Here is a 114,551-nt window from a genome sequence, read left to right as displayed (position 1 = left end):
CCAACTGTAAGAGGAAAACATCACAAGACTCATCCTCCAACTTATGCAGCGATGAAGATGGAAAAGGCCAGCGACAGTCCCGGCAGCCGCGTTCCAACATGTGACACGCATTTGAAAAGTGGAAGCCGGTCTGCGAATGCGCCGCCATCACAGGAAAACATCAGAACGAATGAGGGAGTGAATCAGCATCCAGCAGGATGAATAAATCAACACTTTACCCTGAATTAATCTCTCTCAACTTGAAATTTTAACTACAGATGAGCGTGGACATCTCCATGGTAACTGGAATTCCACCGCCATTCCCAAGTGGATTCCAAACCAGTGCACGGACTGACAGTGTGACACAGACACACATAAGGTACACACACCCATAGATATATAGACACACGTTACGCCGAACCATACCGGACACGCGTGTAATCTGTTATGCTGAAAAATAAAAAAAATGTTGTATTCTCCTACATACATAACAGTTACAAAGACTGACAGCTGAAGTTGTGCAGAGTTGTGCCTCTTCAGGTAACACACAGACACAACACTTCCAGAAACACAAAGAAACAGTCCGCTCTGAGTCTGCCGTGTTCTCGCTCTTTCCAGTTGGCGGCGGCCAGACGCGGCAGAGTTGGCACAGCCAGAGTCGAAGTGCCAGGGGGAATGGAGCGCCACATGGCTCGTTCATGGCAGGGCCAGCTGGGGGAGGGGGGTGAGGGGGGGGGGGTTGTATGAGTGTGTGTTTATAAATATAAATATAAATGTGTGTGTGTTGGTTGGGGGGAGGGGGGGTGGTGGAGGGGTGCGCTCGCATCTAAAATTCCACAACATCTGTTCAATAGGCGGCACCATATATGTACCACTGGAGCTGGTGTGTTTACAGACAGCCACTGGAATGGGGGGGGGGGGGGGGGTTGGTGTGTGCGTCTATGTGCATGTGCGTGAGCATGTGTGTGCTGTCTGCATCGAGTGTGTTGTAGAAGAGGGGAGACGAGAGGGGGGGGGGGGGGGGGGTTGGGAGGGGGGGAGCAGTTCACCACAACAACTGGGTTAGGCCTATATGAGTAATTTCAGCGTCATCCTCTCATACTGTCGTGATGGTCGGGAACTCGCTGGGGTACTGGTGCTGGGGGGGGGGGACTGACACACCGAGTGGGCATGAAGCACTCGGGCAAACGCTTCTCACCTCACTCGATGAGAAAGTCTGAATGCGGCTCTTCCCTGACGCGCTCGTGCAGCTCGTCCCCCTCCTCGTCATCCCTGCTGGCACTTTGGGGAACAGTACCCCCCTCCCATCCCCATTTATCTGCCCCCACTCCTCTCTCCACCCCCCCACCCCCCACCCGTGGCAGCGACGTCCCTCGCAGCGTGGCATACCATCTGTTGCCCCCCACACACACACACACCATTCCACCCTTCTACCCTAAACCTCCTCCGCCTCCGCGCGCCATCCTTCCATCCCGCGCCTCTCTAGGCCGACTCTGGGCACCAGCGAGCAGGAGGATTTTTTTTAATGAAACGGGGTCCTACTTAAATAACACTTCAACGCGTGATGTTCTACGGGCAACGGGTTCATGATTGCATCAGAACATGAAAGTGACAGTAAAAATAAAGTGTGCAGCGTTCAACAACATAAACCTACGGGAACGTGACGCGGCGTACAAACTACAGATGAAGTTGTGCAACAGGAGAGGACACATAGGGTCTGCTGATTGCTCTCATGAATGTTTAATCTGCGAGGCTCTAAAAGGGATGAAGTCTGTAAAACCGGCTCCAACACCTCCAGGCTAAAAGTGAAGCCATGCCAAAAGCCTAATTAAATGTTTTTTAAACCTTCCCCCTTGGAGAGGACACGGTGTAGTTTCACCCTAAAGTGTATCCGTGCCACAGAGAGGTTGGTAATTATTGGACTGTATGTCTAACCTGATTCATAAAGGGCAGTGCGTGGTATTATTGTGTATTAATGCTATTTGAAAACTCCCCTTGCAACATTCACGGGCACGCTCCTTATCAACATTGTAAAGCAGGGGCAACATCAAAGTTAGTATTTCCATGTCTTTTTCATCCAAACTCCTTGCTATTAATATTTAATAACAGGAGTTATTTTTTGTAGTTGCCTTTTTTAAATCGATGTAGTGAACCCGATATGTTGAAAGCATGAATTTAAGTCAAACCTTTGAATGATTTGTTATAACATAATCCATATAACATTTGAAATTGATGGGTAACTTTTACAGGATTTTAGCAGTGAATTCACCACAGCAATCCACCACAGTAAAACAGATCAGGATATCCATGCCTGAATATTGAGTGTTATCACTTGTTTGTGATTTCCATATAGACCCACGGCATGAATAATATGCCCAGAATTGAAGTCTGCGGAAAGACGCTGGCAATCAGGCTCCGGGTCATTCCAGTTGAATCAACTGATTCAAGCAACAAATTAAAAATGTTACGCCGCATTTGCCAAATTAAAAAGTGGAGGGACTCCTGACCTTCGTCAACAATCTTCCCAATTTCTGACACATGGTTTGAAAGACATGTGGGAGCTTGGAATATGGACCGGATGCCTTGACTTTCAAATGTTTCTTTGGGCGTGAAATTCAGACTATTTCTTTTGTCCCTAAGCTGATATTGGCCTTTCAACAGATGTTGCCTGGTCACCTGCATTACAATGCTCCTACCTTCACAGATTATTAATGATAACAAATTGAACACATCAATTAAATCTATGATGTCATTATGTATTTCCCTTATAATTAAGTAAGTGAAGTGGGTTATTCCACTGCCAACCGACATCTCATCGGTTTTCAATGTAGTACAGTTTGTTTTTTAATCTTTCCAGCAACAAAAGAAATTCTGTGAAAACGTTGAATCCGTGTCAGGTTTTCACAATAAAATTGTCAAAATTCAGATAATGCCGGCACAATATTTTGGCTCGTGGCAATCGAAAAAATAATGCTATCGTACATTAAAAAGTCATATCTGATGAGCCCATTGTGTGTTTGTGTGTGGGACAAGTGTGGACAGCAGCATGTATCGAACCAGAATATGATGGATAGACAACTAAAGAGCCACTGCTGTTTGTCCATTCATCTCAGGTGTACGCGAAAGAGCTCAACGATGACAGCTCATCCATCAGCCACAGGGGTACTAGTGAGCCTCCTGGAACAGAACCAACAGACATCTTCATCTCTTCTCTTCTCTCCTCCTCTCTTCTCTTCTCTTCTCCAGTCTCATGTATTTCCTCCGTCTAGGTATAGTTTTGGTTTTGCTTCAGTGTCACTCTGAGCGCGTGTTCGGTTGCTGACAAGTGGCCGAAGCTCACCCCTCACGTGTGTGTGTGTGTGTGTGTGGGGGGGGGGAGATTGGATATGGAAATAAAGGAGAGGCCCAGGAAATAGCGCTATAGTAGACGGGGAAACAAAAGAGAGACAACCTCAGGAAAGTAAAAAGAAGGGTGAAGGAGTGGAACAGAAAAGAAGAATGAGAGTGTGTGAACAACTTGTGTGTGTGTGTGAGGAAGGGAGAGAGAGTGAGCAAGGTAAGCAGCGACGCAGCAGCTGTCGACCTGATTCCTTCTTAACGCAGTGCTTGTGCTCTGATTAAGAAAGCGATCTGGCCTTTAATTTCCTGCCGACACCGGCTAATGCTCTGTGTCTCAATCACCTTTCCGAGCCCTTCCTCTCAGCCTGCAGAGAAGACGCATCACGAAATGAGAACGTCGTATTCTGGGAGCACAGAAAAGACATCTGAACGAAGGAACGTGGACTGAAGTCGGAACTGCTGCCGTGCGTCAACGCTCAGGCAAATGCAAATGGCCTAATACCCCAAAAATGATGTTCGCTAAATAATAGAGGAAATAACGCCAAATATTTTTACACCGCGACCAATTTCAACCTTGCTAACTGAAAGTGTCAAAGCATCGTAGCATCTCAATGGAGGGAGGGCTTACAATCTGCTACATGTAAACACAACAAGTGTGAGTCGAAGTTTTCACTTCGGCAATAATAAAATTAAGCAAAACCTTAGAAAGACCTTTGAATTTCAAAATCATCACTTGGTTCTCGTGTCAAACCGTTAGCTGGTACCCTCTGGAAGTCCCTGTGGAGTTACACAGTCACACTGAATCATAGTGTGGGTGGGCATCCAGAACATAATTAAGATAGACTCTTCCAGGACCATTAGATTTTAAAATGCTTGCAAACATGCCGTTAGATGCTTGACCACATTTTACTTTTCAACCCATGCGTACATCTGCAGGACATCATGCTCCAACTGTAAATGCAAGACAGCAAGATTAACATTGTGCAGGAAGTAACCAACTCAAACAGACTTGACATGCCACAGCAGAAGACGAAACGCTCGCCACACGAATAGAAGGTCACTCCGCTTGGTGAGCCAAAATCCAAAAGAGGTGTTAAACTTGTGTTTCTCACCACAGGAACATTGTTTTAACTCGGGTGAACCTATAACACACATTCAGAGAGGAAATGTCTACACACCAGTTACCGGGGGTTGTGAATAGACAATATAGGGCTAGAAACAACTTGGTTTGTATGGGCGACAATAAACAAATTTAACAATTATATAATTATAATAAAAATTATCATAATAATAATAATAATAATAAAAATAATGATAAAAATAATAATACAAATAATAATAAAATAATAATAATAATGATAATAATAATAAGAGTTGCAATGCTATTTTTATTAAGATGATAAGAGTGGTTTGAGAGAACAGTCCAAACGGTGGAAAGGCAGAGACAATTATTAATGAATAGAATTAGAAAAACAAAAAGAGACAGCAGTACCCGCCATGCAACACAGCATTGTATTGTTTCATCACAGACAGGAGGTCTGTTTATACAGAAACTTGTAGCCCAGCAAGCCAACCGCTAATAGGAAACAGTACTTTCTCAATTTATGTTTCTGCACATTTTTGCATCCTCAGATGAATACTGAGGACAGAAAACAGAAAAGATGCCGCCAAGGACGCATCAGACCATGACTTGGCAAACAACGAAAAATTGAAAGCCTGCTAATAAACCCGAAGAAATAACACATCATGTCCAAGTCAGCATCAGGGCTTGTGGACTAGGTTTCCTAAGGTATCTTGTGGAGCACGTTTCTTGTCGTCTACATAGCATATTCAGTGATGGCACAGATTCATTTCTCCCATGTGTTTATTTGTAATCTCCGCTGTTTTAGATTTGGTTTGGAATAAAAAACTGTAGACTAAGAGCCAAAAAAAGTAAGATAGGTTTAATTAAAATATGACACTTTTAAGAGATAAATTGTAAAGACATTACAGAAAGTCATTTGAAATGCCTATGTTTAATTCGTAAATAAATAATCTGAACATTTCCAATGCTTTCTTTTGATAAACAACGTAAAATCGTTGCGATTATGGAGTAACGTAATAAAGGGAATAAAGTGTAACATGATATAATGTTCTCACTTGTCTCGCCCTGGTACTCATTTCTATCTCCATAAAACAAAAGTAGGTTTATTGTCCTGAGACTCTATTCCAAACTGGAACAGAAGAGGTTTTTGACAGCTTACGGGTTATTGATTCTCACATTATTCTTCCGTTTTCTTTTAAGTGGCAGAATAAACATCCGGCTATAGATATAGACTGAGGATTTATCTTAGCACAGACACAAATATAGCAGTGTAAACGGCAAACATGGTGTGTGTGTGTGTGTGTGTGTACACAAACACGCGTGGCATTCGGACCGCCATGTGTGTGTGAGAGGTGGCGTTGCTAGGAGCACCAGGTTGTGTGCAGACAGTGGTAACAGAGCAGAGACGGCAGCAGCAGCAGCAGCCTGGCGGTGGAGAAGAAAGGAGTGGAGCAATGCCAAGAAGATTCCCCCTGAGAGACTGAAGGAAGGGGAGAAAGAGACCGCAAAGAGGGAGAGAAACATGGAGAGGGCACGCTGATATGACCATGGGTTCTGCACTGAACGATTTAGCAGGACCAACAACTGATGGGGGATATTTGTGTACTCTGACTTGGATTCAACTCTAAAATGGTGATTAAAAAAGGCCACTTATTTCAGCTTGAGAATATTCTGACACGGATGCAAGGAAATGGTGATGGTTGCACAGCAGGAGGGGGGAAATGGCTTACAAGGTTGACTGGAGGGATGAGAGAGAGAAAGAGAGCGATGGAGTCAGTCTGTTGGGGCTCATGTTTGCCCTCCTCGCGTCACCCATCCGTCAGATAAACTGTGAGCCTATTTCCAACCATCCCACGTCACTTCCTCACTTCTGCGTGTCGCCCCGCTGCGCCTCTCCCTCGTCGTCTTCTTTTCCAATTTCTCTCTTCCTTCTTCGTCCTGCGCTCTCTCCCTCGCCTTATTTTGTCTTTAAATGGGAAGCCGTGTGAACAGGCTATGCAAATGAGATGGTTATTACCCCACTGCTCATCAAGCTGCGCAGAGGAGACATTAATAGGCTGATGAATATGCATGTGAATTTGTTAATTAAGTTAATTATTCTGCTGAAAATGCATTCGTCTTCCAAGGACATCTTCCCCAGGATTTCAACCTGCTCCACTCATTAGTCATGCGATATTTCATCCACAGAGTGAGAAAAGAGAGAGGGAGGCAGACAGTGGGAGGGAGAATGAAGGGGAGAGGAGACAATGCTGTTTTTGGAAAGTGGGTGCCATGAACAGTTGGCGTTGTAAAAGTACGGGGTAAAAATAATGTCTCTTCATGTCATCAGTGCTCACAATGGGATGTGCAGTAACTACCCATATTAGCAAACCCCATCCTGGTTTCCGGATATGGCACATTATTCCCTCAGAGTTTACACTTTCAGAGTTTTCAGCATCTTTTTTTGGGGTTGCTTCTACCTCACTGGTTACTTCTCCCTAATTGCTTATTAAAACCCTCTTAAATGAACTTTTCGTGCCAACTTTCCAACACATTAATTAATTGTTGTAGCCAATTAAGTGCCGTTGTGCAAATGAGCCTCATCACAAATGGTCCTTTTGGGCCGACCCCTCCTCTTTCTCTCCCGCTCCCTCTGTCTCTTGCACCTCCCTCCCTCCATCACCCTCCCAGCTAGTCTTCCCAGCTGCCCATGCACGTCAAGGCACTCGGTGCCAAAGAAGCAGAAACTGTGTCCTGGTAATGCTTCACTGTTTTCTGGCCCGTTTCAGCCTTCAGGCTCACTGATCTCAATCTTGTATTAAAGGTGAAAAGCAAAAGGCGCAGTGTATTTCCTTTTGTTTGGCACAAGAGTCACCGAAGTAAAACTGCTTGTAAACCAACCAGCAAACCATATCAAATCTGTTATTTACATTGTCTGGATATTTCCTCTGGTAGCTATGAATTATAAAGGAGGCATGCATGCATCAAATAGCCTTTTCTTATGTATTCACATCAGGTAAAATGTAAGTTCACCTAGAGAGATAGTGGAAAATGAGGGTAGTCAACTTCAAAGCACTCAATAAGGTTGCCAAGCTGTTCACCATCCCCTTGTGTTAAAGCTGGAAACATGGAGAGGAAATAAAATACATGTGTTTATAGAGATGTAATACAGCCATCGCCCTCGACACTATTTGATTTAGATAATGAAGTTGGGAACAAAGGATGATCAGATGTTTTTCGTAAACTTGAGTATGTGTGTATCTATGCACAGTAGGTGTGCATAATATATGTACATTATCCACTGCATAGTGTTTATATCTAGAAGTGTGTGTGTGTGTGTGTGTGTGTGTGTGTGTGTGTGTGTGTGTGTGTGTGTGTGTGTGTGTGAGTGCATGTATGGATATATTACTTCTCAGTAATAGTTTTAAGACAAAGGTTCTTGTACTGTGCAGTATTACCCACCCACATTAGTTTGCCATTTGTACCAGGATATAATTCTGTTAAATATGTGTAATATAAGAACACCCAATCATGCAAAAGCTCGAAGTAACAATCAGCGTAATCACAGAATGTCATACAGCATATGGCGCAAATAAAAAATAAAAAATAAAAAGACAGATTGGCCTTATTTTGTTGAATTCTTTCCAAAGAACAGAGAGGACTTTGAATGTTGTGGGCAACGTAGCCTTTTTGGTCTAAATCACAATTTGTAAACAGCTTTTTTTTTGGAGAAGCTGTGGTATTTTTCAGCCTTTCGTTGAAATAATATCAACATTTCTACATCATGATGTTAACAACATGAAGTGACACCTCTTTCACAATAGGGGCTGAACTTTCTTTTCTTCCCCCCCCGCCCCCATGTCTGGCTCTGCCCACTCTATGGCCATTCGGAGGTAGCACTGATACACCCACCAGGAGGATTAGAGAAGGTTTAGCAACTGTGCCAGCCTTGCTCCCCGTGCCACCCCTTCCCTCGGCACAGAGGGGGGTCCCGCTTGGTATTGGCAAGGTGAACTAGCCTCTGATTGATGGGCATGGTTTCAGACCGCTACTGTGCTCCCCAAGGCCCGTGCCTCCCTTTCCTTTCTCCTACTGCTGTCTTGGCAGCGGTGCCCACCTCCTCTTCCATGCCAGGAAGCCAGCTAAAGCTCCTGGTGGGCACATCAATTACATCGCGGCACCTCCCCTCTTTTCTTATCTGTGGGTCTGTCTACTGTCTCAGACAATGCCAATATGGTTCCTCTCCATCCCCACTGCTGTCTATAGCTATCTGCTATGTGTGTGTATGTGTTTTTATTCCCATGTTCACAAATATATCTTTGCATATGCACAAATGTGCATGTATTCATCCACACACTCCTGCTCTCTCTCTCTCTCTCTTAGGCAGGTCATAATGGTTGGTGGGAAAATCCTCCCCAGAGAGCACTCATTGCCACAGGCTCAGCTGTACAATAGGCTCAGGTGTGTGCATGTATGTGCATGTGGTTGCCGATGCATGGCTGCTTTTTGCTGTTTTAAATGTCTTTATCTACTGCTTAATTATCTATTGCTTTCATATGACTGCCGAATAGATGAGGTTATAAAAAGTAGAAATTGCAGGGGGAAAAGCAATCATCATGTGAAGTCTCTGCATTATTCTGTTTCTGAAGTCAATTAACATGAATATTTCAACCTTCCTTTGGATTTTGGCGGCTAGATGCTTTTGGCAAATCATGAATCATGTCCTCGTGGCGATTGTACGCCATCTGGAGTCTTCATCACATCATTGCCTTTTATTTTAAGCAGGCAGTCAATTCAAGGGATTTCATTTGTTTTTTAATGAATCAAGACAACGGTGTCTCCTTAAATTATATTGATGAATAATCAGAAATAATTGTTGACTGTTTGGTGAAAACACGTAACATTCCCAATTAAAAACGTGCCCCTATGTTTTCTATTTTTAAAGAAATTTGTAAAAAAAGCTAAATACATTTTAAAAATGTAAAAAAACATCATTCTGAATCCAACGACAAAATCAACCACTGGGACTAAAATTAAAAGTGAAAGAAAATAAGAAAGAGAACATCATTTGACGCTCCTACGTGTATGGAATAGTACGGAAGCCGAGGATGGGAAAAGCGAAGCGGGGAAACTGAAACGGGTGTTGGGGGGGAAAATGGCGACGGGGCCTGTTGTTTCCATGCAGAGCGGGAGCCCCGCGAGAGAGCTCTCTGTCTCGGTTCAGCATGGAGGGAATCAGACCCATGGCGACCGGGTCAAACCCGAGGATGCGACGGGTAAGAGCGGGCTGTAACTAGACCCGGCTGGCTGTTTGTGTGCGGTTATGATGATCTAGCACAGGACAAGACGACTCAAGCTAACGGCGGCTAATAGCGAACGTACTCGAGTATTTAACGAGCTCGGCGCTTTTTACGTGTTTTCGGACTCGTAAAGTGGAACAAGATGAGTAATTATTAAACGCGGAGAGGGTGAAACACTAAGCTAGCTAGTTGGTGGGGTTGACAGGAAAAGTAGCGTGAGCAGCTTCTTGTAGTGAGCAGCTAGCCTAGTCCTAACACAGAAGTCTCCGATAAGTCCTTATTGTTGAACACTAATACAAACTTCACCGCCTCTCAGCGACCCAATATTAACTAATAAGCTGTAGCCCATTATGACGCGTTATAACAACACACGAGGCTGTTTTTCGTTGTCTGACAGAGGGTCCTGATGGTGTGATAGTTTTTCTGGATGTCATGTGACTCCATGTTGTGTTTATATTAATAAAACTATTGCAGCCCACGTTAATGGGAATTGCACCATTTGTGGGGAAACAAAACAAATTAGGAGTAAAATGTTTTTGCTTATCACAGATATCTTTAATTTACTTTACCTGCTACCTAACAATGTAGTTTGAGTTCATTCAACTGGGATTCATGCTCACAGTTCAATGATTTCTTTGACCAAATTATTATAAGTTACAATTAACACGATATGCTTAGTTGCCAGTTTATAGGAAACACCAAGCGGAAACTGATATGCAACAATCCTGCAGTAAATCAAACCTTCATGAAGGTGTTGTTCAGTTAACTTTTTTGAGGTGGTGATTCAACTTAATGGTGCTTTTGGAACATGCTGTGTTACTGAGTGTGTTACTGATTGTCTACAGTTGAATATACCAAGAAAAACAAAGGAAAGTGCGATGGATGAATGTCACTTAATCACAATTATGTTGGTAAAGTCTTCTATAGAGATGTTCAGAAGATGTTCCATTATTGTTGTTAATGTCAAATGCAAATTCTTGACATGATGTCCGTGTTGTGTTTTGCTTTACATTTGTTAAAAAGATAAGGGAAATTAACATTCTGAGAAATCTGCATTTAGCCCTGCATGCAGAATATCCCCGATATTTATTTAGTCAAGCGTTATAAAAAGGACAGAGGAGATGGAATCGGTGCGATGAGGCTGTGCAAACCTTTTTATAAATGTCGGACGATCAATGTGTGTGACTTGTGATTTTGTTTAACTGTCGTCTCGTGCATATTGCATCTTTTTTCAGAGTCGGAGAAGCAGAGTCGGATGGCAGCTTTACTGGAGAAGCTTCATGCCAAACACAATGTTTCACGGCCATGGCAGGAGACCTGCAAGGTTGTGCGTCAGGCCATGGTGAGATGGAGACAAAGAGAGAATAACCAAATGGAGATAAATTAATTTGCTTGAATTCACTCAGCACCTCTTTAAACTAGGTATTGAGATTCCATGTTTTAATTACTGTTGTTTTTTTTAAGCAATGAAGCCATACAAACTATCCAATTTGCAATTCTGAAAAGTGTTTTTCACAATCCATCATCAGTGCCCTCCAGAGAGGCTCACTACCAACCTGCTCAATATACATTTATCGCAATTAATCACTTAATTGCACAAAAGGTTTTTCACTGAATTAACGTACCTACCGGGCCTGTGAAACTACAGTGACATCGAAATCCCTGACCGATAATGCTGACTAAGTCAGTGAAAAACAAGCGTACATTTTTTCTCAGCTGTATTGTCTCATTCCTCTGTTCCCCTCCACGCTGTCTCCCAGGAGAAACGCGGTGTGATGAATGCTGCAGGTCACCAGCTCCTGCTCACCTGCTTGGAGACCCTGCAGAGAGCGCTGAAAGGTGAGTCAACTCGATGGACGGAAACGCAAGGGAGAGTAGGGCAACATTTTTCGTGACAATCCGTCACTAGACAAGGAAACGCAACTGTGTACAGACTGATATTAACTGTTGAACATTCTAGTGCATTTGAATAAGGGCAGTCTTATAAGGTCACAGTATTTTCTTCAACTCAATCAGCATTAATTGAGTGCAGCAAGCCTCACTTGACTTTTGCTTTGAGTGTCAAGCATGCAGGCACATTGTGTCAATGGACGGCAGGAACATAAGGCACCGATGTTATGACATGGTTGTTGTATATGATGTAAAGCTCCCTGTTCTTCTTTGCCTTTTTTCAGTTTCATCTCTGCCGTCGATGACGGATCGTTTAGAATCCATCGCACGACAAAACCTGTGAGTTCTTTCCCCTTTTGCCAAATACAGGACATGTCGGCTGAGTGTTTTCATTGCAATGTTTTACTTATAATAATCTCAGTCAGCAAGAATGATTACTAAACTCATTTTTCTGTCTTCTCTGAACAGGCTTGGTTCTCACCTCAGCCCATCGGGGACAGAGTGTTACATCACATCAGATATGTTTTATGTGGAGGTGCAGTTGGACACCAATGGCCAGCTGGTGGATGTCAAGGTGGCTCATCAGGGAGAAAACCCCACGGTCAGTTTACTGTAACTTCCATATGGATCCATAAAGCTCAGCCAAAGAGGAATGTTGGTCGATGTTTATCGCATATTGAATTCCATTTCACGCACCTTCATGAAGATATTGTCCTCAAAATGTTTCATATTGTTCTTGATTTGTTGATCATAGAGTTGTCCGGAGCTGATTCAGCATCTAAGGTGAGAAGAAGCCACACGTTTCCATGTAGGGTTTGGAGTGGTGCAGGCACCTGTGAGAACTACTCGTATTGTTTTATAAGCCGTCTAAAGCACTTCCCCTCCAACATCTCATCAGGGAGAAGAACTTTGAAGAGTTCTCCAAGCATCTCAAGGGACTCGTCGACCTATACAAGCTCCCTGGGGACAAGTAAGTCGACTTTTATGCGATGGGGTTTTCTGGTTGGAGCCGACCAAAACGATGATTAAAGGCACTTGTTCTAAAGGAGTTAATACTTTAGTTTTCATGTCTAATTATCTTCATTTATTTCTCTGCCCCAGTAAACTGAAAACCAAGATGTATTTAGCACTGCAGTCTTTGGAGCTTGATCTCACCAAGATGATGCACATGTTTAGGTAAGCACCCAAAATGTCCTTTTTTGTTACCTTGTACATCATGATTAGTATATTTGGGCTACCGGTGTTTAGCATATTCAACATACAGTATATACTCAATATCATTATATTATTCAAGCAGCACTGTGATCATTGATAGTCATACAGGGGAGGACAACCTATTCGGTGTTTAAAGGCAATATCATGTAATCTAAGAAATAAATCCGAATACCTGCTCAACTCGTCGTATAAAGTAACAATGTTGAGCAAAAAGCCTAATTTGAGCATCTCATTTTGTAATGCATGCACTTTTGATTGTGTTTTCTAGGTTAGCTACCAATGCTACCGCAGTGGAGACTATTCTTCATGGCAACGTTGGCTTGCTAACAGCCAGGAGCGGTGGCCATCTTGTCTCTCTTCAGTGTTACCTGTCCCCTTATGACATATTTGAGGAGGTGCCGAGCACACAGCTCAACTCGCCAGACGGCAGTGGTAAGTGCACAGAGCGAGTGGGTGAATTCATCAATGTGTACGAGACACCAGCCGATTTCCAAGTGATTTGCTTCAGACTCGTAAATATCTCTGTGTGATTTCTGTCAATTGTCTCCTTGTCTGGACGACTGGATAATATTTGTAGTTCCGCGCTCGCTGGGTGTCAGTGTTTCTGTGACAATCGAGGGAACCGCCGCTGTCTACATGCTTCCAATCGCCCCACTCATCACTGGATCCCACCCAGTGGATAACAAGGGGTAAGCATGTGCACCTCCCGTTATCGGGAAACTTGTGAAATCTTGCACTGAGCAACCTCTGAATCTGTCTAAGAATGAATAGCATGTGTTGAACATGCATAATAAATGCACCACTCTTTGATATAATGATGTAATTATCTTGGCCGTTTTTTAGTGCGCCCTTGAAGACCTTCAAAGTAGAGATTAGAGCAAAGCAGCTGATCAATGTATTTTCGTTGCATTTTAGGATGCCTTCCTTTTCTGCTGTGACCAACTCCAACTGTGTGGACCTGCCTGCTTGTTTTTACCTCAAGATGAACCGCCCCATGCCTTTCTCACTCTCCTTTATTCAGAGGCTTGGAAATGCTACCTGTACGTATCTTGAAGTCTTCAACATGCTCCTTCAGCCCGATGCTCATTTTGGCTGATCATTTGGATTTTAACCTCTACATTTCCTTCTCAGTGATCCCAGTGTTTGAGAGCCCCCCCAGCCTCTCACCTCTCTACCAGTTAATAGTCCAGAGCCAACGGCAGCTCCTGGAGGGGAGCAGCTCCACGCCACCGCCCTCACGCAACATGCACTTCTACTCTGTGAGCAGACACGCAATGAATAGGATCTCTTTTGCTATTTCTGTAAATGAATATTGGTTTTAGATGGCGTTGTGCTGCTCATGAGCAACAGCTACATTCACGGTCTGCAGTTTGTAAAGGAGAATGTTGATTAAGTAAACATAAACACATAGACAGCCAATACACCACATTTTAGATTGTTTTTGTAAGAAAACTGCTTTCCTTGTGCTTCCACAGATGTTGCCAGATCAGCAGCACTGTTACTTCGTGAACAGTGATGCCCCGGTGCAAGACGGCCGTGCTCTTCAAGGAGCGCTGGTGTCCAAGATCCCCTTCAGCCACCCAGCACAAGTAGCACTCTTGTTGGATATCATCCGACACCAGGCAGCCTATAACACCTTGGTTGCCAGCTGTGTGAAACGAACTTCCATCAAAGAAGGTAAGCATGTGCCCCCTTATGTACAGTATTTTGGTCAGTCAACAACATGTATGGTTTTTTGTGTCTTATGCTGCAGTCACACCAAAAGCAAAGCAAATTTTTTGCGCCAGTACATTACATAAGAAGTCAATGTAAAGACGCGAATGGAATGCTTGTAATTCAAATTTCTCTGACCAGAATAACCACAAATAGTCCGGCAAGTAAAGCGACGCCCAATTTCTCTACGCTTTTGGTGCCGCATTATGTGTAAAATCACATTTGATGAGTGAAGCATTTTTGCTGTTGTTCCCTCAGTCAGTGCAGGCCTGCTGCAGTTTGAAGTATGTCCTCTTACCGACTCAAGTTTCAGCGTCTCATTCCAGCATCCAGTCAATGAGTCACTAGTTTGTGGTAAGCATCACTTTAACATAATCTCTAATCCAGCATAATGTTGATCTTACTTTAACAATATATCCTTCGGTGGAAGAAATCAGTTTTTTGCTTATCCGAGTCCTGTGTCCTCTGACCTCCTTCCTCTAGTGGTGATGGAGGTGATTGACTCCAGACAAGTATCCTGCAAACTGTATAAAGGACTGTCAGATGCTCTGATCTGCACTGATGAATTTATCACCAAGGTGGTCCAGCGGTGAGTTTGAAACGTCCTCCCGAGTGCATAAATGTTTAATAGTATGTTTTTCTCCTCATGGTAATGTATTCCTTCTCTCTTGTAGATGCATGTCCATCCCTGTAACCATGCGGGCCATCCGGAGGAAAGCAGAGACCATCCAGGCAGACACTCCAGCCCTCTTATTAATCGCGCAAACTGTCGAGATCATGGTGAAGAATAACCTGCCACCCTCCGGTAGTCCCACCTACAACATGGCAGCAGGTGACGGAACGAACCCCATGGGACTGCCTGGGCTCGCAGGGGGCAACACACCCACCGAAACGGGAACCCCGGCGGGACCTAATTTTGGAGGTCCAATTAATACTCTTTTTGGGGTTTCCCGGACAGAGAGGCAAGCCCAAGGAGGAGAGGGCCAAACTCAAGGAGGGGTGGCTGGCCAGCAACAGTCGCAGCAGCAACAACAACAACAACAACAACAACAAGCTGGTCAGGGCCATTTAGATGACTTCAACAAAGTCACACAGAATCCCATACTGACGAGCCTATTACAGATTACTGGAAGTGTGGGCTCTAGCCCCAGCTCCCAGAATGCACCACCACCGCACCAAACTCCACCCCCAACATCCTCTCCTGCCAGCAACACCAAGAATCATCCTATGTTGATGAACTTGTTGAAAGACAACCCCACACAGGATTTTGCCGCTCTGTACGGTTCTAGTCCGTTAGAGCGGCAGAATTCTTCGTCTGGCTCCCCACGGACTGAAAGCATGGGAGGAGCCTGCCCCGGAGGCAGCACCAAAGGGAAGAAGAAGCGTCCACGGGGGACAGAAAAGGGTGGCGTGATGCCTGGAACCGCCGCAGCCGGTGCAGTTGGCGGTTTAGGCATGAAATCACAACAGGGATCTTCGATGCCGCAGCATCACCAGCACCATCAAGTCTCGCACGAGGACGACTTCCACCGCGAGCTTCTCTCCATGGATGTGGACGCATCTCAAAATTCTATCTTTGATGTGAACCTGACCGGCGATGGCTTAGACACGCCCCACAGCATCACGCCGGCACCTAGCCAATGTGGGACTCCACCCTCCGGTCCCAGTATGCCTTATTCGCAGTCTCACGTCCAGTCTCAGCAGCAGCAGCCACCAGGTGCTGTACCGCCTCGTATGGTCCGCCTCTCTAGCTCTGATAGCATCGGGCACGATATCATAGAAATCTTGTCAGATTTGCCCGAGCAGACGGGCAAAGGCAGCGGCGGGAGCCATGGGCAGCACCCAATGGGCAACGGTGGGGAGGACGGAGGTCCCCTCGGGACCCCCATCCGTGACTCCTCCAGCTCAGGCCAGGGCAGTGCGGTCTTTGACTCCGCAGACATCTTCAACAGCAACGAGAACCCTTTTACTGATGCCGCTGACCTGATTGCTGAGGCAACTGCTGCCACACCCACCAGTGATTCTTCCTCCACCAACTTCCCAGATGCTGCCGACTTCAACCCAGACCTGTTGACCTCAGGCCATGGATACTTTGATGACAGCTCTCCAAGTGCAGATGGAGACATGGACCTGGTGAAGGGTTTTGGGGAAAGTAGCCAGCAGAATAGCCCATCAGGAACACCTCAGAATCCCACTCCAGATGGGCAGGGCACCCCAGAGAAGGACCCTTTTGATATTGGGATCGTTTTTGGAGGCAACAGTGGTAGTGGTAAACCGCTCCTGGGGCAAGCTCCCGATTTGGGAGACGCACATGGCGGAGGGTCCCAGAGCCCCCTCATTATGGGCCTCGCAGCGGCATGTGCTGAATTTAAAAGTGCAGAACCCAAAATGAAACAGCAACAGGGACTCATGAGACCAAAGGATGAAAACGGGGGTAGCGGAGGGAGCAGCTCTGGGATGGGGATGGGGAGCAGTTTAACGGAAGTTAAACAGGTCAAACGTAGCAGGACCCCATCAAGTGAGGGAAAGTCTAAAGAAAAGCCCCCCAAACGCAAAAAGATGGACCCAGATGGGAAGTCCCCCTCACACAGCTCAGGGGGACGGCCGTACACGCCTCCTAGTGGTGGTTCAGGCTCAGGAGGAAGTATAAGTGGAGGAGGCTCCAAGTCTCCTGGAAGTTCTGGGCGCTCGCAAACTCCTCCTGGTGGTGCCACACCTCCAATTCCGAAAATCACGATTCAGATCGCAAAAGGGACCATAACTGGGGGGAAAACGTCATCCCATAGTGGCTACACCTCCAGCAGCTCAGCCACAAGCAGCACAGGTGGAGCTGGGGGAACCAGTAGCAGCAAAAGCCATCATTCTCACTCCTCCTCGTCTGGAAAGATCAAGTCCAAAGAAGGATCCACAACGCAAGGCAGCAGCTCCAAGCCAGGGACCACAGGAATAGGAATAGGAAGTGGAAGTGGGTCATCCCAGTCTAAAGGCTCCTCTCAAGGAATGGGTGTCGGCAAACCAGGATCCTCCCCAATCACCAAACATGGGCTGTCCGGGCCTGGAGGCAGTGGTAGTGGAATGGGAAGTGGCAGTAAAATGAAGCCTCAGGGGGGTAAGCCTCCTGGATCTCTTATGAATCCCAACATAAAGCCCAACATCTCCCCTTCTCACTCCCGCTCCGGTAGCTCTGGTGACAAATTGTCCTCCCCGATGAAAATGCAGCAGTCCCAGGTTCCAGGGACACCTCCTTCTTCCAAGGCCAAATCGCCAATGGGCTCAGGAGGTGCTAGCTCTGGGGGTTCAAAGTCTTCTGGCGGCGGCATGAGCTCCCAGAAGCCAATGGGTGGGAGCTCTTCTGGTTCCACATCCTCCTCGTCATCCTCAAGCTCGTCCTCTGGCTCCATGGCCTTCTCAGGGGGCTCTCAATCTCAGTATGGGGGAGGTGGGAGTGGAGGGGGAGGAGGAGGAGGAGGGACAGGCGGAGGAAGTGGAAGTGTAGGCAGTGGTGGAGGTGGAGGAAGCAGTTGTGGTGGGGCTGGTCAGAACAATGCAAACAACCCCAACGCCAAAGGGAAGTCTCCCAGTCGTAACAAGAAACCCTCCCTTACGGCAGTCATAGACAAACTGAAGAGTGTCGGCGGAGGAGGAGTGGGGGAGGATGGTTGTGAGGTAGGGCCACCAGCAGGGGGAACTGGTTCGGGATCTGCTCCTGGAGGAGGCGGTGGCGGCGGCGGTGGTGGTGGTGGTGGTGGTGGTCATGGTCATGGAAATGTTCCCAGCAGTGGACCTTCAAACTTGGGCCCTTCCAAGCATGGCTCGTCCTCCCAAAGTGGGGAGTACAAGCGGGAGAAGTCCGATAAAGAGGCAAAAGCAAAAGTGTCGGTTTCCGGCGGGAACAGTGGGGATAAAAAGCCGACGGACCCCAAAGCAGGAGGTGGAAGTGCAACCGGCCTGGCCAAAATCATCATCAGCAAACCCGATGGTGGCTCGCCAAGCATCAAGGCCAAAGTGACCCTTCAGAAAGCAGGGGACGGGTCCGGCGACTCCACGCGTCCGCAGATTCCGAGTCTCAAGGCGTCGCCCCTCTTCAGCGGCTCGACCCCCAAGCACGACCGCTCGTCCCCGAGCCACAGCCGCTCGCCGGGGTACACGCCGCTCAACCAGGACAGCGAGAGCGAGTCGGGCGGCAGCTCGGTGGCCGAGAGGTCCCACCAGAACAGCCCCAGCTCGGACGACGACGACCAGACCGTGCGACCGCTTCCCCCCCAGGACTACATGGGCGCCATCCCCCTCAGCTCGGGGGAGAAGCACAAGAAGCACAAGAAGGAGAAGAAGAAGCAGAAGGAGAGGGAACGGGAGAGGGACCGAGACCGGGAGAGGGAGAAGGAGAAGAAGAAGTCCTCTCTGTCCATGGGGCCGTCCTCTCATCCCATAAAAGCAGACAGTTGGTCGCGGTCACCCATCGCCGCTTCAGAGTCGTCGTTGTCCATGCTGGGTTCAGAGCGTCCGTCCCGGCCCAGTCCGATGTACATGAGGAATGAAGACGACGACCTCATGGACTCGGCCCTCACTGGCAACCTTTAATGCTTCTCTTCTCACGTTTCTAACGCGTGCCTTTTAACATACACATTAAACTTCTATTTATTTCACTCGAGCCACACGTCGGAACTGGATACGGGGCGATCGTGGCTCCGAGTGACCATTGTCCGGTTTAAGCTGTATTTTAATGTTATATTTTACTGTTTCAGTATCAGCGTATGATATCCGGGAGTTGGATGCCGGTTTTAGATGAAAGTGCCGTTTCAAATATAGAAATACCAACTTCCTTAAGCTTCATTGAGGAAATGGATTTAAACAGTATATTTTTAGAGAAATTTACTTTTTTTTTTTCCTTCTTTCTTTCCTGTAATGTTTCTTTTTGCATTTAATGCATTTGCAGTTCATAAGTCATTGTTACATACAAACGGATTGCCCCTAAATAAGTATGACTCCTGGTAAAAACCTAAGTATTGTAAAGCAAGAAGGATACAGTGTTCAGTTGCCTTGTTTTTCAACTGGGATTTTTTAGATTTTGATACATTTTAAACCGATGTGTAAGTTAGCGGAGGTAAAGAAGACGACAACTGATGACAATAGTGTTGATGACGATGGAGGAAATAGACATTCTTGCCATTTTTTTTAACCTGAAAAAGTTTTGGAAGCTTAAAATAAACATTTCACTTCTGGAAAAAAAGTTCACTCACATTTCTGTGTTTTTATTTTTCTGTGGTAGGATGTAGTTTGTCTGTTGTAGTTACACGTTATCACCTTCGCATTCGAGAATGCGGAAGGTTATGTTTTGATCGCTGTGTATTTATTTATTTATTTGTATGTGTTATTCGCATAACTCAAAGTATTAAACCGAATCGCATGAAATTTGGTGGGATGATTGGTTATTATCCGGGGACCATTTGATTCGGTTTTGGGATCGATCGGGTCAAAGGTCAAGGTCAAAGTCATGAAAAGGTACCAAAAAAGTGGCTGCAGCGAAGGTATGCGCTCTACCGAGTGCCCGTTCTAGTTATGTCTGTATTAATTGAATTTAAATGAATCTGTAAATACATTTATACAGTTTAAAATATGTGACCGTCTTTATATTTATTGAATGAATGGGTAAAGATAAAATAGGTACTTTACGTTGAGTAAATGAGTCAACAGCTCAACCAACGAGCTCCACTAGATGGCAGCAGCGCACCAGGCTGCTCGATCCGGGGTGGAGCACCCGGTGCTACTTAGGAGTGAGTTACACAGTCCCGGAGGTAATGCGTTGAGGTTAAATGAAATGTCACGCCTTTATTCACATGTATTACAGAGGAAGATTAGAGAAGTCACGCTCCTAAATGGAGGGACAACACGAGGCCTGAGAAAGCCAAAGATGCACTAAACTAATCACTTATAGGATGGTCACAAAGAATGACATCACAATTTCTGAAACTGGCTTTCTTTGTTGAAACTACACACAAATACCAACATTTTAAAATGTCAATACATCAATAAATACTTTATAACTATAAATTATGTTTTAAATTGCTTTTGTGCACATAACTTTACACATAAACATCACATAGATACTTCTGTCCACGTGACAACTGCACACTGTCACTTATCTCTATAATCTAGAGTCTCTCAATTGCATTTATGCGAAACTCATAACTATCAGACACACTTACAGTTCAGCAAACATAAATAATGTATAATAATGAACAGTAAACCATTTTTTAAATGTAAAACCAATTTGATTAGAATAACCGGTGCATTCAACCCAGCTTTGTAGTTTTGGTGATGAGAAATGTACACTCCTTCTTTTTGAAAATATATTTTGTTAGCTTCTTGTAGAGACATATACATAAGATGTATAAATATTATAGAGCATTGGTTATTAAACTTGTGACCGTTTACAATAAATAATGTCTACTTGTGCATCTACTGGTAGTGAACAGCTTATTTTGAGTTTTTACCATTTTAAATTTTAGTAGTAAACTTATCCACTAATTCAAAATAATATAATCAAATATTAGAGGAAAGACTGAAAAAACCGATGCTGCATATTTTCTGCTACCTTATTATTTTAATAATGGTGCCACTCTTCATATTTCTTAACCCACAGGTTTAGAAAGACTGGTTTACAAGTGGCGAAACAATGCCGGCATGCAATATATTAGTAAATCAATCCAACATATTTCTGCATCGGAAAAAAAATACATTCTAACGGTTGTGCTCCTTCAGGTCCCGGGTGACGGCATGAGAAACCAAACTTGACTCTTCGGCTCCCAGACAGATCTTTTGACCCATCGTCTCACTTTCCCCAAGATTTGCTGACTGGGCTATTTTCTTCTTTTTCTTCCAGAGGCCCTGCTAAACTGCTTAGCAGACACAATTGAATAGACTCTGTATATTGAAAACAATATTTGATTATGGAGTCTTAAAAAAAAAAAGGTGCTGCTCAGCTCGAATGGCGCAAGTGAATAATTAACTAATATAGGCAGCAGCATGCTTGGGTCCGGGGCATCCTACTGAAGGGGCCCCGAGGAAGGTCCCCTAACCCTTTGTACTGCATACTGTATGAACTCACTTGCCCCAAGGACCGATGCTGAAAATGTTTTGATTCAGCGAAACACTATACAGGACTGTCTCAGAAAATTATAATATTGTGATAAAGTTCTTTATTTTCTGTAATGCAATTAAAAAAACAAAAATGTCATGCATTCTGGATTCATTACAAATCAACTGAAATATTGCAAGCCTTTTATTTATTTTTATATTGCTGATTATGGCTTACAGCTTAAGAAAACTCTAAAATCCTATCTCATAAAATTTTTATATTTCCTCAGACCAAGTAAAAAAAAAGATTTATAACAGCTGAGTGTTTGTCAAGGCTCAGGAAACCCTTGCAGGTGTTTCGAGTTAATTAGACAATTCAAGTGATTTGTTTAATACCCTACTAGTATACTTTTTCATGATATTCTAATATTTAGAGATAGGATATTTGAGTTTTCTTAAGCTGTAAGCCATAATCAGCAATATTAAAAGAATAAAAGGCTTGCAATATTTCAGTTGATTTGTAATGAATCCAGAATGCATGACATTTTTGTTTTTTTAATTGCATTACAGAAAATAAAGAACTTCATCACAATATTCTAATTTTCTGAGACAGTCCTGTATATACAACGTCGCTGCAGGAGGTTGCTTGAATGTCGTAACCTCCAATGTTGTTTAACTCAGGGGTTTGGCGAGTGCCATATCAACATTAAAGTAAGCAACTTTCTATGTTGTAGAAACATATTTTTCCCATAATCATCAATCAAGAGGGCAGCGAGTCCGAGCCAGTCAGAGGCGGACGAGGGTGGGTCTTCACGGAATCCATCAAACTACGCTGAATAAGGCACGACTGCCAATGTTCATGCAGATGAGAGCACACTTACACATTTTCAAAAAACTCTTTCGTATACTTACTGCTGGTGTGTCATTGGTTAAGCTGCTAAGTGTCAATGTTGGTACACTTGCCTAAGGCTGCTTTCCCCTGGTTAATCCATCCTGGGAATAAATAAAAAATCACACGTCCTCCTGTTATTGAGCTGCAGCACATTCGACTCCTCGACTGCCTCCGCTTTAAAAAATACCTAATTGTCTTTCTGCTTAACCATTTGTCTTTTAACAGATTTACCTTCATTGTCCAAGTATGCGGGCACATACAAATAATTTGACTCTTTTGCATCTCTCTCAAAGTACTTACACAGAAATATAAATATTAGCTCGGGAAAAGGACAACAAAGCTGGACAAATAAAGGGGAAGAATACGCAGGACTGGTTTTCTTGGCATTGCCTTCACTTCTCATTGTTTGCTGAAATGATTTTGATAATCATATCTTCCAACGTTTTTTCCTAAACCATCTTTTTATTTATTTAGTTAAATGTTTAGTTTCCGCATCTTTGGTTTCTCCTAACTTTCAACATGGGAGTTTGCAATAAATAAACAGCAAGTCCTTTTACAGATGTAACCCAGATCTAAAATGGTGAATAAAATGATGCAACACAGCAACTCGCAGTACAAATCAAAATTCAGGGTTTGGATTTGTCAGCTTCATTCAGTCACATTAACAGAAAAGTGTTAGCTGAAAAGGCCTCGGAGTGGAAAAAAAAGTATTGGAGGAATTGAGGCGCTCCCGCTGGTACACTACATGGCTCGACTGGAGCCAAAGAATATATCCTTTGGCTATTAAAACATCGTAATGTTAATGCACATGTGTATATCTGCCTGATGGAGCATCGAGGTCTGGATCGTGGAATATGCCTACTACCAACTATGCCATTGCCCTGTTGAGACTCCGCCCACTGTTGAGACTCCGCCCACTCCTCTCTACCTCCATCTGCCTGATGGATCGTGGAGGTCTCCATCGTGGAATATGCCGACTATGAACTATTCATACACTCTGTCGTATTCATTGAATGTATTTTAACTCTAAATCTGTCCTTCTGGTCACATGACATCTATTGTTCTGTCCATCCTGGAGAGGGATCCTCCTCTGTTGCTCTCCTGAAGGTTTCTTCCCTTTTTTTTTCCCACTGAAGGGTTATTTGGGAGTTGTTCCTGATCCGATGTGAGGTCAAAGGTCAGGGATGTCTATGTGTTCAGATTGTAAAGCACTCTGAGACACATTTGTAATTTGTGAAAATGGGCTATACAAATAAACTGAATTGAATTGAATATATAATACGATTACTATCAATTGAATTCCATTCGCCAGCTTCAGTTCCAGGTTCTTGGTATTATTGTGCAGGCTGGCAGAATGGAGCCTCGTTAATGGTATTAGTAACACCTGTGCCTCTCCGACGATGACATCAAGGACCCGTCGAGTGCAAGCGTTCTCCCGCCGTGGTTTCTTTTTACTTCCACACTCAAATATTATCAAGCACTTCATTACAATCAATGTGCTCATTTATGGCCAGGCTTTCCAACCAATTTGTCAAATGTCAGGAAAATAAAAGAAAGCCTGTAATTTCTTGAATCTCTATTCGCTGTTAACCTCTTCAAACCGCTGAGCCGCGGCTTTCTTCGGCGTGTCTCTAATGTCTCTACTGTCGGCCCTGCCGCTCAAACATGCTGCCTGGCTCTACGTTCAATCTTACTGCATGGAGGATATCCACATCCTTCCCCCCCCCCCCCATCCTTTCATCCCGCGCATACTCTCTTTCATCGATCTTTAAAATACCTTTAAAATATTTAAAGTTCAGAAAACTGTCAACATTTCAAAGTTTATCTTGCTGTATAATTCCACTTAAATATATCTATGTTTAGCCATGCTAGCAACATTGTTGATTTTGGCAGCTATAGATCTTAGTCTTCAAACAAAAATAATTAAAATAGTTATTCACATTTTATCCATTTTTATGACTATGATGAACATTTTAATCCAATTTTAGTTATCAAAAAGTAATTACATTTTAGTTAACTTTATCTCACAATTTCTAATTTTTTCCTTCTACTATCTACTGTCCCTATCTCCATTGGCTGTTCCAGTTTCGCCCCACAGTTAACTTTTCTTTTTTAAATGTCTTTTGTTTAATGTAAAATAACAAGTTGGCAAAGATAAGACCCAACTATGTTCATGTTTCAGTAGTTTGTGTCACAATCTCATCATGTTTCCCAACACTGTGGTGTGCAAATATTACATTTCAGGCATATGAGCCACACAAATGTAGACAGTGAGTTCAGCAATTTGTCTTCTCCCCTTCAGCACATAAGGAAAGTTTGTGACTGTCGATGAGCCGTAGAGCATCGAAATAACCTCCCAGCTTATCCTGTAGATAAGCAAGCAAGGGAGGTCGTCATTTGCCAGTTAGTTAAGCTTTATAGCTGCTCACAAGGAGGGAGATGGGAGAGAGAAGTGGTGAAAAGAAGAGGAAGTAAGAATAAAGGCATAAGGAGGAGGAGGCAGGAGAAGAGAGATTAGATGTATTTTCAGCCTGAAAGTGCTCCATCCTTAACTAAGGATATTATTACAGCAAGAAACTCCAGCTTTGCTCTCTGGAGTAAGGCAGCAGCGTACAGCATGAAGGCAGGGCAACGTCTTATCTTTGATGTCTGAGCGAATCTAGTCTTAAACTGAATTTCAATTTCCTTTTTTACTCAACATTAATAGAAAAGCAATGGTGTGACTGTGCCGCTAATTTGTATTTGTGTGTGCCTGTTCGTGTAGATCAGCGTCAAGCACTGAATAATAATTGTTCTGACAAGAAATAGAATCACAGCTGAATGAACTGAGACTGATATTTAATATAACAGATCATTTTAATCTGCAACTGAACCATGAACATTGTGGAATAATTAGTTTGATTTGGAATGTATTCCTCAGATGGAAATGATCGTCGTAGTGAGGAGTTTTAAAATCACTTTTTACCTTCACATTCTTTGTGGTGGGATCAGTTTATTTTTTTAATGGCTTTGCAGATCTTTTTAATGCAGTGCTGAGGCAAGTTTCCATGACTGTATCAAGCTCTAGAGTTATGCTGAGGCAATCTGAAGTAAGTGGCTGTAAAACTGTATTGCTTGCGAAACATCAGCAAAACTCAAGGAAGTGAAGGTTCAGTGACGTTGGGGGCTGTGGTGTGTCGACACTGAGCATTTCACTGTAGTTATACGTTGGCTGCTACATCTATTGCATTGTTAATGGAAAATATTACAAATGTTTTTTCTTCTTTGTACTTTGCAGGACTATAGTAAGCTTTCAGCACCACGGAGAGATCCTCACCACTCACTTACGGTTAGCTGTTATGACAATATACAGTACATTTAATAAGACATATTCATTACAAACATTTGCTTGTATAATATAAGATTATCGCTCAAAATACATTATATAAACAAATAAAACCAACCGGAAATGTTGAGCTTGAATCTTTCTCCCTGCTTTTGGAACTAGCATTTTTTCTTCACTAGGTGTATGTATATATATATATATATATATATATATATATATACACACTACCGTTCAAAAGTTTGGGATCACCCAGACAATTTCGTGTCTACCATGAAAAATCACACTTTTATTTATCAAATGAATATAAAATATAGTCAAGACATTGACAAGGTTAGAAATAATGATAAATATTTGAAGTATTAATTTTGTTCTACAAACTTCAAGCTCAAAGGAAGGCCAGTTGTATAGCTTATATCACCAGCATAACTGTTTTCAGCTGTGCTAACATAATTGCACAGGTTTTCTAATCAGACATTAGTCTTCTAAGGCGATTAGCAAACACAATGTACCATTAGAACACTGGAGTGATAGTTGATGGAAATGGGCCTCTATACACCTCTGGAGATATTTCATTAGAAACCAGACACTTCCACCTAGAATAGTCATTTACCACATTAACAATGTAGAGAGTGTATTTCTGATTAATTTAATGTTATCTTTATTGAAAAAACAGTGCTTTTCTTTGAAAAATAAAGTAATTTCTAAGTGACCCCAAACTTTTGAACGGTAGTGTATATATATATATATATATATATATATACACACACACACACACCTATTGAAGAAAGATGCTAGTTCCAATATATATATATATATATATATATACATATGTACACATATGTATATATATTTATATATAAATATATATGTATATATTTATTTATCATCAATGGCCTTCACCATTGAAGATAATTTGATCAAACTGATACGCAAACTGCATATCTTGGACGCTGTGATAAGATTTAACGTTTTTTTTGTCCTGTCAGGTAGTTGTATTCACCTCTTGTTCTTTCTCCCTGGTAAAGCTACTTGATAAATCCCTGGCATGAGTAGCAAAAAGGTCAAGAAGAAATGCCATCCTCCTCCTCCCATTCATAAGCAGGACATCAGTAGTAGTAAGTATAGTAGAGTATCTGTGCTCGACTGGGTCATTTGGCGTGTGTCCTCCACTCGTTTCTCATGCAGCTGTTTTCCTGCACAATGATGTGTCTGTAAGGTTATCTGTAGCACTCATTAAGAATAAATGAAAGTCTATTGTCCCGTCATCCCTGTGGGGCCGGGGCGTAAGTCAAATGGCAGTGACAACCCTATTGGCATGTCCAACACAAACACCAATGTCCTCCTGGCCACATGCCCATCCTCTCTGCCTACCGCTCCCTCTTTCCATCCCTCTCCGCTCTCACAGATTCACTGCTGCTGATAAGACATATTTTTCTAATGTCTCTCTGGAGAAATATCGCTGTTTTACTCCTGTAGACCCTCATATAAACCTTATTGTTCTTTATGGTATGATGTCTATTATCTTACTCCCAAGAGGATTTTAATTGTGCCGTAATACTCGTGTAATATCAGAAAATGTAGTGTCATTATGGTAAATTGATTTAAAGGACATATTAATGTCCCCCATTCTTCTCACAATATGTGTAGGAATTTCAGCCAATTAACTATAATAACTATTATACTATAACTATGATGAACTATGATATTGTTCTTTTATATCCCTGCGTAAGACATTTTTGCATTGTACCTTTCAATTAATTAACTATATATATATACTTTGCATTACACTGTGTGCTGAAATCAGTTATCAGGTTTTTCTATTCTAGCTTTTTTTAAATCTTGTATTTTGTTTTAATCATTTGAAATCCCTGTTAAAATGTGTCTTTTAATAATGTTGTGTATTCCTTTTTAAATCTTCATGCCTTTTTTGTCTTGGAATTAACATGTTGTATACAAATATATAGTTTTTAAGGTAAACCTATTTTGCTTTTCTAAATTGTGTTTATTATCACCAGGCAGCCAGTGGCTTACATTCATTCTACCATGATATGGTAAAACATTTTTTGGGGGGGATTTAGATTAGGAGAGAGAGAAGGAGAGAGAGAGAGAGAGAGAGAGAGAGAGATTGTGAATGTGGTCAATTTCCACTATAGATATGGCCTGGTCCAGTCTGACTAGATGCCATTTTGCCACACACACCCACAAATACACACACACACACACACACACGGTCATCAATCGTAAATGCTTTAAGACCCAACCACACTTCTTGCCAAAAGTAGTGGATTCCATCGCGGTTCCCACAAGGAGAGAGAGAAACACGATGAGTGGCATTTTGTCGTCTACATTTGAACTCATATCATTTGCCAAAACTACGACAAGCAGCCACACGCACCGTCACACACCGTCAGCCTGTGAAGCTTCTTTTTGCCAAATATTAATTATTTTTTGCACGGATAGAAATTTGTATTCTAATAAAGTGATTGAAAACGTAATCATTGTTTGTCTGATGGAGCAATCTGGTTTAATTGAAAGTGATTGCAAAATATTAGGAGTCACAAGACGGTAGCATTTAGCACAGCCTCCCAGAGCCAAGAGGGCGGCTTCACACACTCAGCCCTGTGAAGCGGCATCTCCAGAGGGTTTTGTTGTTCATGAAAGACTAAAGTTTCCCCTGACACAGTAAGATACATTTTGTTGGTAAGAATCTACATTATGATGCTTTTTTAGTGTTGCATGCATTGTTAAACTGAGACAAAGCAGCAATGCTAAGCCTCTCCAGATAGAAGACTGCCTCTCAACTAGTTAGTTCTATATACACTACCGTTCAAAAGTTTGGGGTCACTTCGAAATGTCTTTATTTTTCAAAGAAAAGCACTGTTTTTTCAATAAAGATAACATTAATCAAAAATACACACTATACATTGTTAATGTGGTAAATGACTATTCTAGGTGGAAACGTCTGGTTTCTCATGAAATATCTCCATAGGTGTATAGAGGCCCATTTCCATCAACTATCACTCCAGTGTTCTAATGGTACATTGTGTTTGCTAATCGCCTTAGAAGACTAATATCTGATTAGAAAACCCTTGTGCAATTATGTTAGCACAGCTGAAAACAGTTATGCTGGTGATATAAGCTATACAACTGGCCTTCCTTTGAGCTTGAAGTTTGAAGAACAAAATTAATACTTCAACTATTAATCATTATTTCTAACCTTGTCAATGTCTTGACTACATTTTATATTCATTTGATAAATAAAAGTGTGATTTTTCATGGAAGACACAAAATTGTCTGGGTGACCCCAAACTTTTGAACGGTAGTGTACAGGACTGTCTCAGAAAATTAGAATATTGTGATAAAGTTCTTTATTTTCTGTAATGCAATTAAAAAAACAAAAATGTCATGCATTCTGGATTCATTACAAATCAACTGAAATATTGCAAGCCTTTTATTCTTTTAATATTGCTGATTATGGCTTACAGCTTAAGAAAACTCTAAAATCCTATCTCATAAAATTTTAATATTTCCTCAGACCAAGTTAAAAAAAAGATTTATAACAGCTGAGTGTTTGTCAAGGCTCAGGAAACCCTTGCAGGTGTTTCGAGTTAATTAGACAATTCAAGTGATTTGTTTAATACCCTACTAGTATACTTTTTCATGATATTCTAATATTTAGAGATAGGATATTTGAGTTTTCTTAAGCTGTAAGCCATAATCAGCAATATTAAAAGAATAAAAGGCTTGCAATATTTCAGTTGATTTGTAATGAATCCAGAATGCATGACATTTTTGTTTTTTTAATTGCATTACAGAAAATAAAGAACTTCATCACAATATTCTAATTTTCTGAGACAGTCCTGTATATGTGAGTGCATTATAAATACTTCACCACACGAGGGGAAGTGTATTACAGAGAACCCATGTTCTCTAGGTTAACCACATTATATTCATCTTTGATTGCTTACTGAGCGTTTAATTATCCATGTTACACGTAACATGTTTTCTTCCTCTCATCAGGTCAGAATCATTTTTTAAAAATATAATCAGGAAAATGTTAGACGATTTAAATTATTGTTGTTATTAAGTCATAATCGTTTTATTTTCTAACAATGAGGCTAACGTCTGAGTGCCGCTGCGTCTCACCGTTAATGTCTGCTTCAAAACCCAAACACACAAACACACATTAGACTGAATCTTTTTATTTATCTCACAGTCGGACACAAGCATCTGTTGTTCCTGTAACACTCACACCTTGTTTTGCATTCCTGCGTATTCACAGCATTTGGGCTTTTATTGCAGTATGACATCATTTAGCCTATTTTTTAGATAGATCAGATGATGCTTTCTATATATGGTTGGTTAGGAAAACATATTGTGATTCCTTTTAATGAAATCAGGATTTCACACCTTTTATCTTTGAGCTCAGCATTGATTTAGTATCGCACTTCCAAAACCCAAGGTGGATTTCTACCATGCAATCCTCCTCTTTGTCAAAATGCTCTATTGCCTCAAGTGATGTCACTTGAGACTTTTTCAGATTTTACGCAGTTTCTTCGGGATCCACAAAAGTCTTGAGACAACTTTTCTCAGATATGCAGTGGTACTGCAGTACCTGTATTTTGATGTGTATGATATGAAGATGTCCGATTTAACACCAACCAACTACTGCCAGTCATGCTACTCTCCTATAATAGTTTTCCATCTGGTTAGTTATGTAACAGATATCAGTTTGAGTGTATAATAAATCCTTTGTATCACATATATATTTAATTATTCTGTTCAAAAAAGCCTGAGGACGCACCTAAAGGGCTAATACTTTCAATGCATTAAGGGATGTAAGTGAGAATGATGATGACTTGATTTATTTATTTCACCATTATAAATTGTTTAGATTTTCTGACATTTGTGTGTAAAATTTTAATATCATATTTAGAACAAATTCATCAATCCATGCATTATGACCAAAGATAATGTAAACGATGTTACCTGTTCAATAAGCCAATGATTCCACCATTGCTGTAAAATACTAATTATTTATTCACTATTACAGTCTTTATTCCCACATTCTTTACCTTTATTTTTACCACACAATTGTTTTATCGTTTACATTCAAGCTGTTGATTTGACCAGATGGAACTATAACATATTTACAAGGTTAGCTGCTGTCAATTAATTACAACTACATGTAACTACCGCATTAGTTCTGTGGAGTAATTGTGTCTAATAAGTTGGTACCATGCAGGGAAGCTCTCCGAGCCCATGTGTCCAAACTTAATTTACTTTCCTGCACTTTCTTTTGAAGTAGGGGATACGATGTTAGAGAGATAATGTTCATTAGCAAGGTCATTCCCCAGTATAATGTTCTTAGTATGGCCAAGATGTCCTTTTTAGTGGAGTGTTTGTGCAAATAGTAAAACACTTTTGAATTGTGCTGAAGCATGAGAACAACTTACCAAAGTTGGAAGTTAAAGGATGTTACGGTTTTGTTTTATGTAATTGTTTTATGATAATAGTCAACCATTCCTGTACGCATCATCAATGTGTATTCAGTTACAGCATTGATTTTACAAAACAACACAAATCTAAGACGTCAGCACAACTGTGGAGAGGGATTTGTATTGAATGGGGGCCGAGCAGCAGCACATGGGAACCTGTCAGACTCCAGATAAACCACAAACCAAGAAGCGCCTCCCAAAGCCTCCTGAAGCCTCCCAAAGCAATAACTGCAATCTCTGGCCACCCTGCGCTAAGAAACAGCTGACGTCAGCTGCCTCACCAGACAGCCTGCTGCACCATGGCTCCTTTTCCTCTGGAAATAGATGAGATGCAAAGTTGGCATACATGACGAGTGATAACGAGCAAACAAAAGGGAGAGAGTGTATTGACAGATTTCAAGAGTACGGAGCTGAGAAGAAGAGACGACGTGTACCGTGTCTGGGAAGCCGAGAGGGAATTGTGCACTTTAGGTAACATTTATGTAAATGAAGTCAGACACCTGGTCTCCTGCGTTGTGTTCAAAGGGAAAAAAATGTATACTGCCCTTTACAGAGAGTCTGATGTGGTGTCAAGTATGTGCGTTTTGTGTGTGTGTGTGTGTGCTGCATGTGTGTGTAAAAGAAACAGAGACAGAGTGAGTGGATGGAGCGTAATATATCGCAACCAGAGCGAATAAAGTCCCACCGAGCAGTAAATAAAAGATGATTCTACAAAATGGATACCAGCTATACAGTAACTCTGACATGACAAGAGAGAAAAAGATACACCTGTATTTAGTCTTTTATTTGTTTTCCATGTGATTTGCCGTGAAAGAGTGATGCTGTTTTTGATGTTTTTCAGGGACCGACAGTTATGAACACACACACACACACACACACACACACTCCCCTACCCTCCACAGATAATCACTAACACACAGCGTGGTGTCTGCCTGACTGATGCACTTTGCCTTTATGCAGTAAGGTCACACCCTCATCATCAGTACAGTTTCCCAATTGAGTTTTAAAGCTGATACTAGCTCTGTCTCTGACACACACAATTACACTGAGAAGCCTTTCAGAGGTCCGAATCAGCATTTTCACGAATGCATGATAAAACTAGAACGGGCACTCGGTAGAGCGCAAACCTTCGCATATCACAAGATTGGGCATTGAATTATGAACATTTTGGCATTAGTTGCATGCCAATTGGACAAAAATGTATCGTGCTATGGTAAAAAAAGAGTTTGACCTTTCCATGACCTTGACCTTGACCTTTGACCCGATTGATCCCAAAATCTAATCAAATGGTCCCCGGATAATAACCAATCATCCCACCAAATGCCATGTGATTCAAGAAGATTTGACCTGTTCATGACCTTTGACCTTGACCTTTGACCCGATCGATCCCAAAATCTAATCAACTGGTCCCCGGATAATAAACAATCATCCCACCAAATTTCATGCGATTCGGTTCAATACTTTTTGAGTTCTGCGAAAGATTTTGACCTGTTCATGACCTTTGACCTTGACCTTTGACCCGATCGATCCCAATATCTAATCAACTGGTCCCCGGATAATAAACAATCATCCCACCAAATTTCATGCGATTCGGTTCAATACTTTTTGAGTTTTGCGAATAACACGCATACAAATAAATAAATAAATAAATACACGGCGATCAAAACATAACCTTCCGGCATTTTCAATGCGAAGGTAATAATAGGGTCTTTCATCTGCATAATTACCTGCCACAGTATCATGTCAGTGATGGAGAATAGCGGAGGCTTGTCAACCTGCTCAAGGCGAGCCATGATTGTTTTGGACAGCTACTAAAATAAACTGGGACATGGTGTACATACCCACTCTGCCTCTGAAAGAATACCTCACTACCTATTATCTCAATATAAACATATATATATATATATATATATATAGTGCTAAAGACAACATGTTCACTGCTAGGGTTGGGGTTATTATCATGCACACATCCCTGCTTGGGTGAGAAGTAGAAAAAAATCGTAGTCAGTGACATTTCTTTCTTCCAAGTTGTATCTATTTTAAGCTCATACTAGTAGAATACAGCATATACTGTACACAACGAAATTCACAGTGTCTCGATTAAAAATAAACATACTCGGTGAGTATTAATAGTCACATAGAGAGGAGCTGTCCTTGGTGCTGAAACCGACACCTGTAATTTTGCGACTGGTGCTTTCTTCAGATTGTGTCTTTCTAGTTGTCCGTGGCTCTAAATCAACTGTGTTACGTATCACAATGCTTGTTTTACGATCTGCTTTTACCTACTTAATCACTTAATTATATCACCAGCATGGTAGCTTAAAAAAAGCATTACCAGCTATTTACTATATATATATATATATATATATATATATATATATATATATAGTTTGAGCATTTGATGTACTGCTCTGTTGTTGATTTGTCATTTAGCTAGTTGTTTGGTTTGTTGTTTTATTTGATCATCAACACTCTTATCTCAGGTTTATATTGGTTTGCAGGCCCCCCAAAAAAAGGTATGGGTATATTTTTTATATTTTTTCTTTTGTTTGCTCTATTATTTCATACGTGTCAATGATGAATAAACTCCAATAATGGAAGCATTTGCTTGCGAACCATTCATTATGTGCATCAATTGCCTTTTGATGTCATCTTGGTTTGATTTAGATTCATATGAAGGTGAATGATGTAATATGTGTGTAGCTACTGGGAAATAAAGGATGACGTTTACAAAGCTGGAGCCCAACAACGTAGAAATTCAGCATAAATCTTCTAGCACCTGCTTCTCAAAAACGTCATCAACCCTGAGCCAATCAGAACACGCCCTACCGGTCCCACGAGCGGATTTTGAGACGCCTCGACCAATCAGAACGAGCCAAGCGCTTCACCACGGCGAAATCAAAGTTGTTGTAAGAGCGCGTGTGTGCGCGAGCGGGGAGGAAAACTGGCCGGTGGATGGGAGAGGGCTCGAGACACAGCGGGGGGGCGGGAGGAAGAAGTGGACAAACCTACCGGATATTTAATCACGTCTCCATCGGTCATTTCTGCAAAAATGTCGAGTCTTCCACGGGAAATAAGCACCTTTTCGTCTGGACTCCGTATCATTCCGATGACTTGACAGTTAAAACTCTCCCTCTCTGGACCGGAGCGATGCTTAAACCTCTGCGTGCGTAGTCCCCTCCATTCCTCTGCCGCCGTGGACCGACACGTTTGGTTCGGTGTTGCTGTTTAAGGAGCTTTCGTTCAACCGATATGACGGAGATCAGCGAAAAGGAGAACGAACCGCAACACCTTCGCCGACCGCACGCCACCGTGCCCAGCCAGCCCGAGTCGAAGGTAACGACGCACCTGGGTAATCAATTGTGTAGTTTGTGTGCAAAGGCTTAAAAAACACACGTTTGTCTCGAGAGTCCCGGCTCTGTCTAAACGTTTACAGGATTTGTATTGCAATTATGACGACGGTGGTTTTTGTTTTACGAGGCTAATTCTGTAGTGGTTGCATAACAACCCTTAAGCCGCTGTAACAGCCGCTTTAATTATTGTAATATACCTGACCTCAGAGTTAGCAGAGGTCATAGGTTACCGTGCATGCGTGCGTGTGTGTGTAATGCATGAATACATGCACATATGAAGCTCTACAGTTCAAGAAACGTGATGATGTGATGAACACAGATTAAAACTGTTATTCAGTTAAAGAGAACGAGATGCTTGGAGATGATGTTGCTGTTGGGCTTCAGATGAATATAAAGGAAGTGATGCATCATGTTGTTTACATGCAGTAATGGAGATAGTGCATCTATACTGACGCGTTATCAGCCTTTACCTTTTGGGGTGGCCTATCATCTTGTCTTTTGCAAAAAAAAACATGGCACCATCACAGCTACCAGGAGGCCAAACATGCTGGAGGCATTGACCGATTAACCTGCTGTAGGTCTGCTGGTCCCGACTTCACATTCTCTGTGACCTATACGTCGTTTCCTGTGCGGCCCCCCGTGGAATACAATCCTCCACCAGATTATCTGCAGGAGTAGGCAATTCATAACCATCTTGAGTTCGTCGTTCACTCATCATCCCGGATCCCGAGCCATATACCTGCTGCTGATGTATGGTCAGAGATGAGAAAGTCTCCATGTGTTCTGCACTCGCCATATGAATCTGAAATATGTGGCATCATTTGGGAAACATTGATCTTTTTGGGTAAATAACTCCATGTTACTCATGGTTTCAGCTTACTTTTAGTCTTGTTTTTGTACATTTACCTTTATTGTTCTTTCTGTTTGTATTTGCGACCCTTTTATGCTGATGTTGTGGCCCTTTTGCAAAAGAGCTTTCCAATGTCAATGAGACTGATGCCAGATGCTTTAAAACTAGATGTTGACTATCCTCAAGAAGATGACCCAAGATTAGGAAGTAAAGCATGACCCACCTGAAACCCTTTATCATGGTATGAGGTGTGCATGTTACATCTATATTTTCAATTGAATTAGCACAAACCAGGAAGCAGCTTTCCCAAAGCTCTTGGCCCCTAGGGCAGTCTTCTTATTGGTCGGTACTCCGGAAGAGTACAATATCCTCTATAAATCTAATCTTCAGTATTCCTTTTTAAAAAAAAGATGGATTTATTGTTTGATCTTCCTTGACAAAAAGAGGGGCTGAACTTCTCACTTTCTGACCTTAATCTCCTGCATCACATGTATTGTTTAACACCGTCAAATGAGCAAGATCATCCCTTTATTACGACAACAATCGCCACAACGACTCACATTAAGGTCGGCTTCTGTTGGTTCGTCACACCAGGGACCTGAAACGCACCCGGCTGGAGGGGCCTCTTGCTTTTTCTATTTGACTAGCGACAAACACACCGGATGGTGGGCGTTGAGGTTTGCTGCGTTGGATTTACAAGCCAATCAGCTGGCAGATGTTTGCTGTGTCTCGCTGGGGGCGGGGTCATAATTCACATAAACGGTCGACTGGACAAAACGGAAAGGAAAGGAAGCGATCCTCCGAGCTGCGTCAGCCGTGTCGCTCTGTGTTTGCCAAGTCCCTGCTGGCAGCCACCGCCGCTCCACATCCCCCCCGAAGAAGAACGAGGAGGACAAAAAAAAGATTGAATGTGTTACTGCGGGGTCTCTTATAGTAGTCTGCTCGAGGGGATCTTTACCTATCTCGTCACTTGTTTCTTTCCGGCCCTCTCAATTCTGCATTTCACAACTATTTCAACACTGTTTTTTTACCTCTCTTGCATCCATGCCTGTCTTTCTCAGTTCTTCTTCCCGCCTCTCTCTGCAGTCTTCTCTTCATCATCTCTACTTCACCTCTCACTCTCCGTTCCCTCTCTGCCTCTGCGTCGTCCCTCGCCTCCCAGAGTGTTTATTGCAGTGATAAGTGTGCTATACCGGCTTTCTGGAGTGCTTCGAATAGATGCTGTTACAGAGAATGAATAGTTATTCCCTCTCCTGCCCCTATGGGAAAGGTGATGGCTATACTGTTGTGATTATTCCTCTCTAATCACTCAGAGAGCATGCCATTCTATTGTTTTGCATACAGTAAGTACAATAAAGTAGGTGACGTGTTTGGAAAGACAAAGCAACGGAGAAAGTAATACATCAGCCACAAAACGATCATTTGGATATCAGTGACTCGCTCCGCGTTGCGTTGAATAATTTCCTCCGCGGTGAACTTCCACATCAAAGAATAGAGAAAACTCTGTAAATGGAGGCTGCGTTTAACAACAACAGCCAAATGTCATCGAGACATCCGTTTACAAACTCTCACACAACTGTGTATGTGTTTGAGTCGTGAGGTTCTGGCAACGATGCATGCGTTTGGGAAGTCGTGGGCAGACGACTGCATCAGTGCGACTTGGATCGCACTGTTTTCAAACGGATGTTTTGACCTTCGCTGTCTTCTCATCATTGTTCATTCTTCATTCGCCATAGAGGCATGCCGGGAAAACCAATGTTTCCTCAAGAATCCAAGGTAACATGTACAGGGTTCGTACGGTCACGGAAAACCTGGAAAAGTCATGGAATTTTTAAAATGGTCATTTCCAGGCCTGGAAAAGTCCTGGAAAAAACTTAAATCAAAAACGTTTTGGAAAAGTCATGGAAATGTGTTATCACATGTTCATTTACGCCGAGTTTGAAATGATGAATATGTTTTTTTTAAAGAAAGACGCTCAAAATATAAGCCGGCGTACGCTCTTGATTCGCAATTTTTTTTTACATTGTTCATGCTTATACTGAGATTTCAGTTTGGTCATGGAAATTTGGTTTAAAGTCCTGGAAAAGTCCTGGAAACCCATTGGTCAAAATGTGTAAGAACCCACATGACCCATTGAAAGGCAACTCGTCATGAAACAAAGAACATGTCATGTGTTCTTGAGCTTTGGAGGCGATAGGAAGCAGATGCTGTTATCTTTGGACAGTCATGCTAGTCATTTCCCCCCGTTGCCAGTCTTTATGCTAAGCTAAGCTAACCGACTGTTGCGTCATATTTACCTTACTGACATTATAGTGATATCCATTTTCTGATCTTCTGATCATGAAAACTAATATTTCCCAAAATGTGGACCTATTTTTCTTTAAACTCTATATTTATTAGTGGAGGAAATGAGAGATATGCAAAGATATGCACGGTGGTCCACAGGGCCCTCACAAAGCCTGTCGCCTTTTCAGCCAAAATATGTTTTTATGAGATCAAATTATTGCAACTGTTTCTCTCTGACTCCCCTTCACACTTTATTAGAGCTCCTCCTGCTGTTCTTCTCACTAACTTTCTGATCAGACCCTTTTCCTCCCCATTTTGAGGATGTATTTTCCTCTCTCTGTTCTATTAACTGTGCTTGAGAGGATAAAGGTCGTTTAACAATAGGTTAGCCAGCCTGAGGAGGAGGAATTAGAATAATGTCGAGAAAGAGGAGAAGGGTGAAGTACACGTGTGAGGAGGAAAGCCGGGAGGTGGAGATAAGAAACTGTAAAAGAGAAAAGAAGGCCAAATTAAATGCAGTAAAACAAAATATTTTTCGTGTGCAAACATGAAAACAATCAAATTTCAATTAGTTATTCCCTCAGTTTATGAAACGCATCATCAGACACAAGCGTGTGAAGAATGATGCGTGAGAATGATATTGTTTTATTTAATTAGTTTTTGACAAGTTTTGACTGGAGACATTTAATTGAACTTCAGAGGTCCTGCGTCAGAAGGCATCTAAACGTCTTTAATGAGCTTTGCGTCCGCGCCACTCGGAGGATTTTTCTTTGTCGATGACGTATTTGATCAAAACGTATTCGGCCTCCTCGTGTTTGTTTCCTCCGTCTCGCCGTTGGCAGGAGGACACGTCACTCACTTCTGACGGATCGCGATACGTGTGTTTCTCCGACCGCAATGATCGACTTGTGCCGCCGACCTTTGAAAGAAACCATCGTCTGCACAGAAAACAGATGAACGGTTACAGAGAGACAGACTCCATGAAGGAGAGCTGGATGTCCAGAAAGACCGAAAACACACAAACAGGACTTCAATGCTGTCGCTTTGAATGAATGCAAAGCAACTTCTCCAACGTTGTGCTCGTGGATCCAGTGTTGACCCAGGACTGTTTGAAATGACAATGAAATCATTGAATTACTCTCCTCGATTGAGTTCTAAAATTCTGCTGATCCAGCAGAATCCTATGTGCAGTGTCAGGTTTAGAGCCGAGTTATTTGGGATTAAATATGTTCTTTATCTTGTCCTTTTGTCTCGAGATGACCTTAGGTTGGTGCTTTAGGGTCAGTGGACTTCCGTGTTTACTTTTGTGCCCTGAAACCCGGAAGTTCTGATCTCCAGCTCCAAATGGCCGACTCGCCTTTCGAAAAGCGATGAAAAGCACAAATGTAGCTGCAAGACTTCTTGAATATTTAATACATAAGCAAATAATAATTGAAGAGCTTGTGTTGCTTAGCAACTATGAAGTCACTTAATTATCAATTCACAAGAGCGTACGACAAGTAAGTTACTGGCTTGAAATAGCATGGAATTATTCAAGTTAAAAGAAATAGCCTAACTTACTGGTTTGCCATTTTAATTATCTATCCCTTTTACATCTGTCCCTCATCCATCGGAAATAAAGATTTCTGAATGTAGAAATCAATTGCAAAAGTTGTGCTTTAAATTTGAATATAAGGATCTTGTCCTGATATATATGTAAATTAATATTGCAGAACAGGATGATATCCTCTTGCTGTGTGGTAGCAGTTGTAGGGCTGAGAAGGCAGCTTCAATTAAAAACCGACATCTGAAACCAATCGTTTCCTTTTTTAATCCGTGTTAAGTCCTCGCGAGTAATCTAAGGGTAACCAAATTGTTCTGAATAACCCAAAGAGCACTGTCCCTTAACCACGGTGTTCAAATCGAAGAGCCTTAGTGTGTGGCGGTCAACGAATGCGAACTGCAAAAGCTCCGTGTGCAGTTTAAGCCCTTTAAACGGCCGCATGAGGAAATGAAAGCTCCCTTTGCCGCCCGCTCGGGAAGGCAAGGCAAGGCAAGGCAAGTTTATTTATATAGCACATTTCATACATGAATGCAATTCAAAGTGCTTTACAAAAAATAGATCAAGAATAAGAAATAAAAAAAGAGGAATACAAAGTGCATCAAAGAAACAATTTAAAAAGGCATAAAAGCATAAAAGAAGATTAATAAAAGAAAAAATAAAGATAAAAATCTAAGTGCAAAGAATCATTCCTTCTGTCGTTGTCTTATTATTTCAGGATTAATACAAGATTCAATTTAAGGCAATGGAGAACATAAACGTCTTTAGCCTGTTTTTGAAAGTAGTAAGAGTTGGTGCAGATCTAAGCTCTTCCGGAAGTTTGTTCCAACTGTGTGTGGCATAATAACTGAATGCTGCTTCACCATATTTTGTTTTAACCCTGGGAACAGTTAGCAGACCGGCCCCAGATGACCTAAGAGGCCTAGAGGGTTCATAAGGTGGAAGCAAGTCAGAGATATATTTTGGACCTACACCATTTAGAGATTTATAAACGAGCAGCAGTATTTTGAAGTCGATTCTCTGACGTACTGGTAGCCAATGCAGAGACCTGAGAATGGGTGTAATGTGTTCAACTTTCTTAGTCTTTGTTAGGACTCTGGCAGCGCATTCTGAATAAGTTGTAGCTGTCGAAGTGCTTTTTGGGAGACCTGAAAAAGACTATTACAATAGTCTAACCTACTGAAGATGAAGGCGTGAATTAGTTTTTCTAAATCTTGTTTGGACATAAATCCTCTAATTCTTGCTATATTTTTAGATGGTAATAGGCTGATTTTGTTATTGATTTGATGTGGGTATTAAAATTCAGATCCGAATCAATTATAACACCTAAATTTTTGACTTGATTTTTCGACTTTAAAGAAAGGGAGTCCAGATGAGCACAAACTTTCAGCCTTTCTTCTTTAGCACCAAACACAATTATCTCGGTTTTATTTTCATTTAGTTGGAGGAAATTTTGGCACATCCAATCATTGATTTGGTCTGTGCACTGACGCAGTAAGTCTATGGGAGCATAGTCACTTGGTGAGAGAGCTATGTATAGTTGAGTGTCGTCCGCATAATTATGGTAAGCGATTTTGTTATTTTGCATAATTCTGCCTAAGGGGAGCATGTAGAGGTTGAATAGAAGAGGCCCAAGGATTGAACCTTGTGGAACTCCACACGTCATGTTAGTCCGCTCAGATACATAGTTGCCAATGGAGACAAAATAGTCCCTGTCTTGTAGGTAGGACTTAAACCAGTCTAGGACCGTACCAGAGAGTCCAACCCAGTTTTTTAGTCTGTCTAGAAGTATTGAATGGTCGACAGTATCAAATGCAGCGCTAAGATCCAATAACACTAGGATAGAAATTTTGCCAGAATCAGTGTTTATGCGAATATCATTTAGAACCTTAGTGAGAGCAGTTTCAGTGCTGTGATGGGGTCGAAATCCGGATTGGTATTTGTCTAAGATACCATTTGAGGTTAAAAAGTTGCTAAGTTGCTGATAGACGACCTTTTCTATTATTTTACTTATAAAGGGTAGATTTGATATAGGTCTGTAGTTGCTAAGTACAGTAGCGTCTAGGTTACATTTCTTTAGTAGAGGCTTAATAACTGCTGTTTTCAAAGCCTTTGGAAAAATGCCAGATTGGAGAGAGCAGCTTGTGAGCTGGAAAAGTCTTTGCAAGCGAGATGCTCGTGCATCGCGAGGAAACAGCCCCCCGAACTCTGGCTCGGCACGTCGGAGCCGCACAAAGAGCTGCGAACGAGCCAATGAGAGAAGAGTTGACCTCGATTCACATCTTTTCCTTTTACCTAAGATAGTGTAGTCGTAGATCAGCTGTGGAATGGATCACAGAGACACCTCAGATGGTTAATTTTAGGTTCCCTTTTCCATCTGGAAAATGATCAAAATAAAAGGCCTTATTTTAGCTTGTCCTCCCGTCTGTGAGTTTGTCATCGCCTCAGTTTATATTCTCTTGAGTGATAACGTTTTTATGTGACTCGAGTCATTTGGAAAGTAATGCAGTGGATATCAAATGAGCCATATGTCGGATCGGATCCACCTCCCAAGCATTTCAAAAGTGTTCTCCGAAATTAACGTCATTACATCTGAATGTGATTTTTTTAAATACTTGACTTCACCTCTCATACACATGTTTTTTTTGTCTGATGTGAATCCTCCAAAGTAAATACATCCGTAATCGCCAATGATGGAGGAAAGATCTGTTTTGTCAGTTCTGCACAGCTCCGCAGTTCTGCAGCCTGGACAATGCCTAATGAGGTCCACTTTAATTTAAAACTCAGGTCACTGCGGGAAGAACGCCAATATTAATTGTACGGAAATATATTTTTATATCGTGAGCAGCTAGAGATGTCCTGTGAAAATCACTGCAGTGGGCATGTTATGTGCAAGAGTTGGCAGACATTAGGGAGTCATTTGCCATCTTCCAACTGCAGATACTGTTTGAAGAAGTACTTTTATTACACAGACGGGTGTAAACGGCTTCATCAGCTGATATTCCTATACTGTCATCGTCACTGCTCAGCAAGGTCCTAATACACCAAACATTTTGTAAAATATGTTGGAATAACATGCACAAAACACTGTATGTGTTACGCTAATATTGTAGGAATAAGAGGAATTATTCTGGAGCATACAATGTATTTCAATGTATTATTTGTTCATGAATTAATAGACTGTTACAGCTCTCAATGCAGTAAACTGGTTGTGCATATTAAGGCTCAATGGAAGCTTTGGCTCTGCTCATGGACGTCAGGGGTGTCAGAACAGAGCTAAAGCAAGCATTCTTACTCAAACCAGGCTTATATTATATATGTATATATGTGTGTGTGTATATATGTGTATGTGTATATACAGGACTGTCTCAGAAAATTAGAATATTGTGATAAAGTTCTTTATTTTCTGTAATGCAATTAAAAAATTATTAAATATTAAAAGAATAAAAGGCTTGCAATATTTCAGTTGATTTGTAATGAATCCAGAATACATGACATTTTTGTTTTTTTAATTGCATTACAGAAAATAAAGAACTTTATCACAATATTCTAATTTTCTGAGACAGTCCTGTATATATGTTAGAGATGCACCGATCAGGTTTGTTGGTGCCGATCACCGATCACTGAAATCAGTATCTGCCGATCCGATAATACCGATCACCGATCACGGTGTTGATTGAAGCATTCTATTTATTGTGTAGCATTATTGCCTCGGACTATGAGGAAATACATATATAAAGCAACTCAAACATTAAAGAAATTACAGATTTCTTTAAACATTTAGGACTTTTACTTTGAAAAATGTCCTAATTGATACATTAAAATTGTTTGATTGCTATTGTAGGGGATTTCAGATATGTATGGAACACATCTGCATTATTCATTTCCTTGAACTCTTGGGGAAATCTATTTACAAGACTTTTTTTAACATACAAAAGTCTGACTTATTTTTATAAACTCTTCCTTGGTCCAGAAAAAATGTTTTAATATTAGCATATTTTAAGCTAAATCTCAGAAACGATCTATAAAGATACCAAATCAGTTCATTGTTTACTTTTATATGCTAGTGTTTGATTTGTCGACATCTTATTTTGATAAACTGATGTTGTTTCACGTGGTTCTTTCCGCTAACTTTGCAAAACCGGATGTTTTACTTAAATCCTTCCGCTAACGTTATCAAAACCCTCGCGCGCTCCTGATCGAATGCGTTTACCGTCAACATAGGGGCTCAGACATGTGAGAGTCGGCTGAGTCGACTCAGAGATTCAACTCGGGGGACGGGGACGCCGCTCGGTGCGTGAGGATCCCCTCTGACCTCTCACTCTGCGGCCCTCGCCGGGCGCATCGTTTCCGTTGCGCCGCTATTGAAACGACTGATAGTTTTTCTCGCAGATGTTACGTCATCTGATCGGCCGTTTTGAGAACGCCGATCAAAACCGATAATGGGAATATCGGCCGATATGGATCGGCGCCGATCAGATCGGTGCATCCCTAATATATGTGTATATATATATGTGTGTATGTATATATATATATATATTGCTCATATGTATTTTAATTGAGTCGTATGTATCTGCACAATGGACTGATACCGCGTCTACATCAGACCGCCAGAGGACATGCGCCCACTCTTTGGCAGCGGAAACTGTTGGCAGATATTAAGTGACAGGATTGTTATTGTTTTATCTTTTTATTGTTATTTCTGTAAAGAAAAGTGTAATGACAGTCCTCCAATACAACATGGATAGTCCGATACCACGCACCGTAGCAGGATTGCGTGGTCATAAGATGGAAGCCATTGTGTTCAGAGAGAATGCAGTCGCATGCACTGTGTGTTTTTAAGACGTAACCTCAAACAAAGCATTTCTGATTTCTGATGATTTCTCAACAAGTAGAGCTATTTCTAGGGATATTTTTCTCTTTTTTCTTTCCTCAGTCGCCTCCCTGCGTCACCTCTGTAGTGTAAGACGGTTTAGAAAAGCATCGTAGATGGAGCTGCAGTGGCAGCAGGATGACTTTTTCGCCTTTCACCCCCCCCCCCCCCCCCACACTGCTTAATCATTAATAAAGCCAAGCATTCCACACAACAGCCTATTTATAGAAAGCTTCACCAAACATCCCTTTGCTGTGTGCTCATTTTAAATCGCCTGAAGAACAAAGCTGAGATGTCTGCTCTCGCCCCACTGTGCCGTGTGTCTGATGGAGAGGGGTGGATGCTGGTGGTGGTGGAGTATTTTCTCTCCATCTCTTTTCTCTGACTCAGCTTTTTTCTTCAGTTTTACTTATTTTACGCTTCGCATTCTTTGAGCGCCCTCGTTCTTTTTTTCAGTCGCACTTTATAACAACTGCAAGCTATGAAGCACTCATTAAGCATGCGTAAACACTTAACTCGTCATTTATTCAGCGTTGTTCCACACTTTATATACGATGGAATCACGCTTTATAAATGATGAATTAAGTGTTAATTGTAACTCTTTTTTTCTTTCATTCTTTATAATAATAACAATACATTACATTTCTATAGCACTTTTCAAAATACTCAGACAAATACTCTTTGCTTCCTCCTCTCTCTCAAACACCAGTCTGCTCTCGTGCGCCACGCAACTTTCACTGTGATGAGCTAATTGCCGTCAGTGGTGATGAGTCTCCAGTTCTGTGATCCAGAAATAGACTTTTCAAAACCTTACAGAGGGATACAAGAGGGCCGCGGAGAAATGTCGAGATTTGCATTCATTAGAGCTTTGCTTTTGATTTCTGTTCTGTTTTCAGCCGCGCGTGTTACGGATGCAAGAGGAAAAACACCAGAAGCTGTAGTAGCATATATTATAACACAATGCCCCACATATAATACAAGTAACCATCAATAATAGGAGATAATCAAGATAGTGGTGCGTTTGATGCCCTGAAGCGCCAAAATGCATTAAACTCGGCAAGCTAAAATATGTTTTTTTGTTGTATGAGTATTTGTACTGACACGCGATAATGCACTGGGTAGCACAGCGCTTCAAACTATGACGGTTAATGTCAATGTCACACACCAAGAGGCGTGACCAAGCGTTAGTATTTGACGCCCTGGAAATGAGACGGGGCTGAAATTAGATGTGATGGATGACATGTGGATTTATTTAGTACTTCTATATAAAGCTTGTTGTGTTCAAGACCCCCAGGTTAAACCCTGATGTTATGATCAGATCCCTTTAACAGGCATTGGACGCTCTTTGTAACAGTTTAGCTCCACATCTTCCTTTTATTATTAGTTGTTTTCATCCTGTCTCCAACTATCATGTCATTCCAGATCCTGCTTCCCATCTCGTCAGTCCAACTCCCCTCACCTGCCTCTGATCACCTCGTTAGTCCCTCATTCCCTTCACCTGGTCCTCACGCCCTTCTCACCTGCAGCCCATCCCCTCATTAGTCCCTCACTATTTAGCTCCCTCACTTCCACTTGTCCTCTGCCAGATTGTCTTGTGTTTTCGTGCCAAGTTCTCCAGCGTTATTAGAGTAGATTCCTGACCTGCCTGCCCTGACCTCTGATTCTCTGCCCCGCCCCTTTTTGGACTTGTTTGCTTCTTGGACTGATCGCCCGGTTTTGACCCAGCCTGTTTTCAACCAAAGACATTCATCTTTGTTACTCCTGTCTGAGTCGTGCTTTTGGGTCAACTCTCATAGCACCGTGACACTCTTGACCACACTGAAGCGTGTCCTGGCTTCACCAATCAGAACGAGCCCACCAAGCTCCTCTCTGAACAATTTAAAGTTTACTGTGTGTTTACGATGTAGTACCCCAAACCAGAGTTGACAGTTTGGAGCTGGCTGTAGGACAACACCTGTGAAGAACTGACCTTGGTCCTGAATGTGAAACCACGACTGTGCTTTAAGCCCACGGTGCATGCAACTGTAGTATCTTGAACCGGCACATTAGAACAGGCGTGTGTGATTGTTGAGCAATTCATTTAAAAACCAAAGACATTAACAGACGCCACTTATTGGAGAAGAGTTGGAAAACTGTCTCCAGGGATTTTCTCCCCTTCAGCCACAAAGGCATCAGTGATGTTGGGCAAGAAGGCGTCATCGATAATGTTTCAGCTGTTGGAAGGGTTTCATGTGATGACTCTGTTTTGGCCAGTTGGACCTCAACTTGTGCATCGGGGCATTGTCACAGAAAGAAAAAGTTAGAAGCTCACATTTATCCAGAACGTTATATTGTGTAGTGTAATATTTTCTTTAAATTCAAGAAAGGTGCTGACTAAAACTTTTTTTTAAAAAGATGCCGAGACCAAAAGTACACGCATGAACAAGGTCAATGTCAAACTGTGCAGGTGCTCAGAGTGGCAATTAAAACATATTGCATCATTGACTATTTTCTTTGGCGAATATCTTAGATTAACCTTTTATAGGGCATGATAAATGTGTTAGTGTAGATACAGAAACCGTTGCATCAGATCCAATGATGAACTGTGTAAAATACACACTTACATTTTATTCTTCATTCAGTGTTCCTTTGTTCAGTGCTGCAGGTTTGTGACTAAGATATTGATTGTAATGAAAGTTAAACTGGTACAAGTCCAATTTTCATGATTAGTCAACGTTCTAAATCTACTTGAATGCATCTGGTGTTGAACACGCGTTTGTTCTTTTTATCTTCAGATGAGTCCTCTGTGTTTTCTTAATCTTAGTAAAAGCTCCGGGCCGTATATATAGCCATTGATTACCTTCGCATTGAAAATGCGGGAAGGTTATGTTTTAATCGCCGTGTATTTATTTATTTGTATGCGTGTTATTCGCAAAACTCAAAGTATTGAACTGAATCGCATGAAATTTGGTGGAATGATTGTTTATTATCCGGGGACCAGTTGATTCGATTTTGGGATCGATCGGGTCAAAGGTCAAGGTCAAAGGTCATGAACAGGTCAAAATCTTTCGCAGAACTCAAAAAGTATTGAACCGAATCACATGCAATTTGGTGGGATGATTGTTTATTATCCGGGGACCAGTTGATTAGATTTTGGGATCGATCGGGTCAAAGGTCAAAGTCAAAGGTCATGAACAGGTCAAATCTTCTTGAATCACATGGAATTTGGTGGGATGATTGGTTATTATCCAGGGACCATTTGATTAGATTTTGGGATCAATCGGGTCAAAGGTCAAGGTCATGGAAAGGTCAAAATCTTTTTTTTACCATAGCACGATAAATTTTTGTCCAAGTGGCATGCAACTAATGCCAAAATGTTCATAATTCAATGCCCAATCTTGTGATATGCGAAGGTATGCGCTCTACCGAGTGCCCGTTCTAGTTATCAGTCATGTGTTGCCGTGCCTCAAAGTGTTAGGTTCCCCTAAAACTGGAGCGCTGACTGGCCTTCACCGAAGAAAAGATTGGCAAAGTCAGACGAGCAAAACATCTAACAGAGGAACATCCATTACTGAATGGGCCGCCGGTCGAGCCAAGAAGAGGCCATTAAGGAAAGCATGGACTCAGCTCCCTGTAGAACACATTTACGAGAGGCACTCGCTAATGGGTCAACAGAGAGGACTCTTTCATCACTCAAACTAATTGGCATCTGTGAATCTGTAGCTTCAGGAAGAAAAAGAGGAGTGTGCTCGATGCCATTGATCAGGCTTTCTGCAAAGGAGTGCGATGGCTTTGAAGGTGCACCGGGCAACGAGGAAACCTTTTGTCCAAGAGGAACAAGAGAAATATCCATCATTTAATAAAACGTTGTCGCACAGACAGCGGGTGAGCTGTGTGTCGGATGAAGAGGAGGTGCTCTTCTTCAGTCTCAGGGACTTATTACACCCTATGCCCTCATCCTCCAGGCGACTCTCTTGATAAATGAGTCCACAGCAGGTATTCCTTCCATATATTGGATCCCATCGCTCCTCGGGCCCCGTAATTGTTTGTCATTATCAGTTCCACGTTATTGTAGCCAAAAGCACCGGGCAGAGGAAACACGCGATGAATCGAGGCCGGCAGAGTCCAAGACGAACACCGTGTTTGCCGTGCATCGCCGACCGCTCAATAAAACTAATCAAACGTGAATTTTAAGGGCTATTGACGCGTGCGGCACATTTGTGATCTAAGTCAAAGAGGTGAACAATTTGAAGATGGATGGAGAAGCGAGCCTGGCATGGCAAGGACAGTCAGAGGGAACCAGCCAACAGATTTCTCCAATACTGCACATTCCCTCGAGCTGTAAACTTATTTTTCTGGCATTTCAAAAGCCGCCTCTCTGGTTCCTGGTTAATAATGTCACCCGTTGCTGTATATCATGTCACATGGGAAAGAAAGCATGGTTCTCAAGTTGTATTCAATAATCACTTTAAGACCGTAAAGCTCCCGGTAAAGTATTTATCTATAACATGATTAGAACTAGACAATCAAATTAAAAGTTAGAGGATTGTGTTGGTGCATCAAAACAAACCTTTCTTGATCTGAGCCAAGCTCACTTCAGAAACACATACATATATTTTGCATGTGAAAACGTTTAACTGGTCTGGGTTTATGGGTTTATCGGTTTATGGGGAATCTATTTCTTCACAGCGAGTAGCTGATTGATAAAATAGATTATTTGAGACTTTCAGTCTGAGGTTGGCTCTTATTTCCTTGAGTGGAAACCCATTTATCTTTGAACCAGTTGAAATTTGACATATTCTTTAACTTTGTGTTTTCTTGTTGTTTCCTTTGTCTTCCAGTTGCAGCGGTTGAAGCGCTCCCTGTCCTTCAAGTCAGTCATGCGCAGCAAGAGCACGGACAACTTCTTCCAGCGCAGTAACGGCGAGTTCCGCCCTCTGTCTGCCCTCATCACCGCGCCGCCGCCCCTGCCCTCTCCTCCCCACATCTCCGAGTCCCCCCTGGCCTACGAGCGCTCCCCGTCTACCAGTCCTAACCCCTCTTTGTCATCGCGCTCACCTGCCATCAGCCCCTCAAAAACAATGAATTTCAAAACCAAGCCAAAGTCTCAGGCCCAGCCGGTCAAGACCCACTGCTTCCAAGAGCACGTCTTCCGTCGGCCTGCCAGCTGCCAGCGATGCAAACACATGATCCAAGGTAGGTCAGTGGTGCCGGTTATTTCAAGAGAATGTTGGTTACTTTCATCACCGGCACGGAGGACGTGATTGTGTCCAGAGAGGCGGAGTCACCAGAAGGCTCGTAAGCTGGTCGGTGGATTTAGCTGAATGCGAGGTTATATTTTCGTAGGCAAGCATTTTTTTTTTTACGCAGTTTAGTCAAACGACTGTCCCCGGCTTAATTATTGTGCTCCTCGCTAATGAGAAAAAGCTATAAGCTAAGGCCTGAGGGAACGTCGGCTTTAAAGGGACCTGCAGATATTTAAAGTGTTTTCACTAAAGTTTTGTCCACTGGGAATTCTAGAAAGATAGATAGATAGATATATACTTTATTAATCCCCAAGGGGAAATTTGTCGTCACAGTAGCAGCACCAATAAACTAAACACACGAGAATAAAATATAAAATATAAAAAACAGGGATGAAAGATAAAGATGTATACAAGTAAAATACAAAATGAAGTATATATATATATATATGTATTATTCTGCTCAATTCTTTACACAACATAATTAAACCGGTTTTGTTTTTGCTTCTCAAATGATTGAAGAGCGTTACTTTGAGTCTGTGGGTCTAATTCTAAAGCATAAAATTGTCCCAATGGAAATTATTGTGAACAAGCTCTGTGGTCCAATCTTGTTGACATGCCTCCCCGGGGAGTCGCATCTCCTTTTCCTACAATTGGCAAGCTGACGTGTTTCAGCCGTTCGTGAACACCAAGTCGGTTGAACGGGTCTAATGTCTTGCCAGGAAACTCGTCTACTGTTTAATTACTTTCTCCAAACACGAATGAAACGGAGATGTAGAAAACATATTTAAACTTGGTATATAATAAGCTGGTGTTAAGACCTCTGGCTGCGGCTCAGGATCAACTCAGGGTTGATAATTGTTTACAGGGGACATAATTGTAAACTCTAAATGCTTTATTACTTGCTGAAGTGATCTTCACAATTCCAGCCCAGGGCTTAGATGAGAGAGATTATTGAATTTAGGAAAGTGTTAAACAAATACATGTAACATACTGTTACTGTGTAACATACCAGCCAGTGCACTAGAAACATTTGCATGCAGAACATGAAGCATGTGAGTGTCACAGCTGATCATTTCGTTGTGGGTCGACATGTGAGGCAAACATCTGGTGTGCATAGTTTTTTGCACAAAAAAAAAATTGGAACAATTAAAATTCAGTCAATTAAAAAGCATCACTGGAGAGTCTTTTTAATAGTTTGAAGCGCCTACAATTGAATTACTCTACGACATGAATACTGGAAAACAGTCACAAAGCTAAATGTGGTTTATGAATACCATTGATGAAAAACTGGCAGAAAATGCAGCATTTCACTCACTAAAACCACTCTGCATGGGTAATGCTGAGCGGCATCACATAATCAACAATATTGCTCCAGCAACGCACCTGATGTTGTGGTTTGCAGTGGTGATAACTTTTTGCTGATAATATAAAATGTGACATCCGTCTTCAGTCTAACTGAGATGTGCTGAAGTGTATTGTCTCGTCTCTACAGGAAACTCCAAGCAGGGGCTGCGTTGTAAAGCCTGTAAGCTGGCGGCCCACCTCTGGTGCTCGTCGGAGCTCTCTCAGCAGCCCTGTACTGGCAAGGTAAGAACACCTCAGACAGACTGTTCCCACGCACTCTGCACCTCTATGAAGCTGATGGTTACACTTTACTGCCCGCGTAAAACACAGAGTAACCCTCAAGTGAACCTGGCAGCGACGGGATGCGCAGAGAGGGGTCTCCCCGGCGTTAACGGGGCTGGGAATCTCTGAGACGCTATTCCACAATCATCCAAAAGTTGCTACCTGCTCATTGAGACGGAAGGGAAATATGTATACAGGGTTCGTACGGTCATGGAATTTTAAATTAGTCATTTCCAGGCCTGGAAAAGTCATGGAAAAAACCTAAATCATAAAAGTTTGGGAAAAGTCATGGAAATTTGTTATCATCACATGTTCATTTACGGCGAGTTTGAAATAATGAATACGTTTTTTTTAAAGAAAGACGCTCAAAATATAAACCGGCCTACGCTCTCAATACGCACAATTTTCAAAAATGTTCATGTTTATACCGAGATTTCAGTTTGGTCATGGAAATTTGGTTTAAAGTCCTGGAAATCCATTGGTCAAAATGTGTCGAACCCTGCGTATAACACATTGCTATTATATTATTATTAGTCTTGATGAAATGGTATCAAATTGTAGTCATCATACTGATTAACCTCAAATGCATCACATGTACTTCACTGATTATTCAATTTTTGGAACTTGTTATTTTCTTCTTCTCATGATTGTGAAGTCCTTAGTTGATTTATTTGAAATAGACATAATTAGAAGGTTTTGGTATTGGAGTTTAATTGTATTCTTTCATTCTCCTGTCCCTGAGTGGGCGGAATGCCACCCTTGAAGGGACAACTCTCACCACCATAACATCCTTAATCAGGGGTCAGTTCATCTGTGTATTCATTAACGATATTAAATTCAAAGTACCCTTGTTGCTTTGCTCATTTGGTACAGTTATCTCCCAGGAGCCAGGCTTACATTTCCATACATCGTTAATTACATGTTTCTATTTTGTGTATTTAATTGTCAAATGTGCTGGAAATGCAAGAGATAACTGTAGACGAGTAACTAACCCAGAATGCATTGTGTCAGCAGAATCAAACAGCATCTGGATGCTATAATTGTCATACAGTCCTGGTGATATGCTTAGCCTCAAAGCCCTCGTCTTGTGAGAAGATCATAAAGCCAACCAGCAGAGACCAACATGTGGAGGTTATAAATGGAATGTGGGTTGACCAGAGCTTTCAAAGGTGGACTCAGGCACTGTTAACTGTGTGAAAGGGCAGCAGGTGGATCATCTCCCAGCTGTAAACGCCATAAAGGAACAACAGCCGAGGAGCACGACGCCGATAACGTCTCCGTGGCCGGGTCCCGTCGTTGTTTTTCACTCGGCCTTTTTGTCATTTCTGCTGCATGTGCTGCTCTTCTCACATAGCGCCGTCCAATCTTCTTCTCTCTTGTCTGGGTGCTACATTTCCTTCCTCTCAACTGTGTTAGAAAATCAATATCTCCCTGTACCAGCTGGTCTGGCTAATTCAGTGTGAAATTCAGTGTGTTTGGAAATGCACACAATCCCTCGAGGATATGACACGGCCAGCTTTCGCCAAGCCTTCCGCGGTGTCCTTTTCGATCACTGCACACTCATCAAAGCGACGATTAGGCATTTTAGGGACGCTTGATGGAGTGCGGAGCTCCTTCTTAGGCACCTACGTAACTTAAAGGGGACATATTATGAAAATTCCACTTTTTTTGTGCTTCTATACGTTAATTTGGGTATCTGGCATGTCTCCCAACACAAAAACGCTGGGAAAAAAAACCTCACGCGGCTTGTTGTGGTTCCTCTATATCATAAACGATATGCTTGAGTGCGTCATCCAAAGCTTTTGTGTGCAAAAAGGTTGCTGGTGAAATTGTACCTGAATGTTTTACCTCTGTTCTCTCAAGTGCTGTAATTGCTCACGTATTTTTTCTTTTATTTTATGTGTTAACCTTCATCATATACATTTTAATTAAAGGGAAATGTAGGAAACAGAATGTTTTGAGCAACAATGGCGTGGAGAAGACATTTTAAAATGAGTAGAAATGCAGTCGGACTCTCAGGATGACCTGAGGACAGACGGAGCAGTGATGGAGTTGCTGCAGGAGGAAGAGAGTTTATGAAAGAGGAGGAGCAGGCCATGTGAGCGTGAGCGTGACTAAACATAAACACATTACATCAGAGCAAATACTCAATAAAGTCATTCATTGAAGGTGACTTGGTACACTTAGTACACTTTTCAGTATTTGTAGACCAACTGTGGTTGGATAACTTCTGTGTCATGTAAATATTATCTCACTTATTTCTTGAAAATGAATGTTACAGGTTAATCTCTGTTGTTTTTCTTTGGTGTTTTTTACAACTCCCGAACACATTTATAATTACTTTGCAAGATGGAGATTGTTTGCAGTGATAAAGTCAATCATAAACACATTTTAATATATATATATATATAAATGAAAGGTATGGTACCATAATGCAAAATAGTTTTGTATAGTAGTAAAACATAATAGTTTTATATGACTTCTTAACTTTTACTTTTGAGTAAAGAATCCCCACTGATCATTCATAATGAACAATAAAAACACAACATTTAGCAGGCACAAGCTGGAGTGAAGTGTAGATTAGTGTAATTCAAAATTAAAAAGGAATATCGATGGCTGCAGTTCTTCTGGCTCGCTCTCAACCCATTTGCTGAGTGCACCCATATATGACCGATTGCTTTAAAACATCTCCAAACTGAAGCGTTTGAAAATGACTTTGGAATCCTGACAACATTCTGCTAGTCAATGTTAATTAAACTTAAACAATGTCTGAGTCTGCTGAGCACTGCACAAAATAATTGCTTCTGCGGGAAAACGTTACACCCACATTCATCCTCACCCGAATTTGTGGGAGTCTTCTTCAGAGTCCAATCTTGCTCTCGGTGGATCTGACCAAAGAGTGAGATTTCAGCTGGTCTGCATGTCTTAAACTGTCCAGTCACGCTCCACAGTCCCCATTACGGCCATGTTGATCGTCATCGTAGGGCGTAGTAATAGTAAGTGTTGGATTGCATTTGAAAGGGATGTTTCGAGGTTGCTGATGCCGAGGAAATGATTCCTCTGCCTCCACTTTTGAGCAAATCGGTTTGTTTCAAACTGGAGCAGTGACGAGGAGATATCATATCCTCATTCAACAGACAGATTTAACAGTCTTTTATTTAGTTTCTGTGCTTTGTTTTCTGTGAAGCACTTTGTGGCAAACAGATTAAAAGGAGAAGGATGACAACTTTATTTAGCGTCTTTCTTACTTGCATGTTTCACTCTTTCAGATAATTCCAGAAACCAATGAATAAATGATAAAGAAATATCCTTTTCAGCGCTAGTATGCAGATATTTACCTGAGTAACCGTGTGCTTTTTAAATGGGCACACATGGTAGATTGCATAATAACGTTGTTAGAAATCACACTGATCGGTTGTGGTTCAGCGAAGAGTTTCATGCAGCTATTTCACTCTCGAGGTGAAGTCTGTGTTCTGTGACGAAGAAGAGCTTCTGGGCAATTTTCGTCTGTCAGTCCTGAACAGCCGTCACACTCCCTCCGAACCGTAAAGCAATGTTTCACTTCTGGATGACTTTTGTACTTTGCAGAAGGTACTTTTAATTGGTTTCCTTTTTTTAGATGCATGCATTCCTTTACTATGACTTTCAGAGACGAGCATAAACATATTTCTTTTACACAATGAAGGCGGTTCGACCTCTGAATGCACCACAGGACGGAAATAACTCAAAGATTAAAGACATGTTATCACTTGCTATAAAACGGATAAAAAGAGATTATATCTTTATCGACTGTTTCTAATTGGAGAAGACGGAACGGATTCATCACGGCGTCAAAACAGGGCTTTGTAATTGGATCTCTTGGATTAGACGGATGAATCGTTTGCTGTAGCTCAGCATATTTTCTCGCTAAAGAAAGAAACATTATCCGATATCAAAGTTGTTCAGCGCCACGTGTGAAATTTGACAAAGACGGACAGACCACATGAGAGAAAAGACTCAGAGGCAGATTGGAAAAAGGTTTGGACATGCCTCATTAGCCACGCAACCGTGTTGCAGAAGCTCCGTGTCAAAATGAACGGGGCGTGTATTATTGCCACCATCAGTCGTATGCTTTGCAGTCATAGATCATATGAGCTCATCTACCCGACGTGTGTCGAGAGGAAATGTATCTTATTTTTAGATTATCACTCAGGTTTATGTTTTCTGCCACGCCGCAGAAAATGAGCAAAACATTTTTAGATGTCTAATCGCGTGTGCAACTTTCCGGCATTAGGGATTTACCGTCAATGCCAGGTGTGACATTTATTTAAGTGCGGATTCAAATTAAAGGGGTGCTGTGGATTCTTTTGTATTGCTGTTTGCGATACTTATCCATAGTCGGTGTATTATCGACAGAAGAAGGTTTTTTTATTAGAAAGCCAACAGTAGAGAGATGTCAGGTAACGAGGGAAGAGCGTTTTACCCTGACCGTAAATCTTTTCCTCACCATTTAAAACATTTCTACATGCCTTACCTTTTATTGTACGTAAATCATATGTTGGTGTACATGCACAGATATTATAGCGGAATAACTTAAACATGTTAGCTGGGAAAGCATTGAAGATCGGAGAGGTCTTGTAGCTCTTATAATCAGATAAATGTTTGAAAGGGTACGAAAATAAGCCATCTGAAAAACTTGAATTTGTACTAAAGTACAGCATTTCATTAAATGCACTTCCTTACTTTCCACTACTGCGTGTTAATGGTTTTTTTTTATATTGTAGATTTTTATTACATTCATAAAAAGTACAATAATCCACATTTCTGAAATGCTAAATATATCAGCATTTATTGGACACATCCGTTAGTACGTGCACCTTTTCATCTGACAGACTGCACCTCTCAGATAAAACCTCACGGCTACGTATTACATCTGTCCGTCGTCAATGTTCTCTGCCTCAAGTAACGTTTCTCCTTCCACTGTCCTCTCGCTCTCGCTCTCTCGGCTTGTCAGACAGGAGCCTTCAAGAGAAACTTCAGCTCCCCTCTGTTAGCCACTGATACGCTGGGCGTGGTCATCGAGGCTCCCGCTGCCCAAGGTGAGTTATGGAAACACTGGCTGTCGGATTTCTCACAAGACAAACAAATAAAATCTCAGGATGACTAATCACCACGTCTGTGGCCTTCGGTCCTAGGTAGCCTCTGTGTGCATAGGGGTTGTGTGTGTGTGTGTGTGTGTCAGTATAGTGTCCGCTATAAAACTGCACATGTGTTGTTCTGTGTGTAGAGGCAGATAATGGCATTGTGGACCCTGTGTATGAGGCACTGCGCTACGGGACGTCGCTGGCTCAGAGGTGTCGCTCCAGCTTCAGCAGTATCTCAGAGTCGCCCTGTCACGAGGTATAAAAACACGCACGCAGCCCTATTTGTTCATATAAATTCATGTTGACATTAATCGGACCAAGAATATTGCTGACATCGCTGGCTGCAACTCTTTCTTTACGACAGGAGGAAAAACCGCAAGACAAACTAGAAAACCAGCCAAGAGCAGAAGAGGCGCACATCCCAGGAAGTAAGTCGATTATTTCCCCTTTAATTTTTGTGTCTGAATCATTTATTGTTTTGCAGCTTTTAATATAAATATTGAAAAGACTTGAAAGGAACCGTTTGGAATTTTAAGAAATAAGCTTAGTTGCCCTTTTTTCTGAAAGGTCAATAAGAAGATTGATACTAAAATCATGTCTACTTTAGGTATAAAGCTACCGGTAGCAGCTGGTCAGCTTAGCTTAACACAAAGACTGGAAACCAGTTTCTACAGCTAGCCTGACTATAATTAACATCTGTATATATTGTACAAAAACAATTAAACCAATAAGATATAATGTGTTAATTAGTGAACTTTAGAGGTTGGTTTTGCTACCTTGGCACACAGCCAGATGGCCAGTTTTCCCGTTTCCAGGTTGTGTGCTAAGCTAACCGCCTGCTGGCTTCCCGGGAAGGAGTCCTCTCCGTTTGTACTGCTGCCACTTTACAGTATTAGAAGTAAATGACCTTGACCTCTGCCTTCGTTCTGTTTGCTACTACGAGAACACAACCTCTCCGTGTATCCGTCCCTTTTCTTTCTTTTGCACCTGCACTTTTTCCCCTCTTTCTCTGTTTTTTTACAATCCTTCCTTTCACACATGTCGTCTTTCCCTTTTCTTTCCCCCCCTCTGTCTCTCCAGTGCTCACCCCTCCTGAAAGCGAGAAGGCTGATTCCGAAGACAGGGTCAGCCTGAAGGTGTGTAGTCAGCACTCCTCTTCTTTCAGCCTTTCCTTCCTTGTTGAACATGCACTCTGTCAACACCCTTCAAGCTCCTCATCCTTTTCACTCAATTTCAGACTTTCACATGAGAAAGCATGCAGATAACAGTCTTCTCTCTTTCTCTTTGGCTCTCTGTTTCCTCTCATATTCCCTCTTTTCATTAGACTCCTAAGAAAGTAGAGGTCCACTCCATCCACACATATGTGGCTCTCTACAAGTTTCTGCCTCAGGAGAAGAACGACTTGGAACTACAGTCAGTACATTTTCGTTGCGTACTGCACTGATTGGCTTCATGAGAGAAATCAGATGAAAGAGGAGGAAGTGTGTACCTGGCCAACATTTTATTCACACACCATCTGCCCCCTCAGCAGGAGCCTTGTAGGGGGGTCGCAGGGTTTGGATTAGATTGGAAAAGGGGGGGTGGGGGGGGGAAGGGGGGAGGTAGAGAAGGACAAACCACTGTGTCGAGTGTGTGAGATGAAAAAAAAAGAGTATTATGTATGTTAGTAGGTGCAGGAAACTGCTGAGTGTGGCATGACACCCACCACTAATCTGGAGGATGCGTCTGTGCAAGAGGATCGTGCACGAGGTGTTTTGTCACGTGCACAGAACAGTGCCGTTTTCTCTGGAAAATAAATGATGACACGGTGACATTTACGGTACAATACGTAAAACGTGAAAACGACCTGGAGTCCAACCTGACGAGAGACGCCTAATCTTCTGATCTGTGTGTGAGAATCAAACTGAAAATATAACTTGATGTAAACAAAATTTAAAAAACTCTTTTACGCCGAGGGATAGAAGATGGACACCACTCTCATGCCTGTTCACTCAGGAAGCTACGGGCAGCCGCCGGTTGGTTTAGTTTAGCATCAAAGACTGAAAGAAGGGGGAGAATAGTTTGTTTTTGCTCCAGCATGAAACTTCCTTAAAATGTAAGTTTTTGTACAGGACAAGGAAATAAAAGCGACAGAGCCAGGCCAGCTGTTTCCGCTTGCTTCCAGTCGTTATTGCTGGCTATCACTTCCTGTTTAGCGTACAAACGTCAACTCGGCAAGAAAACACATTTTCCACAAATGTTGGTGATAAGTGTTTAAAAGATTCTTGGCATCGAACCCTTTCTTTGACTCTGTTCCTCCAGGCCTGGGGACAGAGTTCAAGTCACAGATGACTCCAACGAGGACTGGTGGAAGGTGAGTTAAATATTATCTCTACACGTCTCTGCGTTACCTTTGGATATGACAGGAAGACACACGTAGACTTCAGTGAGACGGGGGTACAATCAGTTGAAGTTGTGTCATTCAAAGCCGAGTTGATCGGAGACACTCGGACTAAAGAGGTGGGGATGTGCTTGAGCTGTGGGTGTTAGCAGAGCTGAGAGGAAGAAGAGCGACTGCAGTCATGTTTAATGAGGCGTCTGAAGATGATAACCCTCACCTGCCGAAAGACAGACAGGTCTGTCGCCAGGAAAAAATACAGAGACATAAATAATAAGCAGAGTAATCCTGTTTATATTGACTATATAGTGGTTGTAAAAAGCCTGGCGACCTGTCCGGGGTCTACCCTGCCTTCGCCCAGTCAGCTGGGATCTACTCCAAATATATGTAAACTAGCAGATTTTAAAGTAAACCTCGATGAATGATCTTTATTAATATAGTATTGAGTCATTTTCACCCATGCAAACCCATAATATTATAAGACTGACACCTAAACACCGCTCCTGCCTTTATTAGAGTAAACATGCCTCTGCTTAATGTGGAGGAACCAGCATCAGGACACGAGCAACACGGCCCGCTTGGCAGCCGCTCTGCAGAGGAAAGAGGGATTAGGGCTCCGCGAGATGCGGATGCTTTTTAGTCCGGTACTGACGTGGCTAATTAGAGAACCGACATTTCTATTTCTCAGCTAATTGCGATTGTTTATTTAAATTCCAATGTGTTACTGTGATAAAAGAAATGTATCCATAATTTGGCCCCTGGCCAAGTAAACAGAAATGAAAACACAAATAATCTAATTGTGTTTGCTCAGCCAAGGCCGTCGTCGAATCTGTCTGTGTTGGTCAGACAGGCAGACAATTAAAATATGGTAGTTCCTGTTTGTCAATTTGTGGCTTATTATAAGAGTAGTCGGCATCATTATTGTTTGTACTACAAGCAATTAAGTATGTGTGTGTGTGTGTGTGTGTGTTCCAGGGGAAAAGCAGAGACAAGGTGGGATTGTTCCCGGCCAATTTTGTGCAGCGCGTGCGCCCTGGTGAGCGTGTGTGGAAGGTCACGGATGGTTTCCACGGCAACCGAGACAAAGGCCAGATGACTGTGAAAGAGGCCCAGGTGAACCCACAATATTCCCCTCTCACACACACACACACATTGGATGCATTTTTTTTCCCCTCCAATATATGCAAATTCATGCAGAAAACTGCTGATATTTCAGAGGGCAGCGTGTCGTGGCATCCAACGCAGCTCACTTATCACTTCAGTCCACAAACTCTCTCACATTAGTTAATGTCACTTGCTCCTCCTCCTGCTCCATGATCCTCTCTCCCCTCCCTCCCTCCCTCCCTCGCCCACTCTCCCTCTGCAGATCTGTGTGGGGAAGAACGAGGACATTGACGGTTTCCTCCGGCTGAGCAGCGGGAAGAAGAGAGGCTTGGTACCTGCGAAGAATCTGCTAGAAATATGATGGCAGCGCATTTCTCCTTGACCCTCAGTTAAAAAAAATAAGTTCACGACGACGGAGGTATACTCGGGAGTGTTTACCCGACACCCGCACCCCTCTAAAAAGTGGCCGTGACTCTGCGGCTCGAGCGGACGACGAGCCACACGTTAGCTTTTTACCCGCAGAAGCTTTTAAGACTGAAAGGCGGCGGCGGCTCCTTCAGAGCTACTCCTCTCGGAGCACAACTTTACTTTGTGCGGTTTGAATCGCACCCGCGACAGAAATGTAGCATCGCGTTGAAGAGGACAGTGTGCGGGACGTCCGGCTACCTCACGAGCCGTTCCCATCGGCCGTCCCTTCTGCGAAAGACGGGAGGAGTCCGAGTCTCCATTTCACTGTTCGTGTGAGAAAACAAGACGTAAGACATTGTGAGCGATTGTAGCTGTTTATTGTAGCTCGTCTCATCAACTTACCTTAGGGTCAATTTGACCCCATTTAATGTTTAACCCTCCTGTTACCTTTATATTTACTGACATATTTTACCCTTGGGGTCAATTTGACCCCAGCAATTAAAACCTCCGGAAAATTATTAGAATTAATATTGTTTTCCAAGTTTAAGTGTGAGGTACTTTATGTTTGTTTGTTGACTACCTAAATAGCCCTTTAAATATATAAAAAAAGTTGATATTTCTTATATGTTTGACACAGTGAAAAACAGCCTGGGGTCAAATTGACCCCAAAGAACACCGACGTTAAACATTGAATGGGGTCAAATTGACCCTAAAGGTAACAGGAGGGTTAAGAGATGTGGTAGATTCAACCGAGGGGTATCTGACGACCCGTTTCTGTGCAGCTCGCGTCGCGCACACGTCTGCCTTTGTCATGCGGCTTTATGATTTGCATGCGTGTCACTCCTGCTCCCAATAGAAAATGATTCAGGTATTGCATTGTGTGTATGTAAAGATTTTAAAAAATGCTAAATCTAGATCCAATGAAAATCATAACACACACACACACACTGGATTTTCTATATTTCAAACTGCTCTCCAGAGATTAGATGACTGTACGTGTGTGTGTGCTCTTCACAGCTCCGATGTGACAAATGCTTTGCGTGCACCTCTGGGAGCGTCCGTCCCTCAGTACGCCCTTCATGGACACTTCCCCCACACACACAGATTGTTGTCTAAAATCAACAACTGGTCTCTGCTTCCTGCCATTACATTGCATTTTTTTTAATCTGTATTTCAAATCCTGTGATATTCGCACGTCATATTATTTGATTTTGTTGTTGGAACTTGAGGATTGGTGGGATTTCTCAACTTTCTGAAGCTTTTCTTGCACGGAGGAGCACAGCAATGAAAAACTGTCATTCAGGATGATGGATTAAAAAAAATCAATCGCAGTGTTATTTATTAGAAAAGTGAGGAAGGCTTTTCAAACGTGGAGTCTCTCCGAAAGTCACGTTCACATCTCCAGCTGTCTTAAATGTGCTGAACTCTTTCTGAATGGCTGACGTTTCTCCCAGCGCATGTGATTACTTTGAAGTAACTCCGAGGGACTGTTATCGTTTCTGTTATTTAAGGTCTAAAAGGCAAAATCATCGTACACCATTTAATGTATTGCTCTAATTATAAACAAAAAGGCAGTGACAAACTGTCTTTTGTTGCGGCAATAACTGTAAATAAAGATTTGACAGTATTTGTAAATAGCCTTGTGAAGATACTGTATCTATATTTATATATATGTATGTATATATATATATATATGTATGTATATATATGTACGTATATATGTACATATATATATGTACATATGTATGTGTATATGTACATATATATGCATGTATATATGTACATATATATGCATGTATATATGTATATGTATGTATATATGTGTGTGTGTATATATATATGTATATGTGTATATATATGTGTACATGTATATATATATATATGCTCTGAATAGCTCTGACCAAGAGGTTTGCAACTATCCATGAGCCAACTTAAGGGCATTAATCTCTGTTATAAATTACAAGAGATCAGTATTTATTGTCCCACTTACCAATGTATGCATCTCTTTGCTCAATTACCATTCAGCCCTGCCAGCACAAATCTTTTCAAATACTATGCACAACAGTTCTAGTCACTCACTATATTTTGTACTTTAGTTTACTTCTTGCGTAGCCACCAACTTGTCTGTATATACCAGTGCTATTTGAATTTGAACTCCTGCTTTAACAAAGTGTCCATCTTGGATCATTTAGCACCAAACTAATCCTAAACATTACCTTCACTAGAACCGAGATTGGCTCAGGATCAGTATTACCCGGGTGGATTCTCACCTTAATGCACACTACCAGGCTAGTTCTTTGCATGGCTAGCTGCCCTTTGATGCTCACATCTCTCAATAAAGTCAGACAAACTGTCAAATTGTGTGCTCTTTTATTCGAGAAGTAATTCATACTTTGTTACTCGGTTCTGTTCTTTGTGTTGCTTTACCACAGAAATATTGCTTTTACTGTTAAGCCAAAGATGGTAGAAGAATTCAGATACTTCACTGTGCTGAAGTTAAAGAACCAAGACCACACTAAGAATATTGTTTTACAACTAAAGAAATATTAGCAAAAAAATGTACTTAAAAGTATCAAAGTAAAGTAATTATGTATACTGGGCCTTTTTTATTGTTATATTATGGCATTGTTATTGTTAATTCATTCATTAGCTCATATGTTATGACTGCTACCTTAATCTATAACATTGCATCAGAGGCAAAAACTATGTTTTTCATCTACTGATCAATTTTTAGGGGTTATATATTGTTATATATTTTGTATTTATATAAGCAATTAACTGGGAAGGTTTATGGTTAGATATATTTGTTAAAAATAGTTATCTTATTCACCTTGGTGAAAACATTTATTAAACTTTCTTAGATCAAGTTTTCACTTCTCTCTGTATTCTGAAGATTTTTATAGAGGGGTTTGTTCATCTTATTCCTAAATAGTGACTTTCCACCATTGTGTGTGTATATACAGGACTGTCTCAGAAAATTAGAATATTGTGATGAAGTTCTTTATTTTCTGTAATGCAATTAAAAAAACAAAAATGTCATGCATTCTGGATTCATTACAAATCAACTGAAATATTGCAAGCCTTTTATTCTGATTTATTGCTGATTATGGCTTACAGCTTAAGAAAACTCAAATATCCTATCTCTAAATATTAGAATATCATGAAAAAGTATACTAGTAGGGTATTAAACTAATCACTTGAATTGTCTAATTAACTCGAAACACCTGCAAGGGTTTCCTGAGCCTTGACAAACACTCAGCTGTTATAAATCTTTTTTTTTACTTGGTCTGAGGAAATATTAAAATGTTATGAGATAGGATTTTAGAGTTTTCTTAAGCTGTAAGCCATAATCAGCAATATGAAAAAAAATAAAAGGCTTGCAATATTTCAGTTGATTTGTAATGAATCCAGAATGCATGACATTTTTGTTTTTTTAATTGCATTACAGAAAATAAAGAACTTTATCACAATATTCTAATTTTCTGAGACAGTCCTGTATATATATATTAGTGCTGTGAAAAATAACGCGTTAACTCAGTTAATTAAATTACAGGTTTAACTTCGTTATTTTTTTAAACGCATTTAACGCATGCGCAGAATGAGCTTCCAATCCGTCTGTTGTTGGTCGTCTCTCCAGCAGCATGTCATTCTGTCTCTAGTGTCACGTTAACACGACTCCGATCCCCGTCTCGCCGGATGCCGGCGTGTGTGCGCACATCGGGACGAAAAAAAGTCACTTGCACCAATGTTTTAATGCAGGGGTGCTCAATATGTCGATCGCGGTTGCCGCAGAGTTCAGATGCCGGTCTTCGCGCATGAAAAGTCACTAGCACCCCCCTAACTGTTACTCATAAAATGTAGTCAAACAAAAACGGAGCAAATCACCGTGTTCATGGCCCGGGCAAAGACAGCGCGGTCTCCTGGCTTCAACACGTTACTGTCAGGGAAGACACAGCGCACCAAAAAAAAAGTTTTTTTGTAAAACTTTTTACCTTTTCTGATTCCGCTAGCTCTTTGCTAACTTCCGCTAGTACTTCCGCTAATACCTCCGCTAATACATCTACTTAGAAAGTGTATTCTGTACGTTTTCTCCGTCGAAATGTTGCAAGACCCGACTTGCTGCATTGATCGCGACTTTAGACATTGTGTGTTAGGGCTCCTCTTGTGAAAAATTATTACGAAATAAAAGAAAATGTATATGTTCTTTGCAAAGATGAGGATATGTTGAATGCTGGGATACCAAACATGCCCATGTTTATTGACGTGGTCTGCGTGAGCGAGCCGTTTAAAGGGAAGGGGAGGGGCTTAAGGACGCCGGCATCCTCAGTGGAGTGGAAGAGGTTAACCCTCCTGTTACCTTTACATTTACTAACATATTTTACCCTCGGGGTCAATTTGACCCCAGCAATTAAAACCTACAGAAAATTATTAGAATTAATATTGTTTCCCAAGTTTAAGTGTGAGGTACTTTATGTTTGTTTGTTGACTACCTAAATAGCCCATTAAATATATAAAAAAGTTGATATTTCTTATAAGTTTGACACAGTGAAAAACAGCCTGGGGTCAAATTGACCCCAAAGAACACCGACATTAAACATTGAATGGGGTCAAATTGACCCGAAAGGTAACAGGAGGGTTAAACATTCTGTTTAGGATGAAGATGTATTAATGTTCCATATGGAAGAAAACTGCTAAATAACTGCTGAGTTGCAGCACCATTGTATAGAAGAATGTATAAATGTATATATCCGTCTTTTGTCATAAATCTCTATGTTCTCACAAAATATACCGAGAATATCGGTAATATGTGATTAATCATGATTAATCCACAAAAACCTGTGATTAACCCGATTAAAATTTTTAATCGTTTCACAGCCCTAATATATATATATGTGTGTATATATATACATATATGTATGAATGTGTATATATACATATATATTCATACACATATATATGTGTATGTATATATATATATATACATATTATATATATATGTATGTATACATAACATGCTAACATTCGCGTTCCCACTAGGTTACACTAATAAACACAAAGCTGAGGCTGATATGAGTGGCATACGGTATTTGTAACAGTTTTGATCTGATCTTGTTCAAAGTTCTTCAAATTAAACTTAATTTGGTAATCAATGTTCAGGCCAAAGAGGTGGACTGACAGTTCCAGCCATCGAGCTGCTAGCATGACTAACACACCATCAAGAAAAAAGCACTAATTTACTGCTGACTGCTGCACTTTTACCTCATATTCAACGTGTAACTTCACACCTAAATCCATCATTTGAATCCAAACTGAAAATGTCTCCTTTCAGGGCCACAGAAATACACCGAGATCTTTCATGTGGCTTTACAGAGCCGAGCCTGAGAGGACTCCTTGTTCTTAATGACCATAAATAATGTGATTAACGCCCAATGAAATTAATTGGCAACGGAGAAGCTGCTGGCAGGGGGGAGAGGGAGAGGGAGAGAGGGAGAGAGAGAGAGAGCGAGAGAGACTCTGTGTCCATGGTGTGGTGTGAGGAACATTTCTCAAATCATGACCCAGTTCTGTTATCAAATTGGATCAAATGTGATTTTCATCTCCGTGGAGAGAGAGAGAAGGAAATGTGAGCAACTGGCAGAACATCTCGCTTCTCTTACATTCCATAAAACTGCTGACTCTCCCTCTCTCCCCTCTCTCTCTCTCTCGCTCCGTCCCCCTCTCTCTCGGTTTCACAACAATGAGCAGATGAGGATGAAATATCTTCGCTCAAATTCTCTTTCTCTAACCGCCACCAAAAGCAGAGGCTGCACGGCTGAGTGTCGGTCTCCCACTTAGCGAATCATTTTTCACCCTCCTTTCACGCGACATCCATCAACATCACAACAAGACGTTGACGGTTTAGTTTGGGGCAACAAATCCAAGCCGGTTCTCCAAGAAGCTGATGCTGCAGAACAGGAAGTCAAATGTTTCCTTCAATATGTGAGTTGCTACGCTGTCATCTCCTGCCTTGACTCTTCGCTCTCAGCTCTTTGCCCTGTTAGAACTGGGCTTCGCAGTACGGGTGGTGGTTGCAGCACTGGGGCCTCGACAATATAGCAAGAATTAGCTTAGTTTAGTTTAGTTTATTTCGATCAGCAATAATATACAAAAATCTAAATTTCAATAAAAGAAGAAAGTGGCTTACCGAAAGGGTCAAGGCTGAAGCTATCAAGCTTATAAGTGCCCTAACCTATAATTTCACGAAAAAAACTTATTTCAGAGAACCATATACATACATATACATATACCTATATATATATATATACACTACCGTTCAAAAGTTTGGGGTCATCCAGACAATTTTGTGTCTTCCATGAAAACTCACTTTTATTTATCAAATGAATTGAACATTTCATAGAACATATAGTCAATAATAATAATTTTACATTTCTTTTTATCGCAAGAATCTTCAAAGACACACATAAAAATATAAAAATAATAAAAAAAATAAATAAAAAAAAAAAAAGCAAGAAAAAAAAAGAAAAAAATCAAAAAAATCCAAATGACAATAAATTAACTCAATAAAAAAGAAAAAAGGAATAAAGAAAAGAGGCCAGTTTTCTGTAGTTTCAGTGTCTGGGTTCAGGTCAGGTGGTCAGAAACTGTAAGCGTGGTGGCGCTGCCGCAAAAGGCCAAGCCAGCCTGCATGGTGCGGAGCGGTGTCGGGGGACAGGAAAGAGCCGGCGATGAGCTGTGTGGTGGAGGGGTGGAGAGGGTAGGGGAGAATCTAGCTGAGGGGTGGGGGGGTGCATGTACATTGATGCATATATATGTGACTTTATAGGACCTTTAGTTAATCCGGAATGAGGAGCCAGTGCAGTGATTTGAGAATGGGGTGGTGGTCATGGTCATATTCCGGACTCCCCCAGGAGGCGCTGTTTAGATATTTGGATATATGGTGATGTTCTGGTGAGTGATCCAGTGCAGAAGTTGCAGTAGTCCAGTCTGAGGAGACAAAGGGAGACAAAGCTTCTTCTCGTCTGACAGGGTTGTTAATGGGGAGTGAGTGAGGAGATGTTTTTTAGATGATGATAGGAGGTTTGGTACAGGAATTTATGGTATGTCAAGGTCAGGGTCAAAAGGTCAAACCGAACTCCCAGATTGGTGATAGGAGAGAGACCTGACCTGACTGTCAAGGGTGAGGTGAGTTATGGATAATGTCTGAACCTGGTGTTGAGTGCCAACAAGGAGGGCTTCAGTTTTGCTGCTGACATTGACAAGGTTAGAAATAATGATTAATAATTGAAGTATTAATTTTGTTCTTCAAACTTCAAGCTCAAAGGAAGGCCAGTTGTATAGCTTATATCACCAGCATAACTGTTTTCAGCTGTGCTAACATAATTGCACAAGGGTTTTCTAATCAGACATTAGTCTTCTAAGGCGATTAGCAAACACAATGTACCATTAGAACACTGGAGTGATCGTTGATGGAATGGGCCTCTATACACCTCTGGAGATATTTCATTAGAAACCAGACGTTTCCACCTAGAATAGTCATTTACCACATTAACAATGTATAGTGTGTATTTTTGATTAATGTTATCTTTATTGAAAAAACTGTGCTTTTCTTTGAAAAATAAAGACATTTCTAAGTGACCCCAAACTTTTGAACGGTAGTGTATATACATAAACATATATACATATACACATGCACATACATATACATACACACACATACATAAATACACACACATACACCACACACATACATAAATACACACACATACATATTTACATAAAACAATAAAAAGAAAAAACTAAAATAGTCCCCATTAACCGTTACTTATGATGCATCATCAATGCTGTTACATCTGTACTTCTCCAGAGTCATGTCTTTAAATTTGTTCTTGAATATCACCAGATTTTTACTGTCCTTGTTGACATCAGTTAAAATGCAAATTCAAATGCATGTGCCCGAAATAGCACTTGATTATACAGGCCGGCAGAAGGATCAGCAGAGCACTGTCAGGGAGAAGTAAAGCGTTCTGCTGCTTGGCAGACGTGAAGGAGAAACCCACCTTCCAGACCCCCGCTTTAAACACACGCAAATATAAATAATCCCTCACTTCCCTCTTAGTGTCTGTTTAATTCAGTGCACGTGATAGGATATTACACACGCGTCTCTTCAAGAGAAGAAGACCGTAAGTCCAACATACACTCTCGAGTTCCCACTTTTTTTTCACCAGCTGATCGCTGACTCTATCTTTAGCGTTGCTGAACCGCGAGACCGAACCAAAACCGAACACATTCTGCTCGACTGTCTCTCCCTGCAGCCCCGCTCCTCCACAAACTCGTTCATTTCCATTTTCTCCGCGTCCCCCAGATGCCCTCAGACTTTCCCTGCGGTCGTGACCTTCCCTTCACACCTCGTCATCTGTTTCCAGTTTCCCTCATCAGCCCCGCCGAGTACAACCTGCCTTCTTGCCTGAGCATCAAAGTCGCACCAGACTTGTGTTTTTGCTGTTGACCTTCAGTGACCTCAAACTTAACCTGCACCTGTTTGTACCCGTCTCTGTACCGCCCGGAAAAAAGAAGAAAAAAGGGAACGAATTTTGACGCATTGTTCAGCTTTAGCTATAAATAGCTGTGCTCACAATCTGGTTTGCTCCCCTTGGTTTTAGGTTTTTAGACTTTTAAAAAAAACACTCTTCGACATAGAAAGTAATGGATTCAACTGATAGTTGAAAGTCATTTTTCAAACCGGATTATTTTTTGAATCAGGCGACTTGGGTGACTCAGACTATCAACGCTCCGGCTGCAGCCTTTGATGACCGCGCCTGATTTCTGGTGTTATTCCTCCTCCTCCCTATGTCATGTTGTCACCATCCTCAGGTTCCGGCCGTGTTTACACTCCCAGTCAACCGGACCATTAAGAATGAAGAAGGTGCACTGAGACGGCATGTTTAATGCATGGTCTGTGACCGGAAGGAGCGCCACTCAGAGTCCAGAGGTGAGAGATGGCACACTGAGTTCCAGGGCTCCGAGTCTGAACGGTGAAACATTAGCACATATATCCTCTGAGTCTTCGAGGTTAAGCAGGATGAAGAAAATAGGCCCCCTGGGTTAAAACTACAAGAATACTACACTGGGAAATTACGATTGGAGGCTTCACATATGCTTCTTTGCTTCAATAGAGTATTTTCGGAGAGGCCCAGGGCAATTTACTGTTCATTCTCACACACAATAAAAGGAGATCAAGAAAGTTGTTTTCATAAAGATGGATTAGCTTCAAACCCCTTTCCCCTGAACAGTTTTCAAACTCGTCTTTTTTTAATCTTAAGTATTGTCTTGAGTGGCATTGTAGAATACACAAAGAGCTCTGCAGGATGGAACAACCCTAAAGTAAGTTTTATATTAATCTTGGTTTTCAGAAGTAAAGATCTAATTAAGGTAATAACTGGGTATAATTATATATATATTTATGAGTACATCAGAAATAATTATTTGACGCTTCTTTCAGAACATGTTTTTGATGTATTTATCCAAAGATATTTCAAACACAAAGATACAAAGTACTTTTGGAAATACTATTACCAGCCGGATTATATTTGGCACATAGGTTGTAATTGTATATCTAATGTGACAGTGGAAATGAGTTTGTGTGTTGCTGCCAAATTAGTTCTTTAGCTAACACAATTAAACCACTCCTGCACGATATCCAGCATTACTGTAATTACTGGAGATATCAGAGGATATTTTTAATGTTTTTCATCGCCTGTATCCAGTCCCATAAATGAAAAAAATGTGATAGATTGATTGAATTGCTTCTTTGTCATCATCCGACAAGGTCATCTTTGAGGTGGTTTTCCACCAGTGCTTGGAAATATGTTATTTTGGTTTGATTGCTCCCGAGCAACCATAACATCAAGCACCTCTTTTACGCACACAAGTACAACAACTTAATAACAGTATTTATCCCACAAATTAGAGCCTCCGACCTTGAATTGACCCTCTCCGGCTCGTCAACGTAGACAGGCGTCTGAATCATGACATTTCAATTTATGGCTTTACCGAATTACCTAATTGGAAAATCAGGACAATGGAAGTTTCCATCATCAAATTAATATTACGGGGGGGTCAATGTAGCCGACCATAGAAAGGCCTTAATGCTGCCGTATTTATGGGATGCACTGCCACAGGTTAGTGAACCCAGAACTAAGTTTTCATAAGCTGCCAAACGAGAAAAAAACAGCATTTAAGATGACAATTAAGTGAGCATCAGCAGGAAGAATGTGAAACTGTGCGATCCTAACCCTCAGTATTTGTCCAAATATCAGATTTAGTCTGACTATAATTACCTTCGCATTGAAAATGCGGAAGGTTATGTTTTGATCGCTGTGTATTTATTTATTTATTTATTTATTTGTATGTGTGTGTGTTACTCGCAGAACTCAAATCGTATTAAACCGAATCGCATGAAATTTGGTGGGCTGATTGGTTATTATCCGGGGACCATTTGATTAGATTTTGGGATCAATCGGGTCAAGGTCAAGGTCATGAAAAGGTCAGACTGTTTCAGCTGCTGCTGCGGTCAGGCAGGCGCCTCCGTAGTCACGCTGCAAGAACAGAGAGACTGAGACGGAGTTTCTTTCCTCAGGCCATCAGGATTGTGAACTCCGACCTCACCAGGACCCCCACATAGACCCACACAACTGCCCCTCTTAGGCACACACACACACACACACACTTACTGTAAATATTGTGTTGTTTTTTTAAAATTGTAAATAGTGTGTACTTGTTGCCCTTGCACATTCCTGCTGAGCATTGCCACTTTCATTTCACTGCACACCCTGTGTGTGTATGTGACAAATAAAACATCTTGAATCTCTTGAATCTTGAATCTTGAAATCTTCTTTTTACCATAGCACGGTCAATTTTCATCCAATTGGCATGCAACTAATGCCAAAATGTTCATAATTCAATGCCCAATCTTGTGATATGCGAAGGAATGCGCTCTACCGAGTGCCCGTTCTAGTTCTTTAAGTTACGCTAAAGCTGCATGAAAGAATGCAACTGTTATATCTGAATTACAGTGGATACATCCGAAAGCAGTAATGCTTACGCGAGTGCTTTAGCTAACTACACTATTAACACAGAGATAGCTGCAACTGCACCCCTGGTATAGATGTAGGGTGCTAAAGCAATACATACTGAAATGTAATGTTTTAAGCTATCTGCGGGCCTTTTGTTAGCATTTCCGCCCTTGGTTGCTGCAGAATGCTATAAAATGTCATCTCATCATTTATAGCCGTGTTGTGTCTACACCGTTTCACTCTCATGTGACTGGGGTGTAGTTTGTTCATAACCTGATATTAGCTTTTTAGATTCTATTAAATATATGGTTTAACTAGAACGGGCACTCGGTAGAGCGCAAACCTTCGCATATCACAAGATTGGGCATTGAATTATGAACATTTTTGCATTAGTTGCATGCCAATTGGATAGAAATTGACTGCGCTATGGTAAAAAGAAGATTTTGACATTTTCATGACCTTGACCTTGACCTTTGACCCGATTGATCCCAAAATCTAATCAAATGGTCCCCGGATAATAACCAATCATCACACCAAATTTCATGCGATTCGGTTAAATACTTCTTGAGTTATGCGAGTAACACGCATACAAATAAATAAATAAATACACGGCGATCAAAACATAACCTTCCGCATTTTCAATGCGAAGGTGAACATCTGAAAGGTTGCGTTTGTTTGTGATGGTATTCTTGCTGAACAAAGCGTGTGAGTATCAAGAATCCCACATCTATTTTGTCAAGGGGAACCAGTGCGATGTTATTAACTTCCGAGATTGGCCTGAAAAACCTGAGGCAGGAAGGATAAAACCAACGCTCCCGCATGGAAAGGCAGGTGCTATCACTTACAGGTAATGAGACCTTTGACCCCAGACAGGACGTGTTCATCCTGTGAGTTGATTTACTTCCTGAACGCCTTGATTGGTTAATGAGTTTGTTAACATGGACAGAGACAACAGCTGATGAGAAATGTGCTCTGCAGTAATGGAACCTGCTTCTCCTCCTGTGCAGTTCAGTCGAGTCCAGTGTGTCTTCCTCCCAGAGCAACTCTCCCTGTTCCTCAGCCTCTTAACCCTCCTGTTACCTTAGGGTCAATTTGACCCCATTCAATGTTTAACCCTCCTGTTACCTTTATATTTACTGACATATTTTACCCTCGGGGTCAATTTGACCCCAGCAATTAAAACCTCCAGAAAATTATTAGAATTAATATTGTTTCCCAAGTTTAAGTGTGAGGTACTTTATGTTTGTTTGTTGACTACCTAAATAGCCCTTTAAATATATTAAAAAGTTGATATTTCTTATATGTTTGACACAGTGAAAAACAGCCTGGGGTCAAATTGACCCCAAAGAACACCGACATTAAACATTGAATGGGGTCAAATTGACCCTAAAGGTAACAGGAGGGTTAAACGGAGGTGAATTTCCACCCGGGAAGTTGCTCTGTAAGCCAGATGGCTGTTTCATGGGTTATTGCAGACGTTGCTCTCAATTAAGCTCACGACACCTCATGAAAACACAAACACTAAGTTCCACTCTTTCAAATCCAGTCCACCTCCACACCTGCTCTCGGTGGCTTCACTCAGCCCACCCCTGACCACTTGTGTTTTTTTCTTTTTTGGCATCATCTTTGACCTTTCGCAATCATTATTGATAAGCTTTGATGTTTTTGTTCGCATCTCAATTCGGACCAAACAGTGAGAATCAAGGATGGCCGAGCAGCGTTAGCATGAAGGGACACGAGGCCGTGGCACTCGTGGCTGAAGTGGAGTTTGGTTGATTCAGGCCGCAGACGTTTCCCAGCTTGATTTTACTCAGATCAAGAATGATTGAAAGTTGGTTTGCTTTAGTGTTGATGCTTGTTAATGAATGCAAGACCTCTGGTGATTTATCTGCACACTAAGCTGCTTTTTTGCATTAGTAACGCTGTTTAAAGACAGTTTATATCTCCCTAATTATTAGGTAAACACACACTATGTGTCACTGAGTGTCCTGGTTTCCTAGTTACTGCTTTTTAGTGACAGAGTGACTTCATCTGGCACGTGATACTTTACCACCCTCTAAGAACAATATATAGTAGCATAAAACCAACGTAATCCTGATCCTGAACACATCTTAGAGGCTATGCTGACCTTCAAAACGCAGAACATCGGCCATGAGTTGAGAGAAAACGGTTTTAAGGCCGGGAGACTTTGTAATAGTGTCATTTTGGGACATTTAACATGAACATGTAATTAAAGAATTCAGTTTTTGAGACCTTAATGGCAGAGAAAAACACGGTAGCTACAAAAAATTTATTCTGTTCGCTTTGATAATAACTTAACATCAAATGACCCATATTCCCAGGTTTGAAAGCTGACATGTTGATTACTCTGCTAAGCTGCCTGGTTAGCTCTTAACAGGACTAGCTTGTGTTTTCTGGTTGTGTTTTTATATATTATATGATTTATATATCTACATGACAAGTCAAAGTACAAATTTATTGCATCACCACAATAGTTGATGACTTATACGGAATACTGTGGGAAACGTGGCTCGCCTACATTTCTCTCTATAGGCTGTGTTTATTTCACCAGCTAGCTTTAACTTTGCCTTTTTATTGACAGTATAATTTAATACACCAGTGCGATGCGTCTTCGGGGCCCTCGGAACTGTTGATTACGGCGTTGTTGACAACCGCTCGAAGACTCCAGTGAAGAAGAATTTGTCTGTGACGTTGACATCCGGCATCCAGCAGCAAAAGCGCAGTTAATGAGCCGCGTCTGTAACGGCGGATGACATGCTCAACTCTGTGAACATCACACTAATTAGTTCACCTGACAGAGAATTGTTTGTTACAAAGCAGAGTTTACTATATATTAATCATGATGAATAATTGAAATTAAAATCCGATGAATTATTTTACGATCCAGCATTATAAATGGAAAGGTTACGTGGACATGAGGTATGTAAGTTATTAGAATTGACTTTTCAATCTTTACTTTCAAATGAAATGCCTTGCTTTATAGTTTGATTTGCATGTGACAAAAAGATACAACATGCCATGTGAAAAATCATATTAATTTCCCAATTACTGCTCAGACAGGCTGTTTAGCTTCAAACAGGACATGTGATGCTTTTTATTTTTTTAAATTTAGATATTGCCTAATTTAAACGTTTGTGACAAGTTGACCATATTGGAAAGATACAAATCAGAAATTACATGTTTGTCAAAATGCTTTATATGATAATAACAGGGTCAAAGAGACATTTTTTACAATTATTTTGACCAGCTGGGTTGTTCCTATGTTTTGGCTTTGTAGGACAACACGGAAGAGGCTGAGATCGTATGAGTAAACAGAAGGTCTCTGCTCTCAGATTATTTCTCTGTGTTTCCTCTCAGGTGAACATGATGGAGGAGTGTGCTACCAGAGGTAATCTCCACGCCTCCCCAACCTCAGCCCTCCGTGGCCTTAAATGGTTTCCCGATCCAACACGCTCTGAAATCTTAAAAGCGAACTTCAAAATCCATTAAGTCGCTAAGAAAAGGACTTGAAATCCACTGAACAGGTTTTCTTTGCACTCACCCCGCATCTCAAGGGTGCATTTGTGGATCTGCAGATATTAATTTTTCAGCTACTCCGCCTAAGCTATTTCTCTGCCCATATATAAATATATATTTACAAATATATGCAGACACACTTCACATTCAGCAGTCTATTGTTTTCCTTATAATAGTTTCAATGTAGTCATATTCCAACAAAGGACCTTCTAAACTGTCCTGGTGTGAAGAGAATAGGCTAAACTAATCTATTCAATTTGAAGTGTGGCACAGACTTTGGTTTTTTTGTGCCTTCAAGGCGCCGAGATTAGAGGATAATTGGGTCTGTTCTGTTTTGCTCGCTCGCTATCAGCTGAAGCTACTTCTTCTTACTCGCAGCCCGAGTCAACAACTCTGTTATGACAGACAGAAAGATGAAAAACGGCAACAATATTCAGAATACTGAAGAATCGGCAAAGTGCACTCTTTTGAGAGAGGGTGCAGACAGAAAGATAGATGAAGACGGTCTGAAATACTGTGAAAAGACGATTCTATTAGCTGCGTGGTGATGGTGATATGGACAGAGATGAAGCGGCATGAAGTGGAATCACACAATGTGACGATGTAATGCTTAAAGGACACACACTTCTCCATCCTGCATGACCTTTTGATCTTTCAAAGTATTCTGAACATTCTATACAAAAAGTTATTGACAATTATTCCTTTATTGACCCCGCCGCCACCTCACCCTGATGATGATGATGATGATGATGATGATGATGATGATGATGATGATGAACTCCAGCTCTGAGCTTTTCTTCAACCCTCGCTCTCGTTCCCTTCTCTCCTCGGAGGCTTGTTTTTTCTTTTCACCCTTTACATCTGTTCGCGTTTCAACCGGCGTCAGATTGTTGTTTCTATTCTATCGTTTATATTATATACTATTATTAACGTATTTTTTCTCTCCCTTTAATGTTTCTGTTTACTGTCACTGAGAAGAGGGATGCTCGTATGTCGACGAGTTCATCGTCAGCAGTCGGTTGTGGCTCATTGCTAGAGAAGAATAATCGCAGTGCACAGTTTAATTCCTTCTGCATTTCTTAACCAAAACATTGACTACATTAACTACATGCCACACACTTCTTGCCAAAAGTGAGAACATGATTAATCATCTCATTGTGCAGCAGAAAACTGATTTTTAATCATAGCTGACTCATTTAATATTAAATGAGGCATTTAGTTCCAGCGTGCTGCTGTCGCTGCCACTGCATACAGCCGTATTGATTTATTTTGCTTGGCGAAGCACTGTTTGCTCTTCCTGTGCTCTGTGGCGGTACATGTCCAATTCATAACTGGCATCTATATTTGAACCACTTTAACAGTCTATCACGAATGGCATGGCATTGTTAAATGAGACCCCTTAGCAGAGGAAGTCATTGTGAATGCACCCAAACTAAAATACATTGCAAACCAGCTGCTTTTATTATTATTATCTATATTTAAAGGTGACCATGTACAGTTAAAACATAAATGTCACCATTTGATGCACTGTGCTGGAGTGTAGCTTCTGCTGATTTGCATCTGTACTCCCTTGATAGACTTTACAACATAAGATTCAAGATTCAAGATTCAAGATGTTTTATTTGTCACATACACACACAGGGTGTGCAGTGAAATGAAAGTGGCAATGCTCAGCAGGAATGTGCATTGCCACAAAATTCAGAATATTTGACCCTTGATCTTTATGTAAGACATCAAACATAAATCAATAACAAACAGTATGGATAGATACACACAATGCAAAGTTACAGTAAAGCGCATTACAATTAAGAAACATACTATTTAAAAGTAAGTATTGAAAACCATTAAAATCAAGTAATAAAAACATTAAAGGGAAGTAATACACACTATTAAAAATAAGTAATACACACTATTAAAAGCAAGTAATAAAAAACATTAAAGGTAAGTAATACAACACCATCAAAAGCAAGTAATAAAAAAACTTTAAAGGTAAGTAATACACACTATTAAAAGCAAGTAATAAGACACATTAAAACAATTAAAGAATATCTTCTGTCAATTAAATGTGTTTCGGTTCATCAGTCATGTGTTGATTTTCCTTGACAAAAATTCAGAATATTTGACCCTTGATCTTAGAAATTATTTATTTTTGAATCCCACCACAGCCCCAGTGAATGTGGGACTGCTTGCTGAATGCAACTGCAGCTCAAATGCTACAAGAGAACCAAACAAGCAATGACAAAGAGGTTGAGTGAAATGTGTTGTTACCAGAAACACGGATCTGATACAAAAGCATTAGTAACTAGAATGGGCACTCGGTAGAGCGCATACCTTCGCATATCACAAGATTGGGCATTGAATTATGAACATGTTGGCATTAGTTGCATGCCAATTGGATATAAATTGACCGTGCTATGGTAAAAAGAAGATTTTGACCTTTTCATGACCTTGACCTTTGACCCGATCGATCCCAAAATCTAATCAAATGGTCCCCGGATAACAACCAATTATCCCACCAAATTTCATGCGATTCGGTTTAATACTTTTTGAGTTATGCGAGTAACACGCATACAAATAAATAAATACACGGCGATCAAAACATAACCTTCCGCATTGTCAATGCAAAGGTAATGACTTGTTTGAGCAGCACACTCCAGATATGAGGCCATTTCCCTGATTTGACATGATGTCTTTGAGGCGTGTTGAAACATGAGACCCTGTGTTAAGAGAGCAGGGCTGAGGCATCGATCTGGACATAAGATCTCACAGCACTGTCCGTCTGATAGATCTATTAATTAATCCCTTGAAAAAGAAACACAAGAGAACATCCTTCCCATCCTGTATAATATGTTTACCCATAAAACAGGTGATAGAGGAGAGGAGAGAAAATAAGAAAAGAAATGATGTGGTAGAAAAGAGACGTGGGAAGTGGGATGAGGGTCAGACTGTTTTATTGGCAGGCGTCCGGTCCAGTTACATTAAACTTGACATTTATCAACGCATCCTCGTGAACCCTCGACCATCAAAGGTCTCTTGAGACCAACGATGGTCAACAGTTCATTATACCACCATAGAGATTAAGCCCATCACTCTAAAAGAGGTCATCAAAATGCCAAGTGTGAGATAAAGCGTTGACCATTTAAGAGTTCTGCTATAAAAAAGAACCTTCTTTAATTATTTGAATCTTCTAATCTCAGATCTCCTGAACTCTTTAGCGTTCTCCATTCGTTTTGCCTGGGTTGAAGGCCAACTGTAATAAAAAGGACTGCTTCATTTCATCTCGTATTCCTCTCCTTATCCAATGTCATTAAGGCTCACGCTTCAGGAAATACAAGTGCCTCCTGGTGATGAAGAAACACATTAACGGAGCTCCAAATGGCCTCGCTGCACAGCGCCGCTTTTCTCCGTCAGCAATCCCTGTGGCTTCTTTCGAGGGATCTCACGTTGACTTTTAAATGGAGGGTTCTGCGTCCGTCTGTCTGAGCATTTTAGAAACACGATGCTTTAGCTAATATTTTAGTAAACGTATGGTGAAGGTAGCATTTCTTGGTAAACACACGTTTAAACTATGGCGTATCAAAATAAAAATCCCAATACATGGGGAAGCAGATGCATTCTGCTGAGTCAGCCTTCCTTCCAGCTCCTCGGGGCCTTTTAAACATGAGAGGGTTTTCACTGCAGCCTGTGAAGTGTCTTATTGTTTATGCGCGATGGCGCATGATGAGAACAGAGGAGATGACAAACAGGACCTAAAACAAGTTAAACATCTGCCAGTGAATGGGAAGTGAACTCTTCTGAGGCAAGTTGTGGCACACAATTAGGGAGGCGGAACCCTCGAGTTCTTCATCCAAAAGCCTGAAAAGTTGTGAATTATTAATTTCCAGTTTCCCAACTATAGTATGTCATTAGTAGATCCTTTTTCGTGCAAGCAATTCAAAGTCAAGTTAAAACACGAGTGCCACGCACGTAAGATCCTGCTTTGAATTATCCACCAGTTCTAGCTCAATTCAATTTTAAATTTTAAATTCAGTTTATTTGTTTTGCCCAATTTCACAAATTACTAATTTGTCTCGGAGTGCTTTACAATCTGAACACATAGACATCCCTGCCCCAAAACCTCGCATCGGATCAGGAAAAACTCCCAAATAACCCTTCAGGGGGAAAACAAAGGGAAGAACCCTTCAGGAGAGCAACAGAGGAGGATCCCTCTCCAGGATGGACAGAACAATAGATGTCATGTGACCAGAAGAACAGATTTAGAGTTAAAACACATTCAATGAATATGACAGAGTGTATGAATAGTTCATAGTAGGCATATTCCACGATGGAGACCTCCACGATCCATCAGGCAGATGGCGGTAGAGAGGCGGAGTGGGCGGAGTCTCACAACCAGGACCGACCCGGTTAGCGACCGCTGCACCGGAAAACGAGAGAGGGCGAGTGCAATCACTGGCACCGACAACTCACTGGCACCTCACTGGCAACTCACTGGCACCTCACTGGCACCTCAGTGGCAAGTCTGTGGCAAGTGCCACAGACTTGCATAGATAATGTATTTTTTTAGACTTACTTAAAATATGCAATACGATATTGCTGTACAATACTGCTGTACTATATTGAATATTGTTTTGCTACTACTACGTTTCACTTCGTAATATATAACACTTATATACCATGATATGTATAATGTACCCGCCTTTCTTTAATAATAAAAAATATATAATTATTTTTTTTACCATGTCATACTGTTATACCTCCATGAAATTCTCCTTTGAGGAGATGCCACTGTTAGTCTAAAGTTTAAGCACTGGCACTCAGTGACACTTGCCGGCACTTGCCATCAGTTGCCAGCAGTTGCCAGCAGTTGCCAGCAGATGCCACTACTAGTCAAAAAGTGCCACTACTAGTTAAAAAGTGCCACTACTAGTTAAAAAGTGCCACTACTAGTCAAAAAGTGCCAGCAGACGGAGGGTCGGCCGCAGTGACGAGTCTGCGACGATTTAGTGACAAGCTTCACTGAAGTGCCCGGACAGCGGAAGAAATCACTTTCATGATCACACAATGGAGGAGCTGCGGTTTAGCTAGATAGATAGATAGATAGATAGATAGATAGCTAAAATAGCTAGATACACAGATGGATATATATATATATATAGTGTCTTTTTGTAGACACTTACTTACAATATGCGATAGTGCTGTACATTACTGCTGTACTATATTTAATATTGTTTTGCTTCTACTACGTTTCACTTCGTAATATATTGTAGCGACCCTGTGAAGTGGCTGTCAATCAAAGTGTGGCACCGTGCATGCTGGTCGAGGGGGCGTGCCTGTGATTGGCGGAGTAGAGGGGAGGCGGGGTTAACCTGTCGGAAAACGGGAGTTAAGGGTGGTTGACGGGAACCGTTGTTGTTGACTTTCGACCTGCTAAGCTGAGAGGAACACGCTGTATGTGTTGGTGGATGCCCAATAAAGGGAGGATTAATAACGTCGTCCCGTCTCCGTGTCATCAGTGCCATAACGTCCGAGACGTTACAATATCATGGTATATAAGTGTAATAGATTACGAAGTGAAACGTAGTAGTAGCAAAACAATATTAAATATAGTACAGCAGTAATGTACAGCACTATCTTATTGCATATTGTCAGTAAGTGTCTACCAAAGACACTATATATATATATATATATTAGTGTCTTTTTATATATATACACACATCCATCTGTGTATCTAGCTATTTTAGCTATCTATCTATCTAGCTAAACCGCAGCTCCTCCATTTTGTGATCATGAAAGTGATTTCTTCCGCTGTCCGGGCACTTCAGTGAAGCTTGTCACTAAATCGTCGCAGACTCGTCCGACCCCCCTCCGTCTGCTGGCACTTTTTGACTAGTAGTGGCACTTTTTAACTAGTAGTGGCACTTTTTGACTAGTAGTGGCACTTTTTGACTAGTAGTGGCACTTTTTAACTAGTAGTGGCACTTTTTGACTAGTAGTGGCATCTGCTGGCAACTGCTGGCAACTGCTGGCAACTGATGGCAAGTGCCGGCAAGTGTCACTGAGTGCCAGTGCTTAAACTTTAGACTAACAGTGGCATCTCCTCAAAGGAGAATTTCATGGAGGTATAACAGTATGACATGGTAAAAAAAATAATTATATATTTTTATTATTAAAGAAAGGCGGTACATTATACATATCATGGTATATAAGTGTTATATATTACAAGTGAAACGTAGTAGTAGCAAAACAATATTCAATATAGTACAGCAGTATTGTACAGCAATATCGTATTGCATATTTTAAGTAAGTCTAAAAAAATACATTATCTATGCAAGTCTGTGGCACTTGCCACAGACTTGCCACTGAGGTGCCAGTGAGGTGCCAGTGAGTTGCCAGTGAGGTGCCAGTGAGTTGTCGCTGAGTACTGGCACCGAGCGGCACTTGCCACAGACTTGCCACTGAGGTGCCACTGAGTGCCAGCGTCGCTAGGGGGATCTCGCCCCTACTGCGGAAAACACTTCAGTCACAGCTTCTCAAGGGAGCAAGAGAGAAGGAATCCATCAAGGCCGGAGCAAGAAGGGAACATTACCTGATGACCGGAGCCTCGGCGGTTGAGGATAAATGTGTCTGTCAGTGGTTGGAAATTAGTGTTCCTTTACCTTGTGAGAAATCAAAAGTAGTTTAAGCATGGTTGACCCAAAACACTTTTTTAGAGTAACAAGTTTACAAGTATTCAACCAAGTGCTAAATACAAACAAGTCATGCAAACATTCGGCTGAATGGAGCAGAATCCCTGAGCCTTCTCTCAAGAGCGTCAGAAATAACTGCTGCCTCCTCAGTGCAAGACTGCATCCAGTTCATACGATCTCAGAGACAATCCACATTCCCAAGAAACGTCTGTTTCCTGTCCGGTCAGTGGCCGATTGGGTTTGGCCTGTCCAGGACCATAACCTTAAGTCAACGGTTCGTGACCTTTTCCCATGACCCCACAGGATCAGGTACATTTCCTAATCATAAATGGAGAGAAAACTAACCATAAAACTAGAACGGGCACTCAGTAGAGCGCATACCTTCGCATATCTCAAGATTGGGCATTGAATTATGAAAATTTTAGCATTAGTTGCATGCCAATTGGATAAAAATTGACCGCGCTATGGTAAAAATACGATTTTGACCTTTTCATGACCTTGACCTTTGACCCGATCGATCCCAAAATCTAATCAAATGGTCCCCGGATAATAACCAATCATCCCACCAAATTTCATGCGATCCGCTTTAATACTTTTTGAGTTATACGAATAACACGCATACAAATACACGGCGATCAAAACATAACCTTCCGCATTTTCAATGCGAAGGTAATAAGAGAGAACTTCTAAACACATTTTTCCTGTATATATGTATATGTACATATACATATACATATATATATATAAGTAGGCAAGTACAGGACCAGCATGCACTGGGGTGGGCCTATGTATTTTGTATTAGAGCAGGAGAGGCAGTACACAGGATTTTCTTTATGTTTTCATTTGCTTGTATTGCTAAATTAATCCAGAGAAGCACATAATGCGATGTGGACAGAGTATTTATAAATCACATGGTGCATCGGTGGCTATTTAATTTAAGTGTATTGATTATTCAGACAAATGGATAAAAGTTGTATAAATAAACAACCAAAAGAAGGCTGTGCTTACACAGAATAGACAAACGCAAAGTATTAGAGGTTTGTACAGTTAATATTTTATCAAGATGCGAGGTAACAATTTGAAACCGCATCAAATCCAATTTAGCATCTTCTTTGCAGATATTGGCTCAACGCCACCAACGAATCATCATTCCTCCATACATGGCCAACATGGCCTGACAGTCTTTGAACGGTGGATGTTGGATTATAATATTGATAAGTGCATATGTCCCACAAAAAAATTACTTTTACTACTTATTGTCCAGAATCTGGGCTAAAAGTGATTGAATATTGATAAATGGCTAAATAGATGCTTGAGCCACTATTCTTTAGTTTTTTAAATAGATTGAAATTATTGAAGCTCGCTAGAACTTGATACTGATGCTCTGCTGCCACTCGCTGGACAGTTGAGAACAGACAAAAATGCAGCGTAGTCTTTTCTCAAGCCACATTAACAAATTCCAACCTTGGTCAGAGATAAGTGCCGAAATATCTGAGATAGATGGCGGTGTAAGGAAATAAAGAAAAAGGCCGCCTCGCACCTCATTTTGTTCAGATTTAAATAACAATGATTAAGTGTCTAGAAATAAACTGTCAGTCTGAAAAACTATGGATTATAATGAAAGATTTCTAACAATTACTGCTTTGAAGTCTTCACTCGTTCCTGTACTTCGTGTCTCCCAACTTTAAATTGTTTTGAACACAAACAAAGGCAGACAACAATAAATGACCAAACTACAAATGACTCTTTTAACCAAATTTATTAGCAACAAAAAGAGAATCAGACAAGAAAAACTTCCAGATCTAAATTCACTTCTTGGCAGCTTCCTCCTCGGCAGCGAAGATCTTGATCATCTCTTCCTTTTTGGCCAAGATACGCTCTTCTCTGCGTTTGCGGGCCTCCCTTGTCTTGGAGCGACGAGCCTCAGCCTGGTCACTGTTTGGGTGAAAGAAGGTGGAAGTAGATTATTTGACTGCAACATGCGAGCTCATGGAAAAGTGTCATTTTACATGGAAACTTCTAGAAAGAGCTAAATGAATTTTTTTTAAACACCAAAAAATATATAAAGACACAAAAGAGCAACTTACGATAACAGCTTCTTGCGAGCCTTATCTGCCTTCAGCTTGTGGATGTGCTCCATCAGGATGCGTTTGTTTTTGAAGACATTACCCTTGGCCCTCAGGTAGAGACTGTGGTACCTGTAGACAACGGAAAAGAAATACCTCAGAAAAAGCAAGAAGCCTATTCCTGAAGTAGGAGTTCAAACCACAGTTGCTTATTCAGCAGCAATGAGCGCTTAACATTCACACTTACATGTGCCTGTCAATTTTCTTGGACTCCCTGTAGCGACGAAGGAGACGACGCAGGATTCTCATGCGACGCATCCATAATAACTTCTCTGGCATGCGAGCATTGGCTGTACCCTTTCTCTTACCTGGGCACGAGGAAATATATTAGTTATCATGAAATCTATAAAACGGCAGTATATCAAATCTTCATATCAAAACAACTGAAATTGGCAGGATTCCAGTTTACAATGTCATGCTTTTTCTAAAGTATAAATTCATAGGACATTACCCACCATAACCCATGTGACGTCCCTTGCGGCGTGCCAACGTGTTCTTGCGGCAGCGAGCACGGGAATGAACCGTCACAGGCTTTCTGATGATCAGTCCATCCTTCACCAGTTTTCGGATCTGCTGGCCTGTGGTACAAATACAACGCAATAAAGATGCTGGCCCTATGAAGCTCTCACCACACACATCTACACACGCTTATGAATGGAACGTAAACTCACGAGAATTTGCGTTGGCAATCTCATTGGTCTCGTTTGGGTCCAACCACACCTTCTTCTTTCCACAGCGGAGGACGCTGGACGCCAAGCGCTTCTGGAGCCTAAACATGCAGGGATATTAGTTGTGCGGGAAATCATATACATACAACACAGAGGGGGCTAGGAGTATATCTATGAATTTTAAACGCTTTAAAAAGTCATCTCATTTGCTGACTTTTAGATCAATTTGTTCTTGTATTGACTGAAATGATCAATCCAGAGAATATATTATCTTGTTTGTTTTTTTAAACATGAAAACAAAGTGTTCATTTAATAGCTCGATATATTTCTTTGACCTTGTTACTGCTCGGCCAAGTGAGCTTTTAAATTAGCACCGTTCTAAACCTGGATTTCAAATAGGACACACAAATAATCAACTCTTAAATCGAAGTAAAACACTTCTACTGTAAATATTTGCTGTTGAATGAACATGAACTGCCAATTGCTCTTTGCCACCTGGCGTTTTACAAACAATCCTACCCTCCTCTTCACCCGCGTCAGTGTGATTATGAAATAATGTCTCATCTGACCCTTTAAAAGGTTATGCTCAACTACTAGAACCATTTTTTAATAGGTTTATTTTCTGGATTAAGTAGATATTGACTATAGCGAACAAACAGGTTCAAACTGGTTTGATAAAAAAAAAAAAAAAAAAAAGTGCAAATGTAATACTCGTATTTAGTGCGATAGCAGATGGCAAACTGGTGACTGCTTAACAGGTGTGCCTTATGTATATTATTAATGCGAGAAACAAGAACTAAAATGAGAGTGGATGCTATTAATAAATACGAGGCGTTTAACCAAATGGAAAGCGCGAGGACCCGCTAGCACGCTACCGAGGAAAATAGCACCCATCCAACATGTGTTGTACTATAATAGCATGTGCACTTAATTCCACTAACATTATTGATCAGCTAGTTCGAATAATATCAACATAGGCGCTAAATACTTGCGCGGATGCAAGCTAACTAGCCGCCGAGGATCTGTGGCGTTTCAGGAACATGGCGGACATATATTGGTTCTTTTGGCCAAGTTAGCACATGTAGGCCCCATGCTAACGCTACATGCTTTTAGGTAGAAATAAGCCACTTTACTCATCGACAAACAGAAGTCAAGTCGAGCTACTTGTCTTAAATAACTATTCCAACCAGCCTATTATATGTGTACTTTGAATAAAAACACATATCTAAAAGCCGATTGTGCTGCTCACCTCATGGCTGCTGCTAGCTTGGCAGAAACGAAGGAAATAGGACGAGTTAGTCCCGACCATTATAGATATCGTCATGGGTTACCCAACTGCCGCGAGTTGTCAGAAAACCGTAAATATAGAGACAGATTGAGTCATTATAGTAACTTTTCAAACTAATATTTAAAAGAGGTACATTTGATTTAATATATATTTGTAATATACCATATAAATGGCACTACGTGTTTTATCGACGCCCCCCCCTTCAAAGCATAGTGGTACATTCCAATGGCATACATTACAAATATCCCACCACTAGAGGACGCTCTACATCCATGTTTTAATAACTCCATTTATAAAGCGTTTGTTCTTTATGTACAGGTAATTTGCTGTATTTAAGTAATTTTTTTTGGAGGAATTACATGTAAAAACATTTTAGTTTTTATTACAAAAATATAATATAATATAAACACACACTGGCACAGATCACAAGGGGAAATGCACTGTAATGTAACAGTCCCAGAAGAACATACAAGTGTAGTGTATTTGGAGGGTCGCAGACAGTTTTATATTATCTAAACCTGCAGCCAGTCTTTGGGTTGCAGCTGACAAGATTAATGAATGGGGCGAGACAACAATGATCTCGCTCGCGCGGTGCTGCCCTCTGCTGGCCAGTGGCAAAACGGCACTTCTGGCAGCTCGCTGTTGTCCTGAAATAACAGTGCTCTTCCTCCGGTGACACATTTCTTGTGGGTCAGAGCTGTGCCGGTCCGGTCTTGGAAAGGAGCGCGGAGGAGCTCTTATCGGGAGACACAAAAGCACCAAACAACCAAACGGCTGGTTGGCTGCAGGATTTTGTCGACGAGTTTATTTTCACGAGAGATGAGTCAGCGTAACACCACATTCAAGGTAAGGCTTTCAGATTTCGCTCTCGCGAGCTTGGCTAGCTGGCTAACGTCCTATCGTGCAGTAAAGCTAACTGTCTCACTGATGCTGCGTATCGTCATGGAAACAACTGCGTTGCACCGTTAGCTTACACGACGGTGTCTGTGGCACATTTGCGACTGTCGACCTGCTAAATGCATTCATAAATCACGTGTTCGTAATGCAACCTGACGTTAGCCGGTTAACTTTGCATTGACATTGAGTTCAATATGTTTTGTACATCTAACCTTGGCTTCTCCGGTCACACAACACTCACACGCCTCATCGTCGTCGCGTTATCTTCGGTCCGGGGCTAAATGCGTCCCCCCCCACCCCTTAAACCCTCACGTCAGGGCTGTGCCACATGAGGCTCGGCACTCGGCTGCGTGCCGTGCAATGTGCCGAAGACGACGGCCGACACCGCGCGGGTCGTGGGGGGGTTTACTGTGACGCGAACGACCCACTGGAGACAGTCAACCATTTATGACGAGCAGATTGCGGCGTGAGAGAAACACGTCGGCGTTACTTTGGAGGCGAACCAGACGCCGGGCGACCCGTCGTGGGCCATTGTTGGCTGCCCGGTTCGTTGGATGCATGCACACCCCATCTGTCACGCGGAGACTTCTCCTGTTTGACCCGCTTATGGCAGACGGCTTGGAGGATGCGTGGCGGATTCACCTCGTGTGCAGCGTTTCTGCGAAGGGGGGTTGCCCTCTAAAGCATAAATAGGCTGTGGTCACGTGGGAGACTTTGTGATGGGATATAATGTGGATGATAAGATGGATATCGCAGACGTATTCTTTTCATTAGACTATAACAACATAATGTATTCGTATTACATTTCATGTAATGCATGGAAACATAATGTTTCATTGATGGCTATCTTCACCTGTCACTTGAACCCCTCCTAACACGTCTTTGTTTTGCTGCCAACAACCTCACCCCATCAAGTGTACTCTCGGTCATTGACCCCTTTTGAAAATCCAGTTTTCCCTCATCAGTGTGCGTATCACCTATTCCCACCACAACACTAGAACAAGGTAATAACAGCGTACATGGCATTCATCTGCTGATGGGCTCGTGAGGCAGACAATCTTGAGACTGTTTTTTTCAGAGAAAAATGGAGCTTACACACGCATACTATTCAATATTTAGTGGTAATGGAGTTATTCATGAAGTGACTTGCTCACCTTTCGGCAAACAAATCAGAGGCTGTGGGGTTTTCTGTTAATTACCTTTGTTTCTCCAGCCCGTTGGACTCTGCATGTATTTTGTTGTTGAAATGGATATTTGCGGAAACAACATGGAGAGAGTTTTCAATGTCAACGTTGTTCGTTGTATTTTTTATTTGTTTGGGGCCCAGATGCTGCACACCTCCATTGCAGTAAACGTTAAAGGGTACCTGTTGAGATCGCGAATATGTAGCCAGATCAAAAGATAATGTGTTTCTAAAGGTTATTCATGCACTGACGGTCCAGTATTCAATAACAATACGTAGTTTAGGCTGTTCAAAGTCCCTCAACTCCGACAAGCTTCATTGCACTGGTGCTTGAATATGGCGCCGGTGGTGTGACGTCACATCGTTGATAGATCGACAGCCAACCACAGCGGATGTGTTCAGAAACCAATGTAAACAACGTCGAGCGCTCGCAAACAAATGCAGAGAACTTGAGAATAATAAAGAAAACGGGCGAAATATGGACGATGAAAGATTGTCAGATTCAGCAACGCTTCAGTGCGCAGACATATTGCCAGTTATTTACTCATGTCAAAGGTCACTATGACGTAGAGTCGTTGAAAGGAATTCAGCCAATCCGGAGCCACTTCTACACGCGTTGCTTCTTGGGATAGATCGGTGGCCTCAAACCAGTTCACGTCTGGAGTTCACGCCAAGATGGCGCAGTGCAAGGCGTTCGGTTGTCTAAATAATAAACGGACTCACAAGACTAAAAAGTTATATAAACTATGGGCTTCTTAGTCTATGCTAAAGGATCATCATAATCATGGGCGATAGTATGCAGGCAAATGATAGGCCTCTCGCTTATGGGAGAATAAAGGTGAATATATTCAGAATATTAGTAATAATCACACCAACTCTGGTGATCGCAAATGAGCCTACATGAAACAACTGGCAAACTTACCGATTTGACAGTTCTCCCTCGGGTGCAGGCCCCCGAACATGTCGGCCGAACATTGCATCAATGAAAGACATCTCCAGCGCTGGCTTATGCGTGATGTAGCTATCAAGCTCACGCTTTTGTGTAAAGCAGATGAGGTCTAATGTCACGATATCATCGGACATAAGTTCGTGTTCTTTACAACAAATGCACTCTATGTCTGTTTTTTGTGGCACACATTTCCCACAACTGCACCAAACGTCCGCCGACTTGCGTGCACGGTCCGCACGGTGAAGCATCTGGACCGGCGGTCCTTCGGCATCAACTTCATCAGAATCATCGCTATCGCTGTCACAATTAACTAAATGGGGATAGTCTGCTTTTAATGGTTCATACAAGTATCCAGTTGCTGAATCTGACAATCTTTCATCGTCCATATTTCGCCCGTTTTCTTTATTATTATCAAGTTCTCAGCATTTGTTTGCGGCCGACGTTGTTTACATTGGTTTCTGAACACATCCGCTGTGGTTGGCTGTCGATCTATCAACGATCTGACGTCACACCACCTGCGCCATATTCAAGCACCAGTGCAATGAAGCTTGTCGGAGTTGAGGGACTTTGAACAGCCTAAACTACGTATTGTTATTGAATACTGGACCGTCAGTGCATGAATAACCTTTAGAAACACATTATCTTTTGATCTGGCTACATATTCGCGATCTCAACAGGTACCCTTTAACGAGGCAGTAACCAATAAAGTATGAGACCTGCATGTTTGATTTGGTTCTCAAAAACGGTTGTTATACAGTGTTTTTATCCTCGGAATATCCTCACAAAATATCAATAAATTATACAACATACAGTGCATCCGGAAAGTATTCACAGCGCTTCATTTTTTACACATTTTGTTATGTTACAGCCTTATTCCAAAATGGATTAAATTAATTATTTTCCTCAACATTCGACACACAAAAACCCATAATGACAAAGTGAAAACTGTTTTTTGCACATTTATTAAAAATAAAGAACGAAAACATAACCTGTACATAAGTATTCACAGCCTTTGCTCAATACTTTGTTGAAGCACCTTTGGCAGCAATTACAGCCTCAAGTCTTCTTGGGTATGATTCCACAAGCGTGGCACACCTATTTCTGGGCAGTTTCTCCCATTCTTCTTTGCAGAACCTCTCAAGTTCCATCAGGTTGGATGGGGAGCGTCGGTGCACAGCCGTTTTCAGATCTCTCCAGAGATGTTCAATCGGGTTCAAGTCAGGGCTCTGGCTGGGCCACTCCAGGACCTTCACAGAGTTGTCCCCAAGCCACTCCTTTGTTATCTCGGCTATGTGCTTCGGGTCGTTGTCCTGTTGGAAGATGAACCGTCGCCCCAGTCTGAGGTCCAGAGCGCTTTGGAGCATGTTTTCATCCAGGATGTCTCTGTACGTTGCTGCATTCATCTTTCCCTCAGTCCTGACTCATCTCCCAGTTCCTCCCGCTGAAAAACATCCCCACAGCATGATGCTGCCACCACCATGCTTCACTGTAGGGATGGTATTGGCCAGGTGATGAGCAGTGCCTGGTTTCCTCCAGACATGACGCTTGGCATTCAGGCTAAAGAGTTCAATCTTTGTTTCATCAGACCAGAGAATTTTTTTTCTCATGGTCTGAGAGTCCTTCAGGGGCTTTTTTGCAAACTCTAGGCGGGCTGTCATGTGCTTTTGAGGAGTGGCTTCCGTCTGGCCACTCTACCAAACAGGCCTGATTTGTGGAGTGCTGCAGAGATGGTTGTCCTTCTGGAAGGTTCTCCTCTCTTCATAGAACAACGCTGGAGCTCTGTCAGAGTGACCATCGGGTTCCTGGTCACCTCCCTGACTAAGGCCCTTCTCCCCCGATCGCTCAGTCTGGCTGGGCGGCTCTAGGAAGAGTCCTGGTGGTTCCAAACATGTCCGGATGATGGAGGCCACTGTGCTCATTGGGACTTTCAATGCTGCAGAAATCTTTCTGTACCCTTCGCCAGATCTGTGCCTCGATACAATTCTGTCTCAGAGGTCTATAGATAATTCCTTGAACTTCATAGCTTGGTTTATGCTCTGATATGCACTGTCAACTGTGATACCTTATATCGACAAGTGTGCGCCTCTCAATCATGTCCAATCAACTGAATTTAGCACAGGTGGACTCCAATCAAACATCTCAAGGATGATCGGTGGAAACAGGATGCACCTGAGCTAAATTTTGAGTGTCATGGCAAAAGCTGTGAACACTTATGTACATGTTATGTTTTCGTTCTTTATTTTTAACAGATTTGCACAAATTTGCAAAAAACAGTTTTCACTTTATCATTATGGGTTGTTGTGTGGAAAATAATGAATTTAATCCATTTTGGAATAAGGCTGTAACATAACAAAATGTGGAAAAAGTGAAGTGCTGTGAATACTTTCCGGATGCACTGTATGTATATGTAGAGAATGAATAACGTAAAAATAAAAAAAAACATAGATAAATTAACTCTTCTAATAATACTTAGGAAATATTCTCCCCCTATATGTTAATTTTGATTTGAACACTTATTTGAAGTAGCTAAAGCTCTACATTATAAGTCCATTTCTTAGGCAATTGTCATACTCCAAGTCCATTTCTGTATTGCCAAAGCTGGTAAGGTGGCCTCTGGCATATATGCAATCAGGGCACAGCCCACATGCATGTCAATTATCTTGTTCTACACTTCCAGAGGATATTTAGAGATAGTCAACTGGGCAGTACACAGCAAATATGTCTGATGAAACCCATTGTCATCTGGGCCTTCGAGTTCCTTTAAAAAAAAAAGTGCTATACAAATAAAATGTATTATTATAATATTTGTATTGAGAAAACACAAATTAGATCGAGACACGTGTTGTTGGATCCAGTTGTTAACAATCCTGCACATGTATTTATAGAGCTAAAGTGAAAACAATCGTGACTCTTTCTTTACTCCCTTTTGGGTAGTATTTCAGCTTTCACTGATATGTTATATTGCATAACTTGATGGGTTCCGATTTGAAGTCACAGAACCTGTTCTACTCTCTCAGATGAAGTCTTGCGTACTCACAGGAAGCCTGTCTAACTTGTGATCATCTCAAAGGAAACCTGCTCATGCAATTTAACTGCTTTGGTGGCACCGTGACAATATTATTGTGTGGCGGATATTACTATTCACGATCGGGAATCCTTCAGGTCGAAGTTCTTTTAAATCTGTCAGTTTAAAGGTTGATTACAAATCCTAATTGATCTGTCAGTTGTTGGATGTGTGAAGCTTGCGATGCTCCCAACATGCTTTGCCCTACTTGTGGACTGTGACATACTGGTTTTAAAATAATGAAGGAGTGGTAAATAAACCCGGCCATTCGATTTGCATGATCTACTTTTGAGTAGTGACTGTCCCCTGGCTGGTCATTCAGGCTCAGATGTTTAGACGTGTAATAATTAATACTCCCTGCTATTTATGTTAGTTATTACAACCACAGGAGACCAGCCCGTGAGTTCTATACAAACTCATACGAGTCGGGTGATGCATCACGTGGGAGGGGACCACGTGTTTTGGGCAACCGGCTACACCTGGTTTTTCTGTTTAAGTGAGGCTGGTACACCTTGTTCATGTCCGGTGACGCGTGTGGAGAGCTGCACCATGAAGCATATCTTTGTATTCTAGAAATCTGATGCAATCCTATTGTTGCAAAAAAAAGTTTTGCATGAAAGGTTTCTATTACAAAGGATCTAAAAGTATTTTCTTAGATGCAAATTTAAATATGTATCTACTAGTCTGTTTTGTATATTAAGTACAATTTGAGGACCATGATATTTTTTTTTACAAAAACCATGTCAAGACAATGATTATAGACTTACAAGAAGTATTGTTCATCTACAAAATAAATATTCATATCTTAAATTAAAATGGAATCCCTCAGGGGCTGCTCAAATTTAGCCAGTTTTTAATCTACATCCTTTTGTGTGTCAGTAGTTTATTGTTAAGATGCTCGTGCGGTGTAGTCTATTTCATTTATGATCTTCCTGACAGAAAAAGTGAATTCCGATATTCTCTAACGTACGGTTAATTAATAGGCAGAAAAGTGAAATGTGCTTATTGCCACGATGCCTGCATTTATATAGTACAAATTGAACCTTGCAATATTCTGTGTCTTTCCAGCTTTCCAGCTAGAGGTGTGTGATCTGGAGGGAGAGAAAAGGAAAGCAGAGAACATGGCGCTGTCAGATGGCTTGTTGCTGCAGGTGAACAATGGAGAACAGTGGTGCAACCGCTGGAAACACCCCAACGATGACTCGGTAAACCGCAGACCATCGACGTATCTTCACGCAGTAGCATCTGCATTACACATCTTGTCAGATCCTCTGTGATCTTGATCTCGTCTCATCACCTTCAATAATTCTTCCGTGTGGATGTCTTTAAAGGACCGCAGCACCAGCCCCTCCGTTCTGCGCTGCGTTGCCAGCACATGGAAGGAGGGCCTGCTGAACAGAAAGAGGCCCTTTGTGGGCCGTTGCTGTCACTCCTGTACACCACAGAGCTGGGTAATGTTACACCTAATTAAATTCACGAGACTCATCCAGGGTTTTATTTGTTATCGTGTTAACGTGTATGTTGTTTGAAGAAATCCATCATAATACAAGTGAATATTCAAATGTATTGTAAATCTACCGTGACATCTTCTCTATATCCAAATTAAAACTTTTTTTAAGAGCTACTAACATTTTTTTAAAACATATTTTGTCTTCAGTCTTATTACTTGCAAAATGATTGTCCTATAATATGTACTCGTCAAAGAGAGCCTTTCATGCATTTCATCTTCAAATATATAACCCGTCGCTGTCTCCTAAGGCTCTTAGTTAAAGTTATGTAGATGCTGTCTTCCTCATAATAATAATCGTTATTGTCTTGGTCCTAGGAGAAACTGTTCAACCCCAGTATTCCATCTCTGGGACTACGCAACGTCATCTACATTAATGAGACCCACACAAGGTAAACAAAGCTAAACCTACTCCATTTTTTCTGCAGTATTTTACACTGAGCATTCCATTGGCCAGGCAAGAGGAACAGAGTCAACTTCTGAAACTACATGTTGAGCTGGTTGGCTTTTGACATGCTGTTTGGGCTTCTGATTTATGTGCAACAAGCGCTCTAAGTTTACCTGTAAAGTACAGACAGGCGCTGGCTCTCCTAATAAATGTCTTTAAGTCAACAGGGCTGATCTTTGAAACAGTGGAAAGGTAGACAGTTGAATAATTTAAAGTGTTTGTCAGTAGACACCGAACACGCATCCAGACTGGCACAAAACTCAGTCGCACATCTTAATTGCTTAACGCCAAACAGTATAAATATGAGCTTGGTGTGAATCCTTCCAAGCGGCGATTGTCGTCATGCTCCAAAAGGCACAAAAAAAGCTGAAACAAGTTTGATATTCTTTTATTTAATTTATTCTTCATTGTATTTGAATCCAAGAGCCTGGCTGAAGTCATTATGGATAAGATGCAATTGTTAGTTTTGTCTAATATGATTGTTATTTTGTCATGTATACGCTCAGCAAAGAAGAATAGACTGGCTTATTGTCGTCCCTGTTGTAGGAACGCAGTCTGTATATGTCCGCCAAAGCTGATCTCTGTTTCCTCAAAATGGGTTGAATTACAATGGGTTGAATTACCAAGAAATAACCAACTAAGTTCTGTCTTGCTAACCTTTTTTCTCTGAGCAGTTAAAATATACCTTTTTATTTTTGTGTGTGTGCTCGAGTGTATGTTTGTATGTATGAGACGGCGATTTTAAAATGAGTTTGTATTCTTTTTTCAACAGTTGTAAATATAAATATACACACAAATGATGTCACCGCATCCATCAGCCATGCATACAGTATATTTGAGATTATGTTCTCTCCCCTATATGCTTCTGTGTATACATCGGTGCACATCTCTCTGTTAATGTGTCTTGATGCAGACAGCGGGGATGGCTGGCGCGCAGGCTGAGTTATGTGCTGTTCATCATGGAGAGAGACGTCAACAAGGACATGTTCCCCAGGAACGTCGTCGACAACGTGCTCAACAACAGCAGGTAACGGCCGACTTGCCGTCAATGAGCACGTCGTGTCCCCCTCGGTGGGATGAAACTCCATTTATGTTCGTGTCCGCTTGTGTTTTTGCTCCATGGCAGGGTGGAGAGTTCTATCGTGGAGGTAGCCACGGATTTGGACGCTGCGGCCAGCCAGCCGGGCCAGGAGCACAAAGCAATCAGTAAAGTGAAGCAGAAAGCCAGGGCCCTCCTGCAGGAGATGGTGGCCAACATTTCACCGGCCTTTATCAGGTACATACCGTGTAGCAGAAATCTCAGCGCTCTTGCTTTTCAGTTACTGATTGGTATTCTAACACATTAACAACATCTCAGAAAAGTACACTCTATATTCCAGCTCCTGTTGTTGACTCTTTGTCTCTGTTCCACATCTTCTCTCACTGTTGTTATTGTTGTTCAGGTTGACAGGGTGGGTCCTCCTTAAGCTCTTTAATGGTTTCTTCTGGAGTATCCAGATCCACAAGGGTCAGCTGGAAATGGTCAAGAAAGCTGCTACAGAGGTCAGCAGAAACTACACACACACTCAGTATTGATTATACTGTCACAGCATGACCCTCTCCACAAAACATGCAACATCATCACAATACATTTCTGACGGGCGCATTGTAAATATAGATTATAGTTGCTGTCGACATTCCATGAAATGAGTAGACGAAAGGTTGCTCTTACATATTCGTGGTTACCTTCGCATTGAAAATGCGGAAGGTTATGTTTTGATCGCCATTTATTTATTTATTTGTATGCGTGTTATTCGCAAAACACAAAAAGTATTAAACCGAATCGCATGAAATTCGGTGGGATGATTGGTTATTATCCTGGGACCATTTGATTAGATTTTGGGATCAATCGGGTCTAAGGTCAAGGTCATGAAAAGGTAAAAATCTTCTTTTTACCATAGCACGGTCAATTTTTATCCAATTGGCATTCAACTAATGCCAAAATGTTCATAATTCAATGCCCAATCTTGTGATATGCGAAGGTATGCGCTCTACCGAGTGCCCATTCTAGTTTAAACTGGATTTGTGTTCCATCTGCACTGATGAATGTGTTGATTTAAAAAGGCATCTATGTTTTGTCTTTACAGCAAAATATGTCGATGGTCTTCCTCCCGATTCACAAATCCCACATTGACTACCTGCTCATCACCTTGATCCTGTTCTGTCACAACATCAAAGCCCCTCACATTGCTGCTGGAAACAACCTCAGCATTCCCATCCTCAGGTAAGAGGCCCACAGAGCCTCACGTCCAGTTTGATCAGGGAAGAGGATACCTGCTCTCTGTAGGTGGAAACACAGAGAGCAGTTTGATAAAAGAAGAAAGAGAAATCCTTGGAAGTCGATCAGAGAGGAATTAAAAATGATCTAAAGAGTGAAACTAAAGCTTGACACAGATTTTACATCGAGGGAACATTAATATCGGGGAAGCCAGGCTGACAACAGATGGTGAACATTATATTATTATATATTATATTATAACCTGCTTGAAATAATATTTGAGGTTCTGAAACAGATCTTCTATATTACTTGGGTGTTTATGGTAAAGACTAACCTGAGTTTACTGAGAACACAAACAGGCATATGATACAGACGAGAAATCAAAAAGGAAATAAACTAGATATACACAACTGATAGGTTCATCACATGAATGTGTAGAAGACTATAAGTGATGCAGTAGTTCCATGTCAACAAGATTTTTCCAAATTGTAGGGAATATTTGTCAACAAAACTCCCACTAATCCTGCATTTTAAAGAGGAATCACCACAGTTTGTAATTAATGATGCTATGTAATCACGCTTACGCCATAATCCATATTATTGGCTAGTTGTAAATGCTGGAATTTCAACATTTTGTTGCCAACTGAAAAAGACAAGGACATCGTTGCTGCGCCTTGAAGCCACATGATCAAACATTCTTTTCTTTTCAGCACCCTCATCCGTAAACTTGGTGGATTTTTCATACGCCGGAGAATGGAGGAAACAGGGGATGGAAAGAAAGACATTTTGTACAGATCACTCTTACATGCAGTAAGTCCCAATAATCTGTTTATCTTCTCCGGTAAAGGCCGGTTTATCATACCGCTCTCAAATTAATTTGATTGTTTCTTGGCATTTTCTATTATAACGCTGTATGGTGTCTTCACGCTTCTCTGAGGACTCTTTTCATTCCTGAGTGATCGGCAGAGAGACTTAAAAGCTTTTGTTACATAATGTTAGCCCATGTTGGCACTTTTTTCTCTCTCTTTAGGACGGAAAAGTGTGAAGCTTTGAAGATTCATTCATAATGCTGATGTTCAAATTCTAAAATCAATTTTTTTCCTAAATGTGTTTATCTGCAGAGCGGCAAATAAAAAAATGATCGTGCCAGCATGTAGGCTTGTGCGTAAAGTTAATAACACTGCCGCGGCACATCGTCATCATCACTTGGGTCGTACCTGATGATGTGACACAAATATCTGACTTTACGCACCACATTTAGCTCCTGGCCTCCCAAATATAATGAAGGAATATGTAGCTTCTGATCCTCCTTGGTTGTAGCCAAGTGTCATGGGTTATCAACACTCTTTGTAGAGTTGAACTTGATATCATCGTGCACACCATACCTTGAGCAGACTGAGCAATTGCTGTAAACCTGCGCGATAAAGAGACAGGATAAGTCGTCAGCGTAGATCAGGTGGTTAATCAGACTTTCCCCCACCATACTTACACTTATACAGTTTTACACTCTTTTAACTATCTAGAAAGGTCATCCATATATAGATGAAAAAGAGCAGGTGACAGTATTCCACCTTGTCGCACGCCTTTGGTCACTAGGCAGGGTGTAGATACACTCTTACCCCATCGCTCAGATTGTTTTGGACTTGATCTAAAAAAAAAAAACAATATTCAACAGTAACAAATGTTTTGCAAAAAGATAGACAAATAAATGTCCAATGTTTTTATCCAACGACATATTCAGCTTTAATCCATATTGATGGCACTTAACATTTCAAAAACAAGGTTTTCTCTGCTGTCAAAGCTGTTTGCTCGCCCACTTGTCGCACCGTGACTGAGGGGCCGGTCTAACGGCACCGCAGAATACATTCATACACACAATAACACAAAATCATACGTTTTCCTTTCTTTGTGGGTGATATTATAAAATACGATGATTCAAAGCTTCTTTCGGAAACCTTAACCCTTGTGTTGCCTTAGGGTCATTTTGACCCGAATCAATATTACACCCTCACCCCGCTTTAGGATTAATTTGACCCCATTCAATGTTTAATGTCGGTGTTCTTTCGGTAGTCAACAAACAAACATAAAGTGCCTCACACTTAAACTTGGAAAACAATATTAATTCTAATAATTTTCTGGAGGTTTTAATTGCTGGCGTCAAATTGAACCCAAAGGGTAAAATATGTTAGTAAATATAAAGGTAACAGGAGGGTGAAACATTGAATCGGGTCAAAATGACCCAAAGGCGGGGGGAGGGTGTAATATTGATTCGGGTCAAAATGACCCTAAGGCGACACAAGGGTTAAGAGTTCTGCTGCTTTTCTTCCCTTCACTGACCTAGTTCCAACTCGTAGTCAGTTTTTCTCTGTTGGGACCGTAAGTAGGTTTATAGTATAGCAGACTAAAGGGATCGCATGAAGAGTAGTAACTCGCGATGGTTACATCGGTTTGTAACTACAGCGCAGATGGTCACAACGTTGACTCCTGTGAATGATAAAGCGTTGCATTGTTTTTCCATTTAAATGTCCAAACAAAGTCTGTAACATGTTTGACATATTGATTTGTTAAGAGCAGCGGACGTCGCTGTTGTGACGCTGTTAAGAATCTATTTCCCTCCCGGTGTTTGCATTTTGCATCTTGGGAAAGTCACTGGTGTAAAATCCTTTTGAATAGACGGAATGGAAATTAGAGCCCGATTAAAACTGGAATCTGAACCTTTTTTGTTCGGCTCTAGCATTTGTATAATGTGGATTAACAGCTTTTGCTAATGAGAAAACCTGAAGTAGAACTAATGTCAATGACTGCTATGTTAATATAATAATAATGCTTTGTCGTCATTCACTACTTTTGGTGCAAAGTCTCTAAATGAGCTTTCTTCAACACAGCCAGGCTGCTTCAGTGGATTTACTTATTAGTATCAGTATTAGTCTATCATCGATGGGAATTGCTATCAATGTTTGGAGTTTGGAAGGGAGTTGTGAGTATTGAAGCATCAGTGTCTATAAGATAAGAGGTATCAGCTTAAGACATGAGCAACGGTTCTAAAGCGTGACTCTCATTCGATCCCTTTGAATCTCCAATATTACGCAACACATCCCACCTAACAGAGTTGACCAATGGACACGGTGGTCCTTCATTTTGGTAGAAGATATTATTTTATTCATGGTATGCCACAGAAATGTAATTAATCAAACTCATGGGCAGGCAGAGGTTTATACATTGCTGCTCTAATTTTGGACCTGGACATCTGGCATTCAGAGTTAGCTGATTCAAGATTCAAGATGTTTTATTTGTCACATACACACACAGGGTGTGCAGTGAAATGAAAGTGGCAATGCTCAGCAGGAATGTGCAAGGGCAACAAGTACACACTATTTACAATAAAAAACAAGGACGGAGTCGATTTCAGAACAACGCTTTTCCTCTTAAAAGTGTCTGCGCAGCAAGAGACCGCTGTTCACAAACTGTACTCCGAGGAATACTGTGACACAAAATGGTTGCCCAGTTCCCCGCGGGTGTGTTTGGGGGTCAAACTGTCGGAGACCACCACCCGCTTTTAAACAAGTATCCAGGCTGCATACACAGCACTCACTCGACTTCTCCTCCACCTTGTAGGAGTCCAAAAAAACGTTGCAGCAAATTGCAGTGTCATCAAAAGTCGCGTGACCTTTAAACACACAGCGAATGCACATTTGTCTCACTTTTGACTTCCCGCGTCACCTTTTTAATCATCTGTCTCCATCCCGCCATTCCCGCTTCAACATGTGTTCTGTGTTTCCTCGATCTTCCCTCAGTACACGGAGGAGTTGTTGCGTCAGCATCAGTTCTTGGAGATCTACCTGGAGGGAACCCGCTCCCGCAGCGGCAAGCCGTCCACCGCGCGCGCAGGCATGTTGTCCATCGTGGTCGACACGATGTGCACCGGGTCGATCGCCGACGTTCTGGTGGTTCCGGTTGGCATCTCTTATGATCGTATTCTCGAAGGCAACTACAATAGCGAGCAGCTGGTGAGCGCTTCGTAGACGTCTGTTGTTTGCGTGTGTACTTTTGCTTTGGCAACAAAGGTGTTTTCCTCAGTCATTCAAAGAAACAGAGAAGATGTTATAGTTTTCTTTTCATTCTGGTGGCGAGCGGTGGGATGACGACAATGTGTTGTTGTGAGTATCTACATGAAGTAACCTTCTGAATGTCTTCTTCCCTCCAGGGCAAACCTAAGCAGAATGAGAGTTTGTGGGGAATAGCATGTGGAGTGTTCAGGATGCTGAGGAAGAACTACGGTTGTGTCCGAGTTGACTTCAACCAGCCCTTCTCCCTAAAGGTGACTGACCCTATGTTTACATCAGCTTTTGTAAAAATAAATAACTTCAGCAGTTGTGGCCACATGTGAAGCTATTCCTATTATAGACCGTTACACAGTTTTGAATGTTCATTCCAAATGTGACCCCGTTCTTTTCTTGTTGTGGTGTATGTGAATGACATGAGCTTAGAGGAAGTCAACATGGACCCAAGCTGTTGCCGAGCAAAGCTATTTCCATTAACACCGTCTAACAGTTTTCAAAAATCAATTTTGATTTTAAATGGCTAAAAAGTGTCGCAAAGCCTCAAAATGTAGGGCTATTGCAACAAAAAGATCATGCTTTTTAAAAATTTCTCAGTATATTTATAAAGAACGGTGAGAATATTAAATGAGAAATTAATGAATACATTTTAAACTTGAAACGATTAAAAAATACTGTCTTGTGTGTCTTAATGCAGGAGTACCTGGACTCTCAGAGAAACCGTCATATTCCACCGTCGGTGTCCCTGGAGCACACCTTGATGCCCATCATTATTTCTGCACAGTAAGGGCAAACGCGAGCACACACACACACACACACACACACACACAGGTACCACTCTGACGATCACAAAACAGCTGCCCCACATTCACACCTGTAATATCACGAACCCTCGTCTCCAAGCGGGACACACTCCTCCCTCCTGCTACTTCACAGCGGGGCCTGTTATCTGAGCGCAGCACTTAAGTTTGGCAGGGGGCACTCCAGTTCAGTGCTGTCCCTTCAAAATAAAGCTGATGCAGTACATCAACAAGGACAGCAGTGCTCCGACCCAGCTGGTCTAGGGTCACGAGTTCATAACTAATGCTAGAGCCAATTGAAAACACAAATGGCAAATTCTATTTTACATAAGGTGCCCTACAGCATGTACAGTAACACTCACATGCCGAATAGTCGCCTCTCCTGTCGTGTATGGACATGTAACAACTCTGTCTGCAGTAGCTTGGAAACAAAAGGGGAGCGTGAACAGAGAGAACCACATATTCAGGAGGATAACGGTAATCGAATGATCACATTTGCTAAGATATTAATCGTATTTCAGTTCAGATTAGTGCTTATCCAAAACACAACAGGCTGTTTGTTTGCAGCATAAAGCTGTTATGCAGAAAAATACTTCACTGGGCAGACTTTTTATTTACAGTTATGTCTCACGTCAGTCGAAACAAATCCTCTAAATATCATATTAAAACATATATTTGTGGTTTCAATCATTTCACCTATGAGAGTAAACACACTGCATTTTGCACACTGTCTATATTTAATATTTGTCTATTTAATGTAATTTGTCATTAGTATTGTATTGTGTATTGTGTATGCATATATGTTGTATATATACATTTATATTTTACTTTGTATACTTCTTGTATACATCTATATCTTTCATCCCTGTTTTTTATATTTTATTTTTTATTCTCGTGTGTTTAGTTTATTGGTGCTGCTACTGCTACGACAAATTTCCCCTTGGGGATTAATAAAGTATTTATCTATCTATCTGGAATGAGCTGGTGTATGTATACCATATCAAGCTGACAATCTTCCGTCTTTATATTTACAAGTTGAATTGTTGTTGTTGTTCCAGACCTGATGCTCAGCTGTTCGAGGGGCAGGAAGAGGAGCAGCTGAACAGAGAGCTGCCCAATGACATTTTAAGACGACATCTTATTAACAACCTCGCCAAGCACGTCCTTTTCAGTAAGAAACTCACAACCACTAATCCATTGGACTCGCTACACCCTAACTACAACCTTATTACATATACCATTAAAGGCCATTATCTCCCCACCCAAGCTGTTCACGTCGGTCACAGAGCAACTTTTGGTGGATTTCTTTGTTTTGTAGTATCGAAAGACGTGTGAATGGAATCCTGTTGAAAGTCTTCCAACCAGGATGGGCCATTTAACTACTAATTTATATAAATTATCTAATTTATTTAAAATACTGGAGCACATGTTTTTGCTGCTTCATTGTGCATTCCTCTTTTGTCGTCTTCTTCAGCCCATCGTTCACCTTTTCATCCTCTGTTAAAAGTGCACCTGCTTGCCGGAGCGAAGGCTGCACACATGAAATACTATCCATCAAACGGCCTGCATTAATTGAAATCTAACACAGCGCAGCATCAGTCCATCTGCTCCACATCACTCTGAGCTTTTTTTACCGCGGGGGTAGCACGACAGAAACCGGTTCTCCCCAGCTCATTCAGCTGCATTCTCCTCAGCAGGCTCATTTGGTGTTTCGCTCTCAGCCAATCACAAAGCCTCCAGCTGGATGGCATGTTGTTTTCAGCCAATAGCATGAAGGGGAGGAAAGAGAAGAAGAGGAGGGGAGCAATGCAGTACCACTGCTCACACATGCTTTACACCTTTGAACCTAAGCTATACTCAAAATGACCACTAGTAAACTCTTGTCTTCAGGCATGTGCACGTGGACACACACGCACACACACGCACACACTACATTATTGTCAGCCTAATATCTTCGTGATGTAATCAACTCTTTTAGATGTTTTTAATCCTGTGTTATATCAAACCTAATTGCCAATGATAAACCTGGTACATTGCTCAAATGTATATGATTGGGAACTTTATTTTAAGTCCGTAAGATACCGAGTAAAATATAAAAAATGTTAAATATGGTGAGTTCCAACATAGGTTAGCCAAGTCGCGTCTGTACATACTTGTTTAGTTGTTGTCTTCAGGTCAGATAGTGAACAGCATTGCGTCTGTTTTTTAAGTCTTGAGAATAAAAATGACATATTTATGGATGATATTAGTATAATTGTTTATCTGGTGTGTGTTCTCATTATAATCTCTTTATATCTTCCTTTACAGCGGCAAATAAGTCATCAGCAATCATGTCCACCCACATTGTAGCCTGTCTGCTGCTGTACAGACACAGACAGGTAAGTCCGGCTTCTCATGTCCCCGTCTCCCGGTTATACCCAGGGTATACAGCACCCTCCTCCCTTTCCTCTATTCTCTATTACTCCTCTCTTACTTTGGTCTTTTTTTTATTAATCTCCTGTTCATCCTCGTCTCGCCCATCATCCTCTCTGACACCAAGGTGATCCAAATGTCACATACCTCTGCATGATGGGAGTGAGTGTCCCTTTCCGTTAGAGATCTCACTGTTCCTGCCTCCTCTCTTCTGTACATCAGCGGTGAGCCGCTGCCCTCTGCAGGCACACTGATGGAAGTGGCTTTCAGCGGTAAACAATTACTGAACCCGTCTTTCAGTTCTGAAGAACCGGCTTTGTGCTCCACACGACAAACTCAAGCTCCTTCTGGCATTTTGAATCCCGGTTTATGGAGTCACGAATGATCCCCGTGTCCTTCTTTAGCTCTTTTTGAGCTTGTGTCTTTACCTCCTCTCTGCTCCAGGGCGTGGCACTGTCCAAGCTGGTGGAAGACTTCTTCAACATGAAGGAGGAGATCCTGTCACGGGACTTCGATCTGGGGTTTTCGGGGAACTCGGAGGACGTGGTCATGCGTGCCCTCCACCTGCTGGGAAACTGCGTGAATGTGACCAGCGGTGCAAATCGCAACGGAGAGTTCACCATCGCACCCAACCAAACTGTACCGGCGCTTTTTGAGCTCAACTTCTACAGCAATGGCCTTTTCCACGTCTTCATTTCCGATGCAATCATTGGTATGTTGAGCCGATGGGTCGTTGTGTTCTGAGCTCAATCTGGTGCGTCGCTTTACTCGCTTCCTGGCGTGTTGTAGGTCAAATTGTCTGTTGACGTTATTCACAGTCAGCTGCTTGTTTTCTCCAGGCCTAGATTTTTACTTTATGACATGTCTCCAGCCTGCAGCATCCTGTCGCTGCAGCGAGAGCTGGTCGCGGAATCAGAGTCTGACCAACCGGCTGACGGTCCCAGCAGCCTCCCCCTCAGTCAGGAGAGACTCATCCGCAAGGCCGCCGGGCTCTCTCACTTTCTTATTAATGAGGTGGCAGTAGCACCAGTAAGTCCTGCACATTGTCACATCTTTCTATACTTTTCATTGTACAAAATGAGTCCAGCAAGTAGCATGAGGACATTATCTTGGTTGTAAAAACAAACGCCTTCATGTCCCTGTTTTCTTCTTTGCTGTGTCTGAAGTGAAATATGAAAATCCTTTAATACATGGGCTTGTGCAAGACAATAACATGTGACTAATCCATATCAACATTGGATCTTCATTAGACCGTATGCCATCAGCTCTAGCTAATTGTCACACAATACTAATCTGCTGTGTCAACTTTGGTTGTTTTTCTGATGCTGTTGAGTATTCAACCCGATTTTGTGTTGCATGTTTCACAGTGGCTCTCCCTCTCTCCTCCTCTCTGCCCCTCAGCCCTGTCAGACTATTTACCAGGTGTTTCATGATGCAGTGAGCCGGCTGATCCAATATGGAGTTCTCTACGTAGCAGAGGTCAGTTTTCAGATGCAAACCTCACTGCTTGTTGGACAAAGAAATGAGTGTAACCCCCGTGACTGATGCTGAAAGTAAACTTATGAATGATGAACTTCTTGAGAAGCGTGGTTAACAAAAGTGTCTTACTGTATGTGTAATATGTGGTGGGACGTGTCAAGGCCCGGATGGTCTGCTGCAACTTGTGTTTGATTGACAGGAGGACCAGGAAGAACTGAGTCCCAGTCCCACAGAGGAACCGTGGCCCAAAAAGTTCCCCGAGCCCCTTTCCTGGAGAAGCGACGAGGAAGACGAGGACAGTGACTTTGGAGAGGAGCAGAGAGATCGCTACCTAAAGGTCTCCTTTAGTAGTACTGGAATTCTAAAAGACTATTTTACTAACGCCCACAGAACCACCAACGGCTAGTTTTCCAGTTCTACCCGGCAACACCGAGTCACTGGCTTTCTCTCCCCGTTTTAGGTGAGCGTTTCCGCAGAGCACCAGGAGTTCTTCGTCTTCCTCCAGCGAATTGTGAGCCCGGTGCTGGAGGCCTACAGCGGCGCTGCGATCTTCGTCCACAGTCTGAGTCAACCAATGGCCGAGTCCGAGTACACCCAGAGGCTCTTCAGATACCTGCTCACCCGCACAGAGAGAGGAGTGGCTGCTTATGGTAGGACTGCAATATTCCCCCACTTACTGTACTGTACACTTTAAGATTTATGAACTAAATGTGTCCTCCAGGCTAAGTTTAAACTGGGAATAAACAACTAAAGGGAACTGTGTAATTAATTACTCCGTGTCTCATCCGTTTATGATTTGCACACAAAAAAATGTTTAGCAGTGACTTATTTTTTTATTTTTTTATTTTAAATTTATTTAACCAGGAAATGCCTCAATGAGATTAAAAATCTCCTTTACAAGAGTGTCCTGGCCAAGACAGCAGCAGCAGCACGTCACACAAAGTTCCATACAATACAACATAAAACAGTGACAGACAATATATAAAAGTTGAAAAAAAGGGTACTGGAACTAGAGTTATGTTATATCTCAGAGCAAAAATGGCTTCTGAAGATGAATTATTAATTGACTCGGACAATATTCAATTAAATAAAATGTAATTTAGTCCTTTTTTGTTTTTGTTTTTCCAGGTGAAAGTGCAACTCATTACCTGGTTAAGAACACAGTGAAGACATTCAAAGAGCTTGGGGTAAGAGTTTGTTTATGAACATGCGATATGTTGCTGACAGTGAATGGCATACAGAAGGGTCCGGGGTTCCTCCCACTGGAGTTCAGTTTGCCTTGTGTTGTGATCTCCGGTAGGTCCTGAAGCAGAGAAGAGAGAACCAGGTGTTGACTCTGGCGCTGAGCAGCACTTTTCTACCTCAGGCCAATCGGAACAAACTCCTGCAGTACATCTTGGGTTTCGCCCTGCTGTGACCGACACGTCCGGCTCAGACCCCAGGCTCCTTCCAATAAAGGGCTTCTACTGGTTACTTCTAAACAATCCCAGGTGCTACTCTGTGGAAAGCTTTACCAGGAAGTGCCTTCATGTAACAGCCGCTAACTGTTAGCTGTTAGCCGGAAGAGACTTGAAGCCAGTCTTCCCTTTTTGTTCCAGTCTCTGACTTCCCGTCTCAGAACTGTGCAGCTGATAACACACATGTATCGTCCTTTGAAGAGGTACCTCTAGGGATCACCCCCCCTCTCTTTGTGAATTTTGCCAGTGAAGTCATGAGGTTTTAATATGATCAACATTTTAAACTTAATCAGAAAATATACTCAAGCAGGTTAGTGAATAGGAATCACTTTTACAGCAATCCGAACAAAGCAAGCTGCCTTTTTTCGTCCATTCAAGTAAACAAGCAAAATATGCATAGACGATAATGGTAAACATAAACAAGCGAAGGCGGTTTTATGTTAACTCTGCTTGTTTGTAAAACTGCTGTATTCTCTCCAGTGCACTGCACTATCATACAGTAGAAGACATGTTAAAATGTAGTTTGATGAAAGGATCATTTAAAAAACAAATCCATGTACATAGGCCACAAGAGTCTCTCATTTGTTGTGCGTTTAAATGCATGCACACCAATGTCATCAACTTTAATGATATAGGAAACATTAGATAGAAAGATTTGTCTCTGCTAAATGCGTACATATCCACATTTTTATTTGCTAAATCAAAAGTTGAAATCTAATCCTCCTTAAAGATAGTTTTGGTCAATTATACTCCACAGTTGCTGATTTACGGTGTCAAAGACATGAGCAGCAAATCAGTTAACAATATATTTCCTTGGCAAACACAAAATGTACATTTTGAAAGTCTTAAAATCACAAGCATCTCCAGTTCAGTGAACTCAAACCACTACTTTCTAAGTGCGTTCAGTTACACTTTTCATCATGGGGTTTTTGTAGAAAAGTAACTTTGACTCCTTGCATAGCAGCGTGTTCACCTGTTGATCAACGGTACACAGCAGAGCACTGAGAACACTTCATGCCAGCCATCACATCCACTTAGGTTCAAATGCAACAAGCTCAGAAACTCTTAGGTCACGCCTTTCAGCTTTATAAAAGCTGTTATAGCATAACTGCTGAAAGAGTCGTTTTGCTCTAATGGATGGGCATTTGCAAAACAAAGGAGCTGCATAGTGTGGTTAAAACATTAATGGTACATATCCATTCAAACAAAAGATAATATCTCTAAATGTTAACAAGATAATGTCTCTGTTGTACTGGTGAAGAAAGGAGAGGACGTTTTTCTCCTTTGTATACTTTTATGTGCAGATTACTGAAAATTAAATAATAGCCCTTAACTGTCAGGTTTATTTATTCTTTATTTTTCTTGGTTCACCGCTTCACTTTAAAATGTCTCACTTTCATAAAATTACAGTCTGAATTTGCTCTGTAAACACACCTAAAGCAAGTTGGTCCTGATCCTTTCAGTTTGTGTTCCAAAATGTTCACAACATTGTGTCAGACTGGTTGGGAGTAAAAACTCTGTGGTAACAGAATATTGAAAATCAAAAACAGTCCACAAAAAAAAAAAAGAATCACTGATCTTGTGCATTTAGCTGATTTAACATTTCAATTTTATTTTATTTTTACTGCAAAATAACACAATATGACTGAATATTTAGACCTTGTCCTATGTGTGTTGATCAAATTCTGAATACATTGAACATAAATGAACAACATCGAAGTTAATGTTGGTGTTTAGGTTCACACCAACTGATGAAGATAAAAAAGAAGGAATGTTTGGAAGGGGGGCAAAAAAAAAAAGTTTGATACATTTTCTGGATTTTTAGAGGAGATGCTTACAACATTTTCTCAGATTGATAATGTGAAGAAGACCATGTGAATGTTAGAAATCAACATTCTTGATCTGTCAGGGCAATACAAGTAAACGGGCTGTGGGTGTCTGGTGGTAAACATGTAAGTCAATATTTATACTGAAAGACTTGTTGACGGTGATCAACAACACTGCTTGTTACAATTAACTTAAATGCTTTTTGTCAACATATTGCTTCATTCAATATTATAGACCTGCATATTTTCATGCAGTCTTTAAAATATGTGTACAAAATAACCCTGAAATGGAAACCTGTGGAGGATCGGTGACCTGTTGAGCCGCAGCATGTGGAACAGAAATGTATGTCATTTAAATGTGAATGTGATAAAAGTGATTTGATTTACATTCGAAGCATTTCTGAGCCCACAATCTGTTCAAGTCGCCATGCTGAGGAACCCCCCCCCCCCCCCCCCACACACACACACTCCGCCAAGATAAAAAAACAAACACCACGTACTGTACTGCATGATTCCTCTGGTCGCCTTTAATCATCGACATTTCAATGTGAACTCGGCTTAAACCTGAGAATTGTATTTTACAGTCATGTTGCAGAGAAAAATAGCTGAAGTTCAATTTGTTTACCTCTTGAATGTATCTCATCTGTCCCCGAAAAGGTCGGTGCGATATCGCAGAGCACTCGATGGAGTCGGTACACGCGTGATACAGTTTTTCTGAACTGCTCATTGGGATTATTGTTAAGACTAATCGCTACTGAAGCTGCATTAACAACATCCCTCTACAACTATGTAACTCTGTAGGAGAAAAGAAAGCCTGTATCTGGGGAGCAGGTGCCTTTTTAATACACTGTAGTGTTCTTTGGTTGTGCTTTTATTTGTTGTGTTTTTGTGCATGTTAACAAAAGATTATTTCGTGTGGGAATCCAAAAGAACACTAGATTGTAATTTAACAAAAACACAGCAGCCGAGAACTTGTCGTTATTAGAAGAAGAATCACCAGCTCCTGAAAAACAAAAAGTGTCACTTTTTTTGTTCTTGCTTTCTCCCAGCAAAGCACAATTGGCATTATTAGATTTTGTTTTTAAATAAATTAATGATAGATTAACAAGTGTGTCTTGTCTGTCTTTTTATTATTTTATTTTTATGGCAGGATGTTTGGGAATCTATGTAGGTATACATTTTTTTAATTATCTTAATTGATTTGATCTATATCATGTGAGGAAAAACAAGGTTTCCTTGTGATTGAACATATTTCAGTTATTTCGTCCGTTTTTTTATACAAAGCTGTTCATTTTTATGTTTAATGTCATTTAAAAAAAATCATATCTATGTTGACAGTTGGGATAGTGTTTTTAACAAATACTTTTGTCCAAAATGTCTCTTATGTCCGTATTTTAAGATGTTTTGAAGCATCATGCAACATGCCAACTCTCCGACGCCTCAACTTTAACTTCACACAATCTTGATTCTGTCTTGATATTGTTCCTTGTATTCTGTTTTTGTTGCGTGGGAATGTTGTAGAAATCGAAAAGGCCCAAACAGAATTTGCAATGTGAGGATGTGTTTTTATATCAACAAGAGTTGGAAGTCATTATGCGTCGGGTCAGGGAGGAAGGCTGGCAGTCTTCAGTTGGCTCATGGGAGGACAAGAGGCTCATGGGAGGACAAGAGGCCGGTACATGGCGGCTCATGGAGCACGAGAGGACTTCTCATGGAGGTCTGAGACCAACTGAAGCGTGTGTGACCATGAGGACGGCGTGGAGACGAGTGTGCGTCCTTCTCCCAAACAAGCAGAGCCTCGACTGCACCGTCAAGGTGGGTGGCTTTAATGTCTTTTGTGTCATATTTATCGCCTGGAATTAGAAATATGTTGACCCCAGCTGTCATTGATGTGCCATATTACAAAGGTGCTTCACTGAAAGGTGATCATTTGAATAATTGGGATACATTAAGGGTACTTCTTCAAACTGGAAAAGCATTTTAAACGACATTGTTGCTGTAATGGGACGATGCAACTCATTTAACCCAACATAACTTTACTCTGGATCACAGTATCAGGTTTTCACAACGCGGTTATCGTGGCCAAGATAATTAACAATGTTGCAATATCTTATTATATAATGATAATCAGTCGAATTAATCTTTATCTTTTGTTTATGTGTGTTTTTGTTATAAATAACACAAAGTGCACGTGTCGGGCGGAGGAGAGAGTCTGTAACCGTAACTTTAGAAAAAGCAAGAAGGGAAAGAAAACAAAATGATTTAAGAGGAGCTGGGTTATTTCAAAACATTATCATGTGTATTATTTAGATTATCACAACATCTATTCTGGAGAAGGTCTGACTGATTTTTAAGGGAAGATTTTCACTCAAAATACATTCAGTAAATCCTTCAATTTCTGACCAACTATAACCACAACATCGGCCTTCAGATACCAAAAGGCCAAAATACTTTAACAGTGTGAACCCAACGCGCCCTTGTGTGTTCTTCTTGTTCTCGGTGGTTGTTAGGTGAGAGCCGGAGGCCGCGAGGTGTTGAATAGTGTGTTGAAGCTGCTTGGCCTCCGTGACCTCCAAGTCTTTGGTCTGGCTGTCCTCAGAGGTCAGTTGGTGTTGTGTGGGAGTTCAACAGTAAATGTTTTCACGTCATTTATCGTGGGATGCTGAAATTTAGGGAGGCTGCTGACTTAAATCACTGTGACGCTAAAGATAACCATGAGCAAACAAACTGTATGCCATGCCGTGTTGTCTCTGAGTTAATTAAATGCCTTTGCTCCTCAGATAATGAATACCTTTTCCTTGATTTTGAGAAAAAACTGAGCAAGTACTTTGGCAAAAGATGGAACAGAGGATCTTTGATGGTGAGTTCAAGCTCTGCAGTTTCTCAGAAGCCGGACCTATAGACTGTAGCAGGGTGCCGCAGTGAACTTTTAACTGTAATAAAGCATCTTTTTTTTGCCTTCAATCTCGGGAGAAAATATTTGTCCTGTTATTGTTCAGGGAAATGTCCTGAACATCAAATCAAACTGTGCAGCAAGTCGTAGTTTCATGATTTCGATGTGGCACTCAGGAAGCTGAACTCTCTCCCACTCCTCCGCTTTTAGACTAGAAAAAAACGACATCTCCGACTGCTGCTAAAATACAGACGCAAAGTCTTTTTTATAGTTCTTAATTTATCAAATAGATGTTGTCTAAATGTTCGTTGTTGTTGACTGTTGACTGTTTGCACTTCTCACGTTACTATTATTCACTTAATGTTGGACAAAGAGACAACGGTACTTTAGATTTTCTGTAAGTTCAACATTGTAAAATGTACAATAAAGATGACTGACTTTGTTTCTTCAAATATTTTCTAGAAGCAGAAACATTTCTCGTTGATTCTCGTTGAAAATATTATCCTCAATTTATTTCCAGGTCCCATTCATCTTATTTCTGAGAATTCAGTATTACGTAGAGAGCGGTCGTCTGATATCGTAAGTTGATGTCCCATCAGCATTTTATCTGTCTGTACATGTATAAACCCTGAATGTTCGCCCTCGCTGTTGAAGCATCACATCTGCTCTCTTATCAACATGTGCTAACAATACAGAGTCAACCTCTCATTGTTTAAGGAGCAGCAAAGTGCAGCAGCTCTACTACGCTGAGCTGAGGCAGAAGGTGCTGCGTTCAGAGAGCCGCCATCAGGAAGCTCTGTTCTTCCAGCTGGCAGCTTCTGCACTGCAGGCTGAAGTCGGAGATCTGGAGCCGAGAGCAGAGGGGAATGATGATGAGGAGGGAGGAGAAGAGAAAAGATGCAGATATTACTTTCTTCCTGAAGATTACTTCCCCCCCTGGGTAAAAATAAATAAAGACAAAACAAAAGTGTGAGCATTTGGACATAACCTAGTCTGTGTGTAACGTGAGTTTTGTCTTCAGCTGATAAAGCGTCGTGGACGAGACTTCCTGCTTCGGCACTGCCCGGCGTTACACATCGAGCTGAGAGGGGTGACACGGAGCCAAGCCATCCTGCACTTTATGAAAGAGGTCGGCGACCTGCAGGATGGACCGGTCACCTTCTACAGGATCAAACAGGTCTGACTGCACGGAGCAAAGCTCCAGAATGCTGTAACGGTCTCTCGATATACACTACCGTTCAAAAGTTTGGGGTCATCCAGACAATTGTGTCTTCCATGAAAACTCACTTTTATTTCTCAAATGAATTGAAAATTGAAAAGAAAATAGTCAAGACATTGACAAGGTTAGAAATAATGATTAATATTTGAAGTATTAATTTTGTTCTTCAAACTTCAAGCTCAAAGGAAGGCCAGTTGTATAGCTTATATCACCAGCATAACAGTTTTCAGCTGTGCCAACATAATTGCACGGGTTTTCTAATCAGATATTAGTCTTCTAAGGCGATTAGCAAACACAATGTACCATTAGAACACTGGAGTGATAGTTGATGGAAATGGGCCTCTATACACCTGGAGATATTTCATTAGAAACCAGACGTTTCCACCTAGAATAGTCATTTACCACATTAACAATGTATAGTGTGTATTTTTGATTAATGTTATCTTTATTGAAAAAACAGTGCTTTTCTTTGAAAAATAAAGACATTTCTAAGTGACCCCAAACTTTTGAACATCAGAAAGTTGTGAGGTCGTGTATGAGCGTTACAACACGAGCTGCTATATGAGCGGGTGTTTTACTTATAAAAGTCTGCTCCCCTCTTTTTTTTATATATTTAATGTGCAGAAGAAAAAAGAGCTGAGAAGATCAATCCTTCTTGGTGTGGCATTGAAAGGTGTCAGTATTTATCAGGTGGGTCTGTTTGGGAATGTCTTTTTGCATATACACATTCATAAAGGGTTTCACTTGTAGATGGAAATACACTTTCTTAACCGATGTATTTCTGAGTTTACATGTCGTAACTTTCAACTTTAGGATTTGGAAGGGAAGCTGTGCCTAATGTATGACTTTTCCTGGACCGACATTGACCGCCTCACTTTCCAGGTTGACGCCGTAGTACACAAACTACACACCAAAGTACACAAAGTATTCACATAGACGTGCATCTTGCCCTCCTTCTGGATCGTACCCTTCTTCTCTTTTGCTCTCCAGGGCAGCAGGTTTGAGATCGCTGCAGTGGGCTCTCTGTGCCTCCCTAAGCTGGTGTATTACACGCCGTCAGCCTTCCACTCCAAACACATCCTGAGGCACCTTAGTGACAGTCACCGGCTCCACATCAGCACCAGAGGAGTAGTCGGCTACATCCAACCGCTAGATGACATGCAGGGTACGAAAGTGATAGAACATCTTTTGTTTTGTCGCCGCTATTTCATTTCAAATTTCAAATATTAAGGGACTTTTAAGCCGGTTTCTCACATGATCACAATCCAAAGGTGTCTTTTTTTCTTTTTCTTGTTCTCTCTTCAGCCAGTCACTTGTACAAAGAGGCCTACATTTATGACACAGTGGGCTTAGTACACAGACTGCAGAGCAACAGCCTGACATCGTCCGTGTCCGAATGGAGTTTTGCAGTCGAAACAGTCACAGCCTGGTCCAAAGAGGAGGAGTTGGAAGAGGAAGATGAGGAGGAAGATCAAGCCACAGTCACAGGTCAAGAAAACATCTTCCAAGACGTTGCAGCTTACCGCGTCAAATAAGTTTTCCAGCTGTCATCTTACTTCCTTTCTTGTATATTCTATTCCACTAAAGGTTGCACAATTCATGATAGTAATGAATACATACATAACTAGAACGGGCACTCGGTAGAGCGCATACCTTCGCATATCACAAGATTGGGCATTGAATTATGAACATTTTGGCATTAGTTGCATGCCAATTGGATACAAATTTACCGTGCTGTGGTAAAAAGAAGATGTTGACCTTTTCATGACCTTGACCTTTGACCCGATCGATTCCAAAATCGAATCAAATGGTCCCGGGATAATAACCAATCATCCCACCAAATTTCATGCGATTCGGTTTAATACTTTTTGAGTTATGCAAGTAACACGCATACAAATAAATAAATAAATACACGACGATCAAAACATAACCTTCCGCATTTTCAATGCGAAGGTAAATGAAGACAAATGTAAAAACTCAGAATACAAGGAACAATCACAGCTGCAAAACTGGTGCCTGAAGTTTTGCAAAATCCACCAAATAATGTACAAGCTAATAGGGCAAATCAAGACTTGAGTAGTTTTCTTAACTGCTGTATGTATGAGGGTTGCTGGACACCAGGAGGAGGCATTAGACATCTCTGTGTTTGTGTTGACTGGCAGAGTTTGAGCTTTGTGTGGACGAACCAGCGGAGTTATCTCTCGACAACCCAGCTGAAGTGTCGTGGCCGGTTGAGCTGTCTGTGGATGGCCCTGTGAAGTTACCCTCTTCTTATTGGGCAGGTTAGTCCAAATAAGCTTGATAGAGTGTCTATCATTTCATTTGCACCACGGGATTTGTCTGTGCTCTTTCATTTTCAGCTGTCGCCGGGGAAATGAAACGGGTGAGCAGATCTCTCTGATTGACAATTTCCAGCACAGCCAGACATCAAAGGTGAAAGTGATTTCTGTGATCGTTGTGCAGGTTCTGCAGAGGAGAGCTGATGAAGAGGTTTCTGTGGACTAATGTACCGCCAGAGCCAAAAGGATTCATTCCAAGCTCAGGAAAAGATCCCCAATGCTACTGCTCTCACGTCATAGATCCTGTACCTAATCTATAAATGATGCTTGCAATTACAGTCTGTCTTCAGGGCAACATAAGATCTCAGACCAATACCTTTTACTTTCTGT

At 41.5% G+C, this 114,551-nt stretch overlaps 4 protein-coding genes across 6 annotated transcripts; 3 read left to right on the top strand and 1 right to left on the bottom strand.

Moving 5' to 3' along the window:
* Positions 1-9,518: 9,518 nt before the first annotated feature.
* med1 (mediator complex subunit 1) lies at positions 9,519-19,734 on the top strand. The gene is made up of 16 exons (XM_056429651.1): positions 9,519-9,657; positions 10,917-11,023; positions 11,442-11,520; positions 11,856-11,910; positions 12,040-12,172; positions 12,326-12,354; positions 12,470-12,541; positions 12,673-12,747; positions 13,055-13,218; positions 13,364-13,475; positions 13,702-13,826; positions 13,918-14,045; positions 14,262-14,463; positions 14,758-14,853; positions 14,983-15,088; positions 15,174-19,734. Exons 1-16 carry the CDS (start codon positions 9,537-9,539, stop codon positions 19,078-19,080), a joined length of 5,511 nt encoding a protein of 1,836 aa, XP_056285626.1. The 5' UTR covers positions 9,519-9,536; the 3' UTR covers positions 19,081-19,734.
* A 14,552-nt stretch (positions 19,735-34,286) lies between these two features.
* On the top strand, positions 34,287-61,698 carry LOC130203469 (SH3 and cysteine-rich domain-containing protein 2-like). Its single transcript, XM_056429655.1, has 11 exons — positions 34,287-34,627; positions 49,014-49,368; positions 50,911-51,005; positions 56,038-56,122; positions 56,311-56,423; positions 56,532-56,595; positions 57,248-57,303; positions 57,492-57,580; positions 58,469-58,520; positions 59,520-59,657; positions 59,911-61,698. The coding sequence occupies exons 1-11, from the start codon at positions 34,544-34,546 to the stop codon at positions 60,007-60,009; spliced, it is 1,230 nt and encodes a 409-aa protein (XP_056285630.1). The 5' UTR covers positions 34,287-34,543; the 3' UTR covers positions 60,010-61,698.
* Positions 61,699-83,091: 21,393 nt separating this feature from the next.
* LOC130203472 (60S ribosomal protein L19-like) lies at positions 83,092-85,414 on the bottom strand. 3 transcript variants are annotated; one of them, XM_056429660.1, is made up of 6 exons: positions 85,395-85,414; positions 84,149-84,246; positions 83,933-84,055; positions 83,665-83,785; positions 83,439-83,549; positions 83,092-83,286 (listed from the first exon to the last, which is right to left on the bottom strand). In XM_056429660.1, exons 1-6 carry the CDS (start codon positions 85,397-85,399, stop codon positions 83,160-83,162), a joined length of 585 nt encoding a protein of 194 aa, XP_056285635.1. In that variant the 5' UTR covers positions 85,400-85,414; the 3' UTR covers positions 83,092-83,159. The 3 variants fall into 3 exon arrangements, with proteins under 3 accessions (XP_056285635.1, XP_056285636.1, XP_056285634.1); XM_056429661.1 differs by lacking the exon at positions 85,395-85,414 and adding an exon at positions 85,087-85,103; XM_056429659.1 differs by lacking the exon at positions 85,395-85,414 and having other exon boundaries at positions 84,149-84,254.
* A 402-nt stretch (positions 85,415-85,816) lies between these two features.
* On the top strand, positions 85,817-108,878 carry gpam (glycerol-3-phosphate acyltransferase, mitochondrial). The gene is made up of 21 exons (XM_056429652.1): positions 85,817-86,279; positions 92,595-92,731; positions 92,858-92,977; positions 93,352-93,425; positions 94,395-94,508; positions 94,608-94,757; positions 94,924-95,023; positions 95,608-95,744; positions 96,449-96,548; positions 99,533-99,745; positions 99,943-100,056; positions 100,494-100,579; positions 101,655-101,767; positions 102,904-102,974; positions 103,453-103,720; positions 103,880-104,037; positions 104,410-104,487; positions 104,687-104,824; positions 104,948-105,137; positions 105,616-105,674; positions 105,788-108,878. The coding sequence occupies exons 2-21, from the start codon at positions 92,648-92,650 to the stop codon at positions 105,902-105,904; spliced, it is 2,484 nt and encodes an 827-aa protein (XP_056285627.1). The 5' UTR covers positions 85,817-86,279; positions 92,595-92,647; the 3' UTR covers positions 105,905-108,878.
* Positions 108,879-114,551: the final 5,673 nt, after the last annotated feature.

This window comes from Pseudoliparis swirei, chromosome 13, assembly GCF_029220125.1.
Source record: "Pseudoliparis swirei isolate HS2019 ecotype Mariana Trench chromosome 13, NWPU_hadal_v1, whole genome shotgun sequence".
NCBI classification, from domain to species: Eukaryota; Metazoa; Chordata; class Actinopteri; order Perciformes; family Liparidae; genus Pseudoliparis; species Pseudoliparis swirei.
This window is presented reverse-complemented; position numbering and strand designations above follow the sequence as displayed.

Coding starts and splice junctions, on each gene's coding strand:
- med1 (XM_056429651.1), top strand. CDS start 9,537: ATGGCGACGGGGCCTGTTGTTTCCATGCAGAGCGGGAGCCCCGCGAGA. Junction 12,173..12,325: donor ATCAGGGAGAAAACCCCACG/GTCAGTTTACTG, acceptor TGTTGATCATAG/AGTTGTCCGGAGCTGATTCA. Junction 12,542..12,672: donor TACAAGCTCCCTGGGGACAA/GTAAGTCGACTT, acceptor TCTCTGCCCCAG/TAAACTGAAAACCAAGATGT.
- LOC130203469 (XM_056429655.1), top strand. CDS start 34,544: ATGACGGAGATCAGCGAAAAGGAGAACGAACCGCAACACCTTCGCCGA. Junction 49,369..50,910: donor ATGCAAACACATGATCCAAG/GTAGGTCAGTGG, acceptor TCGTCTCTACAG/GAAACTCCAAGCAGGGGCTG. Junction 51,006..56,037: donor AGCAGCCCTGTACTGGCAAG/GTAAGAACACCT, acceptor TCGGCTTGTCAG/ACAGGAGCCTTCAAGAGAAA.
- LOC130203472 (XM_056429659.1), bottom strand. CDS start 84,254: ATGTTTAGGCTCCAGAAGCGCTTGGCGTCCAGCGTCCTCCGCTGTGGA. Junction 84,056..84,148: donor GATTGCCAACGCAAATTCTC/GTGAGTTTACGT, acceptor TTTGTACCACAG/GCCAGCAGATCCGAAAACTG. Junction 83,786..83,932: donor GGGACGTCACATGGGTTATG/GTGGGTAATGTC, acceptor CCTCGTGCCCAG/GTAAGAGAAAGGGTACAGCC.
- gpam (XM_056429652.1), top strand. CDS start 92,648: ATGGCGCTGTCAGATGGCTTGTTGCTGCAGGTGAACAATGGAGAACAG. Junction 92,978..93,351: donor CCTGTACACCACAGAGCTGG/GTAATGTTACAC, acceptor TCTTGGTCCTAG/GAGAAACTGTTCAACCCCAG. Junction 94,758..94,923: donor ATTTCACCGGCCTTTATCAG/GTACATACCGTG, acceptor ATTGTTGTTCAG/GTTGACAGGGTGGGTCCTCC.